Below are 129,255 nucleotides of genomic sequence, written 5' to 3' on the forward strand. Positions count from 1 at the left end.
TAGCAAATAAACTAATCATGACTGCTAATAAAACACCTACATAAGGATTCACTACTAGTATTGCTTTTTGCAAAAAGAAAACCCAACAAACCATAAAGCTTATCATATCCTTTGGAGTTGAGAAATTATTTCCACCAGTCGGGTAAGTCTTGCGAGTACATTGTGTACTCAGGGTTTATGTACCCCTGTTGCAGATGCAGCTTGAGGAGTAGCTGTTGTGTGGAGGATTCTTCTGGTGGGCATAGATGGATCCTTATATCTTACCGCTATATTTTATTTCAAATTTCACTGTTTAAATTTCGCATTTCGAACTTGGTATTGTAATAATATATTTCTGAGAACTATTATTGTTTGAAATGGAGTAAGTATTGTAAACTCGTTATGATTATTGGATCCTAGAAGAAAAACGTGGATTGTTCGAGTTCTCTCTTGGGGTGTGCTTGACGGAACCGTCCGATGTAGCTTGCTTTTGGGGTGCTTAGTGTCTAGTGAAAGATGAGCGCCTCCAGAAGCGTGTTATTCCGGGTGGTTCTACCATAGAGCACTAGCGCGCGTGCACACACCTGTGATCGGACGTGCCTCTGGTCAGACTGGACTTTGCACGAGGTTCTAGAGAGGGAAAACAACGACCGGACGCGTCCTATCAACCATGACCAGACGCAGCCAGGGTCCGATCACAACTGCCTCAACTCCACACGTGCTACAATGCCTTCATCAGACATGAGAACAGTGTTTTACCATCATCCGGTCGTGCCCTGCTGCCTGAGTCTGATCACGGACTCAAAACGCATCCTCTCTACGTGCCATGACCAGACTCACCGCCGTGGGTCCGGTCGTGTCACCACGCCGGGTCTGGTCAAGCCACGAAGGCTGGCTGAGACCAAGGGTTAGGGATCGGACTTGGCCCCTCAGGGTCTGGTCGCGCCAAGACCCAGAGTCTAGTCACCCAAAGTGTCTCCTTTTTTTCTCCAATCTCTTCACCCTTGTGCATGTGCGCCAACTCCAAGTATTTCAACACATGTGTTCGTGAGTTAGCGACACTCCAAGTCAATTCCCAAGGGTTTGTTAGCTCATTAGGTTCCAATGCACATGCAATCAAGTTAGATCACCTAATGACACTTGACAACCACATCAACTATGGTTTCTCCCCTCTTCATAGTATGACTCTATGGTGTCTTTAGTGCCAAAACAAAAACCTATTTGATACCTTTGCCTTGATCAACACTTGGTTTTTGTTTTTCTCTTTCTTCTTTTCAAGTCAGAGCTTGATCATCACATGTCCATCTCCACCACCATGGACTTCATCACATTGCTCCATCACTTGGTATGTACCAACCTTGCTCATATCACAACTCATGACAAATGTTAGTACTTAGGTTTCATCAATTAGCTAAAACCAAACTAGGGCTTTCAGCGTGTAGTAGCCTAGATGCGCAACATGATGTCCACTGCTGCATGCATGTTCCCGCCAGCCACCACATGGCGAGGAAGCAGATCCATGGTGGGATGACAACTAGGCGGAGGAGGCACCACTTGCCACTGATCAGCAACCATCTTCTGCCGGAGAATGTCTACTGCTGCGTTGAGGGCCAGTATCCTATCCATGCCTGCCGACATGAACAACGCATACCATGCAATCTTCACTACTTACCATTTGACCTTTTTCAGGGAGGATCCAACATACGTCATGGGGGCCTAAGCCCACCTCCCCCCTCCCCCACCCACCCATCGGCCACACACACCCATTGAAACTACATGGAACTAGTAGAGAGGAAGGAGAGAAGGGAAGAGGCAAGAAGATAGGGAGGAAGGAGAGATTAGTGCATCTTTCGTGGAAGCCGGTCCCTGGTTCTTTCCTTCTAGTTCATTGTAAAAAGAACGGATAATCTCATTCAAATATGATTTAATGCAAAAAGATATACAACCTCATATTAATGTCTAAAATGGTGAGCATGTCATTCTCTTATAATTTGTTAAGACAGTCTCATTTTTATTTTTAATCCTTTTTAAGTCTTATTTTTAAATAACCCACCCACTTTTTATGGATAGAATAATAAGACTTAAAAAGGATTAAAAATAAAAAAAGATTGAGATGATTTCCATATTTGCCAAGTCATATAGACACTACACAATGAAATCATATTTTCAATTGAAGGTTTCTTCAAAATAATTTTTATCCAATCACATGTCTTGTCTCTCCTATCATCCACCTATCACATATCTCTATCTTGGTTCTACTGTAGTGTGATTTCTAGATTATGATTCAGATATTTCATAAGGCACAATTCATTATTAAGAAAGTCGTGCTCCAACATGGGGTATCCTTGTAGTAAATACTTCCTCCGGCATAGTTAATAAGGTGTATTTAAACATAGCACGGTATCTCAAGCTACATTTTGACAATTCATTTTTTATTCTTTGTTAATTGGATAATACATTTGATTACAAATCTAACCGTACTATTTTTGTATTATAATAGCTAAAATTGTAGGCCGAATTAGTAGTCAAAGAGCGTAAAGTTTTGAAATTCATACGTACCTGCCATATATAAACCGAAAAAGGAGCGTGTGTATAATGCTCCCTACGTCTATAAAAGAATGCAATTATCACTTTTCGAGGAGTTGAACGATTTGAAGTTTTGACCAAAGCTATATAAAAACAAGTAGATTAACATTATGATACAATATAAATATCATTATATTAATTTTGAAATATATTTTATAGTCAATCTAGTTGTTGGAAATGTAAATATTAATACTATTCACTATAAGTTTAGTCAAAGTTAAGCTAGTTTGACTCACACAAAAGACAAATGTCATATAGTTGCAACCTTTTATTAGTGAGGGAGCAGTAGGCTATATGGTCCTTGCAGTTACGGCCTACGGCAACCGTTATAGGCTCCGAGAACGCACACTCGGGCTTACCAGGCCAAGAAAAGGCATCATTTTGTGGGCCTATTCCTTTCAAAAAAAATCTGTGGGCCTACAAAACTGGCTTCCCTACATTGTGGGCTACGATCCATATAATAAAATAACGACTCTCTATTTACTGCTGGAACAAAAAAAAAAGGCTGTAAGGTACTACTCCCTTTATTTGCTAGAACGCGAAACCACCCATGTATATTACATATATATAGTTCGATTAAATAAGTAATTTATATAATATAATAATGCATCAATATTCCTGATACCAAATATGTAGATTTGTTTTGGAATATATTTTCATAGATAGAGTGCTAAGTTGATTTAGGACCTGTTTAGAACGCATGAATTTCACAGGAATAACGCAGAAATTTCACAGGAATCCGTTCAATTTCATAGAAAAAAACGCACGAATAGGAAAAAAATTTTGCGTTTCAAACAGGCCCTTAGTGTTGTTATGAATACCTTTTCTTTTCCCTGCGAAACAAAACAACGGTGTCGTAAGTTGCCTCGACGAGCCTGATCAGTCATCAGTTCACGTGCATCCTTACCAAATCAATAATGACAGGACGCCGCATGTTCACTCCACCTCACTACTGCCGTGCGCCCTATCCCATGTCGCTCGGTCGCTCCCACCTGTTGCGCGCGGCGTGCGCCGCCTGCTCCTGCCCGGCGGAGCCAATAAGGCTGGAGCTGGTGGTGGTGGTGCTCACTCCACCTGTTGTGGCGCCGCCCACTCCCTCCTGTCGCGAGCGCCGCTCACTCGGCCGAGCCAAAGCCCAGGGCTGGTGGCGCTAGTGGGGGTGTACTCGCGCGTCGCCGTAGGTGCTGGTGTTGTTGGTGCTCGCGTGCCGCCTGCTCCAACCGCGATGACGGGAATCGATCGGCCCCAGCCCCCCTTATGTTGCAAAATGCATGTTTCAAGTGTTTTCAGATGTTTCATATGTACGTTGCAAGTGTTTTATATGGATGTTGCAAAAGTAGATCGAGATGTTACATATGCTTGCAATGGTTGTACATGTATGTTGCAAGCTTCTGTTCCTAATGTTTCATATGTTTTTTCAGACTTATGTTGCAAGTATGTTTATCTGGATGTTGTATATGTTTTACATAGATGTTGCAAAGTGTTTTTATCTAGATGTTGGGTATGTTTACAATGGTTTGAAGTGTTTTTTAGGTAATGTTTCAGACGCATGTTTCAACTTTTTTACCTGTCTTCATATGTATGTTGCAATTGTTGCGTCTGGATGTTTGAAAAGTACATCAGGTGTTGCATCTCCCTCCTCTTCTTCTACTACCTCGCTTCGGTGCCTCCTCCTTCTCCCGGTGCTAGTTGGGCATTTGATACGATGTTGTGGTCGGAGCACACCGCGAGTCCTTCCAAACCAAAGGCGCAGGCGGACACCGTCCCCTCCCCCTCTCCTCGATGCCAGTGACGTTGGGACGATGCGAGCCCCATGTAGAGCCACACGAAATGTAGCGCTACACGGGCGTCCGTACGGAATTTCGGGCGCCAGCATTGCCGTTACCACAAATTGTGCTGTTGTGCAGTGGAGTCTCGTAAGTCATCAGTTAGTTCACGTGCATCCTTGGCCATGTTTAGATTGCAAAAAAATTTCAAACCGATGAATAGTAGCACTTTCGTCTTATTTGGTAAATATTGTCCAATCATGGACCAACTAAGCTCAAAAGATTCATCTCGTGATTTCGAACTAAACTGTGCAATTAGTTGTTTTTTTTACCTACATTTAATGCTCCATGTAAACGGCTAAAAATTGATGTGATGGAGAGAGAGTGAAAAAACTTGAAATTTGGAGGTGATCTAAACAAGGCCCTTACCAAATTGTGCTGTTGTGCACTGCAGTCTCATCAGTCATCAGTCATCAGTCATCAGCAGGTGTTGTAAAAAATCGTCACGGCCGGCCCGGCCAATCCGCCGATCCCTCCCTGCGTCATTCAGTTCCTCCTCGATGTGCGGATCAAATTGGTCGGCCGGGTGAGTCAAGTCAATGCAGCATGCACTGGTCCGGGTCGGGTCGTTCGTTCCGATTTTCCCATCTGAACGGGGGTGTTCGGTTGCTTGGAAATGGAACTGTGTTTCTGATCGATGCCCACCGCTGCAAAAAAGTTCGGCAGGAGCAGCTGCCAATTTTTCCTCCGCTGTCCCTGTATGTATCTGCGCGTGCGTGCTTATGTTTTGCCCCGATTTCCCTCGACATTTTTCCCCACCCACTTTCAAATTGTTCGTAGATACCAATACTAGATATATAGATACTGAAAACCCGATGGAATTTCCGTCTTTCCTAAACATAAATGATATACCACACCCATGTGTTTTGGAGCAATCCAACACACGATTTTGAGGCCGTCTGATCTTCCCCAGCTCCCGCGCCCTTCGTCCGATCTGTGCCCGCGCCACCGCTGCGGCCTCACCGTGCCGTGCCCGTGCCCGCCTGTGCCTGCGCCGCTGCGGCCTGCCCGCGCCGCCGCTGCGCCCGCGCCCGTGCCGCCATGATTTGTTGCTTGTGATTTGTGCCGACACAGCCGCGATTTGTCCTTGTCCTTTCATAGAAAAAAAAATTATTTGTTGTGATCTGTGATTTGTGATTTGTTGTTGCTTGTGATTTGTACCGACACAGCCGCTGCCAAGGGCGGGGCGGTGGGTGGCGGCGGGGCGAGTTCTGTGGCGTCTGAAGGTAGAAGAAGGTTGGAGGTAGAAAAAAGTAGGAAGCCGTTGGATCTTCATCCGATAGTTGGAAAAAAATGTGTATTGAAAATGCATAAAACACGTGAAAGTCAGGTAGATAGACTTTCGTCCGCATTCAATCCAAACCGTGTGTCCCCAAGACCCCAAATCCAAACAGTTTTTTTTTGAGCAAACCCAAATCCAAACGGTTGTGCCTAACTTTAATTAGTTTGATTAAAAACAGGACTGGAATTGTATTATCTCTTTCTTTTTTTTAGACGGGATAATACTTAGCTGAGACCTCCACACGTTACTTAACTCCGCCATATAAATGATGCAATTATATAATAGTATTGAGTTGAAGCCTCTTAATTAAGTCTGGCCAAATTCATACAAAAATATACTAATAATATATCTATTATATTTAAATTATATGTTTAAATTCGTCATAGAATTTATTTTCATAGCATGTCTATTTAAAGTAATAGATGTTGATACTATTTTCTATAAAACACAGTGAAAGAGTTGAGACAGTCCAGCTCATCCTGTGCTTTCTGTTCTGAGACGGATCGAGGGAGCAAACCATTGGCCACACATGTTGCCTCACTGCCTCAACGAGCAGAATCGAAGGGTGCAAGAGGTGACGACACGTGGTTGACGCGCGGAGCTGGCAGTTGAAAGTTGGGGGTCCATTCATGGAAGAACGCCTCGTCTTTGACAGCTATCCATCTACTACAACCCGGTCACCTACAAATCAACCTTGTGCAGGGCAGCCTCATCAGTCATGAGGTCTTGTCAAAATCATCGTCACGGTCACGGCCGGCCAATCCGATCTGCGAGCGTTACTTCCTCCTTGATGTGCGGCAGGCAGCAGCCTTTTCTCTTCTCCGATCCTCCGCTGTTCAGATGGTTGGTCCGCTACGAGACACACCAGGAAGTTGCTGGGAGATGGACTTTTGGACGCCTGACGGAGGAGGTAGCCTACAGAAAGCTTGGACTTGCAGCCTGTATCGGGCTTATAAGCCCTGGCTTATCAACCAATAAATAATATTTTTCTCTTACACCAAATTAGTTAGTGATATTTTTAGCCATGGCTTATAAGCCAATTCAGCCGAAACGAACACGCTATTGGCCACTACTGCGGGCCTGCCTCTCAAATCACGGTCCGTCTCCGATCCGTGTAGGAGTCTTGCGCACACTGCCAGCCAAAACCTCTTTCCAATTTCCGTACGGCTGAAGGCCGGGCACGTGCGTGAGGTTGTTCCGCACCACCACATCAGGAGAGTCGTCATCACACATAAAAGTTGGGCAGGAGCCGCTGCTGCCTTTGCCACCTTTCTTTCAATTCCTCTTGGATCGGATGTTTGTAGCTGAATTCGTGCCTCCGGTCCCGTGTCTCGTAGCGCTCCACTTTGACCATCGGTTTCGTTTCGTTCCTTGGTCTCCGATTGTGCTGGAGACGAAGAGGAGGAGGACGGGAAATGGAAGCAGAGCAAATAACGAAGGAGAGCATGCATGACAAACACATGCAGTTGCTGTTCGGTTCTCCGCCGAGGTAGCAAGCAAGAAGCATCCTAAGAGCAAGGAGCCAAGGACTGCGCTGCAAGCAACGACATGCATGCACGGCAAAGATAGGACACACGAACTGCACATGTTCCCCGTATCGGATCATATATATAGGATGTACGTGCCCAAATTAAAGCTTAATTCGAGGCAACAAAACAAACTGCCAATTTTTTCTACAGTACATATCAGCGCGTGCGTGCGTACGTGCGTGCATTTTTTACTTTCCAAATTGATAGATATAGATGTGTATATATAGATAGATAGATAGATAGATACTACTACAAAGCAGCTAGAGTTTATGTGAACGGCAGCACTGGCGCCCGGACGTCCCGACGCCCGCAGCTGCTCCGCCCCGTCCGCTCAGATTCGTGTGCCGCCTACGCCAACTCCGTTTCCCATGCTCGCATCCGAACCGTCCGCTTCAGATCCGCTACCCACGCTACTCAGATGTCTCGCTCCCGCCTCCTCCACAATAGCACTGCGCGCCCTGTGCCTCCTCCACACGTCGGTGGCCGCGGCTTGGCCCTACCCGCCCTCATGGACAACAATGCCAGTGGTCTGCACTTGCAACATGGATCACCCAAATGCAACATACATTTCAAACAGATGAAATATTTGGGACATACGCTTGCAACATATGTGTGAAACATATGCAACATCCAGATAAAACAATTGCAACATGAAAAAACACTTATTGCAACATAAGACTGAAACGGGTGAAACATTTGAAACATACTGTTGCAACATATGTGTGAAAACATATGCAACATCCAGATAAAAACGATTGCAACATACGTCTGGAAACAGATAAAATGTTTTGGACAAACGCTTGCAACATGCTTCTGAAACACTTGCAACATATGCAACATCCCCCGATATACTTTTGCAACATCCATAAGAAATAACTGCAACATACCTTTGAAACGACTAAAACACATGAAACATACATTTGCAACATAGGAGCGGAAAAGCCTGGGCCGGTCGATTCAAGCCGTTGGGGTTGGAGCCGGCGGTGAGCGACGGCGCACGAGCACCACCGCCACTAGTACCAGGCTTGGCTCCACGGCGACGTGAGGGGACGGGGGCAAGGAGCGACATGGCCGCCGGGTGGGAGGAGTTTGGTCGGCGGGGTGAGAGAGGGCGCCGCCGTGGGTGGGGAGGACGCCGTGTCGGGGTGGAGGAGAGCCGCCCACTCCCCTGCAACACCGCCACGCCACCTCCATAGATCTTACCGGAGGTGAGTGGATCTCGCTCCTGCTCCATGGATCTCGTAGACGTGGGGGAGAGGGCCGCTAGATCTGCAGGTGTTGGGGCGTTGGAGGCTCCCGACGGGGGAGGACGTCGGGCGTTGGTGCGCTGCGGCAAGGGATGAGGAGCGTAGAAGGGATAAGTTTAATAGAATCGTCCAATTTATAAGAGCACAAGTATAATGGCCACCACCGAGGTAGTCAAACCATCACACTTGAGCCCATATAAATCCGGTAGTCCGTCGAGTATCACGAAGGATCTCGAATCAATCAACATATAAGCCAAGATCGTACATGATTCAACATACAAGCCACATATTACAACAAGTTCATAAATAGTTTGTCATATATTGAAGTTCCATCACAGTTGTTACAACAACAATTTAACAGTAGCGGAAGCAACATAGTTCTGAACGACATCAACATTAGTTTAGATACATAGCCAGTTTTCATAGTCATCTCCAACCAAAAGCATAAGGGTGAGATGATATATAGATTGACCATGCCCATGATCTTATTCCTCATCCACTGCAGGAGCAAAGCAGTGCTTATAGTAGCTGTGGTAAATCATGTCATCTACAATAATAGAGAAATAAACCCTAAGTACGAGAAGGTACTCAGCTAGACTTACCTGTCATAAAATCAAAAATAAGAGACACAAAGGATCATGCAAGGTTTTTAAGTGGAGTTGGTTGACATCCTTTGCCTACAAGCCAATATTTATCTAGTATCTTTTAACTTTGAAATAACAAGTTTATTATTCATGTCCCATTCTAGATTAGCATATATCCTATGCCAAACATGTTGTGTACCATTAAATTATCACAATAGTAACCATATCAAGTTGAGCATTTCCATAATCCACATAACCATTACTTTCATCAATTACTATGATGAAGGGGGCTCATGTCAAGTTCTCACTATCCGGGAGAGACGGTGATTCAAATCGATTCCTGCCCAGCTGGGGAATTATTCCTAACACACACCCATACTCCCCCATCAGGGTCGTATCGGGTCACCTTTGGTACAACTCAGGTCCAAATCACGAGTAAGACCAGCGTCGTACGCTCAAAGATACTACCAATCTGCTAGGAAGCTCGGGACTCGAACCCACCCTTGGACTCACGCCATTGGCTCTCCGCACATCCTTACTATATTCAGGATGCGCACTTTAACTACTCGTGTCCCTAGTCAGAGTTGAGCTACTCAGCTTCGTGGTTGGAATGACTTATCCGGCCAACAATGTGAGAGGCATGCGTTCAACATAACAAGAGGGCCTCCAATGGCCGGTCCTTAAACAACACATATGGAATCACTATAAGTCACCACACCTAACCTATAAAATTCTATCTGGTCTCCACTTGTTCAACATCACCAGGTTATGTTCCACGATAGCACAATATAGCCAACCGTGATCTAGTCACCACCTATAGCTCGCAGGCAATAGGAAATCACCCGACTTCTACCGGTCTAAGCATGGCTAAGCATAAATGTCAATCCTAGACCTACATAGGATTCAAGATAGATATTTCTAGACAAGGAAAGTGTATGCAGCAAGTGGTTCCAATCAACTCCTAGTACTTAATGCATTAACATAAAAAGGACTCAAGTTGGTATTAGAACACATAGGATGTTAGAATGCTCTAGGGCTTGCCTTTCACAAACGTGGCCGGCTGGTGGTCAGGGCACTCTTGGAGATGATCAACTTTAGGCTCGCCTTCGCCTGGAGCTTCTTGGTGCTGAGCTTCCTGATTCTCCTATTGTGGATCGGGTTCAAGTTCCACCAACATGATTTCTTCTGCTGCACCTATTGCATTTATATGCATAAAATAAATATCATGGATACATAAGAAGAATTGTGAATGATATGACATAAGAACATGAATGATTCTATGCTGATGAATATATCAAGTTACTTAGATGATAACCAAGTTAAATTCTTATTTACTGAGTTGGTGCATATCTCTTCTCTAGAATTTTTAAGAATCCGCACTAAGTCTATTTCTGGACCACAACACAGTAGCTACAAGTTTAGATCATAACTGTTGTTTTACTCAACCAATTGTTGTGATCTAGGACTTTCTAGAAAGATCATAAAATTTCCTACAACTTTTATTTAGTCATCACAAGTTTGTTAATAAAGCAAGTAAGATAAGTAATTCATCTACAACTTTGTTAATAACAAGTTTCACGGGAAATGTAATTATCATCATGAATTTATCAATACAACAGAAACTACTCCTGCAGCCATCTAGCGGAATTATAAAGCAATAATTAAGTAGCTGCTTATAACCAATCAACTTCAAGCACAACTACCATTATTAGCAGATCATATGCATCACATGGACTACAGAAAACATTATGCTTATGCCAAACTAATGTATTTAGATACCTTTATTAATTTCTTTATATAATAAGGTGATTTATGATATAAATATTTCTGGTGCTTCATAAATTCTAAGAAAATTACAGTGTTATACATATGACCCCAAAAGTCTACTGTGCAAATTTCATGCTAATTGGATAAGTATAGCCCTCTATACAAAAATGACAAGTTACTTAGGTTTATTTTAGCAAAAATAGTTTAGCCTATTAAAAACTGTCAAGCAACATATTTCATATTTTTCTTAGCTTCCCTAAAACCCATTAACACTACAAAAATTTACATGTCAATATGTTACTTATTTTTATCCTTATGAATTTCCTCAGAAAACACCATTTATTCAAAGATAAATAGAAAGACCCTACTCTAATCAAGTTTACTGCAAATGTAGTATTTTTCCTAGCTAGAGCATGTCAACACAAAGATCAGCAAAATTAGAATCACAATTTTATCACTTCCCTAGCTCAAGTTATGTATTTTACAAGATTGCAAACAATTTAAAAGCACTTATTTAGCTCTATTTAATTCTCTAAGAAAATTATCAGAAATAGTGCATTTCATATTTTTATCAAATACTACATTTCATGAGGAACCCAACAAATTTTGGTTCACTAAAATTGGACACTCCTAGTTTGAGATATGAATTTTTGAAATATGCATTCAAATATGTGAAAACAAATCAGAAAATCAAGTAATACACAGACAAACAGATGGGGCCCGCTGGTCAATATGACCTACACGTCAGTGACTCTAGAGCAGAGGAGGTGCTCCGGCCAGCCCTATCTCGTCGGCGGTGAGATCACCGGCGACGATTGTGACACCAATGTGTTCCTCTCATCAAGCCACGCGATAGGCGGTGACTACGTGACCTAGGGTTCACCGGAGATAGCTCGCCGACGATAATGGCGGACGACAGAGTTAGCGCAGTGGTACGCTGGCGTTCTTCGGCCATCGCATGCTCCGGTGAGGTGCACTATGGCTACACAGAATTGTAACAAAGCTATCTATGGTGGTTAGGGCTCCGGTGAGGTGGTGGTGAGCTCCGACCTCGTGCATGCCGCGGTGGCGACGCACGGAGCACGGTGGTGCTCCCACCATTCCGGCTAGACGATGATGAAAGGCAGGTCTCCGTCATGCCATACGCAAGGTCTAGGGTCACTCAACCTAAGACACGCGAGAGAGGAAGGAGATGATGGACCAGCTCGGCAACGATGAGCTCGAGTGCCACGACGGCCGTGGCGGCCGCACGCAGAACGGCGACACGTTCCGACGCAACCAAGCAGTAGCATCAAACTGGACAATGGATTAAGATGCTAGGACCTATGACAAAGACCAGACGAGGGAGAGACAGAGCGAAGGTGCCCGGATTGTGGCGGGCCACGGCGAGCATGGAGCTCGGCGATGCTCTGGCGAGAACACCGGTGGCGGAAATGGCAAAATGTGCCCCTACCTAGACTCGAAGTGCTTGGCAAAGGGGTGGAGGTTGAAGCGCGGAACAAGGCAGAGCTGTTGGCGTGATCGATTGGAAAATGATGTGGCGATGGCAGCGAGCAAGCGCGGTGAAACTCACGACAGCGATGGCCACAGTGGCACTGTTGCTTGGCGGGCGAGAGGGAAGGCGAGCAAGAGCGAGAGAGCGAGGAATGGATTGAGCACGACGTTGCCTCACTCTTCACCACGCCGCGGCCCGACCGGCCAGGCTAATGCCGACGTACGGCCTCCACGCGGCGCGTGCGGCCTGTGGCCGGTCGGCCACCGACGCGTGTGTGGACGTGGCCATCAGAGCCGATGACAGCGCCTGACGAAGCAACTTAGCGATCATCTAACTCTAAATCCGTTCGTTCTTAGAAAAAGCTCTATTAACAAAAGTTGTAGAGCTACATATGATCTACAATATTGCTAAAAAGACTTTGGCCTAAATCCTAATGGTTCGCGAGTTATATCATCCCAAAGTGTAGCACTTGAAACTATAATGCGATCCCAGACTTAGAAAATTTTTCAAAGTCAAAAATAGTAACTCTGTTGCTACTTGTGGACTGTTTTTTAGCATGCTATGCACCGAATTAGGTCTTGACCCAAAAATAAAAGTTATTACCCTAGTCAAGTACTATAACTTTTCTTGCATGCTCAGACGATAGCATCCACATGTTTGGCACAGTTTATAAGCTACTCATAGCCGAAATAAGTTCAATTCTAGATGTCAGAAATGAGATAATGCTAAGTTGTTATTGCCCCTCGTTGTACCCCTAGCTAGAATATGAGCAGTCTATTTAGTTCTTTTCGCTTATTATCTTGATAGTCTGTCAAACCTAGGTAGTTGTTTGTGTCGATGGTGTTTACCCTTCTCTCCTTATATATATATATATATATATATATATATATAGAACTACTACTCTGTAGCTGGCTACAAAATAACTTATTCTGTAGCCATCTTGAGTTACGATAATTACTATGTTAATTTATGAGATTATAGTAACTTCTTACTAAGTGGTTTACTATAACGTTATGGTAAATATCCCCGTGTGTTATAGTAACCCAACTATAGTAAATATATATTGATATTATTGTAAATTAGTATATAAAATTATGGTAAATGGAGGTGGCTACAGAATAACTTATTCTGTAGCTGACTACTGAATAGCCTCTCCCTATATATATATATATATATATATATATATATATATATATATATATATATATATATATATATATATATATATAGAACTACTATCCTATAGCTGGCTGCAGAATAACTTATTCTGTAGTCACTTTGAGTTACGATAATTACTATGTTAATTTACGAGATTTACAGTAACTCCTTACTAAGTGGTTTACTATAACGTTATGGTAAATATTTCCATGTGTTATAGTAACCCAACTATCGTAAATATGTATTGACATTATGGTAAATTAGTATATAAAATTATGGTAAATAGAGGTGGCTACAGAATAACTTATTTTGTAGCCGGCTGCTGAATAGCCTCTCCCTATATATATATATATATATATATATATATATATATATATATATATATATATATGCGCCGGTCTTGTTTCGAATCTTAAAAAAAATCACAGTAAAAGTGGGCGGACAACGTGCTTTTCTGCAAGCCTTTTTATGGCCGTGCACTGATATCTGACGCTGACATCGATATGTTTTTTTTTCTTTCTTAGAATGCCCTGATATTTGTATTATAAAGACACATCCAATAGTGACTTATGAGCTAACGTACTCTAACCATTTTATTTTAGATTTTATAATAATAGGAGAGAGAGAGAGAGAGAGAGAGAGAGAGAGAGAGAGAGAGAGAGAGAGAGAGAGAGAGAGAGAGAGAGAGAATCTCTTGATATATTTGAATTAAAATGCATGCAAAAAAAAAATGGACCAGACCAAATTAGACAAGTCATTTTTTTTAAGAGAAGCTATGACACTAGCTGATATTCTAGATCTGTCTGTATTTTCTCTGTTGACCTGCCCTCCAAACATGGTTTACCATAAGGAGGACAGTAGTACGTACCTATCTTGACTTGTTGAGTCTCGACCACACGCAGCAGTGACACGCACGAAAGATCACACAATTGACAATTCACACGGAAAGAACCATATATATATATATATATATATATATATATATAATATAATATAATATAATGCGAAACCATTTGCCGCCGATCGATCGATATTGATTGTTAACCTCCTATCAGTTTAATTTTGTAATGGGTTTAGTTGGCCGGTTAATACTGGCTAGGCAAAGCAGCTTAAGCAAGAGACGCTATTTAACAAGTTAAAAGTTTGGTTGGTTGGTCGCGAAGGCCCATCAGTATCAGGAGGTAGCCCGAGAACGGGAGCAAGAAGGCGGCAGCCAATGGCGACGCCGCCACCGCGAGAGCCGTGCGGGCATCACATTTCCCTGATGTCTGACATATTTTCAGTCTCCAGCTTCCAACAGAAATTCAGAGCAAATTCAGATATGGATCGTCGTCGTCGTCGTCGCGGCAGCCTTTGGCATCCATCATCTTGTCACCTACTATCTCCCTCTCAGATCACACTGCTCGATCTCTTCTTGAGCAAGCTCCCTGCTTGGTGCTTTGCCTAGCCAGCGAGACAGCAGACAGCAGGCACTTTTTCCTTGTGGTGTCTGGACGGCTAAGGCCGGAAGGGTTATCAGGTTTGCATGCAGCTAGAGGAGGCCCATGAATAATGCATTGTCTGACTTGAGAGCAACATGCCAAACCACTAGTCTTTGAGCGTTGCTTTCGACACAGGTATTTGACCACACATGTGTGTATCTATCTACCTTAGGTAGAGTAACGTGCGATGCGTGCAGAGCATGTCGTGTGCGAGACAGATACGTACGCGTGCGGTTGCATCGATCGTCCGCGTGCCTGCCTGCCTGCTTCGATTCGCTACAAGTGGAGCAGCACACGTAAAAGGTTTCGCCTTGCATTGCGCTTGCGCATTCAGAAAATAAGGCGTTGGTAAACACTGCACGCACGACGTTCAGATTTGTGAGGCCAGGTTTTTCTTTTTCTTTCTTTGACAAAGTTAACAAGACTGCTGCATGTATGTACAGCGTCTGAAACAAAGGATGATGTCTGAAAACTCTGAATTGAAAACACAAGTTTCTCAACAACCATATATCAGACGAACTGAAGGAACCGAGGATGTATGGATGATCAGCACCTGCTGCCACTTATTTGAATCCAATTGCGTCTAAATTTTTTTGACCATATATAAGGCTCTCATCAGGAGCCAGGACACATGCATGTCTCATCATTCTGACTACACCATCTATCAGGTAATTGACCACAAGCAAACACCTGACAGGAATGATCAAATAACAAATCGTGTATGGTGCAAAAACCTTTCTATGATGCACAAGTTCTACTTGGAGTTTGTTCACAAGTGTCACTCACTCAAGAGCAAACCTTCTTTCTTTTTCTCCTTTATTTACGGAGTCATAGACCTACACCTACTTAAACTGCACTAGTTAAACAATACGATCAAATCAACTAATTATTTAAAAAAACAATAGAGAGTATATAAAACTTAGTACGAACAAATCTACTAGTTATCTTTTAAAAATAAAGAGTACATAACTTAAAGGTCAAATATATATGCAGCAACTTATTGTTTCATTCTTTGTTGATCGGTTGTGTCATCATGTCATTTCCCTTGCCATGGAGCATAAAGGGATAGTTCTAAATGGATATAATATTAGCATTTTTTATTTTGGTAAAATGACAACATTAAGATGGTGTTTGATTCCTAGACACACTTCATCTTATGCAAGTTTGATCAAGCTCCGTATGTCAGTATATAGATTCTCTTATAGGCAAGGTACTAAAGTGTGGCTTCAAATTTCCGAGCCATTTATTTTGTGTCTTGTCATACTTTCCTAAGATTTGTTGTGGCAACCTACAACTAGAAACCAAACAGCCCCTAAAAGAAGGAAAAGATGATGATATAGTAGTAGATTTTTTAAATTTGAAGCATGCTAGAATTATATCACAGTTCTGTTTTACAAATTTGTTATTCATTTTCTTCAAATACCAATACATCATTAACCTTGTTGTTTCTCAAGTCAACTCTGGTCACACCATGTTCGTTGGTTATGTACAAAATATGTTAGCATGTGTCATATAATACTAAAGGTCTAAAGCTAATACCCATGGAAACTACCATGTTTGGTTTTCTTTTAACAAACGATAACAGAATGTGCTAAATTCTCATAAAGGATTGCTATGAGATGTACACACACAAAACTTGAGCCAAACCAAAAGACAAAAAGAAAATCCAAACAAATCGAGAGAGAAAACAAACTCAATCTTGATGAATGAAAGCCTCAAAATGTTGGCCATATGCAAGCCACCGGCCTCTTAATTCTTAATCGCTTACTCGAAGTGTTGGGCATACTGGTTCCTTGATCGATCGACGATATGTTCTTGCGTTGAAAACTTCTCAGAAAAGAAAGAAATTTCTCTGCTCGAACTCGTGGTCTCCTTTTCATCGAATTTGGTGTACTCCAATATCCCAAAATAAATAACTACGTACCAAATTGCAAAGGTGTAGACAGAGAAAACACGAGAGAACATGTTGGAATATCTAATAGCTAGCAGCTTCATCTCCTACCAGCATGTATATATATATATATATATATATATATATATATATATATCATAGAGTTAATTATTAACGCTCCACAGTAGGCATGGCATGCATACTGAGAAGCTATTGCGTTTCCAACAGGCAGGAAGCGTGAGCTCTTCATACTATTTATATGAGTGCACCACCGTTTACTGCTGCCTTTCTTTTCTTTTTTTAAGAAAAAACATGCCACTGCTGCTTTCTAGCATGCCAGTCACGTTATTTGGGCAATGTAACTTGAAACAGACACGAAAGAAACGTTAGCATACATACATGAATAAGGGGGTGTTAAATTAACTAAATCTATACAAAAGTCACTTCTCGAGAAAGTAATTCTCACTTTTCGAGAAGTCGCAGTTTTAAATTGACTAAATCTATATACAAACACAAATGTTTATGATACCAAATAAGGGGCTGTTTGGATTATGTAGCTAATAATTAGCTTTTTTATACCAATTAGAAAGCCTAAATGTGAGTTGATTTTGGGTTAATAAGAGCTCACAAGGGCTAATCGATGGTTAGAGCCCTTATTATTCCATAATTAGCTCATGTTTAATCTATTTTCACAAGGTGGGCTAAATTTTAGCCATAGGATCCAAACAGACCCTAATTATCATTAGATTGATTATAGAATATATTTTCATACTAAATCTAACTGTAGACATAAAAATTAATAGTTATTTTTAAAAAATTATGAAGAGAGTTACAAAGATTTATAACATCAAATTGGTATACTATAAAAAAATAATTAATAAAAAAATCTAATGATATTTATTTGGCATCATAAATATTATTATTTTATTATATAAATTTGATCAAACTTGAGATGTTTTTACTCTCTAAAGAAGTCAAAATGATTTATGATTTGGGACGGAGGGAGTACCAATTTACTTCCTCTTATTTTAGCTGCTAAATAAAGAGCAAGACCACTTCTACTATTATTTTGGTTAAATAAGGACAAGACGGCCATGCTGGTCATGCATGTCGACTTGCGAGCAGCATGCCAAACCACTAGTCTCTTGGAGTGTTGCTTTCGACACAGGTATTTGACCACACATGTGTGTATCTACCTTAGGTAAAGTAACGTACGTGCAGAGCATGTCGTGTACGAGACAGATACGTACGCGTACGGTTGCATCGATCATCCGCGTGCCTGCCTGCTTCGCTACAAATTAATTGAGCAGCACGTAAAAATTTCGCCTTGCATTGCGTTGCGCCGTCAGAAACCGTCAGAAACAAGGCGTTGGTAAACACTTCACGACGTTCAGATTTGTGAGGCCAGATTTTTCTTTTCTTTTCTTTGATGAGGTTAACAAGACAGCTACAAGTACAGTGTCTGAAACAAAGGAGGTTTCTGGATTGAAAACACAAGTTAGGAACTGAAGAAACTGAGGATGTATGGATGATCAGCACCTACTGCAACTTATTTGAACCCAATTTTGCGTTTTACAAAAATTGACTAGATGAGGGCGGCTCGGGCGGCTCCTCCCCTCCCCGCCGTCAGAGGCCATCCTCCCCGGCCAAAGAGATAGGTTTTTGCATGGTTCCCTCAAAACGAAGCCGTCGATGATAAATCAATATATCCAGGCAGGGAAGTTAGGTTTTTGCATGGTTCCCTCAAAACGAAGCCGTCGATGATAAATCAATATATCCAGGCATGGAAGTTCTCCCCTCCGTAGTTCATGTCAATTTTTTTTTTTTTTGACTAGATAGTAAGGCTCTCAGGAGTCAGGACACATGTACCACTCTGACTGCACCATCGATCAGATAATTGACCACAAGCAAACACCTGACAGGAATGATCGAATAACAAATCGTGTATGATGAACAACCACAAACCTTTCTATGCTGCACAAGTTAAGTTCAACTTGGAAGTTTGTTCACAAGTGTCAGTCACTTAGGTGCAAACCTCTCTTTTTTTGCCTTATCATAGACCTAACCTACTTAATCTGCACTAGCTAAACAATACGATCATTTTTTTTAAATAGAGTATATATAGAACTTAAAGGTCAAACCTCTCTCTTTTTTCTTTCTTTGCCATAAACCTATACGTACTTAAACTGCACTAGTTAAACAATACGAAAACCAAGTAATTATTATACTTTAAAAAAAATAGATAGTATACAACTTAAAGGTCAAATGTCCAGCAACTTGTGATTTCATTCATTGTTGAATGGTTGTGGCATCATGTCATTTCCCCTGGCATCGAGCATGAAACCAACTAGCCGAGCAATTCTAAATGAAAAAATCTTAGCACTTTTATTATTTTGGTAGAATATAAGCAAAACACTAAAAAAAAGTAAAAGACGGTGTAGAACAGTACAGTTTTTTTATATGAAATTTGAATAATGTTAGAATTATGTCGAAGTTCTGTTATACAACTTTATTATGCATTTTCTTTCAATATCAATATGTCATTATATCCTTTTTGTTTAAGTTAACTATTTTTATATTTGGTTAACTCTTATTGTACAAAGTATATTAGCATGTGTCATGTAACTGTAAGCAAATCCATGAAAATCTTGTTATTTCTTAGTTGTACACAAAGCCGTACCGGAGCCAAACTAAAAGACACAAAAAACCCAAGAAAAAGATAAAAAATAAAATGAAGTCAAGAGAAAACAAACCCAATCCTGATGAATGAAAGTATCCGAAATGCTGAAATGTTACCCAGCAACAAGGCAACATTGCAACAACCTCTTTACTTTTTACTTGATCTTGTGCACGATCGAAGTCATCGATGTCTAAGTTCGCTCAAATATGTTCAGTTTATTTGCATATTTGTTTTTTTACCTCAAGCAGCATGGGAAATTAAACCAGATGAACTAAGAGTGTGCTAGAGTGAACAGTGTTTCCACCAGAGTAGCAGTGTTAACATCAGTCAACAGAGGAGCCCGACCCCCGCGTCGTCCTCGCGAGGCGACTCGGGGGCGACCCACCGCCACCGTGAAAGCCTCCCCTCCCGGCACCCCCTCCGGCCGCCGCTGCTCCTTGCCGGCGAGGGGTGGCGGTGGCCAGCGGGCGGCGCTAAAAAAGGCAGCCACCGCAGCTTCCTCTCCCCTCCACTCCCTCTCCTTTTCCTCTCTCCGAACTTGCTCTGCTCCATGAGTCCGTGGTGGTCAGTGGCCGAAGTGGCCAGAGACGGGTCAGATCTGCGCTCTCCAAGGCTAGATCCGGGGACTGCGTACCTGGATCCGTGTATGGGGAGCCATGCGGCGTGACTTGGTGGTGGTGGCTGGTTCCGGCACTGACGGGGCCGGCGGACGCGGATGCAGCAGTGCACGGAGGGCAGAGCGTCGGGCGACGATGACGGCCTCCTGCCAGCGATGAGGGCGTGCGACCACAGGGCCAGCGCTACCTCCCGCTTTTCCCAGATTCGGGCCTACTACGAATGAGAGCTGCGCGCTGTCGGGGCTCTCGCGAACTGTCGTGGTCGTGTAGCTCACTCCTAGATGTGGCCCCCAAGGCGTGTGGCTCCAAACTGCAGGGCTTGGCCAGCAACCACACGCTTCTTGGCGGATGCGCCGCTAGCTGCTACCGGCGGCAGGCGGCTGTGGGCCCAGATCTGGTGTGCGCGCGTTCGGGCACGGTGGCCGGCGGGTGCGCCGTGTTAGGTCCTTAGGATCATCTAGGTGTAGATCTACGGGTTGATTCAATTATGTTTGGTTCAAATCGATCTAGAAACATGACTCGGGAGAGGGAGATAGACTCAGGAGAGGGAGACAGAGTAGAGAGAGAGATCCATACCTTCGGGGTTAATAGAGGAGTTAGAGGAGGAAGAACGGAGTGCGGTCTAGTAGTGTCCAGAGGACGGCGACGAGCCCGGTAGAGCTTCCTGTCACTTGCAGCGCGCCCACGATCGGAGGGGCTTCTGGGGTTCTTCGGTAGGGTCCAGTGACGGCGTCGAACCTCATGTCTAGCGCCCCTGCCCCCACCTCTCTCTTATAGCGTTGTGTGACAGGGGCCCGCCGACCAGTGGTTGGTTATGTGTCCTCGATCAGGACGTGGTCAAGGGGTCGGATTGGCCGTTGGGCCAATTGGTGGAGATCAAACTAACATTCTCCCCTTGATCTCACCTTATGACTTAAACTTAACTTAACTTACTTTATCTTGTTCCCATTCCATCATAGATCAGTGCATAGAGCGTGCATCATCGTTACGGTCAGTTGCCATTAGATTTAACAGGTACAATGCACCTCTCTGTTTTGAAACAGATACTCAACTAGGCCCTTAGTATCTAGAAATCATAGGATTTCCCATAAACCCATGTCGACTGTGTGTTCTCTGAACGCACTGGGTAGTTAGCCTTTGGTAAGTGGATCCACAAGTACTTACTCGGTACTTATGTGCTCAATGCTTTTAAAATGATTCTGGATTTTCTCCTTTACAAGATATAACTTAGTGTCAATGTGTCTGGCAGCACAATTGACATGTTGTCTTAGGAGTTAACTTACTTTAAATGGTTATTGTTGTTGTCTACCATTGTTAAATCCGGGTATAAATTCCCTTAACCTCCTTTTGCCTGTTCCTTAAGCCTCATGTCAAGCTATACTATGGTATGCATTACTGATGACACCACAATGGTTTCTTTGGAGTTTTTCCACAATAATACTCCAACTGCGAGTGTTAGCAACTACTGTGGATTTCACTACACATCTCGTCATGACTTAACATTTTACCCTCAACTATTGGAGAGTACTTATTATTTCTTACTCAGCATGAGACCTATGATACTTTACAAAATTATATGACATTCTCAACTCTATTTTAGTGATCTATATCTGGACTGGACTTCTGCCAAAATATCCTAGATATATAAACTACGTCAGGGTAAGTTCTTAACTGTACTTGTACACTCATCAAGCTTCCAACAGCTGAAGCATATGGAACCATATTCATTTGATCGATCTCATATCGGTTCCTGGAACACTTAAAGTTCCCAAATCTATTACCCTTTACTATAGGAGCAGGCGTAGGTTTACTCGCATGCATACTTTATTTCTTTAGAATCTTTTCTAAGTATGCCTTTGCGATAGTCCTAATACCTCATTTTCTTCTATCTTGGTGAATTTTGATTCTTAGAAACAATGATGCTTCACCAAGATCATTCACATTGAAACTTGAGAACAAAACTTCTTCTCCAATGACAGATTAACATCACTACTAGTGAGTAGAATGTTATCTATTCATAGGATGTGGAAAAAGAATTTTCCATTCTTGAACTTTACATAAACGCTATTGTCCTTCTCATTTTCCTTAAAACCTAAACTTTCTCATTGTTTCATCAACTTTAAATACTACTGTCTAGAGACTCACTTTTAATCCATAAATGGATTTTTACAGGCGGCATCCCATATGTTCTTTTCTTCCATGACAAAACATTTTGGGTTGTGCCATGTAAATGTTTTTCATACAAATCTCCGTTGAGGAATGTCGTCTTTACATCCATCTGATGTAACTCTAAATTTTAATGTGCCAATAACACCATTTTGATTCAAAAGAATTCTTGCATGAGACTAGAGAGAAAACTCTCATTGTAATTTATTCATCCTCTTTGCGTAAAGCTTTTTGCTATAAGTCGTGCTTTATATCTCTCTACATTCCCTTTGAGGTCATATTTTGTCTTGTAGACCCATTAACAACCTACTGTTTTGGCTCCATTAGGAATTATTTCTAAGTCCCAAACATCGTTGGTATTCATTGAATTCATTTCAACTTTATATGTTTCTACATTCCCTTTAGAGTCATATTTTGTCTTGTAGACCCATTAACAGTCCACTATTTTGACTCCATTAGAAATTACTTCTAAGTCTCAAACATCGTTGGTATTCATCGAATTCATTTAAGCTTCCATAGCTTCTTGCCATTTAAACGAGTAAACGCTTCTCATGGCTTCTTCAAATGAGGTGAGATCTTCTCTGTTTGAATTTCTTTACTAACATAGACTTCATAGTCATCAGAAAACTGGCTTACTAATTCTTTGAGACCTTCTAGGGCCTCAGCTACTGGCACTTTCATATGGGGTTGTTGTTGCTCTTCATTGTCAAGAGGCAATTGATTCTACAGGCTCCTATATTACAAGATCCTTGTTAATATTATTCATCTTCTTCGAAGAGCTAATAACAGGTGTTGTATTAGTCAGACAATATCAATAGGTATTGAGAAACTTGTTGCTCTTGAGTCATTGGAGTGGGCACACAATCCCTTTTCTCTTCAAGTCTTAGGTCTCTACATACCTTTACATACCATGCTCCTCCAAATCTTTCCATCTTTTCTAAAGATGGTGTATCTTTAAATATCTTATTTTGGGTTTAATCTATTAAAACCTCATATGATACTTTAAGCATCACCTTAACACCTTTGAGGCTGGCTACGCTATCTTCCTATCGAAACTTTAAAAGATACTTCCGACAGGAATTTAGTTTTTCTCTACTTAGGGGTATCATTATTGTGACCATTGTACTCCTCCAACGGTCGCATTCATCTTAATTAATCTTTATCTCACTCTTAATGAAGAGTATCTTTCTTAATTGATCTTAATATTCTCCCTCTCAAAATATGGCATGAACTTTACTGCCGTAATTTCAAGAACTATTCAGAAAGCCTGTGAACGAGGAGAAACTTATAACTTACTTCATTCATATGATTATGTCATATAAACAAAGTTATTCCTTGATCCGTTTAGGAGTACACTTTCCTTATTTCACTTCAAGAACTCAACGATGTCTTTCATTAGCAGTACTTTTGCAAGTCACGCTTGCATTTTTTCTTATCCTTTGGTTAGTATTGACCATGATGATGCATTTCTATTGTGCCAAGGTCAATACTAGGACAGCATAAGAGCTATCCAAACTTCTCTCGCTATGCGGGATACAAAATATGTGAATCATCACAAAACTTCTCCCGCCATGCAGGATTAACTAGTATAAGTACTATGCCAAAACTTCTCCCCTTGTAGGATACATCTATACAAAAACTTAGCCATGATGACTAAAACATTCAGTTATACTTTATTTTCCAATTAAATCTTCCCGTTGGTTTTAATTTAATCAGAAAATTAGTAAACTAACAAAAAACTATCCTGAACTGGTTTGACTCACCATTGCAGCCGGTTGGCATACAGCCGAGTGATCTTGTCAGTTAAAAATAAAACATATAATATGTTTCTACATCAATTCTACATCATCGTTGGGCAGAAAATAGAATTGATGCATAAAACTCTTGAAATCCATATAATTGCTCTTCAAAATTAAATTCTCTCATTGGTTCAAATTTAATTAGAAGATAATCAACTTCATTGCAGCGGAAACATATTAATAAAATACATTCTATTAGTTCAGGAGCATTTCTTGGTCTTTATCTACTCTCTTAAAAATTGACCATGTTGGTGTGAAATTTATCAGAGATTTAAACCTCAAACTTGAACTCATTATAATATTATCATCATCAACGTGGGTCAGAAAATGACAATACCATAATTCGACTTAAACAAAATGAACTACTCCTCTAATTTAAATTTTTTCGTTGGTTCTAATTTAATTAGAAGATAAACATAATCATAATTTACTAAATATAACTGTTCTTCAAATTAAATTCTCCCGTTGGTTCAAATTTAATTAGAAGATAATAAACATTAAACTTTGCAGTGGAAACTTAAACATAATTTATGAATTTTACCCACAGGAAAATTCTCTTTACTAATTTTTCTTTGAGCCATTAATCATTTTCTAGGAAATAACAATTTACTAGAAAAAGAAAAAAAAAGAAAAAAATTAGAAATAAGGAAATGGACTCTATTTAGTACGGCTCCTTCGGCCCAACCGGCAAAGCGGCCTGGCCCAACTACGTGCGCGCTCACCTGGAGCGCCTCCCAGGCTGCAACCTAGGCCTAGGCTGGCAAAGCGGCCCAGTGCTCGTGCCCACCTAGGCTTAAACTCAGCCTGGTTGATCTGCGTCGTCTATTTTAATCCGACGGCCACGCGGTGATCTCAGGCGAATAAAACCCCGCGTGGCATCATCTCCCCCTGAACCCTAGGTCATTCGGTTCTCTCCCCCTCCTCTCTCTCAGCGGGCCAGTGGTAGAGCGCAACGGCCATCGAGTGAGTGAGCATAGAGAGCCACCAGAGTGAGCCCACGATGGAGGGATGGTGGCGCCGTCACCGGCCCCCTCACCGGCGCGCACGCGCCCCAACAGGTGAGTACGCCGCCGTCGAGCGGCCTAGCGGCGACGCCCTAACACGGTTGTGGAGTAGAGGCGCAGAGATCCTTCTCGGAGTGCTCTGGTGGTGGAGGACGACGAGGTAAGCCACCTCCCTAGCCCTTCCCCTTTCCTCTTCTTCTTGTCTCTATTTGATTCTTCTCTCTTCTTCACGGAGCTGGTTCGATTTGGGTTAGGGTTAGGGCTAGGGCTACGATTTTGGTCAACCGGTTAGAGTTTGGCTGAACCAACTGCTATTGTTTTTCTTCCCCAGATCCATCTATGTGAGTTAGGGTTCAGGTCTGGGTCGATCTGAATCGGGCCGAATCGAACCTTATTTGTTATGTTGTTCTTCCCCTTCTAGGGTTAGGGGTAGGAACCCTCTGCTTCGATCCGAATCGGATCTATCTCATCTTCTTCTAAACTGCTACACCTAATATGATCTACACACTAGATCGATGGCTCTGATACCATTGTTAGGTCCTTAGGATCATCTAGGTGTAGATCTATGGGTTGATCCAATTCTGTTTGGTTCAAATCGATCTAGAAACATGACTCGAGAGAGGGAGATAGACTTGGGAGAGGGAGACAGAGTAGAGAGAGAGATCCATACCTTTAGGGTTGATAGAGGAGGTAGAGGAGGAAGAACAGAGTGCAGTCCGGTAGTGTCTAGAGGACGGTGGCGAGCCCGGTGGAGCTTCCCGTCACTTGCAGCGTGCCCGCGATTGGAGGGGCTTCTGGGGTTCTTCGATAGGGTCCAATGGCGGTGTCGAACCTCATGTCTAGCGCCCTGGCCCCCACCTCTCTCTTATAGCGCTATGTGACTAGGGCCCACCAACCAGTGGTCGATTATGTGTCCCCGATCAGGACGCGGTCAAGGGGTCGAATTGGCCGTTGGGCCAATTGGTGGAGATCAAACTAACACGCCATAGCTACTACCGATTGGCGGAGTTGCTGCCTGCGGGGTTGGGTCAGCAGCCGTCAAGCTAGGCCCGTGGCATCTAGACCTATGCATGGCCTCCTCCATAGCACGGCGTTCAAGGCCAAGCCAACGCTCATCTCCCTCATCGGCACTGCCTAGGCAGCCTCCAGCGGGGGAGCTGCCTCCACCGCTGTGCCTTGCCTCCACGACGTGCTCACTGCCAATTAGGCATCCAGGAAGGCTGCTGCTGAGGCGCTCACACTTGTTGTCGTGGAGCACCCACGGTGCGCCATCGCGCCACTCATGCCCTAGCTCCTGGCCGCCTCGCTGCGCTGCGTCAGGGACCGGATTCCTCCTGGGGCCTCCAGGCCGGTGACTTCAACATGCTAGCTCCTCTGAGGCACTACGGTAGCTGCACTCTGCCCTGACGGACCTCAAGGGTCCATAGGGCATGGACGCCCCCATGTAGGAGGGTGCCTGGCTGGCCGGAAGGTTCTCGCCGACAGCAAGCTGGCAGGCGTGTGGAAACTACGTGAAAACCCTGCCTTATGGTTATACTAGGCCAGCGACGATGGTGCATTTAACGTCATATCCCTCGCTGGAGGCGTCGTTGAAGTTCTCAGCTCCTGCCATCGTGGAAGCCATTTCGAGCTTGCTGCACCAGCTGAGCAGGTCTCAGAGCGAAAGCCCTTTCGAGCCTGGTGCTCCGATCGTCGATGGTGGCATCCTTGGATGTCATTCCCCTTCTTGAAGGCATCAACACAAGCACACTTGCTACCCCTCCATGCGCCGCCATGTCCTTGTGCTCTACTTGCTCCCCCTTTTCCTTTCTTGGTGTGTGCCTCCCCTGCTCCATGCTCCCCTCTTGGGTGAGACTGGCCCTGGCTGTCGGTCGTCGCCGATTTTTTGACGAGTGTCCTCCTCTGGCGTCTCTGCTCCGTCGACGCTCTCCTTCATGGTGCCATGAAATCTAATGTCGGGTGGTGTTTCCACCGTTGCTGCCATTCCCCTCCAAGGATTCCTCCCCATGGACGGCGTTGAACGGTGGTACGTGGGCCTAGAAGTACTGTAGGTGTTGTCGTCAGTTTCAAGGGAGGTCATTGTGTCCAGTGATCTTGGGCTTGCATGCCCATCACCACTCTTAGTCCCCATTCCGCTAGTTGGTCCTCAGATGGAGGGCGGCAGCGGAGCGGCGTAACTACGAGGAGTAGTGCAGGGCACAATGGCCATGGCGAAACCGGCGAGTATGTTCTTCGATGGTGGCACAAATCGACGATCGGTTGGCGTCTAGGATTACCCTTGTTGTTGTTGTTGTTGTTGTTGTTGTTGTTTCTGTCAAGTGTTGTTGTAATCCCTCTCTCTCCCTCTTTCATGTACTCCTTTGACCTTCAAGGGTCGACCCCCCTGTATTAGGTGCTTTGCACCCTTCCACCCACCGGCTTGTTGGGATCCGTGGAATGAAAATCAGGTGGGAATCACTTTGATCCCCCCGTAGTTGACCTTAAAAAAAAGAGTGTGCTAGAGTAGTGGTATGAGACATACGTACACACACAACTATAAATAGCCAAACCAAAAGCCAAAAAAAAAATCAAGTCGAGAGAGAGCAAACTCAAACTCTGACGAATGAAAGCATAGACATGTTGGCACTTGCAAGGCACTAGCCTCTTACTCCTTTCTTGATCTGGTCCACAATCGAAGTCAGCGTTGGATTCTTGCGAAAATTTCTCTGGCTTATTTGCATCTTTGTTTTTTACCCGAACCAGCAACGAGGAATTAAACCAGATGAAGTATGAGCACATAAAGCAGAGCAAGATGCAATGCCTGCCTAATTTCTAGAAACGCAAAAAAATAAAGAAAATATCTTAGCTCCAACTCGTGCTCTCCTTTTTATCGAATTTGGTGTACTCCAATATCTCAAAGAAAATAACTTAATTAGGCACCAAAACCTTCTCAGAAATGCAAAGGTGCAGACATAGAAAACACATGAAAACATGTTCCAATATCAAATAGCTAGCCGCTTCATCTCCTACCAGCATGTATATGTATCTTATAGGGTTGGTAACGCTAGCTCCACAGTAGGCATTAGGCAAAGACATGCATACTGAGATGCTATTCCGTTTCCATCAGGTAAGAAGCGTGAGGTCTTCATCATGCTATTTATATGAGTGCTGCCACCGTTTGCAGGTTTGCTGCTGATTTTCTTAATTTAAAGAACAATGCCACGCTGCTTGCTGCTATGCCAGACACATTTGGGGAATGTTGAAACACACATGATACATGCATGTTAAAAACACCGCTGCTGTGCACACCCAAACATACAGATTCATCGATGTGTGCAGTCATGCACGCCACATAGTAATTAATTCGATAATCCCTGCTGTGGAACTTTCAAGAATTTTGTACACCAAGCGCTATTGATTCATTAGGCAAGCACATGTTTGGGAAAAAAAAAAGATGACAAACAGTGTGTACATATATTTCTTAAAAAAACAAAAACAATACGTTTACTTCTCGAGCTATACATTTGCTTCATCATCACTGCATCACAGTATCACAGAATTTATATAAGTTTCATCAACCTACTAATTTATTACTACTTTCTCTTATTCTTGCTCCCAACGAGCAAGACCACGTAGAAGAGTGCCCTGAAGAAGAAGCCCCACGCCACGGTCACCAGCAGGCACTTCCATTTCCCAATATCCGTGACGGCCTGCGACGCCAGCACGTCGGCGCCGGTGGTGACGCAGGTGGTGGCCGTCATGTTGGTCCCCAGCGTCTTGCTGATGGCCTCCAGCACCTTGAGCTTGACGGCCTCCGTCATGTGCCCGATCGGCGTGCCGTCGAACATCTCGACGCCGCGCGAGAAGCAGCGGGAGGCGTCGCTGAACTCGTTCTGCAGCACCGCCTGGTACGGGTACTTCACCAGCGACAGGTAGTGGAACCAGATCCAGTAGTCCGGGATCCTGTCGCGGTTGATGAAGAAGCCCGAGAAGAGGAGGAAGTAGGCGAGGATGGCGACGACCACCGTGTACCCCAGCATGACGTGCGGCACCACCGCTGAGAGGAAGGTGACGAAGCCACTACCCGCCCAGAAGGAGGCGAGGATGACGAGCACGAAGAAGAGGAACGACGAGGCGCCCCCGGCCAGCCCCACCGCCCAGAACGTGGTGACCGCGAACGCCAGCGACAGGAACACCAGAGGCGGGAACGCGACCACGGCGTTGGCCAGCACGTAGGAGATGCGGCGGTAGGCGTTGTGCGCGGTCTCGCGCAGGTAGATGTGGCGCTCCTGCACGAAGACCGGGAGCGCGTCGGCGCACACGTAGAACATGGTGGACATGCCCATGGCGAAGAACCCCAGCCGCTCCTGCACGCCCTTGGGAGTGTCGTCGAGACGCCAGAAGATGGTGGCCAGGATGAAGCCCGTCACCATGATGGTGCCGAGCCGCATCACGAAGAGCTCCGGCATCCGCCCCGTGTTGGTGAAGGAGCGCTTGATGAGCACCCACACCTCCGTCCACGGCGGGTTGGCGAACGTCGGCACCGTCACCGCGCTCCCGCCACCCGTCCCGCCGCTCCCGGCCACCAGCTTCCCGCGGGACACGCTCTCGGCGATGGCCAGCTCCAGCGGCATCAGCTTGCTGTCCTTGTCCACGGCAGCGGACGACGCGCCGCTGCCGTGCTGGTGCTGCCACTTGACGTTGAAGTCGGCGAGCGGGGCGGCGCCGTCGGGGCTGCGCTCGTACTCACGGATGGTGTCGAGCGCGAACTCGGCGGGGTTCTCGTTGTCCGGGATCGGCGCACCAAACTCCGCGAAGAACGGCTTGAGCCCCGCCGGCGTGCCGGCGTACACGGTGCGTCCACGCGAGAGCAGGAGGAGCCTGTCAAGTATACCAAGGATACGCGCGCTAGGCTGGTGGATGGTCATGATAACAACACTCCCACTCTGCGCGATGCGGCGGAGCACCTGCACCACCATGAACGCGCTAGCCGAGTCCAGCCCAGACGTGGGCTCGTCGAGGAACAGGACGATGGGGTCATGGATGATATCTGTCCCAATCGACACGCGCCGGCGCTCCCCTCCCGACACCCCGCGGTGCCCCTCGTCGCCGATGATGGTGTCAGCGGCGCGGGCGAGCCCGAGCTGGTCCACGAGCGCGTCGACGCGCGCGCGCTTCCGGTCGGCCGACAGCGCCCGGGGCAGGCGGAACTCGGCGGCGAACAGCAGCGTCTCGCGCACCGTCAGCATCGGGTACATCAGGTCGTCCTGCATCATGTACGCGGAGATGGCGCGGAGGCGCCGCCCGTGGAGGGGTTCGCCGTTCAGCGTGGCCCCGCCGCCGTGGAGGCTGTCGCGCGCGATCCGCCCCGCGAGGGCGTCGACCAGCGTCGACTTGCCGGACCCGCTCGCGCCCATGACGGCGAACAGCTCCCCCTCCCGCGCCTCCCCGGAGATGCCGTCAAGGAGAGTCTTCGTGTTGCCGGTGGTGGTGGTGTCGGACGACGCCGCGGGCGCGTCCAAGGACGCCAGGCGGTTGCTGGGCCGGCGCGACGGCAGGCAGCCCATCAGCCCGCCGCCGCGCTTCTTGACGCTGTAGGAGAGGTCGGTGAAGCGCAGCACGTACGGCACCGGCGGGAGCACCGGCTGGAGCTGCCGCGCGGCCGCCGCCGACTCGCCGCCGCAGGAGGATGGCTCGTCGATGTCGACCACCACGGCGGCGTGGCCCGAGGTGGCCATCCGCGAGCGTCAGGCGGTTGGTTGTGTGTGCACGAGCTTGGCGCGCTCTGGTGGTGGCGTGTCGCTGCGGAGACCTCGGTCGGGTCCCGGTCGGCTGCGGCGCTCGTTGGGCGGGCAAAGGCGGGCGGTTGGGCTTGGATTGGAGAGCGTGGCGTGGGCACGTTTACTTATAGGAAGGCCAGGCCAGGAGTGGAGCGGGAGCACGCGCGGGGTGGGCGGCAGGGCGAGTCGGAGTTGGGCGCTCTGCTCCTGGGAGGTCGGCTCGGTCTCGTACGGGGCGTACCAGTCGGAATATGGTAGGTTGTTTGGGATGGGAATTTGAGTTTGGCAGCCAAACTTGTACAAAACAGCCGGAAATAGAATGCAGTTACGAAAATCATGTATCAGCCATATGGACCGATGAGATAAGATGTCAATTTGCTCTCCTTGGTCTATCTCCCACAGTGTTTTCTTGTTAATGGATAGCCTAAATACTAGCACCAACTTTGTATCCAGAACCTCTTTGGCACGGTTCCTTCAAATACGGTATAGTACTCGGTACATGCACTACCGAAGTATAGCAAAGAGCATTTCTTTTTTTTCTCTTTTCACAAAAAAAAAGAACGCTACAAAAATGCTTACTTCACCGGCGAGTGTGCGCTATAGTGTACTAGGGTGGTGGGTGGGAAACCATCGCCCCGTTCGCTTAGCTTATAAGTCGTACTTTTTCAGTCAACGAATAGTATTTTTCTCTCACAACAGATCAGCTAACAGTGCTTCCCGTTGTAAAAAGAACGAACCGGTCGTTGTACCTGTCACCGCTAGCCCACCAAGTCCATGTGAGCAGCAAGAACAGCTTCATCATCCAGGACGATCACGGCCTCTGAACCGTGCTGTGACAACTGCATAGCTTAACCGTTCGCGGTAAGGACGAGAAAGACTCGGCCAAGCGGCAGGCACAAGTCGCGCAACAACTCTGCTGTGCACCTGTATCACCACTCACTCACCAACTAGCAGGGAAAAAAAGAAGGCATGGCCTAACAGTAACAAAACAACTCTGTTCAGTTGTTTTGTTCAGGACTCAACAAGACTGACACTAACATTGCAGCACTCATCAGGCAGTATCAGCATGGCACACAACATGCGAACATTCACTTATTCAGATGCAAGCCAGCCCGAAGGCATCATATCATATCCATAAGAGAAGAATTAAGAGTGCTAGCTCAAAACAAGCAACATAAGTCCACGTTTCAGACAGGAAAAAGATGCGGCTATCATGTCTTTGATATATGGTAGTAAAAATAGCTGACGATAGAATCTGCCCATTGCATCACGAAGCACCACAGACGGGGAGGGGCAGCGTTCAAGGTGACTTGCTTCCTGCTGGGGAACCACCGCGGGCAGCAGCATCATCGTCGTTGTTACCATTGCCCTTGGAGCTTGGGCTATGGTCAGCCCTGGGGCTTGGGCTACGGTCACCTCTAGGACTCGGGCTCTGCCCATTAGCTGCAGGGCTGCGGCTGCGGCTCCTGCTCCTGCTGTTTTCCCTCCCTTTGGGGCTGTCGCCACGGTCTGAACCATTGCCTTCGTCATTATCCTTTGGCGGTGGGCTCATCACCTGATCCTGGGGGCTGCGACTCCTTGGACTCCTGCTTCCAACAGGTGTGGGGCTGCGCTCCTTTTCCTTTGGAGGTGGCGAGGCAGATCGCATGGGGCTCCTGCTGTAGCTAAGGCTCCTTGATCTCCTATCTTCACAGTCCCGGCGACCTCCCCTAGGAGATCCAGACAGGGATCTCGATCGGCTGAGGATAATAAAAAGGGAATATTAAAACAAGCCATATAACAAAAACCAGGTACCAGAGAAACACTAAAAAACAACCAATACAAACAAACAGCTCAATTGCTCAAGGAAAAAACATGATACCTATAGCTCTGGCTCCTGCTCCTGCTCCTGCTCCTGCTATAGCTTGGACTGCGACCCCTTCCACGGCGTGGAGATGGGGACCGTGAGTAACTTCTTTCACGCCTGAAATATACATATTCATCAAGATCATTTTCAAGTAATAACGTTAAAGAAAGGCTACGGTTCAACAATTTATGTTAGATAGCATTAGACTGGAGGACAAGAATATTATCTGTATAAGCACCTGACACTCCTAGGACTGTTCTGGCAATTTCTTTCTATATGCCCTCTTTCTCCACAACGGTAGCATTTGTTTTTCCAGTCACCAGCCTTACAGTCTCTTGCCCAATGGCCATCAATTCCACAGTTGAAACAGCGACCTGTACCTGGTGGAGGGCCTCTTCCCATATATTCACGTGAACCACCTGGCCCACCTGGGACCTGCAAGCACAAGTTATAAACAAGATTGTAAGCAAGTCCAATATCAAAATACAAATGATAATTTGAGTGATAAAAAAAGGGGAAGATAAGAACTATAATCAGTTCATTCAGAATTGAAGAGGCAACTTACCCCTTTGGCAAACTCAACAACAATGCGACTCCCATCAACATCCCTGCCATCTAGTTGGTATCGAGCCTCATCAGCATCACGATGATCACTGAACTCCTGTATAGTAATTTGGAACAGAGCAAAACAGACAAAACCATGTATATAAAAAATATATTTTCCACACAATAACAAGTATGCTAACACAGAAATTATAAATAGCTACTGAATTAAACTGAGGTAGGTAAAATTAACGCACAATAAATGCATAGTCGCGCTTCAACTCCACTTCTCGTATTCTGCGCAAAGGGTTGCCACAAACAGTAAGCCGTCATGAGTCAAGTACTCAAATGCATCACCAACTTGGAACTTCCACTAAAACAGTCAATAACATTTACACCAAGGGCACCCTTCACCAAATGGTCACCAAGTCCACCAAGGGCACCCTTCCACCAAAGACCTCCCGGTAAAAATCGGAAAACCTTCAACAAGATCATTCAAGTCAAACACACAATTTCTGAGGGGGCAAACTTCTAGATTATGTAAGTAACAGAAACTACCAAAGACAATGGTTTGGAGAGAGACTCAACCGCAAGTAACCTGAAGAGACTCAATAGTATCACTGAACCCAGCACTTGCTAAAAATGCCTATGAAAAGGGTAATAAGGGGCTCCTAGCTTACTAGGCTCTCTTGTTTATCAGATGGTTTTCACCTCCACCAGTTCAGAACAATCACTGTTTACCAACTGATAGCAAATTTAACAAGTAGCTTATATCACTTTACCTGACACCTGATTATCAACTACTTATTAAAAGAGCAGAACACCCTCAGTAGTACATTCTACAGACCAGACATAACGACAGCCCAAATGTTTCACAGAAATCAAGTATCCTGACTCGATTTCCCATGACAAACTATAGGTTCATAGCACAAAGCTTGTGTTTACCATTATAACAAATTATCACATTTTTTGGACAGAAGTAAAGCATTGCAACATTCTTATACTTCTGGATACTCTTGTCAATCTCTGAGTGAGCATAGTGCTGTTCTTACCTTCCATATCTGCCGAACAGATATTCTAAATCGCGGGAACGAGTACGAGGGGCCAATCTGCCAACATACAAGCGCGTGCCTCCATAGCGGTCATCATAGCGAGGCATATCTCCTGTCAACAGGAAAAATACTTATCAGTTGTTGCTTCATCAAGAAATTAATGAATATTAATGAATAAAGTGATAGAACACAACTACACCGAATTGAATTAGAGCGATAACGAGTGGTGGGAGTACAAACAATCTATCAGAGCCCTATATGAATGGTAGGTGCTAGACCAGAAGATTTCCACTGTCGCCTTGTAAAGTCTCTGATGACAGCGCATATATCCATAGCAACCTCACATCACAAGAGAAAATTGACAAAGCTGGCGACTGCAATTGCAACACGGAGCCCCCGAGAACCACTATACATAAATTGCTATGTGAACAGTGCCATCCGATACAATTGATCCCCAAGGGATTGGGCTCAACAGTATTTGCCCTTCGCTAAAGGTCTGAAGCCTCATTATTTCATTGCGAGAAGCAGTTGTCACTAGTTGCCAGCTGCAATACAGTCACAACACTATGCAATTCAAGGTAACAGAAACTAAAAAATCAATAGAATTCCCCGACCTTACTCGACCGAAACAGTCTAGTCCTGCAACAAAACCCTGAGCAAGAGACTATCAACAAAGAGGGCAGCAGAAATTGCAACTTGTATGGCCCCATCCACGGTCATTGTTGATTCGTGCTCATCAATTATGAGAGCAACCATACAGGAATTTCTGTGTGAACAATAGCATATAGGTCTGTGTGAACAGTAGCGTATAGATTTGGGCTCAGCTGTACTAGCCCTTCATCAAAATAATGTCTAAAGCCTCGTGGTTTCATTGCAAGGCTATCTCCGTTGCTGTCCCTAATCCCCCAAAGGTAATACAGCGAGACAGTGTTCAATTCGAGGTGACAGAAACTAAAATTCTCACTAGATACCCTCCACCTCACCCGACCTAGAACAGCCTAATCCCCCAACAAAACCCTAAGCGACCCTCGAAAACCCTAGCGACTGTAGATCGGGCGAGCCAAAGGCTCAAGTCACAAATACCCGCGTCAAACTGCACGCGGGGTGCCAGGGGGTTCATCTGGACCCTAGAATCGCTTCTGGAATACAAACAACGACGGGCACGTGACCGCCGCCGCGCAGCGCAGCAAGCCAGAATTGAACGAACGTCCCGAACTCCCGATTCGCGGCCCCGCGGGACGCGGAGAAAGACGCGACCCGCCGTGGAGAGCGAGCGGTACGGCGCACGCTCGGCGGCGGGAGACGAGAGAGGAGGGGGCGGCGGGAGGATGGGGGTACCTGGATCTGGGCGGAGACGGCGCGCTGGAGAGCCGGCGGCGCGCGTGAGGAGGGAGGGGACTAGGGGAGGGAACGGATGTGGTGGGAGGGATCTGAATTCTACAAGAGCCTCGGGGAAACTGAAGCCGGAGGCGGTGGAGCTGGAAACGTGGAATCCTCCTCCTCTTGTCGTGCAGGGCCGGGGCGAGCTGGAACGGCTGATGGGCCTGCTCCGCGTTTCGGCCGACGGGCCGGAACGGAAGGCCTGGGCCTGGGCCTGGGCCGGGCCTAGTCAGCACCAGCCACGAGGCGAGTAGCGAGCTGGAGTCAGACCAGACCAACCATATCACCCCGCTCCTCGCACGCCCTCTCCCCAAAATCCCTCCCCTCCGCGCCGCCGCCGCAGGAACCGGAAGCGCCTACCTCGATCAAGATCCAGGTACATCGTGCACCTCCGCCGCCCTCTTTCTCCTCAAGTTGTGCTAGTTTCCCCCGCCGTCTTCCCGTTGGTTAGTTTCTTTTTTGCTGGCGAGGACCCCGTGGCTTGCTTCGGCCGCTTGCTCTTCGTGTTCCGCTGGATCTCCGCTCTGTAGCGAGCCCTGGAATCCATCTTTTTTTGAATCGTCTCGTCTTGTTTGCGGCGGATTTATTTTGCCTTCTATTTTACGTTGGAGTTGGATTTGCTGCGTGCTGGAATATCCGATTTCCTGGGCGCCCCTTCGTTGTTTTGAGGAATTTGTAAATTCCCGCTCCGTGCTGGCCGTCTGTGGTAATTTCCGGGCGACAGGTTCCAGCTTCTTTGCTGCGGAGCTATGATTTGCCTGTCCGGCGTGTTGCTTAGGGTTTTGCTGTGGGACGATTTCGCGCGGATCTCAGATTCATTTACTACCTCACGTCCTCAGCGATAGGGGTCTTTACAGCTTGATGAGTAAATGGTGGCTCCTGATTTCTACTTAGTGTCTTAGCTAACTTCCCTTGATATATGGTGCGAGGTGGCTTCAGTTTCTTATTACAGCTTGCGATGTTAGATGCTGCAACTGCTGTGATGTTCCAACTGCGGACTGCCATATAGTTGTTAGTTGTGTAGATTGAGCCTCGGTTCGATTTTCTACTAGTTGGCTTGTCGGATTAATTGGAGGGTTCAGATATATGTTTGTACTCTATTTACTGTCTCTTAACTACAGGGTTCAATCATATTGTGTGTACTTAAGCCAGATTTTTTACTTTTTTTCGTTATAAAATATACTGATGGAAGCTTCTCATTTGTTCAGGAGATATGCCTCGCTATGATGACCGCTATGGGAATACACGCTTGTATGTTGGAAGATTGGCTCCCCGCACCCGATCCCGAGACCTAGAATATCTTTTCAGCAAATATGGAAGGTAAGAACCCCCTGCGCGGAGAGTTGCTCTGAAGCTCAGTGCTACTTCTTGTTATGAGGGTCAGACACCAGTTCTGCGCTAGTGCATATCACGAGCAGGTCATGCTAACTCTGTGTGGTTAAATTTTATTGTACACAGCTACATATCAATCCAGCTAAAATACACTAGCAAAGCTAGGGTCCTTCCTATTTTGTTCTTAATAGGTGGTTTATGAAGGTGTTGGGTTTTGTGATGCCTGAAGTCATTCTGAAGTTTTTGTGGGTGGGGCCATACAATTCTTTTTTTCTTGGTGTATGCTCTGTTCATCACTAAGCACAACATAGATGTTTGACCTCCGGGCCTTTTTGACTTGAATGATCTTGTTGAAGGTTGTCGGTTTTTTACACAACCATGGAGGTCTGTGGTGGAAGGGTGCCCTTGGTGGAATTGGTGGCCATTGTTCCAAAATTTGTGGAGGACTTTGGTGAAGGGCGCCCTTGGTGTAATCTTATTGACTGTTGTAGATGAAGTTGCAAGTTGGTGATGCATTTGAGTACTTGACTCATGTCAGCTTACTGTTTGTGGAAACCATTTGCGCAGAATACGTGAAGTGGAGTTGAAGCGCGACTATGCATTCATTGTATGTGTTCTTTACTACCCTTAGTTCAATTCTGCAACTGTTAGCATTTTAATGTTAGCGTACTCATATTATGGAAATTGAGAAAACACATTTATTTTACATTTTGTATTCTTTATTTTGTCCCTTGGTTAATTGCAAAACAGGAATTCAGCGACCCCCAAGATGCTGATGATGCGCAGTACAACCTAGATGGCAGGGAAGTTGATGGAAGCCGCATTATTGTTGAATTTGCTAAGGGGGTAAGTTGGTGTCCTATCAAAATCTCTCTGTTTATCAAGCTTCCGCTGAAACGAGCATATGGATATTGAACTTATGATTTTCCAAAATAACTCGTGTTTGCAGGTTCCTCGTGGTTCTGGTGGTTCACGAGAATATATGGGAAAAGGGCCTCCACCAGGAACAGGTCGTTGTTTTAACTGTGGAATTGATGGTCACTGGGCAAGGGACTGCAAGGCTGGTGACTGGAAGAACAAATGTTACCGCTGTGGCGAAAGGGGCCATATAGAAAGAAATTGCCAGAACAGTCCAAGGAATCTCAGGTGTTTATTGATATAAGCCTATTCAGCTACATTCCGCTGCCATATGGCACTTAATCACATTTTAGCGTAACATTGAATGTTTTTACTAAGCATTTGCTTGATAAATATGTTTAGGCGTGAGAGAAGCCATTCACGGTCTCCATCCCCACGCCGTGGACGGGGCCGCAGCCAGAGCTACAGCAGAAGCCGGAGCTATAGGTATGCTCAGGAAAGGAAACCCCTCGTGTTATTTCTCTATAGGCTTTTTCGATTGTGTTAGTTGTTTTTTATTCTTTTTTATCTTTCATTTCTGATTGTAAACCAGCTTGTGTTAACAATCCTTCTATTACAATCAGCCGATCCAGGTCCCCATCTGGATCTCCGAGGGGTGGACGCCGTGACCGTGACGAGAGGAGATCAAGGAGTCTTAGCTACAGCAGGAGCGCAAGCCCTAGGCGTTCTGTCTCTCCTGCAAAGGAAAAGGAGCGCAGCCGCACACCTGATGGCAGCAGGAGCCCAAGGAGCCCCAGCGCAAGGGATGATGTGAGCCCACCACCAAAGGATAATGGTGCACGCAACGGCTCAGACCGTGAAGACAGCCCTGGGACCAGGGAGAACAGCAAGAGGAGTAGGAGCCCATCTGACGGCTACCGTAGCCCTGCGGCCAATGGGCGCAGCCCGAGCCCTAGGGATGACCGTAGCCCAAGTCCCAAGGGCAACAACGGCGATGATGAGCGCCGTGGCTCACCAGGAGGAAGTCGGTCCCCCTGAACTGAAAAGCTCCCAACTAATTTGGGACGCAGTGTGCCGATTCGGTTTCAGTCTGAGACAGCAAACTGTATTTGCTCATTTCTAAGACTTATTATGCCTTTTGAGCTAGAAACTTGTGTAAGAATTTGTTGCCCTAGGGCTATGCCTGGTTTGTTATATGGTGATATTTGAACTATTTAGCCTGCCAAATCTGAATATTGAACTGCCAAGTATCTTGAGTGAGTTTGCCTGCTTGGTAAGCTGCAATGTTTCTCAAAGTATCTTGGAATGCATGGTTTTAAACTCAAGGATGCAAGTGCAAATCTCCAATTTATATTTCAGTGATTGCCTGAACGGTTTTCTCCTCACGAGGATTACTCGACTTCTGTTTGCATGAATCTTTAACTTGAGAGGGTGCAGATTGTCACTTGCAAGGATAACTCAATAACTGATATGGTGGTGAAGGTTGAAGAAGTTAGGCCCTGTTTAGTTCCACTTCATTTTGCCAAATTTTTCAAGATTTTCTGTCACATCGAATCTTTAGACGCATGCATGAAGCATTAAATATAAAAAAAAAATAAAATTAATTATACAGTTTAGACGAAATCAACGAGACGAATCTTTTAAGCATAATTAGACTATGATTGAACACTAATTACCAAATAATAACGAAAAGCGCTACAATTGCATTTTGCAAAAAAAAAATTGCATCTAAACTGGGCCTTACCTGTAGAATCTCAGCCGAAGCCGTCTTTTTCTCAAAGAGTCGTAGCACTGTAGCAGTTATGGTCGTCGAACCAGGATCCCCCCACCCCAGGTATATCTCCGTTGTACCTATAATTTTCGACTGGATTCAAACACGTACCATTTCTTGTGTTACTCCTGGAGTGGACACACAATCACTGCATGCATTTGAGCTGGCAAAGGGCTTTTGTGGTTGCAACAAATTCCATACATCGTTTTGGAGGAATCTGACCTGAGCCAATCTCCTACACAGGCCGAACGTAAGCCCACTACTACAACTATTACCACTACAAGTAGTATGCCCAAAAGTAAACAAAGCAGTCACGGTGCATTCGGCGTGCGTCCCCGCCCTATTGCAGGCACAGTTTCGAAGTGGACAAACTTCCGGCCAGGGAATTCACTATTGCCATCTCTAACGAGAATATAAGCCACGAATAACTTGGCACGTTCCTTTCTTCCTATGCCCGATAATTCTTGTACCGAATTATAGGGGCGACTGCGGTTTATGAGAACAGAAGTAGAGATCTGCTAATGGGTAAAAGGATCCACCTTCACAATCCATTTCAAGGCAGATGTTCAAGGCACCCCGATCGGGCGCATGCCCAGCCCCGAAGGCCGTCAAGCTAAAGGTGCTTGATGTGTGTAACTGTTTATCCGAAATATATACTCCACGTCATATTAGACCTAAATATTTGTTGTAAAAAGGCTCCCTGGTCCGAATTATTGGGATTTATATGATCTATGACGATGTGGCGTGTCCGCGCGTGGTGAATCCGTTCGAATGTGCTTAGTGCTCGGTAGCATACTAGCAGTGGGCCAGTGGTACTGCTTTCAACATCGTATACTGAAGCAGTGGTAGTAGTGCCACTCGTAGAAATGGCACAAAGAGCCCACGGTTTTTGGCGATTGCAAGCAAAAATAGCAGAAAAAACTCATAGAAATGGCACGAAGAGCTATCCATTCTTGGCTATTGCAAACTAAAATGCCTCAAGAACACAGAAATGGCATGATTCTCAAAAAAAAATGAAGAGCTTACGATTCTTGGCTATTGCAAACTAAAATAGAAGAAAAGTATGCATGACTACACCGAAGTGTTGCAAACCTACATGATATATATATATATATATATATATATATATATATATATATATATATATATATATATATATATATATATATATATATATATATATATATAGAGAGAGAGAGAGAGAGAGAGAGAGAGAGAGCTACTACCCTGTAGCTGGCTACAAAAATAACTTATTCTGTAGCTACTTTGAGTTACGATAATTACTATGTTAATTTACGAGATTATAGTAACTCCTTACTAAGTGGTTTACTATAACGTTATGGTAAATATTCCCATGTGTTATAGTAACTCAACTATCGGAAATATGTATTGACATTATCGTAAATTAGTATATAAAATTATCATAAATGGAGGTGGAATAACTTATTTTGTAGCTGGCTATTGAATATACTATATATATATATATACTGTTTCAACCTATCGTGTGACTATGCTTGTGTCAGTCCTACTCAGTACATACCGTATGCATCACTAGCTCGCTTCAGAACCAGGCTAACCCGGTCTTCTCCCTTCCTATCCCCTGCCACGCACACACAGGACTCAGACTCTATCGTCTTCCCAGACAGTTCCAACCGAAGGGAACACTTATCTGCGCACACATGGTTCTCTATAAATGCCGCTACCAGGGCTAACACGAGAACGACACACGCAGAGGTTTCTCCTCTAGGGTCCATATCAAAGAGACAATGCCCCGTATGAACGAGCTTAAAGAAAGGCAGCTTAAAGAAAACCCACATACTTCTAGCTTAGAACTGCGAGTACGTGTTCTCGGCTTTTAATTTTATGCTTCTTTTTTCGTTAAGATTATTTGATAATTAGGATTCTATGATTGCAGCAACCATTTCGTCTTCATTTGTGTTAATCTTGCCAAAAATCTGCTCGAGGTGTGGGACTCGAAGAAAAAACTATTTCATCATCTGGATGCACTGGTGGCAGTGCTGAATTAGTAAGCGATCCTAATAACTATCATTTTCTAATCACACATACCGCTTTCTAATGTTTCTCCTTTTAATGTTGCTCAGTATCCGAAGAAGACATATCGGTGGGATGCCGGTCCCATTCAAGGTTGTCGAAATGGAGGGGAAGTACCTATCACAGCCGACGGGAAACAATGAATGCATGTTTTATGTAATGTGGGCAATGCTTCGCTACATCGGCGGGAAATCAGAAGAAGCCGATAAGTTGGTGTGTATAATCTCCATTCCATTTATGTTTGTTAATAATTTAACAAAATGATTTACTATTCCTCTTTGGATATCATCTTTTTTGAACGACAGCGCAAGAAATTTAAGCACGAAAGGCTTCTAGCCATGGAGATCGTCGCACTACAATCGAAGCTGGCAAAATTCATCTTAGCCGAGGTATTGGAAAAAGATGGAGTATTTTCCATTGCACAATCCGTGAAGTACAAGAACCAGTATGGCCTAGAGCGGCTCGCCAGATTATTGTAGGAAGTCCGAGAAGCATGTGTGAAGTCCAATAACATTTCTTTTTTATTTTGAGAGATTGAGACGTGGATAAGAACATTTGAATTATAATCGTAACATTACCCGATTCCACGAAAAAATATAAATTAAAATAAATTATAAAACAATAAAATACGAACGGGCCATCACCATCGGTTAGCAACAAACTGACAGTGTTGTCGTAACCATCACTGCCGGTTAGAAGCAAACCGACAGTGTTGCCTTACTCAACACTGCCGGCTTGAACCATAAACCGACACTGATAGTTATAAGAACACTGCCGGTTTGATCCATGAACTAACACTGATATTTACTACAATACTGTCAGTTTGATCCATGAACCGACAGTGTAGGCTTGCTCAACACTGCTGCCCTGAGCCAAGAACCGACACTCTTAAAGCAACCGTCACTGTCGGTTGACACTACAACCCGACAATGTTGTTCAACTGGACACTGCCGGACGGAGCCAGGAACCGACACTGTTTCCTGTAGATCAGTGTCGGTTTTTAAGGACCGGTAGTGATGTCAACCCCCATCACTACCGGTATGCCACTGTCGGTTCAAAATCCGACAGTGAAATGGGTTTTTAAGCCGACAATGATGTCCAGATGGGGTAGTGAATGCTCGGTAGCATGCTAGCAGTGGTACTGTTTTCAACATCATATACTAAAGCAGTGGTAGCAGTACCACTCGTACAAATGGCATGAGGGGCACACGATGTTTGGCTATTGCAAAATAAAATTGCATAAAAAAAACTCATACAAATGCCATGAGAAGCTATCCATTCTTGGCTATTGCAAACTAAAATGCCTAAAGAACTCATAAATGGCATGAAGAGCTCACAATTCTTGGCTGTTGCAATCTAAAATAGAAGAAAAGTATGCATGTCTACAAGGAAGTGTTGCAACCCTACAAGAAATATATATGTTGGCATAAGAGATGAAGCGGCTAGCAACGGATATTGCTATGTGTTCTTGTGTGTTTCCTAGGAAATATTTTGGTGGCCAATTGAGTTATTTATTTTGAGATATTGAAGTAGACCAATTTTTTGATGAAAAAGGGAGGATGAGTCGGAGCTAAAATTTTTGCTTTTCTTCGTGTTTCTAAGAAGTAGGCACGGAGTGCATCCTTTTTGCAGGCTTTTCTTCTTGCTTCCAAATTTGTGTTTCCAAACAGAAAGGACATTCGGTCATCCACTGCGATAGCTTTTGTGCCTTACAAAGAGAACAGTTACCACGGCCTACTCCATTAACGAATCCTAATTGTTGAGCTCTAAAAATAAAAAAGCCTACCGTCATGCATCCATTCCACCCTCCTCTGCTAGTCACTCCAAACCCTAGCATCGTAGTGGCTCCTTGCCAAGGAGCTGCTCAATCCAACCCTAGCACCATCACTATTCCTTTGCCAGGAAGCTGATCAATCGCATGCTGGTCATCCATCGTAGCCAAGGATCTGCTCAATGTCCAGAAGACGGTCGTCGGGAGTTGCTCAATCGGCCACTTGGCCTCAATCATCGCCAAGAAGCTACTCAAGGCTAGAAGGTGGTTGTTGGGAGCTGCTCGATGGCCACAAGGTGGTCGCACAAGACTAAGAGTAGAGAGGCAGTTATTAAAAAATAACAAGTATTTTCCTAGGCTTAATTGTAAACTCTCGATCGATGCTTGTATATAATTACTAGGTAAATTCACATGCATTGCAACGGAAAAAATAAGGTCATGATAATGTAAGTATGAACATGTATTTAACTACTACCCAAAAAATGACACTCGCAACATCATTATATAGGTCTTTATGAAAAATGAATAATTATAGTATTCAAGTTTTGATATCCAGCTCGCTTACTAGTCAAAGGTAGTTTTGCCAGCTTACTGCCCCACCCTTGCACCTCCTCAGAAACCGACTAGTCGGATGCGATCCTCGCGCCGACCCCCTTCGTGCTCGTACGTACGAGCAGATCGGCGCCCCACGCTTGTTTTAGCCCAGTCGGTCCAGGTAAGTCAATTTTTTTTCTATTTATTGTTTCCTTTTTCTTTTTGTTTCCTTTCTGCTATTTCTTTTTCCTTTTTGTTTTCTCTTTTATTTTTTGTTTTGTTCTATTATTGTTGTCATATTTTATTCTTTTTTATTTTTCTTTATTTTCATCTTTTATTCTTTTTCTTTTCTTCTATTTCTTTTTTCCTTTCCTTTCTTTTTTCTTTTTTTCTTTCTTGGTGGTCTTTTATTATTCTTTTTGTTTCCTTTTTCTATCTTCATTTTTATTATATGTTTTCCTTTTCTTTTTTTTCTTTTCTTTCATTCATTTATTTTCCTTTTATTTTTTTCTATTTATAATTTTATGTTTCACTTTTTTATTTACAGGTACACGCGATGTTTGTGTAGTATATGTGTAATGTTTTATGATGTATTTTTTGATATCCATGAGCAGAAAGGTGATGGTATACAATGTATTTTGTGATGTTCAGTAAGCATATATATTGATGTTCTAGGATATATTTTGTGATGTTCGGTGATATTTTTTCTTCTTTTTATTTGACTCTAATTAATTACTTCGCTAATTTTATTAATTTATTTTATATTTCTTGATATTTTGTGATGTTTAAGTAGTATACATATGATGTTCTATGTTATGTGATGTTCGTGTAGTGTTAATGTGATGTTCTACGATGTATTTGTGATGTTTAATAGTATATGCTGATGTTCTAGGATATTTTTTATTTTTTTATTTTTTTACATTTTATGATATATATATATATATAATGTTCACTTAGTTTATACATATGATGTTCTATGCTATTTTTGTGATGTTCGTGTAGTGTTAATGTGAGGTTCTACGATGTTCCACGAAAAAAATAGCGCGCTATTTCGACGCTATAGCGGCGCTATAGCGGCCCACAGGAACTGGCGCGACGCAATTGCTCATTTTTGCGCTATGCGCGCTATTGCCGCTATTGCACGCTAAAGCGTCGCTAAGTGCGTTTAGCGCCATAGCGCCGCTAACCAGCCGCTATTGCTGGATGTCCCAAAATTGCTCTGCCTGTGCTGTGGACGTGGAATGCAAAGTGTGTACTTCATGAGTTTATGACTTTATGCATTTAAACTTTAAAGTTTAATCCCTTTATGATTGTTTGGCTTTGCATGTATGAACCTCATGTGGTTATGTTGTCTGTTTGGCTATCTGCTACTTTACTCTTATGATTATTACGGTGGATGTTATCAGTTATCACTTATGACTTATGAGTTATGAGTTATCAGATTGAGACATTGAGTGATTGACAGATTTTTATGTTTTCTAGAATTGTAAACAAATAGCGCGTTATAGCGTGCAAATAGCGTCGCTATAGCGTGAGCAGTCAGTTAACGCTACTGCATTTAGCTGCCGCTATAGCGGAGCCATAGCGCCGCTATAACGTTCGCTATAGCGCCAATAGCACCCAGGATAACCTCACGCTAAAATTGATAGCTCACGATTAAAAATGTGGACGATGTTTTATGATATTCTTTAGTATATATGTAATTTTTTCTAAATATATCTAAGTGGGATCTTGATTTGAAGGATTTATTGTAAGAAACATAGCGGCGTAATCAAAATTTAATTTAGATGCATATTTTGGTAGTTATAACTTTTTAAAGTTTTTAAACCACTTATGCATGCAACTGTGATGATGATGGGGCATACATCTCCTAGGCGGGCCGCCTGCTGCCATAATTATTTTTTTCATCAACGTGGGGGAGCAGGAGAGGGGGTCAGCGCAAAGATTCCTTCCACCCGGGTCGGCACCTAAGCGTCACCGCACCTCCCTCCCCCATGTGAGCCTCCAACCTCCCCCCAAAGCTAGTAATAATAGAAACCCCTTGCCTCAAAGATATGTCAGCAGTAATAGCTCTTATAGCACACTACAAAATTATGTATTTTGAAATAGCTCCAAGTTTCATGCCCATTCTAGAATTTTTTAATAATATCCATTGTCAATCAACATATGCATTCAATCAAAGATTCTAAATAGTCAAAGGCAATTTACGACGCAATCAATTCAATGAACAAGATATAGTCTTGTTTCAAACTTCCTTGTAATTTTCAAAGTTGGAATAAGTCAATCACTTCTCGTGAAAGTTGTAATGCTCAACTAAAGTTTTAGCCATCACCATAGTGCTTGAATATGACATCACTGGAACATGACTGAGATTTATATATTCAGATATACATTTTTGCATTGAGAACCAATTTCTATGGCATATGGAATGTACAATATAGTACATGCATGTCATTTGGATAGGGCAAATCTTTCTTGTTGTATCCGTAGTAGCTTCATCATAAAATGGCCAAACTTCCGACGAGAAATTCACTATTGCCATCTTTAACCAGGATAAGCCACGGATAACTTGGTACATTATTAACTCCAAGACGTTGGTCGTATGCACATGTTCCTTCAATTTTATTATGTTCCTTTCTTCCTGTGCTCCAATAATTCTTGCAGTGAATTATAGGGGCAACTACAGTTTATGGGAGTTGAAGCAGACCTGCTAATGGGTGAAAAGCAACCCCATTTTCATACCTCTCCATAGTAAAAGGCACCCCGATCGGGCGCATGCTGAGCCTGAAGTCCATCAAGCTGAGGTGCTTGATATGTGTGTAACATTTTATCCATATATACTCTATTTTAGGCCTAAATATTTGCTGTAAAAAGGCTATTTGGTCCGAATTATTGGGATTTATATGATCTATGACTATGCGGCGTGTCCGCGCGTGGTGTACATCCATGGATCCGTTTCAGTGTGCTTAGTGCTCGGTAGCATACTAGCAGTGGTACTGTTTTCAACATCATATATATACTGAAGCAGCGGTAGTAGCACCACTCGTAGAAATGGCATGAAGAGCCCACGACTTTTGCCCATTGCAAACTAAAATAGCAGAAAAAACTCATAGATACGGCATGAAGAGCTCACGATTCTTTGGCTGTTGCAAACTAAAATAGAAGAAAAGTATGCATGACTACAACGAAGTGTTGCAATCCTACAAGACATATATATGTTGGTATAAGCTGCAAGACATATATATGCTGGTAAGAGATGAAGCGGCTAGCAACGTGATATTGCTGCACGTTCTGGTGTGTTTCCTAAGAAATCTTTTTCTGGACGATTGAGTTATTTATTCTGAGATATTGAAGTAGACTAAATTTAATGTAAAAGGGAGCATGAGTTGGAGCTAAAAATTTTGCTTTTCTTCATGTTTCTAAGAATTCGTCAGGGAGTGCATCTTCTTTTGAGGCTTTTTTGTGTGTTTCCAAATTTGAGGCTTTCTTTTTTTAATTACCTGAGTTTGAGTCTCTGAGCACGTATCTATAGCAGAAAAGATGGAAAAGAAGGGACATTCAGTCATCCACCACAATAGCTTAAGAATATTTGGGTCTTCCAAAGAGAACAGTTCACACAGCCTATTCCATTAACAAATACTAATTGTTGAGCTCTATAAACAAGAAATTGTTGCTGCCTCACCGCTAAGGGCACAATGGTGTCTGGCTCAGGTGTGTGGCACCACCACATGCTCGGCTGCCTATCCTCGATTATTGCTCGTCAAGGAGCTGCAGAAGGTGGTCGTTCGCTGCGAGGAGATATCAGGAGCTACTCAAAACCATAACCTTTTCTTTTAGCAAAAGTATAGTAGCAAAAGATATAGTAAGGGGAAACCACAAGCGCATGTGCAACGTGACATAGTAAGAGTAGAGGAATGAAATGAAAACTTTGTTCCAGCATCTTAAAGCTGAAATTTGACATCTAAAGAACAGCATCTAAATATGTACTCAATCTACCAAATATGTACACAAATGTGCTGTGACAACACCAAGAACCAAAACAAAAAATATGTACTCAATCTAAGGACATCCAGGGGTTTGGGATAGCACATAGGAGACTGAGAACCGAGAGAGGAAGGTAGAGAGCGACGAGACTTACCGGTGACAAGTTGGAAGCTCCGCCGGCGGGGGACAGGAGATCGCGGCATTACTGTTGTAGATGCCGCCAATTCACTCCATCGCCACAAAGGACCTTGACTGTTGGTGGTGTTCATAGTCCATCCAGTGCTTGTCACCACAGTCTGCAGCGATGCGAGGACCGAGCGACCATGGCCTCCACGAGGAGAAGTTCCACGGCTCTGTCATGATCTGGGGAGGCGATTTGGAGAAAGTCCTCCTAACTCTCTCGGTTATTAGGGTAGTCTGATTTACCTCATTCAACTAGAAAACTGGATGTTTATTACGCAAAAAATACTCGATGTTTGCGTTCCTCAGACTATTGAAACCATCCGATTTACCTCCGCCTTAGCGGTTTTGGATGATGTGGTGCCACGTCATTGGTCTTACGTGGCACAACATCAGTCACGAGGGAGGTAAATGGGACTCTCGTGATAGTTCAGGGAGGTCAATTAGACTTTATAAAAAATTATAGAAATGATTTTTCAAGAAACATATCCAAATATTCTTTTCTAGAATAAATATACATTTAAAATACTAAATCTGATTTAATGTTAGAAAATTTTGTTTTAACTCAAAAAATAACCAGTTTAAGTTTTTTTTCTCTAAGTTCATGCTCCACCTTTTTATTCTTTGCTTGGAATTATTTGAATCTTATATGATCTCCTAAAATTTAAAATTAGACCAAATATGAAATGGAGGATACAAACCAGGACAAATCCTTGTAGACCGCAACATGAATCATTGTGCAATCCGTCATGCAGAACAAAAAATTTTTCCTCAGCAACAATGTCTAGCTTAACCATCGAGGCATGCACATAAAATTCCAAATAAAAAAATATAATTCAAGCTTTGATAGCATATTAATAACATGTATCATGTGGTTTAACTTTGTAGCAATGCTGTTTTCTTCAGGGGACATCACGACAATGACCTATGTAGACTCTGTGAACTGTCAACAGTAGGTGTCATCATGACGAGCAAGCAAGAAGGCAGTTTTAGACGGCCTCGGGATGCCGAGATTTTCCAAAATCATGCTCTATATTATGGTTCTCAACTCGGAAAAACATATATAATTATTTTAGAAAAAAAATATGAAACCGGAATGTATTTTTTAGTTACAAACAAATTTTCTAACATTAAATCAGATTTTAGTATTTTAAAACCTATATTTATTTTATAAGAAGTATTTGAATGATTTTGAAAAGTTATTCAACAACTTTTTTTTATAAATGTCTAACTGAACCTTCTGAACTTTTTCCAGGCGATTTCCACGCTGGAGTGACAGGGTTTCGTGGGAAATAGGAATAGGCCCGGCCGGACTGGGCTAAACGAACTCGTGTTTTTGCATGGGCCGGCGGGGTCATCTCCGTGGATCAGGCCACAAACCCGGCCCGACCGAGAAGGGCCCAACCGAACAAAGCCTGAATAAATAAGGAACCCTCTCCACCCGCCTCCACCAGCCACTCCTAACCCTAGCGCCGCCGCCGCCGCCTCACAGGTAACGGAGCGATGGTGTCCGGCTCCGGCGTGTGCGCAAAGCGCATCGTGGTGGACGCGCGCCACCACATGCTGGGCCGCCTCTCGTCGATCATAGCGAAGGAGCTGCTGAATGGCCAGAAGGTGGTCGTCGTCCGCTGCGAGGAGATCTGCATGTCCGGCGGCCTCGTCCGGCAGAAGATGAAGTACCTCCGTTTCCTCCGCAAGCGGATGAACACCAAGCCGTCCCACGGGCCCATCCACTTCCGCGCCCCCGCCAAGATCCTGTGGCGTACCATCCGCGGGTATGTCCGGATCCGTCGGGTTTCTTCCTTTTTTGTTATTCCCATTTTGCCATGTACTCTGTGAGATTTATGTGTATGCTGCGGTTGTGTTGCAGGATGATTCCGCACAAGACCAAGAGGGGAGAGGCAGCTCTGGCGAGGCTCAAGACGTACGAGGGCGTCCCGCCGCCGTACGACAAGACGAAGCGCGTCGTCATCCCTGACGCTCTTAAGTATGTGTTTTTCGTTCGTAATAATTCGAGATTTGTCTTATTTTATCATTCTGTGATGTGATGCATGTTCTTGTCTGATTGTATTCTGTTGTTGTGGCTCGTTTGTAGGGTTCTGAGGCTGCAGCCTGGCCACAAGTACTGCCTCCTCGGCGAGCTCTCTAAGGAGGTCGGATGGAACTACCATGACACCATCAGGGTAAGCGTTTCACCCCTCTTATGTGCTTGTTCCTATGTGTCATTGTTTTGCACCAACACTTTAATGGCTTGTTGCTAGTTTGTGCCAGTTAGTATCATGATTCTAAATGGAAATGAATTGCCCACACTTTTCATCTACCTGTGTACATAATAATGTTATGAATAGCTTGGTGATTCAGACATTACTGCTAGAAGTTGTTTATCTAGTTTCCTCTGTGCTGGCATCTTCTATAGTTCTATTACTGTTAATTCTTCACTTTTGTTGCTGAATTCGTATTGCTAGAATAGCCTTTTACATGTTGGGAGAGACATTATGCTAAATTGTGCATGGTTCTGGATGATGAAGAAAAATCAATTGGATTGATTTTATAATATGATTCAACAACCAGCTACTTCTGACAAAATTGTGCACATCAGACCATACTTGCCTTTTTGGTCTGGCAATCTAATGTTCTTGCTGATGTTTGTGCCATCGTGGTTGATTATTTGATACATACATTTGTTATGATGATTTAACATTTTCAGATCATAATGTATGATTCTGTATGGAGTTACATCGTCTCTTTGCATCAAACATTTTCAGATCGTAATGAATTTATGTTTCATATTGTGATGTGCCTATGATGTGATCAAAATATTTGCTACTCTTGATGGGTGTTCCCATTTGATGATCTTAACCACCAAGATCTCTGAGGCCCATTACATTGCAATTAGAAACACTCAGTTCATGCAAGCGCTTCAAAGTGGTAGTAGGAGTTGCTGATGTTTTAGGGCTCTGTTCTTTTACATTTGAATTTATCGTACTGTGTCCTGGTATCTGACTGACTGCCCTTTGTTTGCTCTATCAGGAGCTTGAGGAGAAGAGGAAGGAGAAGGCCAAGGTTGCCTATGAGAGGAGGAAGCAACTTGCTAAGCTGCGCGTCAAGGCTGAGAAGACAGCCGAGGAGAAGCTGGGATCTCAGCTGGAGATTCTTGCACCGATCAAGTACTGAGAAGGTGTGCTTTTGTGTGGCATCAGTTTTGTGGAACATCTGGCCCTTGTTTAAAGTAGTTTGGTAATAGTTTGTGACAGTATAATCTTGAGTGGTAAACTGTGTTATCCTTCTGTGACTTCTAGTTTGGTTAATCAGATGTATTGGTTCTCATTCGAGATATTTCAGATCTCATGTTGTGACTGTTGGTCTTGCTATATGCTTCCCTTGAACTGTCCTTCACAGTTCACAGTTTTACTACTTCGTCTTACATGATTATTGAGATGAATGGATTATGTAGTTTTTATTATGCACCTAGATATATGCTATGGCAAGGTACTAGTAAAAATTATATGTTTTTCAAAATGATAAATAATTTTGAACAGATGGAGTAAATAGCTTGCATGTAAGCTGAAAAAACAAAATTCAGTTGTGGCCAAAGTATGCCACTTAAATTTTTTAGTAGAGTTTCAATGTTTTTCTAATGTAGTAATTTCTAAGGAGAATCAGTGTAGCTGAAAATTCAGGTGTGAAACTCTTTAATCTGATGTGCAATCCTCTCGAGTTCTCTCAAGAAAGTTGCATGGATGTTCACAGAATCCATGCCCGGGTGTGAGATATTTTTGTTTTGTGAATTGTGGGTGAGATATATGTACTAACAAAAAGAATCAAATGCACGCATGGGTCCCGCTTCGGTGAGGTGTCCTGCTTCGGTGATGGTCTAGACAAACCCTAATGTTTTTAGCTATAGGAGTAAATGTTAGTACTTTTATATATAACTTTGGTCAAACTTTAAATCGTTTGCTCATTGAAAAATGAGAATTGAATTCTTTTGCGGACGGACGAAGGAAGTATATCCAATCACGTGAGTGGATGACGAAGAGGAAATTATTGTAATTCACTCGAAATCTAGCACCAATTTTAAGGCTAGCCGGGTTGAATCATGAGTTTGACTAGTTCTGCCTCCGTCATAAAAAAGATGTTATTGTGAAAGGTTTGGTAATATTTAGTTTGCAAACATTTAAGTTAGGGTCTCTTTGGCAAAGCTTCACCATCTCCATATCTACGAAAACAGATTTAGATCCAACAGCTCCACTTAATCCATGTGTCCGCCCTAGATCTATGGGACCAAACTTAAGTTTACGGAAAATTACCACCACGGTCACAAGTTACACAAAATCAATGATTCGTTTCTTTCGTTTCGCTTGTTCCTCGCCCGTCCTCCATCCATGCAAGGTCGCGAGCACATCGATTCCACCGACGGTGGCGCGCCCTCACCTGTGCCAAGCCAGCCAGCAGCTCCGGCCCCATGAGCTCTAGCCGCACCCCCATCGGAGCCCGGCAGTGCAAGCTAGCGAGTGCCGGCCTAGTCGTGAACTCCAGCCCTCCTACGTGCGAGCTCGTCGGGAGGAAGAAGAAGTTCGTGTTTTTTTTTTTTTTTTGCATTTTCATTATGTCCCCTGACGTGTGGACCCAGATGGCAGTGAGATAGAGAGAAGCGAACTCAGAGCTAGAGCTATACCAAACATTTGGATAAAAACCCAGATCCATGGTGGAGCTGCTCCACGGTGGATGTGGAGCTGCCGGAGCTCTGCCAAACATGCTGTGTAGATTTGTACCCTAAAAAATTTTGAGGAATCACATACTATCTCTATCCCGCAAAGAGTATTATTTTGGTTTTGTCCTAAGTCAAATAATCTTAAGTCTAATTATATTTTTTATGAAATACTAATATCTATCACCCCAAACAAATTTCATTCGATTAATTATGAAATATATTTTTATAGCTAATCTATTTGGTGATATGTAAATTTAATCAAACATAAACTATTTTTGCTTAGAACAAACCTAAACGTCCCTCTTTTGCGGAACTTTGGTATATTTGGAGGATTTTTTAGGGATGCAAGGTAGGTCGTCCGCAAACTCAAAATTTTTTTTGCGAGTTCGGGTTTACGCGTACCTCGCCTTGTATCTCTAATTTTTTGCATCAACTAGTATAGCAAAAGACCCCCACTGGCCAATAAAATGCAGCTCCTCGCTTCCTTGACGGTTCCGTTTACACTAGAAACACAGGCGCGGCAAAGCCGCGCCATCCTTGGAGGGACCAGCCGGTTGTATATTGTGAATCACTGTTAAATTAAGCTAATGACATTTATGTCATATAAGCTCATTTGTGTTTTCTTAAATGTATTGATAAGATCTCCGTGTTTTTTGGGATACATCCTTTACATGTATCGCTATTCGGAAATGCTCAAGTGAGGACGTCCGTCCACACGGACCTTACAACCGTGGAGTCGTGGACCACGCAAAACATCTTGGTCCACTCATGGAACAATGCAACAGATTGGTGGGTTTTCCCGTCCGCTCGAGAACTCCGTCGCCCCCTGCCTATAGGTACCGCACGCGCTTCACAAGGCTTTTTGTCTATCCTCTTCTCCCCATCTCTGCTCGTCGAGATTTTTCGCTCCTGTGCCACCATCCCGTGCCGCGGCCCCATCCACCTCACGCATCGCGGAAGGGGAGGCATAGGGAGGCTGGTGCCTGCGCCTGGGTGTATGCTGAGCCGTTGCTCTCGACGTCCCCTTAACTAAGCTTGCTGGCTACTGCAATTTCTCACCAGGTAGGTCATTGCCGCCAACAACGCCGTGTTTGTTTCAGGCGTTTCAGACTTATGTTTTAAGTGTTTCATCTATATGTTACAAAAGTGGACCTCAGATGTTGCATATGTTGCAATCACAGTACACGCATGTTACAAGCGTATGTTTTCAAGTGTTTCAAGTGTTCCAGACGTGTGTTTTAACTGTTTCCTCTGGATGTTGCATAGGTTGCTATGGGTACAGACGTATGTTTTCAATTGTTTCAGGTGTTTCAGACTTATGTTGCAATTATTTCATATGGATGTTGCATATGTTCCTATGGTTATACACGCATGTTTCAAGAGCATGTTTTAAGTGTTTCATCTGTTTTAGACATATGTTGCAATTGTTTCATCATGTGTGTTTCAAAAGTAGATCGGGTGTTGCATATGTTGCAATAGACGTTGGTGGCTGGTGGACAGCGGCCTACCACAGCCGCCTGGTGCTGCTGTTGGGGCACCGCCGTGGTTCACGTGCAAGCGCTTGAGGCCGGTAGACGCCTCCGCGGCGCGCATCCGTAGGCGGGGCAGCTGACTTGGGACCCACGTGTTTTTTCCCTTGCGAGTGCGGGATGGGCGTGATTCCAAACGCAAGCGCGCGATGCGAGCGGGCACTGGATGTGGGATGCGATGAGGGCAGGCGCGGGATACGATGCGGGAGCAGGGAGCTACGTCCGGACGCGTCCTGCGGCCGGACGTCCAGGCGCTAGCCCTTCCGATCACTATTTCTATGTGAAAAAGTTAGAAAGTTTGGAAGTTGCTATAAATTACTATAATAAGGTGTTTCAATGTATATCTTGCCTCCGACTTAATTAAAGTGGTTCCGTGACACTTCACATAGAAAAGCATATATAGGTGTTATATACATGATGACGTGTCTATATATAATGTATGTAAACATGATCTATGAAATAATGATTAATATTGACCGTCAGCCTCAAACCCACTGTCGTCATTGCCTTTTCTAGTATTTGCATCAACTGAACCTGTATTTATAGTGGAATAAAATCTTTACTGACATGTCAGTTGCATAGGCAAACAGAGAAGTACACTAAAAATAAACATATACTTGATAGAGAAAGTAGCCAATAAAGCATAAGGTACGTATTTCTTTAACTTTAAAATTGGATAAACCATGCTAGTTGTTAGCACTTTTTGTGTATCATAAAAAAAATTGAACAAAAGGGTGGCATACTGTAGATTGCATATTTATTTTTGCCATAGTTCATCTGCCGCCGATGCTCCCTACCACTCGCCGTCTTCCTGCAAGGCAGGGCGGCTGCACGGTCGTACCAGGTGCCGTTGCTGCTTACGTGGCCGCGAAGCTTCGCAGACTTTTGTTGACGTGGTCGATCCAGGTACTGGACACGTGGGCAAATGAGGTGCTAGCTACTATGGTGCAAAGTTCGTCTGGTAAAAGATGCGTAACTCGCCGCTCGCCGGCGCTTAGAACCAACAACACCAACACACATGGCAGCCACCGGCGACGCCGTGGTCGACATCGACTTCCCCGAGGAGGCCGACGCCGCAAAGCCGCCGCTCGCGCCAGTCCCCTACGTGCTCAACTTCGTCGACCTGTCCTACAGCGTGAGGAGCCGCAGCAAGGGCGGCAGCGGCGGCGGCCTCCTGCCGTCGTCAGCGGGTCGGGCAAGTCCACGCTCCTGGACGCGCTGGCCGGACGCATCGCGTGGGACAGCCTCCGCGGCTCCGTCACGCTCAACGGGGAGCCGCTCCAGGGCCGCCGCCTCCGCGCCATCTCCGCGCACGTCATGCAGGACGACCTCCTGTACGCCATGCTCACGGTGCACGAGACACTGCGGTTCGCCGCCGAGATCCGCCTGCCCCGCGCGCTGTCTGCCGAACGGAAGCGCGCACGCGTCGACGCGCTCATCGACCAGCTGGGACTCTCCCGCGCCGCCGACACCATCATCGGCGACGAGGGCCACCGCGGGGTGTCGGGAGGGGAGCGCCGGCGCGTGTCGATCGGGACGGACATCATCCACGACCCCATCCTGTTGTTCGTCGACGAGCCCACGTCCGGGCTGGACTCGGCCAGCGCGTTCATGGTGGTGCAGGTGCTCCGCCGCATCGCGCAGAGCGGCAGCGTCGTCGTCATGACCATCCACCAGCCCAGCACGCGTATCCTCTGCATGGCCGCACCGTGTACTCAGGAACTCCCGCCGGACAACGAGAACCCGGCCGAGTTCGCGCTCGACACCATCCGCGAGTACGAGCGCCAGCCTGACGGCGCTGCCCAGCTCGCCGACTTCAACATCAAGTGGCAACACAGCAACTCGTCGTTCGCGGAAAAGCAGGACAAGGACTGCAAACTCATGACCACCATGCCGCTAGAGCAAGCCATCGCCGAGAGCGTGTCCCGCGGGAAGCTGGTGGCCGGGAGCGGGCCCGGCAGCGGGAGCGTGGTGACCGGGTCGTCGGTGCCGACATTCGCCAATCCGCCGTGGACGGAGGTGTGGGTGCTCATCAATTGCCGCTACTCATCAAGCGCTCCTTCACCAACACGGGGCGGATGCCGGAGCTCTTCGTGATGCGGCTTGGCACCATCATGGTGACGGGCTTCATCCTGGCCACCATCTTCTGGCGGCTCGACGACACTCCCAAGGGCGTGCAGGAGCGGCTGGGGTTCTTCGCCATGGGCATGTCCACCATGTTCTACGTGTGCGCCGACGCGCTCCCGGTCTTCGTGCAGGAGCGCCACATCTACCTGCGTGAGACCACGCTGCAATGACTGTAGGATCATAGATCTAGACTTTGACTGTTCTATTCGGTATAACATGTAAAACGGTAGATCCTAGGACATGTAGAACGGTCTACCGAGAGACAGGGAGAGAAAGGGAAGGGTACCGAACCTGAGACCGCAGTGGTGGAGGATCCAGTAGCCTCCATCAGGTTCGTCGATGTAGGCTGCGCACGGGCAGCGACGGTCGGTGAAGAGAGGCGATGCAGTGGAGACGGTGATGCAGTGCAGTGACGATGGGATGACGGTGATGACGGTGGCGGCTTCCCGTCGCTGGCTGCGCGCCCTCTTCGAGATCGGAATTAGGGTTTGTCGGTGGGGTTTGCGGCTCACGGCGAACCTCGTGCTTTGAGCCGCCGGGCCCCACCTCTTTATATAGCGCAGTGCGACGGGGGCCCACCAACCATGTAGGGTTGGGCGCCCCCGATCAGGGCGCGTGACCAAGGCCCAATAAACCGTTGGGCTTATTGGTTAGGAGATCAATCTAACATTCTCTCCCTTGATCTCACTATTACTTTTATCTTTAAACTTTAAAACTTCAATCCTTTTATTCTTACTCATTTCTTCACAGATGATGCATAGAGCATGTCTCATCGTCACGGTCAATCGCCGATAGATTTAACAGCTACAATGCACGTCTCTGATCTGAAATAGTTACTTTAACTTTTGGGCCTTTTATAGTCCAGGAATCATAGGCTTTCCCTTAAACCCATGCCGGCTACATGTTCTCTGAACACGTTGGGTGGTAAGCCTTTTGTAAGCGGATCCGCGAGCATCTTTTCGGTACTTATATGCTCAAGACTTATCATTTGATCCCGGACTTTATCCTTCACAACATAATACTTTATGTCAATGTGTTTAGCAGCACCACTTGATCTATTGTTGTGAGCATACTGTACTGCTGGATTATTATCGCAGTATAACTTCAGTGGTGTATTGATGTCGTCAACCACCTTCAAACCGGGTATGAACTTCTTTAGCCAGTTTACCTGCCCCGTTGCCTCATAACACGCTACAAACTTGGCATACATTGTGGACGATGTAGTGACGGTTTGTTTTGAGCTTTTCCATGAAATAGCTCCCCCTGCGAGAATAAACACATATTCAGACGTGGATTTTCTATTATCTCCCGCATAATCAGAATCTGAATATCCCACTATATGGAGTGAATCAGATCTTCTATACGTCATCATGAGGCCTTTCGTTCCTTGCAAATAACGCAAAACTTTCTTTACCAATTTCCAGTGTTCTATTCCAGGATTGCTCTGGAATCTGCCAAGTAACCCGGTAACAAATGCCAAGTCAGGGCACGTACACACTTGAGCATATTGCAAGCTTCCGACAGCTGAAGCATATGAAACCACTTTCATTTGATCGATCTCATATTGGTTCCTGGAGCATTGAAAATCCCCATATCTATCGCCCTTGACTATAGGAGCAGGTGATGGACTACATTTGTGCATACTGAATTTCTTTAAGACTTTTTCTATGTATGCCTTTTGTGACAGTCCTAATACCCCTTTACTTCTATCTCGGTGAATCTCGATCCCTAGAACGAACGAAGCTTCACCAAGATCTTTCATATCAAATTTTGAGGACAAAAACTTCTTTGTCTCCAGTAGTAGACTGAGATCACTACTAGCAAGTAAGATATCATCCACATACAGGACAAGGAAGATAAACTTCCCATTCTTAAACTTTGCATAGACACAATTGTCCTCAATATTATCTTTAAACCCAAAATTCTTTATTGTCTGATCAAACTTCAAGTACCACTGTCTTGAAGCTTGTTTTAATCCATAAATAGATTTCTTTAGGCGGCATCCCAAACGTTCTTTTCCTTCTATGACAAAACCTTTCGGTTGTACCATGTAAACATTTTTCTCTAAGTCTCCGTTGAGAAATGCCGTCTTTACATCCATCTGATGTAATTCCAAATCGTAATGTGCCACTAATGCCATTATGATTCTGAAGGAATCCTTACATGAGACTGGAGAAAATGTCTCATTGTAATCAATCCCTTCTCTTTGTGTAAAGCCTTTTGCCACAAGTCGGGCTTTATATCTCTCTATATTCCCTTGAGAGTCAAGTTTTGTTTTGTAGACCCATTTACAGCCTACTGTTTTGGCTCCTTTAGGAATTATTTCCAAATCCCAAACTTTATTTGCATTCATTGATCTCATCTCATCTTCCATGGCCTTAAGCCACTTTGATGAATGATCACTTTTCATGGCTTCTTCAAATGAGGTGGGATCACCCTCCATTTGAAATTCTTCAGTGTTGTACACTTCATAATCAGTAGGAATAGCTGATTTTCTAACTCTTTGAGACCTTCTAGGGGCCTCCTCAATTGGCACATTTTCTGTTTGAGGCTGTTGTTGCTCCCCCTCATGTGTGGCGATAGGTTCTATAGGATACTGAGGCACAGATTCCTCATCATCATTTATTGTTGCCACAGGCGGGATAACAACAGGTGCTAGCACCACAGTGTCTTGTACTGTTAGTGCAGCAACTGCAGGTAGTGAGAAAAATGACTCATGAATGATCGGAGTGGGTGCATACACCCGCTTCTCTTCAAGGTCAATTTCTCGAGCTACCATGCTCCCCCTAATCATTTCATCCTCTAGGAAGACAGCGTGTCTCGTTTCCACAAACTTTGTATGTCTGTTAGGACAGTAGAAACGAAAACCTTTTGACTTTTTTGGGTAGCCAATGAAATGGCAACTCACTATTTTGAGATCTAGCTTCCCAATGTTTGGGTTAAAAACTTTAGCCTCAGCAGGGCTCCCCCACATACGCAAGTGGTTAAGTGAGGGTACTCTTCCTGTCCACAACTCATACGGTGTTTTGGGCACCGACTTACTTGGTACTCTATTGAGAATATGAATGGCGGTTTTTAACGCCTCCATCCACAGACTCATGGGTAAAGTAGAGTAACTTATCATACTACGCACCATATCCATTAGGGTACGATTACGCCTTTCAGCTACTCCATTCTGTCGAGGTTCACCCGGTGTTGAATACTGGGCGACTATACCATTCTCCTGTAAGAACCTTGCAAAAGGTCCAGGAACTTGTCCATATGGGGTATGCCGACCGTAGTACTCTCCCCCACGGTCAGACCTGACTATCTTAATTTTTAAATCATGCTGATTTTTAACTTCTGCTTTAAATGTTTTGAATTTATCCAATGCCTCTGTTCTTTCTTTAATTGGATAAATGTAGCCAAACCGAGAGTAATCATCTGTGAATGTTATGAATGAATCATAACCATCCACACTTTTCACAGGAAAAGGACCACATATGTCTGTGTGAATAATCTGTAGAATTCCTGCGCTTCGTTTGACATCTTTCTTAATTTTCTTTACATACTTTCCTTTTATGCAATCTCTACATTGTTCTAACTCTGAGAGCTCTAATGGAGGAAGAATATCATTCTTAACTAGTATTTCTATTCTCTCCCTCGAAATATGGCCTAAACGACAGTGCCATAATTTCGACAATGCATCGTGAGCTCTCTTTCGTTTTCTGTTTCCATTGTTCGATGAGGATACATTTTCATTCACATCACATACGGAATTCACATTTTCACGAAGTGATAACAAATAAAGCTCGTCTTGTCGGAAGGCAAGACCAACACATTTATTATTAAACAATATCCGACATTTGCCATTTCCAAAATGGCAATCATAACCATCATGGTCCAACTTTGATACACTAATCAGGTTTCTTTGCAAAGAAGGTACATAAAGAACATCTCTAAGAAAAAGTATGAAGCCATCTGGAAGCTCTAGAGGAAGATCTCCAACGGTCTCAACATCTGCTTGTACTCCATTTGCGACTTTAATGAAACTTTCGCTTCTTTGCAAAGTTCTCATCGAACGGAATCCCTGTAATGAATTAGCAACATGAATAGTTGCACCTGAATCAATCCACCAAGTAGATTTTGAAAACTTTACATACAAGGATTCATTTACGAACGTAATAATGTTCTCACCTTTATTCTTCATAATCATCTTTAAGAAATCAGGACAATTCTTTTTATAATGTCCCGTCTTCTTGCAGTGGAGACACTGGTCTTTAGCCACTGGGAATTGCTGGTTCTGAGACTGTTGCATGGGACCTTTTCCAGATGACTTGGAGGAAGAGCTGTTATTATAGTTCTTTTTCTTATCTTTTAGGTAGTTGACAGAACCACCTTGTGAAACTTTTATTCTTTCCTCCTCTTGCACACACATGGCTATGAGCTTTTCTAAATCCCATTTTTCAGGCTGTATGTTGTAATTAACAACAAAGGTGTCAAATTCTTTGGGCAAAGAAGCAAAAATCAAATGAATAAGAAACTCATCCTTGAGTGCCAAATCCATTGGTTTGAGCTTAGATGCTAGATTGCTCATTCTCAGTATGTGCTCTCTAATGCCACTGTCGCCACCAGAGTATCTTTCTGTAACCAGCTGCTTGATCAGCTGGGTTGCATATGTCTTTGAAGAGCCAGTGAACTGACTCTTTATTCTATCTAGGTACTCTGTGACCATGTCACAATCTGTAATTGAGCCCACAATAGCAGGCTCAATGGTGTTCTTTATCACTGCCAAACACTTCTTGTTGGCAGTGACCCATTTCCTATGCTTAAGATCATAGGACATCTTTACGGGAGCAAAATCCCGCTCTTTGTTCTGCCATGCAGCATCAGTCTCATCTGTCTCCCTCATCGGTGCCTCAGGTTCTTTGGGACACGGTGTGGTGACAACCCAGTCCACCTCAGCGAGGATAAAGGCCAGGTCTATCTTTTTCTTCCACTCAATATAGTTATCACCTTTTAGAGTGGGGATTTCTTTGATACAACTCATTAAGTTGTATCCTTCTGAAAACACAATTCAAATAGTGTGAGAACAGAAATAACAACAATAATTGCATGCCTTAGTTTAACGTTGGTCAAAAATTAAAACATACAATTATTTTCTACACTAATTCTACATCACCGTTGGGCAGAAATAGAATTAATGTATGACAAAAACATTATAATATTGCCATTAATCAACGTTGGTCAGAATAACAACAATATTATAATCAATTTAAAACATATCCATTTTCAAAATTAAATTCTCCCGTTGGTTCGAATTTAATAATGAAAATTACATCTTTAAATACGCAGCGGAAACTTTAACATTTAATAATCTTTTTCCTATTTTCCAGAAGCAAATTTACTATTTACTAAACAAAAAATATCGTTGGATAAATTTTGTACAGAAAATTATCATAAAAATTCAATTCAAATTGATCAAACTGTTTTCTGGAAAATAAGAAAAACAAAAACTGTGACTTTACTATTTATTTGGCTATTTCGGCCCGATCCATCAATCAGTTTGCGCGGCCCAGCGAAAACGGCCCATGGCCTGTCCACGCGCGCGCCCGTCAGCGCACCCGGCCCAGCACCCCACGGCCCAGCCGCGCGCGCCAGCGCACCCCCGCGCCCAGGCCGCGTGGCGCTCTCTCCCCCGCGCCCAGGCCGCAACCTGGGCCTAGACCGGGATTTCGGCCGAATAGCAGCGCCCGCCTGGGCCAAAAGAGGCCCGAGCCCTCCTGGCCGTTGATCTCCGATCGACGGTGGAGCGCGCAGCTCGGGGCATCAAAAACCCCGGCCGACCGCGCCTCCCTCAGCCCTAGCTTCATTTTCACTCGCACGCTCTCTCTCTTCTCCTCACTGCTCACCTCTTCTCTTCTCAGTTCGTCACCGAGCGACCACGGTGAAGCAGCGAGGTCCCGGCGCCGTCGCCGGCGTGCGCGCTCCCCAGCGGGTGAGTGCGCCGCCGTCGAGCGGCCTGGCCGCGGCGCCCCTGTGGCCGGATCCTGGCGAGCCGTGCCCCCTTCGGCCGGCCTTTCTTTTCCCTGCGCGCGCCGGCATGCTCGACGGCGAGGTGAGCCGAGCCACCCTCTTCCCCTTCTTTCCCCGTTCGGTTTCTTTGATTCGGATTTTGGCCCGATTTTCCGATTAGGGTTAGGGTTTGGGGTTTGGGATGGCCACTGTTTTGCTTTTCCCGAAACGATTTTGGGTTTTAGGGTTCGGTTTTGTCATGAAAACGAACCCTCAATTTTCCTTTAACCCAGTTAGGGTTAGGGTTCATCCGAACCCACTGCTTTTCTCAGATCCGAAAGGACCGAGTTTTTTTAGGGTTCAACCGAACCCTTTGTTGGCCGAAGCCCCTTCTACTTTCTAGATCCGCACTGGATCTCTTCATCTTTTCCTTTTCTAATCGATTTATCCGTTCTAGATCAAAACCCTAGCCATATCTATACCTAAACCGTGGCTCTGGTACCATTGTAATGACTGTAGGATCATAGATCTAGACTTTGACTGTTCTATTCGGTATAACATGTAAAACGGTAGATCCTAGGACATGTAGAACGGTCTATCGAGAGACAGGGAGAGAAAAGGAAGGGTACCGAACCTGAGACCGCAGGGGTGGAGGATCCAGTAGCCTCCATCAGGTTCGTCGATGTAGGCTGCGCACGGGCAGCGATGGTCGGTGAAGAGAGGCGACGCAGTGGAGACGGTGATGCAGTGCAGTGACGATGGGATGACGGTGATGACGGTGGCGGCTTCCCGTCGCTGGCTGCGCGCCCTCTTCGAGATCGGAATTAGGGTTTGTCGGTGGGGTTTGCGGCTCACGGCGAACCTCGTGCTTTGAGCCGCCGGCCCCCACCTCTTTATATAGCGCAGTGCGACGGGGGCCCACCAACCATGTAGGGTTGGGCGCCCCCGATCAGGGCGCGTGACCAAGGCCCAATAAGCCGTTGGGCTTATTGGTTAGGAGATCAATCTAACACGCGCACAACGCCTACCGCCGCATCTCCTACGTGGCCAACGCCGTCGTTGCGTTCCCGCCGCTGGTTCCTGTCGCTGGCGTTCGCGGCCACCACGTTCTGGGTGGTGGGGCTGGCCGGGGGTGCCTCATCGTTCCTCTTCTTCGTGCTCATCGTCATGGCATCCTTGTGGGCGGGCAGCGGCTTCGTCACCTTCCTGTCTGCGGTGGTGCCGCACGTTATGCTGGGGTACACGGTGGTCGTCGCCATCCTCACCTACTTCCTCCTCTTGTCCGGCTTCTTCATCACCAGGGATCGCATCCCCGACTACTGGATTTGGTTCCACTACCTGTCGCTAGTGAAGTATCCATACCAGGCGGTTCATCAAAACGAGTTCGGCGGGGCGTCGCGCGGGTGAACACGTCCACCCTCACCAGCGTCGCGCGCCTCACCACCGCCACCCGCGATCCCGCCATGGGCTTCTCCATCGTCCGCTGCATGGCCGCTGTGGGCACCCCGCCACGCCTCCGCTCCTACGGCCCGACCCTCTTTGCCTACTGCATGCCAAAGACGCCGACAGCTTGGTCCCACTAGTCAGAAAGAGAGAGAAAGAAGAGGATAAGTCTACGAGAGAAGGGTATTTTAGACACTTTCACTGGCTGGGCTCACATGTCAGAGCAGGCAAACGGCAAAAATCAGACGGAAGGTAGACGGAATAGCGTGAAAGGCAAGAAAGTTTAGCGTCATGGCACTAGGGTGCATTCGAACTCTTTAGTGGCCTGTAGGTTAGGACCGTCTTTCATAATGACACACAAGTAAAAGGCTCTTCTAATTAATTTTTCATTTATCCATTTCCCTACTACTAATATTTCTTCCTGTGTGTCGAGCCTAGGAGTTAGTCTAGGAAACAATCCAGTTCAGTCTCCGATTTGTTCCTTTCTATTTAGTGGATAGTAATTTTATTGAATAGACGATGTATTTTGGTATGAGCCTAAGAGCTCGTGGTTTGCATTTGATCAGTATGTCCTCAAATGATGTAGAGGCTGGAGCCTCGTTCCATTATCTAAAAAATAAAATAAACCTGCATGGAGATACTTTGGTCAATTTTTTATTTTGTTAATTTAATATTTTTTTACATTATTTGGATAAACTGTTTTGGTTCATTTGGTCTAGATCCAATGGTAATGAAAATCGAGTATTGTATGGATAAAAAACACTCGATTTTTGTTTCTGTCGTGAATCTGAGTGTTATGCCATCCACCGCTCACCCACTAAAACGCCCGAGCGGTGAGTAGACAGGCTCAAAAAATATGGCTTGTTCATATGCAATTTCAATTAGTGGTAATCGTCCTGTTCGTTTGGTATTGTTTGGCTGATAAGCCATGAGTGAAAGTATTGTTAACTAATTTGGTGCGAAAGAAAAATATTGTTGATGGACTGAAAAAATACGGTTTATAAGCCAAACAAGACCTAACGAATTGGGTGAATATTGTTTCAATCTTGGACGTAGATCTCCTCTTTCCAATTATGGAAGATCACCCTTTTATATGCCTATATAATATAATGAAATCACCGGCAACGCGGTAGCCAGAAGGAACGCCTGCCTGGCCGGCGGGCTAGTGCGAATGAAGTCGACGGCGATCGGGACGACGGAACGACAAGTCCAGCGAGAATCGAGCAGAGAGGTCCGACCATGGGGGCGGAGGCGGGGGTCAAGAGGATAAGGCTGGAGGAGGAATCCCGCCGAGGGCAAGAACCGCCTCGCAGTCGGACTTGGAAGCGGCGAAGGAGAAGATGTCGCCGTTCATCCTGATCTGATCAGCCGCCCGACATCCTCCATGACATCATCACGCTCCTCCCCACCAGCGACGGCGCCCACACGCAGGCCATCTCCCGGCGGTGGCCGCCGCTCTGGCGCGCCGCGCCTCTAAACCTGCAGGTGGACCACCGCGGGCCAGGGTTTACAATACCGGTAAGAAAAAAATTTCGGTCCCCAGCGATAAATACGAAATTTCAGAAATTTCGGAAATATCGGTTCAAATTTAAATAAATTTAAATTGAGTTTTAAACAAATTTGGCATCATTTCACTAGAAAAACTTTATAATCCATCATCCATCATAAATTTATATAACATCGACGAAATAATATAATATATCACAGAAGTAGAGCCGTGGTAATACAGTGTGCTGATGGTGGGCGAGCTACATATACTAGTGCCGTCCAATGTGTGAGTGAGAAAATTAAATAAATTTGAAGAAATTTAGGGCTTTGATAAGACTAGATGATATGGAGGGTCATTTTAGTGTGGTTTGGTGTAATTTTAGAGTGAAAGATGAATTTAACCGAAAAATTTTGACCGATACAAAAAATTTTTTGGTCAGGAAATGGTTGCCCTAAGTTTGACAACCATGATGTCCACTGTAAAGGTGTTGGCGCGTGACTCTTTGGGACCTAATCTGGACTCCGTCATTGATTTTCTCAAGTGTTTCCCATGTGTGGAGAAGCTATATATCACGGTGAGCATTTGTTTTTAATTTGGATAGTGCCAAAATAATTAAACATTTGAGACATAGTATAATCTAGCGAGCAAAAGTATCACTACTTGTTAAACTGCATTGATAGTGGTTTCCACTTCCTTTTGCAGTCTCACCTGCAAAAGAATATGAACAACAATGCACGGAGCTATAGTCCACTGGACCCAATCGAATGTCTCGAGCTTCATCTCAAGAAAGTTGTCATGAATGGTTATCATGGCATGAAGCCTGATGTTGAATTTGCCAAGTTCTTTGTTTTGAACGCAAAAGTGTTAAGGAAAATGATCTTCTGACTTGCTAACTACCGTAAGGATAAGTGGATATGGCTAATCAACGCAGACGGCTTCACCTGGACAGCAAAGCTTCACGAGGCGCTCAATTTTCATTCGAACGTGATGGTAGCATGTCTATCCCTAATTCTCTGAAGGCAGATCCCTTTGAGTGTATGGCACCAGGAAAGTTTCTTAGTCTGTAGTCTGCTAGGGGCCAATTAGCATGTAATATTTTGTGATGAAATAGGGGTGCGCCTGGGAGAGTAGAGACACCACCCTCCACTACTGCCTATGACAACTCCTTGCCAACATGAAAGGTTTTGTATTTTTTGCTAAATTTAATATTGTGCTCATTTAGTTTAAGTTAACTTGATAGATGTTTTCTTGCAGTAAAGTTAGCTCTATTTGACCGTGCAACATGCCTAATACCTTTGTGTGGCAGTTCGTGTGGATTTAGGTGAGCAAGGTGGAGTATGAACTAGAAGAAACATATTTATTAGAACAAAAATGGTTGGATATGCGTACAGGTTACTTGGAAACATATCATGATCAACTAATGCACTAAGGTGGATTCAAGATCAAAGGGGAACACGATTATGGCATATTGTGCACCAGTTGAGCGTACCCGGTGGGGGATGGCGGCGAGCAGCGGCGGCTGTGACCATGAAAAGGAAGGGACACACTGAACTTATTGGCATAGAACTTGGTAGGATCATGTACAACTAGGAGACACATGATCATGGTAGATACCTCAGCAATTCATGTAGCGGTTTAGCGGGGAACGCGACGAATTGCCGAGGCAACCAGTACATGCACATCGGTGGACAGCGGTGGTTATGATGACCGATTGCATGGTTATAACATAAACAATTAGAGATGAATTTTGTAGGGTTGCTAGGTACTGTACGGAGCATGTTGTGGCAAAAGGGCATGATATTTTGACCATCGGATAGCCGGGGAACGAGATTGCAAGATGGCACTGCATGGCTGTTGGCATGGCAGGAGCAGGGACACGGTGATGCTTATATCTTCGGTGTTGTGGTTCATATGACTAAGCCAACTTGCAGAGATGTGTGTAAGTATATGATACACATTGTGGTCGAAGGTCTTGAGCACCGGAGCGGCGAATCATAGGGAACACGCATGCCAACCGGCATCAGCGCAACTGCAGAGTAGCAGGGACAGCGAGCACAGGATAGGAACATATCTCTTTCATATATTATCCTATAACCATGAAACTTTGCAGAGGCATGTGCAACCATATATATGATAGTCTAGACAAAGGATGCATCCTGGGGTTCAATGGATCAACAGGAACGTCGTTGCCAAAAACAGGGTGACTGCTGTTTGGACAGCAGGCGTAGTAGGCACTTCGGTCTCGATATCTCGGCCATCAGGGATTGCATAGCCGAACTGACTTTTAGGGTCATGTGAAGGGATGTCATGAACATGTAGGTGCAAGGGCTTGATGATTTGGTCAGCAGATTAGCGAGGAACGCCAATGCCATCCAGAGCTGCATGCTGACAAGACAGCAGGAACAGCGGGCACGGAGATGACGATATCTCCGGTTTCTCAACTCCTATGGCAAAACCATCTTGTAGAGGCGTGTTCAAGGATGTTAAATACAACTTGACCAAAGAGTTTGAAGACCGGAGTAACAAAACAGCGAGGAACGCCGATTCCATCAACAGCAGCAAATCTGGTCGCTAGGACAGCAACACATACATCGGGTAAACTTCGCCGGGGATCAACCATACATCATCTAAGGTACTTGATATGCAGAGGAGAACATCAAAACAAGTTAGGAGAGATGATGGAGTGTTCTCACCAAGGGGAAGGGTGTGGGGGAGCGAGGAGATGCATCGATGATGGCCGGTGACGACGATGTGGTACGACGGGGCATCCTTCTCGCGTTGCGGTTGATCGGGGCAGCCATGGGGAGGAGGGGGAGCTGTAGGGGCGTCCCTCCTCTTTTCCTCACATGAGAAATGGAGAGGGATGCGTGAGGGGGGGATAGGGGAGGTACATATGAAGGAGCAGTGATGGGAGACGAAGGGGTAGGAAGGCAAAGGGTCATGGCTTGATATTTTTGCAAGATTGGAGAGGGCTTTCTGGGGGTGATGTGGGAGAGGGGAGAGGAAGAGATAGAGGGCTGGTTGGGCTTGATATTGGGCCACAAAGGAGAGGAGGATGGTTGGGATTTGACCCACGGCAAGAGCTAAGGCAAGGTTTGGACCGGGTTTGGCCCGAAGCGAGGATAGAGTTATAGGGCTGGGTGTTTGTGGTCTTTTTGGGTTGTAGGCTTTGATCAAGAGGAGAAAAGGTAGAGGGGAAAGAGTCTATGAGAAAAGGAGAGAAAAGAATGAGCCCATTAGAAAGAGAGAACAAAATTAGGGCTGCCATTGGGTTGATAAGAGATTGGGAAGAAATGAGATTAACTTGGGTCTATGATATGTGAGTGATTTTACTCTAACGTGATGGTAGAATTGTGTGAGAGAGAGGACCTACAATGATTGGCCATCAAGCATAGAGTTATGGCTTTGGAGAAGACTGGGTCGCAAAGAATTAGAAGCTCTGAAATGAGGAGAAAAGAGAGAAAGATGAAAGTTGAGGACCCGCCAAGGTTTCTGGAACAAGGATCAAGGTGAATGGTTCCCAAAGATTTGATCATGGTATTGAGGTTATGGAAACTTTGGTCAAGGATCTTGAGAGATTTGATTTGGATCAAACCCTATGCACATTTTAAAACATTTAAACTCATTTTTCATACAAAAAACACTATGCAAAGGCATGAAGTGCAACATAAAATTAAATTGTATTCCAAAAATTTTAGAAACTCACATTTTCCACTATCTAAAATGTCTACAACTTAACTAAAGTTGGGAAAATTTTAGAAACTATTAAATTTTTTTGGTTTGTTTTTAGTGTTTTCTAGTCACATCCCAAAACCAAAATTTTGGGGTGTGACAGCTTTTCAAATTGGCACCGGACAGCTACTGTGACCGTGGCGGTGACAGAGATGGTGCACCGCCTGGCCTTGTCCGGTGTACACCGGCAGTGACGGTGACCAAGGTTAATTTTCCACGAACAGCGCTGGCACCGCCACTTCTACAGTACCTATCCGGTGACCTGTCTGATGCCTCTCTGACTTCAGATTTGAAATTTGTCTTCGCCGAACCTGCACCCAACCGAGTCCCAACCACAAAAAGAGGCAAATAAACACTAGTTGGGACTAGTACGAGTCTTCCACACTCAAGCCCTCAATTTTAAAATAGCTTTGGCATAGGCTTAATTAATTTTTAAGAAAATAGACAATAAAAAGAGCAAGGAGACATCATGTGGCCACCACATAGGGGTCATAACCATTAGGAGCCTCAAATGCTCCCCATATCGGTGGACGAACACAGCGGATGCTCAAACTTAACCGAAAAGAAACAACAAAAGCAACACACATGCATATGCAATGCAATACTTGAATTTAAATCTAGTTGCTTGTCAAGTTTGATCCAAGGTTAAGCTTTTTCACACGCTTTTCGGCAGTTATCTTAACCATGTTAGACAAGCTCTAAGTGCATTACCAAAAATTAAACATGTTTTATATTACAATGCAATGCAAGGGTCAACACAAGCTCATTTTTTAGAGAAGTTGCTTAGGTCAAGCATGTTCAGCTCATTCCTCAACCTACAAAACGTAGCCTTATACAACAGTTTAGTGAATATATCCGCCAAATGATCTTCGGTTCTTACACCTTCTAGTGATATATCACTTTTAGCAACATGATCTCTAAGAAAGTGATGATAGATATCTATGTGCTTGGTGCGAGAGTGTTGAACCGGGTTATTAGCAAGTTTTACCGTGCTCTCATTGTCACACAAAAGGGGTACTTTTTCTAGAACTACACCATAGTCTAGAAGAGTTTGCTTCATATAAAGGATTTGTGCATAACAAGCACCTGCGGCAATGTACTCTGCCTTGGCAGTGGACAAGGCCACACTATTTTGCTTCTTAGAGGTCCAAGACACTAGTGATCTACCAAGCAAATGGCATCTTCCGGATGTGCTTTTTCTATCAATTTTGCAACTAGTATAATCTGAATTGGAATATCCAACTAGTTAGAATCTAGCTCTTTTGGGATACCAAAGGCCAATGTTTGGTGTGTGCTTAAGGTACCTAATGATTCTCTTAATGGCAACTAAGTGAGCTTCCTTAGGCTAGCTTAAAATCTAGCACACATACACACACTAAACATGATGTCAGGCCTAGATGCGGTCAAATATAACAAGCTACCAATCATAGAACGGTAGAGAGTTTGATCAATCGATTTACCTCACTCATCTAGGTTGAGATGTCCATTTGATGTCATTGGTGTCTTGATTAGCTTACATTCATCTATTTTGAACCTCTTGATAAAATCCTTGGTATACTTTTCTTGAGAGATGAAAATCCATTCTCTCATTTGCTTGACTTGAAAACCAAGAAAGAATGTAAGCTCTCCAATCATAGACATCTCAAACTCCTTCGACATCAATTCACCAAACTCTTTGTAATAGTCTTTATTTGTTGAGCCAAATATGATATCATCAACATACACTTGACAAATAAAGATTTCTTCATCAAGCTTCTAGGTAAATAGTGTGGTATCGACCTTCCCAATGGTGAAGCCCTTCTAAATGAGAAAATATGGAAGGCGCTCATACCAAGCTCTTGGGGCTTGCTTTAGCCCATATAGCGCTTTGGACAACCTATAAACATGATTAGGATATCTAGGGACTTCAAACCTGGGAGGTTGATCAACATAGACTAGTTTATTTATGAAGCCATTTAAAAATGCACTTTTAACATCCATTTGATATAATTTCATTTCATGATGTGATGCATATGCAAGGAGGATACGAATGGCTTCAAGTCTTGCAACCGGTGCAAAAGTCTATCCAAAATCCAAACCTTCAACTTGAGAGAACCCCTTTGCAACTAGCCTTGCCTTATTCCTCACAACGATGCCTTGTTCATCTTGCTTGTTGCGGAACACTCACTTTGTTCCAATGACTCTTGCATCTTGTGGTCGCTCTTCAAGTGTCCAAACTTCATTGTGGGTGAAGTTGTTCAACTCTTCAAGCATGGCATTTACCCAATCCGCATCTTGAACAGCTTCTTCTACATTCTTAGTCTCAATGCAAGAGACAAACGAGTGATGTTCAATAAATAAAGCAAGTTTTTAAGAGCGAGTCATTGCACCCTTTGAAGGACCCCCTATGATGAGATCTTGTGGATGTACTTGAAGTAGAGGAAAATTTCTTCTATCAACCACTTGAGGAGGAGGTTGTGGAGCATCAACATCTTGAGCTTGTGCCACCATTTGATCATGGGAGACATGAGTATCTTCATTTTCTACTCTCGCATCTTTTTTATTATCTTGTGGCACATTTGATGAAGAGGGTGGCTCAATCACATATACTTCATCTTCATCATCTTTAGGTTTGATGTCTCCAATCAGAATGTTCTTCATAGCCTCCCTAAATGGTTCATCACCTATATCATCAAGATTCTCATGTCTTGGGAGTCGTTAGATTTATCAAATTCCACATCATATGTTTCTTGAACCAAGCTGGTGACATGATTAAATACTCGATATGCTTTGGACTTTGATGAGTAACCAACAAGAAAACCAATATCATGACATCTTTAGAACTTCCCTAGGTGTTGCCCCTTCTTGTAGATGTAGCATTTGCAATCAAACACCTAGAAGAATGAGATGCCTAGTTTCTTCCCATTAAGCAACTCATAAGGGGTCTTGCCAAGAAACTTTTGAAAAAATAGGTGGTTGGATGCATAGCATGTAGTGTTGATAGCTTCCACCCATAAATCTTCCAGTGTGTTGTACTCATGAAGCATTGTTCTTGCAAGAGTGATTAGTGTCCGGTTCTTTCTCTCTACTACACTATTTTGTTGATGAGTGTAGGCTGTGGAGACCTCATGCTTGATCCCAACTTCATCACAATACTCTTCAATGTTTGTGTTGACAAATTCTTTCCCATTATCGCTTCTTATCTTCTTGATCTTCACATCAAATTCATTTTGTGCTCTCTTGGCAAACTTCTTGAAACATGCGGTCACTTCGGTCTTGTCATGAAGGAAGAACACCCAAGTGTATCTAGAGTAATCATCAACTATCACAAGACAATAGAGATTGCCTCCCAAACTATTGTAAGTTGTTGGTCCAAATAGATCCATCTAGAGAAGCTCTAGCACTCTTGTTGTTGACATGTAAGCTTTGGTTGGATGAGTGTTAGCAACTTGCTTGTCGGCTTGACATGCACTACAAAGCTTGTCCTTCTTAAACTTCACATCCTTCAAACCTCTCACCAACTCATTTTTCAATAGCTTCTTGAGTGAGCTCATCCCAACATGTGCAAGCCTTCTATGCCAAAGCCACCGAAGTGATGTCTTGGTGAATAAGCATGTCTTCAAGTTAGTATCTTCGGAGGTGAAATCCACTAGATATAGGTTATTGTATCTAAAGACCTTGAATATAACTTGATCATCATCTTTGTTTGACACAACCACTTCTTTCTCGGTGAACAAACATTGAAAGCCAAGATCATACAATTGTCCAACGGATAGCAAGTTGAAGCTCAATGAAGCAACATATAGCACATTTGATATTGAGTGATAATTTGATATTGCAACTTTGCCCAACCCTTGTACTTTGCCCTTTGAATTACCACCAAATGTAATCCTTTCTTGACCATCCACATCTTCATCAAGTGATGTGAACATACGAGGATCATCGGTCATATGTTGAGTGCAATCACTATCAATAACCCAATGACTTCCACCGGTCTTGTAGTTCACTTACACACACAAGAGATCAAGCTTATTGTTTAGGGACCCAAACTTGATGAGGGCCTTTGACTTTCTCAACTAGTGACTTAGCAACCCAAATTTGCATAGGCATATTCTTGTTTGGTGGACCTAAGAACATGACTTTCATCTTTTCACTATAATCCTTTCTAAGCATGTAGTGAGCATTGAAAGCAAAGGGTTTAGCATGCTTAGGCAAGGGTTGTGGTGGTGGAGTTTCACACTCATGAGCAAAGTGACCTTCTTGTCCACACTCAAAGCATCTCTTTGGCTTAGGCTTTGACTTGTATTGTTGATGTTGAGCTTTAGCCTTCTTCTCTTAATTTGCCAAGAATCCAATACCACTTCTATCTATCTTCATCACGGTGTTCATAAGTAGCTTACTTTGAAGATACTAGCCTCTTGTGAACTTGCTCAAACCGGTCTTGAGATGCTCTTTCTCCAACTTGAGTTTCTTGTTTTCTTCTCTAAGTTCATCATGAGTTGATAGCCTCTCAAGATTCTTCTCCATCTTGAGCCTCTTGTTCTTTTCTCTAAGCATCTCATTCTCAAGAGCCATGTCATGATCATTGTCAAGTGTCTCCAAGACAATTGTGTTGGTGGTTGCTAGCTTCTCAAGATCTTTCTTAAGCTTCTCATTCTCATTCTTTAGCTTGACATAATCATCATAGTTGTCGGACTCAACAACTTTCTTACCTTTGCTACTAGAACCTTGCTCAATGCTCTCAACAATCAAGTCATCACATGATGTGGCTATATCAATCTTAACAACTTGGTTAGTAGCATCATGCGGCTCATTGGATAAATACTCATGAGAAAGCACTAGATTGTCATGATTAACCTTGAGATTGGTGTACTCTTCTTTTAGCAAGTTGTATCTAGTGATGAGCTCATTGTGTATCCCCTCAAGTTTATTATATTTTTCTCTAAGCTCCTTTTAGAGGTTTTGAGCTCCTTGTGCTTGGATGACATAATTTTATTTTCTTCTCTAAGCTCATCACTAGCTTTTTTGGCTATGTCATACTTTGCTAAGAGTGAATCATTCTCAAGTTCTAGCTTCTTATTTTTAGCTCTTGTCTTTCTAATGATTTTAGTATATTGATTTAGCAATTTGACAAGATCATCATAAGAAGGTGATTCAAATTCTTCATCACTATCACTACCATTTTCATCATTATTAGCATTGTCATCACCACTACTATCATCATCACTTTGTACCTTTCATTCACCTTTGGCCATGAGGCATAGGTGTGTAGAGGATGATGGCGGCGGTGGCGGTGGAGATAGTGAAGAACCAATCACAAGATCAGACACCTTCTCCTTCTCATTATCACTTTCATCATCGGATGAGCCACTTGATGATTCAATGTCCATGAGCTAATGACCAACAATATAAGCCTTGCCATTTTTCTTCTTCTTGTGATACTCCTTATTCTTGCCATCAAACTTGACACCATTCTTGTTTAGCTTTTTGAGCATCTTGGTGGTTCTTCTCATCATGAGAGCAAGACTTGCATCATCAACTTCATCATCACTAGAGCTATCAAGTGCAACTTTCTCTTCTCTTGGCTAGCCTTGAAAGCCAAATCTTTCTTCTTTGAAGAAGAGGAGCCCTCTTGAGGAGTAATGTGCATGTACATCTCATGTGCATTGATCTTCCCCAATATTTGAGTTGGCGTAGCGGCGGAAAGATTACCTTGATGAAGCACCATCACAATATGCCCATACTTGTCAATGGGAAGAACACTCAAGATCTTTCTCACAACATCAGATGGTTGCATTTGTGTGAGTCTAAGCACATTGACCTCTTCTACAAGAACATTCAAGCGAGAATACATTTCATTAGCACTTTCACTAGGAAGCATTTCAAAGGAGTTAAGCTTCTTCATCACAAGGTGATAGCGTTCCTCATGCTCACTCTTGGTTCCCTCATGGAGCACACAAATATCTGACCATAGATCATGGGAGTCTTTGTCGTTCCGCACACAGTTAAAGACATCCTTGCAAAGGCCTCTAAAAAGGGTGTTTCTAGCCTTTGCATTCTAATTCTCGTAGTGAACCTCATCACCTTCAAGCTTGGTGGGATCCTTAGGTTTTGGGAAGCCTTGTGTGGTGGCTCTAAACACTCCAACATCTAAAGCCTCTAGGTATGCCTCCATGCGAATTTTCCAATAAGGAAAATCATCTCCCTCAAAGATGGGAGGGGGTTCATCCATGTGGGACATCTTGCTCTAGGTAGTTAAGCCTAATTCAAGGAGTACGAGGCTCTAATACCAATTGAAAGGATCAAGATGCCCAAGAGGGGGTGAATTGGGCTAATTCTAAATTTCTTTCAATAATTAAGCCCTACACTTAGCCCATTTCACCCCATATGCCTAAAAGTGTTTCTATTGTTCTACCGCACAAAATTTTTGCACCCTAGGTTCTAATCCTACTCTAGCATGGCAATTCTAAGAATATAAAGACATGAATTGAATTGCTCAAATATAAATGCTCAAAGTAAAGAGAGGGAGAGAAATGCGGCGATGTTTTTCTGAGGTATCAGAGAGTTGCCACTCCCCACTAGTCCTTATTGGAGCACCCGCGCAAGGGTGTAGTTCCCCCTTGATCCGCGTAAGCATTAAGTGCTCTCTATGGGCTGATTCTTCGAAACTCCGTCATGGTGAATCGTCCACAACCGCTCACACCATGACTTGTGTCATCCACAAGCTCCGTCGGATGATCACCAAGCTTCCAATCACCACCGAGCCATCTAGGTGATGGCGATCACCAAGAGTAAGAAGCACGAACTCTCACTTGACCCAACCAAGCCTAATGAGAAGAGTGGATACACACTTGCTACTCTCTATGCACTAATGAGGTCCTTAATCTTGGATTAGCAAATCTCAATAACCCCACTAGGCTCTTGCTCTCCCTTGCACACCAAATGGTTTCCTCAGCTGAACAAATGGGCAAGAGAGCCTCAACGCACGAGATGTAGGGGTATAAATAGACCCAAGCCAAGGAACTAGCCGTTACCCTCCAACTCAGCAGAATCAGGGTCACTGGATAGCAGGGTGGCGCACTGCCACCCCCTGTCTGATGCCACCCCAACGGCTAGTTTTTGAACTAGCCGTTACTGGGCTGGCACCGCCACACCTAGGGCGGTGCACAGCCACCCCCTAGGCGGTGACCAGCCACTAGTAAACCCCCTCTCTAGATTAATAGGACGGTGGCACCGTCACCCCCCTGGCGGTGCCCTGTCCGATGCCACTCAGTGCAAAGTACTGAAATCACCAGCCTCGGGGAAAATACGGCGGTGGCACCGCCACCCCTAGGGTGGTGCCCTGTCAGTGACCGCTAGGGCATTTTCCCAAACAGCCAGCCTAGGGAGAAAAAGGGCGGTGGCACCGCTACCCCTTGGGCGGTGCACCGTCACCCCCATGGCGGTGTACACCGCAGTGTCCAGTGCCACCTCTAGTGCTGGCCTCCGTTTCAAGCGGCATTTCGAATCACTTTCCAACTTCCGATGATCTTGGGCTTCAACTAAGCTACCTAGTGCTAGATTAAAGAAATATGCACCACAGTCTTCTCACTAGACTCGCCTAGGTCAAGCTACCAATTCATGCCCCCCTTTATAGTACGGCCAAAGGAAAAAACAAAGTCCTATAACTAATCTAAGTGTCTCTCAACTCCAAACGACACTTACAACTAGTCCGTCCTTAACCTTGTCGTCCATCCTTTGAAAACCGAAACGATTTCCATCGTCAGGGGCATGAATACCATAAGTGCCCAATTAGTCACCATTACCATGACCTAACTTATAATGCCTCTGTAAAACACATGTTAGTCATAGTAATCTTGTGTGGTCATTAATCACCGAAACCCAACTAGGGGCCTAGATGCTTTCAACCCCCTAACTTTGGTGTAGAGTGTGTCTCTATAAGGTCATTTGTCAAATAAGAAAATTTGAATTTAAAGTTTTATATGCATCCAAATAATCTATAAAAGTTACCAACCGTAAAGTTGTAGATCTTATTGAGCTCTACAATGTTGATATAAAGTTTGTCTTCATTAGATCGTATTTGAAAAATATATGAATTTATTTGGGTGGCAATTATTTATAATGACCTTGGCAACTCCTTCTGAAAATTGATTTCTAGGAGCCGTCTTAAGAAATCGATTTCTAAGGATAATTCATGGCGTGGCTAGAATTTCAATCAGACCGAACAAATAGGAAACCTCTAAAAATTGTATCTACAGTAGTGATGGTTGATTCGAGAATCTGCTTCGCAAGAAGGTATTTCTTTGCTGATTCAGTGTGGGTGACGAATCTGCTAATAGATACATTGTAGTGCATTGGTTAGTGGTGAATTAGGTAGGACTCAGTTCCATGATATTAACTTCAACCGCCTCGTATTATTTGTGGGAAATGCATCATGAATTTTGTTGTTTCCCGTTTTTTAGCTGCAAATTTGTCAAGAAGGCCCAACGATCTAGCTCTCTGTCTAATTGACCTTTTTAGGGCATGCCAGCTTATTCGTTCGTACAATTACTGTCAAACAGGCCCATGTAGAGCGCAGACAAGTCGGGAAATCAGAGAACCCGACGAGTTGAGTAGAATTGGTTTATTTATTTATTTATTTTGGAATCTTTTTTAAAAAGGTGTTTGGAATTGGTTTTGAGACCCTAGCATACGTTTGGGCAGAAGCTTCAATTTCATTAGCCGGGAACTCACTAGTTCATCACAGTTAACTTGCTCGATTAGTTGCTTGTGTGGCTGCTGAGCCATGACCATGAGGCCCATTTTACTCACTGAAATGCTATGACAGCTCATAGATCGTGTATGATGGAAATGGGAATCGCATGCAACGGTCCCTGCAGTATATATATGCACTGTAAATTTGGCAGGAGTTAGGAGCCAAAAGAAACGCTCAGTCTTTTTTTTTTGACATTATAATCTCGCACGTCTTCTTTATTTGATAACTTCAGTACTGAATTAGTGCACCTCTACTGTTATTAGTATTTGCTATGAGGACCATCTTTGAGCCGGATTACCTCTTCTACCTTATATTCGTGTGATATTGGAGGTCACCAAATGGAAACTAGAGCAATCTGTTAGATGATTTTTGTGGTCATTGAAGAGTCTCAAGTAATGACCATCGGAACCATTATAATGCAAATTCAAATATAGGAAAGGATATTCAAACATAGGAACATGCGATAACCACAGAAAAGTGGCATTAGTAGTCTTTGAACTGTGTGTGATAGCTTCTCAATTGATAGGGTTTCAAGCACTAGCTAGCTTCTTGTCATCAACTTTGACAAATACAATGACACTATCCTCACTCTTTTTCTTGCCAAGAGATCTCAGACAAAGCTTATATAAAAATTACAATGTGAAAGTGAAGTGTTCAGGGGCAATGTCAGTGAAAGGTGGATAACTAAAATCATCACCAGTTTTGCTTGAAACCATGGCTCCAAGCTTCACTTCTTCACCTGTATGATTAGAATCAACTTTAATTCAGTATCGCATGAAAAGAATCAGAAATAGAAAGAAAAACTACTTAATCCACTTTCTACCAAATCCAAATGGTGATAAAAAAAAAGCAAAGTAGTAGTAGAAAACTTAGCTATATGTCGGGGTTATGATACTCCGGATATCTCAAGACACCGATTAGTCAGCTGCTCGGACGGCTCATGACACAGAAGCTAGAACAAGTCCAAGCAACCGTGGCCTAACTAAGCCATGGAGGCATGGGCCGAGCGCTAAGACAGGGAGTCGGTCACGACCTCCTCACCCTCTATTCACTGCACGCTGCCCTGGCGCCGCACGACCTCTCCTTCTGTAACACCCCTGGTGTTACGCACCTGTTTAGCAATGGTTTAAGGCTTAATAAAACCTGTTAACTAAGTTTACCTAGGTTTGGTGATGAACTCTTGCATGAAATGATAAGCACATATTTGTTTGAATCACTTTGGTAAAAAAAATCAATGTGTGTGATGTCAACCAACCTTGCCGTACGTTGTAATTAAACATCTCTAAATGAGTTTGCGAACAAAAGTTATTTAGGGTTCTTGTTGGAAAAATATGGAGAAAATCATTAAAAATGCTGAAAACCTTACCTTGTTTTAATTGCTCAATAGCTTTTTGGAGGATTAATAAATAATTATTTATATAGAAACTATAAAATATATTGGTGTGAAAAACTTAGTTTAAGTTTTGTACCTTGTGGTGGAGTGCTTGTTCGTGCCTAGTTTGATTGTTTCATAGATTAATGAGTGCTTCAAAGTTTGAATAAAATGCTGTTTCCTAGGAGACTTAGAAAATTTAAGTGCTTACTTTTTGCTGACACTACTAGCTTTGGTCTTAATTACCCACTAATACACTATCCTAATGACCTTAGTCCCTTAATAAGAGTGGAAGTTCAACATGAGGCGAAGATCTTTTGTCACAGTAGCCAGCTCCGAATCCGGACGGAATATGCCGAAACGGTGTGGTCAAGGGGGGCACCTGGCACTACCCACGGAATTACCCTGCTCTGCCATCACCCATGCCCTGCTCTGTGCACGCACAGGGGCGCCTAGGCCGCCCATTCCACCCTGCCACGGCGCCTGCTCGTGTGGCCCACTCGCGCTCCGCGCGCCTTAAGGCCAGCCGACCCACGCGCTCGCCTTCACTCCCTCTCCTACTTGCTTACGCTCTGTTGCCTGCCATGGCCACCGCTTGAAACTCTGCGACCCCCACCGGTTCTCACTGCCTCGCCCATCCCCCGAGCCTCTAGCCCAAAGACAACAGCCCCGTCTTCCACTCCTCCCAGCGCTCGCGCTCGCGCTCGCGCCCCCTGCTCCCTTCTCCCAGCCTATACGCACCAGCAGTGCCGGTCCTATGATTTTGAGGGCCCTCAGGCGAACTCGTCACGACGGCCCCTCTAGACCATAAAATTTTAGAATATATAGGCTAATTTTACTTGTATAGGAAAAGCAAATCTAATAATATATTTTTAATTTAATATGTCTAATACTTATCGAGAGCGAGAAACAATGTAGACTAAAAGAGCAATATATTTATACTTCTAGAACTAATACGATTACCTTAAAGAAGAATAGAACTCCATCATATCCACTGCTTCTTATAAAAAGATACTTCTTCGGGCATTTCTTGATGCAAAATCATCAAGAACGGTATCGAGATCAATAGTGTCTAAGATATCATTCTCGATGGTGCACATAGCCAAGCCATTTAACCTTTCTTGTGATATAGTTGATCTCAAATAGTTCTTCAACAACTTCAATTTTGAGAAACTTCTTTTGGCCGAAGCTACAGTCACAGGTATAGTTAAAAGAATTCGATATGCAACTGAAATATTTGGATAGCAATCTGCATCCATGACAAACTTTAGAATCTCTGGCGCCGACATCAAAGAATCTGGCAAAGTCACTTGCAACACCTTTAATTCTGAAAAAAAAATCATTGATCTCAACATCGGATGAGTTATCATGAGAAAATTTTTCCACAAAAATCTTGCAGCGCAACCAAAGATCAGCTTCATCCAAGGATTTCAAATTTTCTGAATTGAACATGAACCCAAAAACATTATCAAATGTTGTCATCTGCTCAAATCTACTAGTCAATGAAGCAATTGCAGAATCAATCATAACTAGGAAGTACTCTCTTCTAAAGGAGTCCACAACAGACTGTTGTATTTTCTTGTCTTGGTCATCTTGTTCATCAAAATATTTCTTTCTCTTTCGTTGACGTTTTGTAGGAAATGTTGGCTCTATATCCAATTCAGATGCAATGTTTTTGCTGTATCCATACTAGAAGTGAAACCTTTATCTCTATACTTCTTAAAATATGATATGACACCTTCAATGTGTTTGAGAGTAGCATCTATACTCATAATTTTAGATTGCAACTTCTCGCTAACCTTATTTATAGAGAATAAAATATCGTGCCAAATAACCAAACTAACTATAAATTCAAAATTCTCAAGTGCACTCACCAAAGATTGACATTCACTAACTGCCATTGGGTCATCAGTTGAAGCTTTCTCTAGCGCTATTAAAGCTGATCTTATTTGAGGAGTTTGGAATCTGATAGCTTGAACACTTTTTATTCAGCTTTCCCAGCGAGTATTAGACCATGACTTAACTGTCAATCCTGGGACATTGTCAACCAAAATCTTTCACCTTTTGGTAGATTTTGCAAACAGGGTGTATATACGTTGGATAATGCCAAAAAATAGCTTGCCTGCAAGATTTCAAATATGACAAATAGTAAGATTCCAAATAATGGCATATTATATGAAAACAATGTATAACATATAAAAGAAATAATAGTTTACCTGCAAGATTTTCCCATATCATAAAGAGTAAGATTCAGACTATAACATGCACACGACATATATAGTGCTCTTGGATTAATTTCAAGCAAGCGCGTCTGAACACCTTGGTGTTTCCCCTTCATATTTGAACCATTATCATACCCTTGACCCCTCACATCATCAATATTCAAACCAAGAGAGTCCAATGCACTCTTTAATTCATTAAAAAGACCTAATCCTGATGTGTCATCAACCTTCAAAAACTCTAGGAAGAACTCCTCTACCCTTGGAACATTCCCCGATATATTCACACACCTAATAATTAGAGTCATTTGTTCTTCATGACTCACATCTAGAGTACAATCTAAAATCACAGAAAAAATACTTGGCATCCTTAATGATTTTTAATATAGTTTGTTTTACACAATATGCGAGAAGAGAAATAATCTCATTCTGAATTTTATGCCCAAGGTAATGATGATGAATCTCACTATTTTGAATCCGCCTAATATGGTCTTGCATCACAGGATCAAATTCACCCATCATTTCAACTGTGCCCAGAAAGTTACCATTGTTAGCTTGATATAGTTTCTCATTTTGCCCTCGAAAAGCCAAATTATGTTTAGCAAGAAACTTGACAGCAGAAACGATTCTTACTAAACCTTGTCTCCAACGCTCTCTCTCCTTTGCAATTTTTCATTGCAAATCATCATCAATTGTTTTATTTTTGCTCAACCTCAGCCTAAATTCATTCCAAGTATTCATGTTTCTTATATGCTCAACACTATTCTCATGTTCCTTGAGTCTTAAACTAAGATGTTTCCAGTCCCTCAATCCATCGTGTGCTACCAAACTTTTGTTCTGATCTGATTTGAACAATTTGCAGCAAAAACAAAAAAAAGTTGTCCACATGTTTAGAGTAAACCAACCATTTTCTATCAACCACCTCACCATTGCTTAACTTTCAGGAGTAGTAAGCATATGAAAAATGTCTATTATGAGCATCTACAGGGAACTCAAGATTCAATTCTCTCACTGGTCCTTTTTCAATCAAAATATCTCTACCCTTATTATCAAGATTCTCCCAAGTTCTGGGATCAAAGACATCATGAATAGAAGGTTGCACATCATCAATTGAATTTTCAGGTTGAGAGGAAAGCTGTAAATTTTCATTATCTATAGCATCAACTTGTTCACTTAAATTATCATTAACTTGTTGTTGCTCTTCTTCTTGATTATCAAGTGCATCTATAGGGTTGTCATCACGCACAGCACTACTTGAAGCTAAAAAAAACTTATCCAAAGCACCTTGTTGTGACTGAACAAACTGTTCTTCTTGTCTTTTCCATTTTCTTTTTGCAGCCCCTGACAAATGTTTCTTAGGTAACATTCTAATATTCTTACACCTGACCTAAATTATAAGAAAAACATGACTATATGAGTACAAAGTACTAGACAAAATTTGAACAAGGAAAAAAACCCTAGGGCCTAGACAATTTAGACATGAATTTATTCAGAACCTAGATTCACAAAATACAAAAAGGGCAGAAGGCAATAACTAAGATAAATCTTCAGATGTCATCGACTCATCGTCCTCGTTGAGCCCTGCCTTGGGCCCTCGGCTACCTTGTCGCGTGGTGATCGGCTGATCGCTCGATCGGCTATCGACCCTGCGTCTCGCCGAGTCACCGTTCGTGGAAGTCTATGCGGGGCTGTGGAAGTACAAAGTAGCGATCGCTGATTCCATGATTCGCTGTCACACTATGCGGGGCTACGACGTTCGGGCATTGGCGCAGTGCGCTGCGTTGGTGGCGGCTCGGCTCCTGACTTCCTGAGTCCTGATTGCTAAAAAGGAAGACAAAGAGGCCGATGGTGACGGGCTCTGAAAAGAAGCACTAGCGTACAGCGGTCCAGCGCACTGAGAGGCCGACGGGCCAGCAGAAAGCTCTAGTTTGGTTTTGGTGAATTGATGAAACCCTAAGTGCTAACCTAGTTTATCAAGTGATCATGAGATAGGTAGCACACTCCAAGTGATGAAGCAAATGAAGATCATAGCATGATAATGATGATACCATGATGATGATCAAGTGCTTGGACTTGGAAAGAAGAAAGAGAAAAACAAAAAGCTCAAGGCAAAGGTATAAACCATAGGAGCTATTTTGTTTTGGTGATCAAGACACTTAGAGAGTGTGATCACATTTAGGATTGATAGCCGTACTATTAAGAGGGGTGACACCCGTATCAGAATACGGTTATCAAAGTGCCACTAGATGCTTTAACTCATTGCATATGCATTTAGGATCTAGTGGAGTGCTAACACCCTTGAAAATGTTTGTGAAAATATGCTAACACATGTGCACAAGGTGATACACTTGGTGGTTGGCACATTTGATCAAGGGTGGTGAAGTTTGGGAGCAAGGGTAAGAAACTCCACCGGCGGAGTGTCCGCCCGTAGAGTGCGGATAGTCTGACGGTGCCATCGGCGCCCTAGACAGAAAAGACGAAGGTTACTGGGAGTGACCGGACGCTGGCCACGTGTCGGGTACCTTAGAACGGGGTACCCCGAGCGAACAATCAAGGGGGTCGCTTAAGTCCCATCGAAAACAAAGCTAGAAGGTAAGCCGTGGGCCCCTCACCCACCACGACCGGGCCCACCGAGCCCTCCGCCTCGCCTCGAGCCTTGCACGGGAGGTCTCGGTGTCCTGACGCAATCTTTGCCCCACGCGAGGCTCTCCATGGGAGGCCTCGGCAGGGAACACAATCTCCGCCTCATGCGAGGCTCTCCACGGAAGGCCTCGGCAGGGGGTGCATTCTCCGTATCGCGCGAGGCTCCGCTCTCCGTCTTATGCGAGGCCTCATTCTCCGTATCACGCGAGACCAGCTTACCCATAGTCCATCGCCCTCGCCTCGACCAACCCTCCCGACAGCGCGTCATGTCTCATTAATATTTCAACCACTCCCGCAATCTCAGCCGAACAATGGTTCGATGCCACAGAATGGCCGACGGGACCCAACGTCGCATCAACGCCATACCGGTCGGGACAGGGCACGGCGGGGATTACCGGCCACTGTGTTCTGACGCTGTGCCCACGATCAACGCCCACACTGCACTGTGCCCCGCGATCCCCGCCTCGAAAACAACGCGACATGGACAACTTGCCCTGGGTTATCATCGCCCCCAAGCCGGCGCACCAGATCAGCCACCCACTCGGGGCCTCGGCACTGTGCGCCAAGGTCTCGGCTATCTCGGGGTTTGTGCCCACCGAGACCCCCCACTATGGTGCAGCCTCGGCACCGACCAAGCCTCGGCCTTGTACACAGTCCGTCCACAGCGGTTTGCACGTCCACCGCCGCACCCACTCCGAGGCAGTCCCAGGGCTCTCACGACGCACAGGATCGGATGGGACTAGCACGCCGCCCCAGTGTTCCAAGGATGGACCACTCCGACGACCATGCTGCCACAGGAACAGGCCACAGGGCTTGGACATGCCACCCCTGTTGGCACGACACCGCATAGTTAACACATGTACTGTTCTTGTCCTCCCTTCAACTATAAAAGGTGAGGGCTTGGGCCACTTAGAAAAAGGATAGAAGAAGAACACCTTGTAACACACACACACACGCACGCACACATTCCAGCCGCCTGAGAGCAACGTCTCAGACGGCCCACACGACACCTTGCTGAGACCTAGGACTAGCTCCCTCTCTCCCCTAGCTTGTAACCCCCTACTACGAGCACTTCGGTGCAAGGAATACAAGATCGATCTCTCAGACTGGACGTAGGGCATTGATTGCCTAAACCAGTATAAACCTTATGTCTCTTTGCATCACCATTCGGGATTAGGGGCACGCAGTTCAAATTCACTAGTTGGTTGAGGACCCCCCGGTCCGAAACACCAATAGTTGGCACACCAGGTAGGGGCCTCTGCGTGTCAGTTTCGTCATCCCTGCAAGTTCCGGATGGCAGACCCCGTACGACCATTGCGTCTCGGCACGGTGGTTTGGTTTGGGAGCCTAGAGTTCATGTCCCTAGGGCATGAGTATGACATGGTACTCCTCACTCCTCGAGCCCCACCAACCGACGATGAAGTCACGCACCGGCAGCCCAGGCGTAGGCGGCGCCCGGGCGGCCGCTCTCGCTACGCTCGCCAGGCACGACGCGAGCAAGACCACCCCGACGCTATGCGAATCCGGGGCGGCACGCCGCTCCTCGCCGATATCCTACGACTAGCTGTTGGCACAGGGTCCCTGGCTGGGGACCTGTCTAGCCTGAGCTTGGACAAAGGAAAATCGCTGGTGGCACGCGGTGATGCCCAGTCGTCAAGATCTGCTCCACCACTCCCTGAGGAGTCGATCCCGACGGAGCAGAGTCAGGCGACGGCACCATCCCCATACCCCTTTGGGTTGAGAAATGCTGCCGCCTCTCACGCCTATGCTTACACTACCACTCACGAGGATCCCTCGGAATGCCGCCAGCGCTTCGCTATTGACCTGAGCACCCACGCCGACTCCTCGGAGGAGGACGAGGCATGGCCCGGAGTGGATTTCTCTGAACTCCACGACCCTGGGGCTATGTGCCAGTTCTTGGCCGCGAGCGACTACTGCTTAGGCTACTCCGACTCCGACGATGAAGGCACCTACGACCCCACTCACGAGTGTTTTCACGTTGGGCTCAGGATGCCAAGAGCGGGCGAGGAGGACGAGGGGGCAGGTAGCCGTTCCCTGCTTCGCCCATGTACAGGCGCTGCCACACCTCCACGCATTGTCCTATCGGCCGCACAAAACGAGACCCCCGCCCTTGCGCGACCTCAACGCCCAGACCTGGAACAACTCCGTGAGCTCCAGGCCAAGGTCGAACAAGACCAACTCCTGCTGCAGCAGCTTTGAGACACTCTGAAACAGGAACATCGAGGTCACGGCGAAGGCGGGGGAGCCCGACAGAGGTCCCGCGATGTGCATCACCGCATCCATGACGACGAAGGGAGTGAGCAACCCCCAGTCTTTAATTGTGCTAGCCAAAACGTCGCAGCTGCAGCAATGCTGGTCCGCGCAATGCCCGAGCCTTCTACCACGGAGGGGCGGCAGGTCCACGGTGAGCTCTGGGATCTCCTAGAGACCGCCGCGGTTCAGCAGGCCGAGAGTTCCACCTCCCGACGGCATGGGGGTGTCTCAAACCTGCCCGCAGCACCACCTCGATAGGACAGGGAAGCCTTGGCTCATCCCGAGCCCGCTCGAGCACCGATAGCCCATAGGGTCCCCATGCTTCTGGACCGCCTCGACAATCGATGCGAGGTGCAGGGAGACCATGAGGTGGTTAGCAGGCGACGACGCCACGACAACGAGGGGCCCGCTCAGGGCTACCACCCACACCGAGGCGGTCACTACGACAGCGAGGAGGACCGCAGCCCTTCTCCTGAACCACCAGGCCCTCGGGTCTTCAGTAGGGCCATTCGCGCTGCCCTTTTCCTGGCCCAGTTTCGGCAACCAGCCAATCTTGCAAAATATTGCGGCGAGACCAACCGCGAACTCTGGCTTGCCGATTACCGCTTGGCCTACCAGCTAGGTGGTGTGGATGATGACTTGCTCATTATCCGCAACCTCCCCTTGCTCTTGTCAGACTCAGCGCGAGCCTGGCTCGAGCACCTTCCTCCCTCACAAATCCACGACTAGCGCAACTTGGTTAGGATCTTTGTCGGAAACTTCCAAGGCACATATGTGCGCCCTGGGAATTCCTGGGACCTTAAAAGCTACTGCCATAAGCTGGACGAGTCTCTCCGAGACTTCATCCGATGCTTCTCCAAACAGTGCACCGAGTTGCCCAGCGTCGGTGACTTGGAGATCGTCCAGGCTTTCCTCTCCGGCACCACTTGCCGAGACCTAGTTTGGGAGTTAGGTCGGAACGTGCCGCGCATCGCTGCTACGCTCCTTGACATCGCCACCAACTTTGCCTCGGGCGAGGCGGCTGTCGGAGCCATCTTCCTCGACAGCGACTCCAAGGGAAAGCGGAGGGACGAGGCCCTCGAGGCCTCGGCCTCCCACCTCCCCAAGAGAAAGAAAAAGGGGCGCCTAGGGAAGTAAGAGGTCCTAGAGGCTGATCTAGTCGGGGCCATAGAACGCAAGAATCCCCGAGGCCCCAGAGGCCCTAGACCTTTCGACGACATGCTCAAGAAACCATGCCCTTATCACCAAGGCCCGGTCAAGCACGCCCTCGAGGATTGCTCCATGCTGCGACATTACTACGCCAGGCTCGGGATCCTCGACGATGACTCCAAGCAGAAGGGCGCCAGCGACCGGGACAAAGACAAGGATGACGGGTTCCCCGAGGTACGCAACGCCTTCATGATCTTCGGTGGGCCCTCGGCGTGCCTTATGGGGCGGCAGCGCAAGAGGGAACGCCAAGAGGTCTTCTCGATCAAGGTGGCCACCCCTCGGTACCTCGACTGGTCTCGAGAGGCGATCACCTTCGATCGAGATGACCACCATGACCATGTTCCAAATCCCGGGCAGTACCCACTGGTTGTTGACCCGATCATCGGCAACACCCGACTCTCCAAGGTGTTGATGGACGGAGGCAGCGGCCTCAACATCCTCTACGTCAATACCCTGGAGGTCTTAGAGATTGACCAGTCGAGGCTCCAAGGTGACATCGCCCCCTTCCACGACATCATACTTGGGAAGCGCACGTGACCCATCGGGCGCATCGACCTTCCCATCTGCTTCGGCACCCCCTCCAACTACCGCAAGGAAGTCCTTACCTTTGAGGTAGTCGGGTTCAGGGGAGCCTACCATGCCATCCTGGGGCGGCCATGCTACGCCAAGTTCATGGCAGTCCCCAACTATACCTACCTCAAGCTCAAGATGTCAGGCCCTAGCGGTGTCATCACGATTGAGTCCATGTATGAACATGCATACGACTGTGATGTTGAGTGCATCGAGTACGCCTAGGCTCTTGCGGAGGCCGAGACCCTCATCGCCCACCTCGACCAACTTAGTGGTGAGGCGCCTGACTCCAAGCGTCGTGCGGGGGTGTTTGAGCCCACGGAAGCCATCAAACTCGTCCTGGTCGACCCTGCCTGCCCCGACGACCGAGCATTGAGGATCAGCGCCACCCTCGACATCAAATAGGAAGCCATGCTCGTCGACTTTATCTGTGCAAATGCCAACATATTTGCATGGAGTCCCTCGGACATGCCAGGCATACCGAGGGAGGTCGCTGAGCATGCCTTGGACATTCAGGCCAGATCTAGGCCGGCGAGGCAACGCCTGCGCTGCTTCGACGAGGAAAAGCGTAGGGCTATCGGTGAGGAAATACAGAAACTCTTGGCGGCCGGATTCATCAAAAAAGTGTCCCACTCCGAGTGGTTAGCTAACCCCGTGTTAGTCAAGAAGAAAAATGGGAAATGGAGGATGTGCGTGGACTACACCAGTTTGAACAAAGTCTGCCCAAAAGTCCCCTTTCCATTACCCCGAATCAATCAAATCATTGATTCCACGGTAGGGTGCGAGACCTTGTCTTTCCTTGATGCGTATTCTGGTTACCATCAAATCAAGATGAAAGAGTCAGACTAGCTCACGACTTCTTTCATCACACCATTCGGCATGTACTGCTATGTGACTATGCCTTTCGGCCTTAGAAACGCAGGTGCCACGTACCAGCGATGCATGACCCAGGTCTTTGGCGACAACATTGGGCGGACCGTCGAGGCCTACGTGGACGACATCATGGTCAAGACCAGAAAGGCCGAGGATCTCGTTGACAACTTGAGGATAACCTTCAAATGCCTTAGAGAGAAGGGCATCAAGCTTAATCCCGAGAAGTGTGTGTTCGGGGTCCCCCGAGGCATGCTCTTGGGATTCATAGTCTTGGAGCGCGGCATTGAAGCCAACCCAGAGAAGGTCTCGGCCATAACCAGCATGGGACCAATCGGAGACCTCAAGGGAGTATAGAGGGTCATGGGATGCCTTGTGGCCCTGAGCCGCTTCATCTCACGCCTCGGCGAAATAGGTTTGCCTCTATACCGACTCTTGAGAAAATCCGAGCGTTTTTCCTAGACCCCCAAGGCCGAAGAAGCCCTCGACAGACTCAAGCGGCTGCTCACAAATCCTCCCATCCTGGTACCGCTAGCCAGGGGTGAGGCCCCCTTACTCTATGTCGCCGCAATGACCCAAGTGGTCAGCGCTGCCATAGTGGTAGAGAGGCAAGAAGAGGGACATACTCTGCCCACCCAACGACTTGTTTATTTCATCAGCGAGGTGCTCTCCGAGACCAAAGCATGTTACCCCCACATCCAGAAGCTGATCTATGCCGTGGTCCTAGCCCGGCGCAAACTGCGTCACTACTTCGAGTCTCACCCAGTGACTGTTGTATCATCTTTTCCCTTGGGAGAGATAGTTCATAACCGGGAGGCCTCGGGCAGGATAGCCAAGTGGGCCATCGAGCTTATGGGGGAAACCTTGACTTTTGTGCCTCGAAAACGATCAAGTCTCAGGTCTTGGCCGATTTTGTGGCTGAGTGGACAGACACCCAACTGCCACCTGCCTAAATTCAGACGGAGTGCTAGACCCTGTACTTCGACGAATCCCTGATGAAGACTGGGGCAGGCGCGGGTCTGCTCTTCATTTCGCCCCTCGGAGTACACATGCACTACATGGTGCGGCTCCACTTCGCCGCCTCCAACAACGTGGCTGAGTACAAGGCCCTCATCAATGGCTTGCAAGTCGCCATCGAACTTGGGGCACGGCGCCTCGACGTCTGAGGTGATTCGAGGCTCGTCATAGATCAAGTGATGAAGGAGTCAAATTGTCTCGACCCCAAAATGGAGGCTTACTGCAAATTAGTACGTCGCCTAGAAGACAAGTTCGACGGCCTCGAACTAAATCACATCGCACAGAAATACAACGAGGCCGCCGATGAGCTGGTGAAGATGGCTTCGGCACGGGCCCCGGTCCCCCCGAACGTCTTCGCCAGAGACCTCCACAAGCCTTCCATTGACTACACCTCGACGACAGAGGTGGGCCCACCTATGGGACCCACGGCAAAGCTCGATGCCCCCTCTGCTGCTGAGACCCCCTCGACCGAGCCCAAGGTCATGGAAGTCAACACCAAGCCTCCGCAGACGGATCAGGACATGGATTGGCAAATCCCGTTCCTTGATTGGCTTGATCGGGGGGAGCTTCCTAGCGACAGAATCGAAGCATGACGGCTTGCGCGCCGAGCCAAGATCTACACCCTCTACAATGACGAATTGTACAGGTGAAGTCCCTCAGGTGTCCTCCAATGATGCATCACTACCGAGGCGGGCCGAGCCCTGCTTTGGGACTTGCACGCAGGTGCCTACGGGCACCATGCGGCGCCTCAGACGCTCGTGGGGAACGCTTTCCGCCAAGGGTTCTACTGGTCGACGGCGGTCGCCGACGCTACCAAGCTAGTACGCTCCTGCGAAGGATGCCAGTACTATGCTCGGTAGACACATCTCCTGGCCCTGGCCCTGCAAACCATCCCCATCACGTGGCCGTTCGCCGTATGGGGGCTCGACATGGTCGGGCCTCTGCAGAAGGCCCCTAGGGGCTACACCCATCTACTGGTATCAATTGACAAGTTCTCCAAATGGATCGAGGCTCGTCCGATCAATCGAATCAAATCCAAGCAGGCGATGCTGTTCTTCACTGACATTATCCATAGGTTTGGGGTCCCCAACACCATCATCACCGACAACGGGACGTAGTTCACCAGCAAAAAGTTCCTAATGTTTTGCGACGACCACCACATCTGTGTGGCCTGGTCGGCCGTAGGACACCCAAGGACCAATGGCCAAGTAGAGCGTGCCAACGGCATGATCCTACAAGGCCTCAAGCCAAGGATTCACAACCGGTTGAAAAAGTTTGGCAAGAAATGGCTCACCGAACTCCCATCGGTCATCTGGAGCCTGAGGAACACTCCAAGCCGAGCCACGGGGCTCACGCCTTTCTTCCTAGTCTATGGGGCCGAGGCCATCCTCCCCACCGACTTGGAATATGGTTCCCCGAGGCTACAAGCCTATAATGAACAAAGTAACCGCACCACCCGAGAGGATGCCCTCGATCAACTAGAGGAAGCCCGAGATGTCGCGCTACTACACTCGGCCAAATACCAGCAGAGCCTACGGCGCTATCAGGCTCGACGCGTCTGAGGCTGAGACTTGAAGGTAGGCGACCTGGTGTTGAGGCTAGCATAGAGCAACAAGGGCCACCACAAGCTGACCCCGCCATGGGAAGGACCGTACATCATCGCCCAAGTACTGAAGCCCGGGACCTACAAGCTGGCCAACGAGAAGGGCGAAGTCTTCACCAACGCTTAGAACATAGAACAACTATGTCGCTTTTATCCCTAAATTTCCAAGCATTGTATATGTCGTTTCTCAAAATACAATTATAAAGCGTTCTTTAGTTGGTCTAATTTTTCAAGAAACCCCCCGAGCCCATCGTGGGTCTCGGCAATTCAATAACACGGCAAGGAAGACTCGGCTCTGCCTCGGCAGAACCAAGCCTCCCTTGGGGGCTAGATGGGGGACTCCCCCCTAGGTCCCACGCACCATTCTTCAGTTGTTTTTCGCAAAAATTCCTACGCCAAGACTCTAGCAGGCTCTGACAAATCAGTTGTAAAAACTCCTCGGACCAAGGTCTGTTTCCTAAGCAAGAGGCCAGTAGAGTCGTGAGACGGCCTACGCCTCCGGGCTACGGCACTCCCTCACTACCTCTCGCCCAAGGGACGGCTTAGGCCCTAAGGGGGTGTTTTGCAAACAAAATCTGATCAGGAGCAACAGAGGGCAGAGGCTCGAAAACATAAGAAAAACAACTAAGAAACACAAATACTTCAGAAATAAAGGCCTCAATGGCCACAAGCGTTATGATACAAAAATAACTCCTACTCTATTTTTACATAAGCCCTTGGGGCCCCGATCAAGGGTGCGATGGAGGAATTGGGTCCGACGGGTCCTAGGGGTCTGCCTCGACAACGACGATGTCGCCGGCCATGGGTGCGATGGAGGAATTGGGTGCGGCGGTGAGTTTTTTCTCTCTCTCCCACGCTCTCGCTTTTTTCTCGCTTTCTCCCTAGGCTCGCTCTTCTCTCCTCTTCTTCCCGGCACCCGCTGCTCTAGCGATGGCTCAACGGAGGCGATGCTAATGCAGGCAAGGTAAGACGAGGAGGGGCGAGACTCTTCGGGTATTTATGCAGGGAGGCAAAACGAATGGGCGATGAAATCGGGGAGATTTTCCCCCCGATCCGGCGCAGTTAACCACGAGTCAATTTCGCCGGCCCACGCGCCCACGTCTCCCACATTAAATGCGAGGATAGTTGCATCCCATCCACCACGTCATGCTCGGCCACTACGGCAGCAGGCGTCGTTTTGTCTCCCCATGAAACCGCCTCAAAAGGCACACCACCCGTTGCTGAGCCAATGGGGAAGATATTCCCTGTGGCCTATTCCTTTTGTATGAAGGAACCAGGCTCTGAGCCTATTACGATCCAGGGGTTCGAAGGCTGGGCCCCAAAGGGTTTCGACAACCGCCCCAGGATAACAGAGTCAGGGATGACCACGGGCGAGCCTATACGGGGCCGAGGCCCAAGCAAGCGAAATGCTTGGAACGCCCAAAGTCGTGTCCTAGACCGGAGGAAAGTCTCCGAATGGGATCCCACCGTAGGGAGGCACCGAGCCACCGAGGCCCAGCGAACGGCCTCGGCACCCACTAGAGAAATCCTCTGGTACTCTTGGAGTGTGTCTCTAGACCGCTAGCCATCCCCTAGCGAACGGGGTACAGGCCTCCACTTGGACTACCCGATAACAGCTCATCGGAAGTGCCACCGCTCGTGCCCATCGAGGGTAGCGAGGCACATTCCACCCCTCCTTCTGAGCGAAAAGGAAGCATGAGGGTCGCACAAAAAGTCAGGGGAACCCCCGATGGCCTTCTCGCTCTACGCAGAGGCTAAGGGGCTCTTCCTGCAACCTTGCCGAGACCCAGCGACCCCGGCTCACACTCAAAGGGGCTCGGCAAAACAAACCCTCCTTCTGAGCGAAAAGGAAACATGAGGGTCATACAAAAAGACAGGGGAGCTCCTGACGGCCCTCTCACCCTGTGCAGAGGCTAGGGGGCTCTTCCTACAAATACGCCGAGACCCCACAATCTAGGCTCGTGCCCAAAAGGGGCCTTGGCAAACAAACCCTCATGCGCGAGGGGCATATAAAAAGCCAGGGGAACTCCTGACGGCCCTCTCGCTCCACGTAGAGGCCAGGGGCTCTTCCTGCAACCTTGCTGAGACCAGAATGGGCTCAGCAAACAAACCCTCTGTCCGATTTGAGGGTCGGATGAAAAAGTCAGGGGACCCCCGACCGCCCTCTTGCTCCAGGCGGAGGCTTGGGGGCTCTTCTTGCACCCAAGACCAAGACAAACGGTCCCAGCCCACGCTAGAGGTTTAATTACAAAACACGATAAAGGGCACCGAGCCCGTTACAGTCCAGGGGTTCAAAGGTTGGGCCTCCAAGAGGTTTCGACAGCCACCCCAGGGCAACAGAGTTAGGGATAGCTTCGGGGTGAGCCTACGAATGGCCCAGGCCTAAGCGAACAGTCGCTCGGGGCATCCTAAGTCGTGTCTGAGACCGGCAGGGAAGTCTCCGAATGGGATCCCACCGTAGGGAGGCACCGAGGCCCAGCGAACGGCCTCGGCACCCACTAGAGAAACCCTCTGGTACTCTTGGAGTGTGTCTCTGGACCACTAGCCGTCCCCTAGCGAACGGGGTACAGGCCTCCACTCAGACTCACCTGATAACAGCTCACCGAAAGTGTCCATGCTCGTGCCCATCGAGGGTAGCCTGGCACATTCCACCCCTCCTTCTGAGTGAAAGGAAGCGTGAGGGTCGTACCCAAAGTCAGGAGGACCCCTGACGAACCTCTCGCTCTGCACGGAGGCTAGAGGGCTCTTCCTGCAGCCTCGCCGAGACCCCCACAACCTGAACTTGCGATTATGGGCTCGGCAAATATGATAAAAACCACTCGCTCAAACGCGAAAATGAAAAAAGCCCCTAGAGGAGTAACTCCACTCCTCCAGGGCCTCGGGGGCTACACCCGGCGGGTGCGCTCGTGCGCACCCACTGGAACCTCAAAAAACAAAACCCAATTCCTACGAAGTGGGTATAAACCAAGCCTCGGCAAACCCTCAGGGAGAGTGCACGCACTCCCCCGGAGGCTCGGGGGCTACTGTCGGGTACCTTAGAACGGGGTACCCCGAGCGAACAATCAAAGGGGTTGCTTAAGTCCCATCGAAAACAAAGCTAGAAGGTAAGCCGTGGGCCCCTCACCCGCCACGACCGGGCCCACCGAGCCCTCCGCCTTGCCTCGAGCCTCGCACGGGAGGTCTCGGCGTCCTGACGCAATCTCTGCCCCATGCGAGGCTCTCCATGGGAGGCCTCGACAGGGAACACAATCTCTGCCTCGCGTGAGGCTCTCCACGGAAGGCCTCGGTAGGGGGTGCATTCTCCGTATCGTGCGAGGCTCCGCTCTCCGTCTCGCGTGAGGCCTCATTCTCCATATCGCGTGAGACCAGCTTACCCATAGTCCGTCGCCCCTGCCTCGACTGACCCTCCCGACAGCGCGTCATGTCTCATTAATATTTCAACCACTCCCGCAATCTCAGCCAGACGATGGTTTGACGCCACAGAATGGCCAACGGGACCCAACGTCACATCAATGCCATACCGGTCGGGAAAGGGCACGGCGGGGATTACCGGCCACTGTGTTCTGACGTTGTGCCCATGATCAGCGCCCACACTGCACTGTGCCCCATGATCCCTGCCTCGAAAACAACGTGACATGGACAACTTGCCCCGGGTTATCACCGCCCCCAAGCCAACGCACCAGATCAGCCGCCCAGTTAGGGCCTCGGCACTGTGCGCCAAGGTCTCGTCTATCTCGGGGTTTGTGCCCACCGAGACCCCCCACTGCGGTGCAGCCTCGGTACCGACCAAGCCTCGGCCTCATACATAGTCCGTCCATAGTGGTTTGCACGTCCACCATCGCACCCACTCCGAGGCAGTCCCAGGGCTCTCATGACGCACAGGATCGGATGGGACTAGCACGCCACCCCAGTGTTCCAAGGATGGACCACTCCGACGACCACACTGCCATAGGAACAGGCCACAGGGCTTAGACATGCCACCCCTGTTGGCACGACACCGCATAGTTAACACATGTACTATCCTTGTCCTCCCTTCAACTATAAAAGGTGAGGGCTTGGGCCACTTAGAAAAAGGAGAGAAGAAGAACACCTTGTAACACACACACACGCACGCACACATTCCAGCCGCCTGAGAGCAACATCTCAGACGGCCCACATGACACCTTGCTGAGACCTGGGACTAGCTCCCTCTCTCCCCTAGCTTGTAACCCCCTACTACGAGCACTTCGGTGCAAGGAATACAAGATCGATCTCTCAGACTGGACGTAGGGCATCGATTGCCTGAACCAGTATAAACCTTGTGTCTCTTTGCATCACCATCCAGGATTAGGGGCACACAGTTCAAATTCACTAGTTGGTTGAGGACCCCCCGGTCCAAAACACCAACACCATGGTTGGACTAGCGTGTTCGGTCAGATGTATCAGCGAAGACGCTAGCGTCGGTCAAACGACCGGACGCTGGGTTGCTCTATGATCGGACGCTGGCCGGGTGCATTCGGTCAGTGCTGACGTATGTTGACGTGAGGCGCACAGAGGAGACGTTGAATGACCGGATGCTGGGTGAGTCCGATCGGGCATGACTGGACGCGTCCGATCATGAAAATTCACGTTTGGAACCTTACTGGAAACGACTGGACGCTAAGATCCAGCGTCCGATCACTTTCTAACTGACGCATCCGGTCAACTGGTGACCATTGAGATTGAGACATGTGGCTATCGTTGGGCGACCGGACGCTGAGGTCCAGTGTCCAATCAATCTGACCGGAGCGTCCAGTCGGCCCGTGTTTAGTGCAGTGAGGAGCCCAATGGCTCTATTTCATGGGGGCTTCTATTTAAGCCCCATGGCCGGTTCAAGCTCACTCTCTTGGCCATTTTCATTGACATAGCAACCTTGTGAGCTTAGCCAAAGCCCTCCCACTCATCTCCATCATTAATTCATCATCTTTGTGAGATTGGGAGAGAATCCAAGTGCATTGCTTGAGTGTTTGCATCTAGAGACACTTGTTGTTCGTGTTTCGCTACGGGTTTTGCTTGTTACTCTTGGTGGTTGCCGCCACCTAGATGGATTGGAGCAGCGAGGATCGTTGAGCGGAGGGTGGTGATTGTCTCCGGCTCCGATCGTGGTGATTATGAGGGGTTCTTGACCTTTCCCCGGCGGAGAGCCAAAAGATACTCTAGTGGATTGCTCGTGGCTTGTGTGATCCTCATCTTATGTTGGTTGTGCGGCACCCTATTGAGGGTTTGGCGTGTGAAGCCAATTAGCGCGTGAACCTCTGAGTGAGTGAATCACCACAACGAGGACTAGCTTGCCGGCAAGCAAGTGAACCTTGGTAAAAAATCATTGTGTTCATCATTGATTCCGAGGTGATTGGTCTTTATTGTTATTCATTCTTGTGATTGATTGGTACCTTCATCTACGCGGTGGTATAATCTTCTTGATCACTCTCTTTACATTACCGCAAACTAGTTGTCAAGCTCTTTAGTGTAGCTAGTTGTGAGAGCTTGCATGCTTGGTTGGTGTGGCTCTTTAATTAGCCTTTGAGAGCACACTAACATAGAGTAGTGTCATAGCTATTTTGTGAATAGACACTATCTAAACTAGAATTGTGATAGGTGGCTTGCCTTTTGAGTAGGCTAGCGCAACACTTGCTTCGCCTCATAATTGTCTAACCGTTTTGTTAAGTGTTGTTATAGAAATTTTTAATAGGCTATTCACCTCCCCCTCTAGCCATTAGGACCTTTCAAGTGGTATCAGAGATGAGGTCACTGTTATTTGAGGCTTAACAACCTTCAGTGTAAAAATGGCTCAAATCAACAACACAAAGAAGCTACCCCAATTTGATGGCTCCAACTATCCCTATTGGAAGGCTAAGTTGACAACTTATATCAAGTCAATCAATAGGAAGGTTTGGAAGGTGGTAGAGACAAAGATTGAGATTGAAAATGAAGAAGCTCCCACCGCCACCGAAGAAATACTACTCCAAAATAATGACATCGCTCTTAGTGCCATCCATGATGCTTTGGCTGAAAGAACATTTGAGCAAATCAAGAACATTGAGATGGCTCATGAGGCTTGGAAGAAGTTGGAAGAATCATTTGAGGGCACTCAAGCCATGAAGGGTGCAAAGGCTTACATTCTCATGGAGAAGTTTGCAAGCTTCAAGATGAAGAAGGATGAGAGTGTGCCGGAGATGTTTCATAGGCTTCAAGTGCTTGTCAATGATCTCAAAGCACTTGGAGAAGAGGTGAAGGACAAGGACTTCTCCCACAAGTTCTTGAGATGCTTGCCTTCAAGATTTGGTATATTGGTTACTATTCTAGTAAGGAGTGGTTTGGACACCATAACACCAAACCAAGTATTGGAAGACATCATGATCGATGATACATATAGAGATGAAGATGAGAAGGAAGAAAAGAAGGAGAAGAAAGATGAGAAGAAGGATGAGAAGAAGAAGAGTGTGGCATTCAAGGCCACATCATCCAAGGGCAAAGCTAAGCAAGAAACATCAAGTGAAGAAGATGAATCTTGGGATGATGATGATGATGATGAGAAAATGGCTCTATTTGTTAAGAGATTTGGCAAGTTCATGGTGAAGAAGGGCTATCATGCTAGAAGAAAGAAGTCTTCATCCAAGAACAAAGAAGAGTCAAGAAGGTGCTTCAAGTGTGGAAGCAAAGATCATCTTGTTGCTCAATGCCCATACAATAGCGACAATGATGATGACAAGAGGAAGAACAAGAAGGACAAGAAGAAAAAGAAAGAGAAGGACAAGATGACCTTCAAGAAGAAGAAGGGTGGTTCATATGTGGTCACTTGGGATAGTGATGCTTCTTCAAGTGATGATGATGATAGTGATGATGACAAGACCACCAAGAAGAAGGCATTTGCAAGCATTGCAATCAATGAGAAGCCTTCTCTCTTTGAATCTTCATCATGCTTCATGGCTAAGGCCACTAAGGTATAAAATAGTGATGATGAAAGTGATGAAGAACATGATGATGATAATGAAAATGATAGTGGTAGTGATGATGATGAACCTACTAAGGATAAATTAATTGACATGCTAGAAGATGCTAGAGAACACTTTGACATCAAGAGAAGGGAATGCAAAAGCTTGCGTAAGGAACTAAAAGCCCTTAAGCAAGCCTTTGATGAGCTAAATGCATCTCATGAGAGGCTAGAGGAAGCCAATGAGAAGCTTGACAAAGCTCACAAAAAGCTTGAAAAGGCTCATTCCTCTTTGCTTGATGAGCAAAATAAAAAGAAGCATGTTGAAACTTGCAATGTAGGTTTAACTTATGATATAATTGATGAATCACTATCTATGCCTATCATTGTTGCTCCTACTAACCCTTCTTGTAGCACTTTCACTTCTACCTCATCTAGTAGTGATGGTCTCACTTATGATGCCTTACTAGTGGTTGAGAATGAGAACCTCAAGAAGGAGGTCAATAAGCTCACTCACACCTTGGCTAAGGCTTATGGTGGTGAGGACCGCTTGCTTATGTGCTTGGGTAGCCAAAGAGCTTCTCTCTACAAAGAGGGATTGGGCTATACCCCCAAGAAAGGCAAGGCGGCCTTTGCTCCTCACAAGACTAGTTTTGTGAAGAATAATGGTCGGTTTTGCACTAGTTGCAAGCAAGTTGGTCATAAGGAGCAAGAGTGCAAAAATAAGAGCAAAAATGCTAATGTATCCTCCCTTAAGCTTGATTCATGCTATATGCTTACTAAGGGTACAAATGGTGTGAAGGCTAAGTTCATTGGTAAACCATGGATGGGCTCAAAGAAGAATGACATTTGGGTTCCAAAGAGCTTAGTAACTAACCAACAAGGACCCAAGCAAGTTTGGGTACCTAAAAAAATTGATCTTCTTTTGTAGGTCAATTACAAGGCCGGAGGAAGGCATTGGGTTCTTGATAGTGGGTGTACTCAACACATGATCTGTGATGCAAGAATGTTCAACTCAATCAACACCAATGGCAATGATGGTTATGATAGTATCACATTTGGTGACAATGGCAAAGGCAAGGTCAAAGGGCTTGGTAAGTTTACAATATCAAATGACATAAGCATATCCAATGTGTTGCTAGTAGAGAGCTTGAACTTTAATTTGCTATCCGTGGCACAATTGTGTGATCTTGGATTCAAATGCATATTTGGGGTAGATGATGTAGAAATCATAAGTGTAGATGGCTCTAATTTGATCTTCAAAGGGTTTAGATATGAGAATCTATACTTGGTTGATTTCAATGCTAGTGAAGCTAAATTATCTATATGCTTGTTCACTAAGTCTAGCATGGGTTGGTTATGGCATAGAAGGCTTAGTCATGTTAGAATGAAACAATTGAATAGATTGGTTAAACATGACTTGGTTAGAGGCTTGAAAGATGTTGTGTTTGAGAAGGATAAACTTTGTAGCTCTTGTCAAGCCGGCAAACAAGTTGGAAACACTCATCCTAAGAAAAGCATGATGAGCACTAGTAAAGCATTTGAGTTATTGCACATGGACTTGTTTGGGCCAACACAATACACTAGCATTGGTGGTAACAAATATGGTTTTGTGATAGTGGATGACTATACTAGATACACATGGGTATTCTTTCTAGTGGACAAAAGTGATGTGTTTGCAACATTCAAATCTTTTATCAAAGGCATTCACAATGAGTTTGAAACAACCATCAAGAGAGTTAGAAGTGACAATGGTAGTGAGTTCAAGAACACTAGAATTGATGAGTTGTGTGATGAATTTGGAATTAGACATCAATTCTCGGCCAAGTACACACCTCAATCAAATGGCCTTGTTGAGAGGAAGAATAGAACACTCATTGATATGGCAAGGTCTATGCTTAGTGAGTACAATGTGAGTCAATCTTTTTGGGCCGAAGCTATCAACATGGCTTGCTATTATAGCAACCGCCTCTATTGTCACCCATTGAAAGAGAAGACATCATATGAGCTTTTGAATGGTAGAAAGCCCAACATTGCATATTTTTGGGTCTTCGGTTGCAAATGCTATATTTTGAAGAAAGGCACTAGATTGGGCAAGTTTGACAAGAAATGTGATGAAGGATTCCTACTTGGCTATTCCACTACAAGCAAAGCATATAGAGTTTGGAATTTGAATAGTGGTACTCTTGAGGAAGTTCATGATGTTGAATTTGATGAAACCAAGGGTTCACAAGTAGAAAATGAGAACTTGGAAGATGTTAGAGGCATTCAACTTTCAAATGCCATGAAGAATATGGATATTGGTGAATTGAGGCCTAGGCAAGTGAATGATGATGAAGATGATCAAGTGCAAGTGCTCTCTAACTCAATGTGCAAGATGATATAAATCAAGTTAGTACAAGTGGATCTCATGACAATGAACAAGATCAAGTGGCTAGTACATCATCTCAACCCAATGATCAAGCAAGTGCAAGCAATCAAGTTCCAATCCTCCAACCAACCAATATTGCAAGGGATCATCCATTGGACACTATCATTGGTGATATTTCTAGAGGTATGCAAACTAGATCAAGATTGGCTTTATTTTGTGAGTATTTCTCATTTGTGTCATCCATTGAACTAAAGAAGATAGATGAAGCATTGAAGGATGTTGATTGGGTAAATGCTATGCATGAAGAATTGAATAACTTCACAAGAAATCAAGTATGGGAATTAGTAGAGAGACCAAAGGGACACAATGTGATTGGAACGAAATGGGTCTTTAGAAACAAGCAAGATCAAGATGTGATAGTAGTAAGAAACAAAGCAAGATTAGTAGCATAAGGCTATACACAAGTTGAAGGTCTTGACTTTGGAGAAACATATGCCCCGGTTGCTAGATTGGAAGCAATAAGAATCTTGCTAGCCTATGCTTTTGCCCACAACATCAAGCTCTATCAAATGGATGTTAAGAGTGCATTTCTCAATGGCTACATCAATGAAGAAGTATATGTTGAGCAACCTCTCGGTTTTGAAGATGATAAGAAGCCCAACCATGTGTACAAGTTGAAGAAGACATTGTATGGCTTGAAGCAAGCACCTAGAGTATGGTATGAAAGATTGAGGGATTTCCTACTCTCTAAAGGGTTCATGATGGGTAAGGTTGGCACCACTCTTTTCATCAAGAAGATTGGAAAAGATTTATTTGTTTTGCAAATCTATGTTGATGATATCATATTTGGATCAACCAATCAAGATTTTTGTGATGAGTTTGGAAAGATGATGGCTAATGAATTTGAGACGTCCATGATTGGAGAGTTGAGTTACTTCCTTGGTCTTCAAATCAAGCAATTAAAGAATGATACATTTGTGAGTCAAGGCAAGTACATCAAGGACATGATCAAGAAGGTTGGCATGAGTGATAGCAAAGTCATTAGCACACCAATGGGAACCAATGGCAACTTGGATAGTGATGCAAGTAGAAATATGGTGGATCAAAAATTGTATCGGTCTATGATTGGAAGCCTACTCTATGTGACCGCATCAAGGCCAGATGTCATGTTTAGTGTATGCATGTGTGCAATATTTCAAGCCTCACCAAGAGAAAGTCATTTGAAGGCTACAAAGAGAATATTGAGGTACTTGAAGCATACACAAAATGTTGGTTTGTGGTATCCCAAAGGAACAAAGTTTGAGCTAGTTGGTTACTCTGACTCGGACTATGCGGGATGCAAGGTTGAAAGGAAGAGCACCTCGGGCACATGTCAATTGTTGGGAAGATCACTTATTTCATGGTCATCAAAGAAGCAAAATAGTATTGCATTATCAACCGCCGAAGCCAAATACATATCCGCCGTTAGTTATTGTGCACAAGTACTTTGGATGAAGGCCACTTTGAGTGACTTTGGAATCAAGTTTAAGAAAGTGCCATTGCTATGTGACAATGAGAGTGCAATCAAGTTGACCAACAATCCGGTTCAACATGCAAGAACAAAGCACATTGATGTCCGCCACCATTTCATAAGAGATCACCAACAAAAAGGGGACATTTGCATTGAGAGTGTAGGCACCAAAGATTAACTTGTCAACATATTCACCAAGCCATTGGATGAGAAAAGATTTTGCAAGCTAAGGAATGAGTTGAACATATTGGATTTCTCAAATATGTGTTGATGTACCTCCCCACTTATATGACATGCCTCTCCTTCGAGCAATCCAAGGTAAAAGTTGATTGGCATGGCATACATCCTTGCTAAGGACTTGTTTAGTGCATCTAGACATCTTTCATGTTTAATAGGCTCATCCATGAAAATCAAATGAATTTTATGATTGTATGGTACCACTATAGTTTCTATGCTTGACTTAATCTAGTGGTAGCATATGACATGTTTATGGGCTTGTAAACCTAGTGTTTGATCTAGAAAATGTGCTCTAAGTGTTTAACTCAACATGGTACAAGATAACCCTTACTTGGAGGTGTGAAGAAGCTTGTCCTTGGATCAAACCGAGTTAGATATCTTTGGCAAATGATCTAGATTGGACCAAATTTGGGAATATGATCCTCACCCCATTAGTTGACATTGATAAATCTCAACCTATCTATAATTTAAGTCTTTGTGGTCATTGATGATAAAGGGGGAGAGAAACAAAGATATAAGTAATAGGGGGAGAGTTTGACATAGGGGGAGAGATATGACAAAGGAAAGGGATCAATTAAAATTTTGAGCACACAAGTAGGGGGAGTAAGCTCATGAACTTATATGGTGCATTTGAATGTGCATTTCATATGATTGCTTGCATGGCATAAGTTTTAAATTCAAAATATCCATGCTTGTGTGATATATGCTAGTTGTAAGATTGAATGATGAAATGAAATCACTATATAACTTTCTTTTCCAAGTAAGTTTTTACAAGTGGTATCTTTTCAAAGTATGTTTCCAAGTGATTTAAAGCTAACCATGGTGCTAAGGATGGTATAATGGTGCACTCCGATTGGTATCACAGTTCAAAGGTCCATCTTTTATACCTTAGCATCATTTGGTAGACATTGTCTCCTACATTTCCTATCTACTCATATGTGCAAGCTACAATCCAAACTCTTAGCACATATGTAGGGGGAGCATTTGCTACCATATGGAGTTCATGAAACTTGTCCATATCCTTTTACACATGGTAAATATGCTTGGGCAAGCAACATGGATTCAATTGAATTTCAATTCATATCTTTGTGAAAGGGTTGTCATCAATTACCAAAAAGGGGGAGATTGAAAGCTCTAGTTTGGTTTTGGTGAATTGATGAAACCCTAAGTGCTAACCTAGTTTATCAAGTGATCATGAGATATGTAGCACACTCCAAGTGATGAAGCAAATGAAGATCATAGCATGATGATGATGATACCATGATGATGATCAAGTGCTTGGACTTGGAAAGAAGAAAGAGAAAAACAAAAAGCTCAAGGCAAAGGTATAAACCATAGGAGCTATTTTATTTTGGTGATCAAGACACTTAGAGAGTGTGATCACATTTAGGATTGATAGCCGTACTATTAAGAGGGGTGAAACTCGTATCGAAATACGATTATCAAAGTGCCACTAGATGCTCTAACTCATTGCATATGCATTTAGGATCTAGTGGAGTGCTAACACCCTTGAAAATGTTTGTGAAAATATGCTAACACATGTGCACAAGGTGATACACTTGGTGGTTGGCACATTTGATCAAGGGTGGTGAAGTTTGGGAGCAAGGGTAAGAAACTTTACTGGCGGAGTGTCCGCCCGTAGAGTGCGGATAGTCCGATGATGCCACCGGTGCCCTAGACAGAAAAGACGAAGGTCATAGGGAGTGACCGGACGCTGGCCACGGTTGGACCGGCGCGTCCGGTCAGATGTATCAGTGAAGACACTGGCGTCGGTCAAACGACCGAACGCTGGCCGGGTACATCCAGTCAGTGCTGACGTATGCTGACGTGAGGCACACAGAGGAGACATTGAATGACCGGACGCTGGGTGAGTCCGATCGGGCATGACCGGACGCGTCCGGTCGTGAAAATTCACGTTTGGAACCTTACTGGAAACGACCGGACGTTGAGATCTAGCGTCCGGTCACTTTCTAACTGACGCATCCGGTCAACTGGTGACCGTTGAGATCAGGACACATGGCTGTCGTCGGGCGACCGAACGCTGAGGTCCAGCATCCGGTCAATCTGACCGGAGCGTCCGGTCGGCCCGTGTTCAGTGCAGTGAGGAGCCCAACAGCTCTATTTCATGGGGGATTCTATTTAAGCCCCATGGCCAATTCAAGCTCACTCTCTTGGCCATTTGCATTGACATAGCAACCTTGTGAGCTTAGTCAAAGCCCTCCCACTCATCTCCATCATTGATTCATCATCTTTGTGAGATTGGGAGAGAATCCAAGTGCATTGCTTGAGTGTTTGCATCTAGAGGCACTTATTGTTCATGTTTCACTGTGGGTTTCACTTGTTACTCTTGGTGGTTGCCGCCACCTAGATGGCTTGGAGCAGCGAGGATCGTTGAGCGAAGGGTGGTGATTGTCTCCGGCTCCGGTCATGGTGATTGTGAGGGGTTCTTGACCTTTCCCCGGTGGAGAGCCAAAAGGTACTCTAGTGGATTGCTCGTGGCTTATGTGATCTTCATCTTATGTTGGTTGTGCGGCACCCTATTGATAGTTTGGCGTGTGAAGCCAATTAGCGCGTGAACCTCCAAGTGAGTGAATCACCACAACGAAGACTAGCTTGTCGGCAAGCAAGTGAACCTCGGTAAAAAATCATTGTGTTCATCATTGATTCCGAGGTGATTGGTCTTCATTGTTATTCATCCTTATGATTGATTGGTACCTTCATCTACGCGGCGGTATAATCTTTTTGATCACTCTCTTTACATTACCGCAAACTAGTTGTCAAGCTCTTTAGTGTAGCTAGTTGTGAGAGCTTGCATGCTTGGTTGGTGTGGCTCTTTAGTTAGCCTTTGAGAGCACACTAACATAGAGTAGTGTCATAGCTATTGTGTGAATAGACACTATCTAAACTAGAATTGTGATAGGTGGCTTGCCTTTTGAGTAGGCTAGCGTAACACTTGCTTCGCCTCATAATTGTCTAACCGTTTTGTTAAGTGTTGTTATAGAAATTTTTAATAGACTATTCACCCCCCTCTAGCCATTAGGACCTTTCACCAGCGCGCTGCAATAGGGGACGGGCTGTGCGGCACTGAATCTGTTGATGGGTTGTGTGGCGCTGCTGGCCTGCTGGCTGCCTGACTGCTGCATTAATCCCGCCTGGGCCCCCATCCTGCCTGGCCCCCGGCCATCACACCTCCTGCCCTCCCTTAGGGCTGGCACTACGCACCAGGCGTGGGCGCCACCACCATTGCCGCCCGGGCCGAGCTCACTATCGCCCCCACCGTAGCCGTGCCGCTGCTGGTCGCTCTGCCGTGTCCACGTGTCGACAGACCCCTACCGGTTGCGCCCAACCAAGCCACTGGCTGCTAAGCATGTCGCAGCACCACTGCATGCCGACGTCGCCGCTAGTGCCGTGGGCGCACGGGGCTAGAGCGCCTCGGACCGCCTCAGGCCGAGCAACGCCCATCTCCTGGTGCGCGCGGTCCCAGGCATGCTCCTCCACCGCCACTCATTGCCGGAGACCCCACCCCTTGGTCGGAACCGGCCGGCCCCTCCCCTACCGTCGTCTGCTCTGTTCGTGAGGAAGAAGACAGGGAAGAAAATGAATTAGAAACTCTTTCTTGGGTTTAGATGCGAAGTACTAGACTCATATGAATAGTGTTGTATAGTGTGTGATGTACTATGGGTTGGTTTGATAAAACTACAGGGACCTCAGTGCAAAGTGTTTGTCTTTTATGGTTTTCCTTTTCTTTTATGTTTTATTCAGCTAAAACTTTGAAAATTCATAGTAAATCGTAGAAAATTATAAAAATGTCAAACCAGTTTTGTTACACTCCACATAACTAGATCTATGCAGTAGATACATAATATGACATGTTTTAGTACAAAAGTTTTGCTATAGATATTTGCCTATGCTTTTTAATGCTAAATTCATATCTGCTGTTATATGAATCCAATTACTGTGAAATTTTTGCTTGTGCTGTGGTAAAAATTTCATGTCCAATGGATGTTTATTTACTGAGTTATTGATTTATCATGTGTCACAAGCCATTATTGCTTTTAAATCTTAATTAACTGCTAGTAAATAATTTTCTTATCCTGAAATTATGAAATTTATGCAGTAGTTATGTTTAGTTAAGATGTATCACCCATAATTTTTTTCATGTCCAAAAGAAATGTTTGGTGCGCCACCTTTTTATTCCTTGGTTATAATTATTTAAGCTTTTATCTATGTTAGGTGTTTAGATTAGGGTTAATATATGTTTGTCTATACTACTTGTTTTACATGATGTATAGGCAAAGTGTGTTTAGTAAATAGAAGTTTGCTTGGCATGTTATGATAAGCTTTCACTTGTATGTTTAAAATACAAATAGTTGTTTTACTCGCTTGTGTGATAATAGTAACTCCTAAGTAAGTCATTAGGAGAGGATGAGAGTCGAACCTCCAACATTTAGTTACCCTTCACCGTGATGACGTGTTGCTTGTGTTTGTAAACATCTTGTTATGCTTGTTTGACTGAAGCATGCATTGCATCTATGCATATCATTTAGGTGCATTGGTGGTTGATGGATCGATTGATGGCCTATGGAGTTGAACCGAGAAGCCGGTGTAATGTGACCACGTCCAGAAGATGGAGATGGTTGGATCACGTCCTGAAGATGGAGCCAACTAACTTAGTGTTAATAAGTTATCCAAGTAAGCCCTGGTGTATAACCCCTACTTTTTAAGCACTTATTACTATGTGTGTGCGTTAAGTTTCAGGAGTTGCTTGAAACCCACTTGCATAATATTCTATTCTAGGAGTCCTACTAGTATGACATGAATCGTGTAGTATGCCATGCTATAGGGCTTATGGTAGAAGTCGAGTGATGGACGGTCACTCACGAGAAAATAGGTTCTGGCTATACTGTTACTGCTATCACATGGTTTGGATATGGATAATAATTGGAGACCAGACGGGAAGAGGAAAAATGGATTTTCTGAATGGTTGGTGGGTGCCGCAGGGCCGGGCTCTGGGTACCCATTTTCCCACCTATGTTGATTAATGTAACACCCTCGGTGTTACGCTCTAAACAAACTACTAAATCATGTCATGAGCATCATGTTTATGTGATAATGTATGTGATGGAATGTGTAGATAACATTTTTGTAGCTTCCGATGATCCATAAAAATGTTAAATGATAAGCTATTCCATAACTCATATGTATCAATTAGGGTTTAAAATTAATTTTTATTGAACAAAAATGCTATAGAACATATATGTGGCGCTAAATAAAGTTTAGAATATGAACTTTATAGATGACAATTAAATACTTGCCGTGGAAAAATAACAGTGCTAGCCAATATTTCTAATAGCCTAGAAATGCAATTTGGAATAAAATTCAGCTAAAAATTTTGGAATATTTTCAAGTACGTTGACAGCTAGACAATGCAATGTTTGGCGATTTATTTTGTGAAATAGAGTTAGGAGGTGGTGTCGTGTTTTAGCTCGGGTTGGTAACCTCATATCCCCTCTGGAGCATGGTGAAGATAGTTTAGGTTTCAGAGCAACCGTTCAGTTTTTATAGGCGTTTTAAAATTCGTGCACGACATGATCTCGGGTTGGTTGGCCGCGTGGGTGTGGTCACCACGCTCGGGCACGCGGCGTCGCCACGCTGGCTGCCCCGCGCACACGCGCGCTGCCGCGTGTGGCTGGCCGAGGCTGCTTCTGGCCTGGCCAAGGCTTGGTTGTGGCCTGGCACTGCAGGCCGTTACGTTGCTGCTCCCCTCGCCACCGCGCCGCTGTCACAGCCGCTGCCGGCTTGCCGAGCTGTCGGGGCACTGCCACTGCCGCCCTTGGCCACTGTCGTGTGGTGCTGCTGTCGCCGTGACGCCGTGCTGCGCTGCTGCTGCTTGCCTTGTCACCGCGCGCACATGGGCTGTCCCGGATGCCTCGGGCCGTCACCTCGCCTTAATGGCGATGTGGCCGCGCATGCCGCTCCCCCACCTGCCTCCGCGCGCGCACAGGTGGTCTGGCCACGTTGTCACGTAGCGAGTGCGCAGACGCTGCCTCGGGTCCGGCCGACCGCTTGCCGCCATGGTGAGGACGGCCAGAGCTTGGACCCATCCCCTCTCCCTGCCGCCTCTGCTGTCAGAGTCGCGCCCTCATAATCAGCTAGGGAGAGTTCACCTCAATCCGATTCAATGCGTCCACGGCCTCGTCATTAAGTCCTCTAGCTGCCCGACCCCACCCAACCTTGAAGCGGGCACGACCAAGCTCCAATTTGGGGTTTTCCCCGCCGCCGTGCCAATAAGGCCACGCTCGGCCATGGCCGAGGGCAGCCCTCCATCACTTCACCCCGAGCCAATTCCTATGCACCACTAGATTTGCCTTCATCCCCTCTTCACCCTACGTGCCATAGCCGAACCTCTACCGCCTCCCCGTTTTTGCTGACGCGACCGTGCCACCGCGGTGCACCGCCGCACGGCTCGGCCACACGTGGCCAGCCCTTCTCCGTCATCCTCTGCTCAAACCATCACCTCGCCCTGGTACATGGTAGCCTCCTGATGCTCGTGCGCTAACCAATTAGGTCTGTAGCTGCCCTAGCTCGCCGGAACAGTGGCGCCGCCGCCGCGGATGGCCGCGTGCTGCTGCAGCCTTCCTACAATACTGTCAAACAGAGTTGATGAGAATGGTTATGATTTTTTTTAATTGGCTTAGAATCTTTTTATAAGGTGTTTGGAATCAGTTTTGACTTTTGAGGAATAGTTTTGAGGCCCTGGCATGTTTTGACTTGATCGATGCAGAGTGCAGACGGTGACGGGAACTCACCACATCACAGTTGTTTGGAATCAATTAACTTGCTCGGTTGCTTGTGTGGTTGTGGAACCATGACCATAAGACCCACTTTAATCACTGAAACGCTATCACAACTCATATATGAAGCATGATGGAAATGGGAATTGCATGCGACGCTCACTGCAGTATATATATATTCATTGTTAGTTTGTCGGGACTTAGGAAACAAAAGAGGCTAAGTCTTTTGACATTACAATCTCACGCAGCTTTGTTATCGGTATGTCTTTATTGCTACTAGTCTTTGTTATCAGGACTAACTTTGAGCCGAATCACCTTTTCTACTTTAGTTATTTGTGTGATATTGGAGGTCACCAAACTGAAACAGTGAAACTAGAACAATCCGAGACATGGTGTTTGTGGTCATTTAAGCTTCACAATTAATTACCAATGCAGCCATTATAAGGTGCAATCCTATCAACAGCCTATTCGCTTGTTGGTTTTAGCTAGGGCTTATCAGCCAGCCAACAGTGTTTATCTCTCACAACAAACCAGCACCAGCCGCTAGCCAGGCTTATCAGCCCAGAAACCAACCAGCGAACAGGCCGCAAATAATCATCTATGAGTAACCCAACAGTGTTTTGTTCGGACAAGCCTGTTTGCTTGGATGCCATAAATAGCTAAGCCGCACTTTTAGCATGTCAAACGTAATCTTCCTGGTGTAGTGAAGGATTAAACCTATAAGAAAAATTAATTGGAGATTGACTCAGCTTAAATAGATGGTTATTGTGTGAACTTGTTAATTGTTATGAGGTTAAGAAATGTGTTAGGCGAGCTACGTGCTCGAGCGTGTGTGGCGGTAGCCAGTAGCAATGTTTTCCTAAACGGTAAACGGTAGACAGTCGGCGAGGTCTTGTGTAGCGTTTAGACCGTGTACACGGCGTGTACACGGTTTTACACGGATTACTCGTTTTTACTTTATTTGTAAAAATAACTATAATAACATGTGTATATATTCCTATAACATAGATAATATAGAGTTACATAACAACGGTTAGTCCAATAATATAGAATTAAGAACCTAAGTGCTAGACCTAATAGCCTAAGTGCCTAATAAAATACTCCCTCCATCCCAAAATAAGTGCATATCTTGCTTATTGAGGAGTCAAACTCTTTTATGTTTGACTAAGTATGTAGAAAATAATATTAATATTTGTATATTCAAATAATTTTATTATGAAAGTATATTCCACAACTAATCTAATGGTACTTATTACACATCATAAACATTGGTAATATTTTGAAAATAATTTATTTTCAAAATATTACCCAGTGTTCGCCTACACGGCCGTGTAGACCGATTACACGGCCGTTTTTTACCGTTTACACGGCGATCCTGTGTAACCTACCGTTTATGGCCTAAACTACACGTTCGGCTACCGAGTAGCGATTACATGCCGAGTAATCGGTCTACACGGTCGTGTAGGCGAACACTGGCCGGTAGAGACTCTAGCTAAGGTGGCCAGACTATGACATGTGTGGTGTGCTTCTATTGAATATTTTTTGCAGCTTCAGACTACAATGGATGCACGGTTACAGTGAGAAGAGAGGTGGAAGTGAGGGATAGACTGGAACGAGTAGTAACGGGTTTGGCCCGAAACAATCATTGGTGGAATAAATACTTTGACATATTTGTTTGTTCAACGACTTTTTTATAGCTCACGTGATGTGTACTTAACATTTTTTTGTGTAATGATATTTTGTCTGTAATACAATATGTTACTATATTATAAAAAGATGTACTCTCTTTGTTCCAGTATTAAAATATTTTAGCTCTTATAGATACGTATCTTTTGCTATGCATTTAGATATACGCTATGTATAAACATATAGTAAAAACAATATACATAGAAAACCAAAATATCTTTTTTTTTGGAAGGAGTACATGATAGTAAGTTGCATTATACATATGTCACATTTTTTAATGACATGCAGTAAGTAAAATTTATTTTTTAAGTAATTACACCATATATAACATATTCTTCTTTTCTTAGAAAAGTGATAATTGCATAATTATGTGTACCCTGGCGGCGCCCGCAGGTACATGCCGAACAAGGAAGCTCGGGCCGGTGTAGGGACATGCCATGATTTCAATTTTTTTCTGATTATTATTTTTATTTATTTAAAATATTTATTAATTATAAAAATTAATACAGGTAGTCGGAGTATCTTAGCAATGCCCCATCTATAACTTACTCGTTAGCCTTTTTGAGGGCATTCTAGCTTTCGAAAAATATCTATTAAACGAGCACCAGACCTGGAGCAAAAAACTGAGTCGTCTTTTACTTATGTGCCATTATAAAAGATGATCCTAATCTATCGGCTACTAAAAAATTAAAACATGCTCAGGTGCCACTGACCTTAACTTATTTGTCACACACGTCATTCCGTCTGTGTTTGATTTTAACCGTTTGAAAGCTACGACATATGGGACCAGACAGATAAATTGTCCAAAGTACACTTCGCTCGTCCCTATCCAATCTCTCGGACTCTCGTTCTCAGACTCAGGTTCAGCGCAGCCGCCGTCGTGGGTCTCGGCGGAGGGCCACCAGCCGGGCGAGCGTGTCACCATGGGCCGCTCCTGTTGCTCTCACGTCAGCCACGAGCTCTGGATGGCCTCGTCCAGCAGCTCCCTGGAGCCGCGGTGAGCAAGTGTCCGCGGGGACGATCGAGGAGGCGAGCTTGAAGACAGTCAACACGCGGCGAGCGCCTGGCACACGCGCATGGCGGAGACGCACAGGCGCGAGATGTTTCCATCCAGGGATTGGCTTCTCTCCTGAGCCAGAGACCACGGGAGCAGCTCTCCATTCGCGCGCGCTGTTCTGCCGTGTGCTGTGGGCAACAGCGTCCTGAACGCCGCGCCGCCCCGGAGAAGACTCGGGAGAGGGAGGAGCACGCCCACGAGGATGCAGTGGTCAGGCTGGCCCGAGCACCCAGCGGGATGTCCCACCGGCGCATGCTGCATGCCGGACGAGCACGCGCTGGCAGAGGGAGGCGAGCACCAAGCTGCAGTGGCGCGAGTCCATGTTGAGGAGGAGCGCCGGCAGGCAGAAGAGGAGGTCCACGGCGGCGAAGCGCCGACAGGCATGACAGAGCGTGGAGGTGAGGATGCGGAAGGTGTGGCAGCATCGGGGCCACGTGCGGCGCGGTGCTGAGGAGCACCGAGGGCGACGCGGTATAGCTATGGAAGTACGGAAACGAGGAGGAGCAGAGTAGCCCCGATCACAGATCGGCATAGGCCAAGCCACGCGCTCTGGCCGTCTGGGCGACGGCGACGTCGCCATGGGGTGGGGCGCCAGTGTCCGGCTTCGACCGCGCGGCATGGAGCGTCGCCGCCGTCATGCTCGGGGCGCTAAGCATCTCCTGCCCTGCTCTGCTCTTGTCTCTGTGGACGCCGCGCGCGTCCTCGTCGCTGTGCACGTAGTCTCCTCGCTCGCGGCCGCCGCCGCGCCATCCTCGACGGCCGGCTCGATGTCCGATCACCGTCGGGAGCGCCTCCACCGCGCCCTTCGCGGCCGGCCGCCCGCACTTGCCCGGGCTGTTGGCGGCGAGCAGCACCTCTCACTCCAGGCACAGCACCATGGGCGGACCCACGGCCCGGCGACCCTGGGCGACTGCCCGGGCTCCTTCGTGAGGCACAGCACCATAGAAAGCAAGAGACATCGAGCCATGCAAGTGCAGTACATGCATGTGAGGCGGCAAGTGGCCGGCGGCTTGTGCTCACGAGTAATTGATCTTTGCTCTTGCAGTCAGTAGCTATATCTATCATCACTTCATTAATGCCCTATTTACTAATTATTTTCGGTTCTTTTTATGGATCGAGGAGTTTCTTGGTGAACAATATAGGAAATTAAACTAGTAATGAAAGTCACGTACGGTACAAAGAAACTTAAATGAAGATAAGCAAGGGAAAGCACCAGATTATTAAGAAACAACAATATGGGTAATGTTGCAACTGAGTTTCGCTCAAACGAAATCCCATGTGTGTACCAAATTGACCAACAAGTATTCAAATCACTTGATGAAGTAGTCATTTTTTGGACGGTTTAGTAAGAATAAAAACATGTAGTTCGTGTGCACCATAAGAATTTCGAAGACATTGTCTCCTTTGAAGACTTTTGGTGAAAAATAGTAACACACTGAAAGCATCTAGGTCCCTAGTTGGGTTTCGGTGATTAATGACAATACAAGATTACTATGACTAACGTGTGTTTTGCAGATGCAATTAAGTTAGGTCATGGTAATGGAGATCAATCGGGCAATCAAAGTTGTCATGCCCCTACGATGGAAATCGTTTCGGTTTTCAAAGGATGGACGACAAGGTTAAGGATGACTAGTTCTAAGTGTCGATTGGAGTTGAAGAGACACTTAGAGTAGTTTAGGACTTTGTTTTTCCTTTGGCCGTACTATTAAGGGGGTATGGACGGGTAGCTTGACCTAGTTAAGTCTAGTGAGTTAGGTGTGGTGCACACTTGTTAAAACTAGCTCTAGGTAGCTCCTATGAATGCTTAAGATCCTTTGTAGCAAACTTCATTCACATATGATCGAAAGTTGGAAGTGAATAGAGGATCAAATGCTGACCGGACGCTGGCCCCCGGTGCGACCGGACGCTGGCCGCAGGGTCTGGTCAGTTCATTTGATCAGCTGTCTGTGTTCGGTGCGACCGGACGCTGAAGGGGTCATGTGACCGGATGCTGAAAGGCAGTGTTCGGTCGACTCCAGTAAGGTTCCAAAGAAGGGAATCTGCGACCGGACGCGTCCGGTCAGTACTGACCGGACCCTGAGGGTTCAGCGTCCGGTCGAGTCCAGTAAGGTTCCAGTAAGAGTTTTATGCGACCGGACGCGTCCGGACAGTGCTGACCGGACCCTGCCAGCGTCTGGTCAATACATTTTTACTGGTTCGTGGGTTGAACTGACCGGAGCGTCCGGTCAACATGACCGGAGCGTCCGGTCACCCCGCAGAAGCTCATAACGGTTCGTTTTTCAGACTGCCTTATAAATAGAAGCTCCACTCGTGTGTGGAGTGACTTTTGCTCATTCCAACAGCTGAGAAACACGTTTGTGAGTGCCAAGAAGAGCAAGGTCCTAGTGAGGTATTTGTGATTTGAGAATCTAAGAGTGAAACCTCATTAGTGAATCAAGAGTAGACAAGTGTGCATCAATCTTCTCATTAGGCTTCACGTGGTCAAGTGAGAGTTCGTGCTTGTTACTCTTGGTGATCGCCATCACCTAGACGGCTTGGTGGTGATTGGGAGCTTGGTGTTCACCCGGCGGAGCTTGTGGGTGACCCAACTCAAGTTGTGAACGGCTTTGGGTGATTCGCCACGACGGAGTGTCGAAGAATCAACCCTTAGAGAGCACTTGATCCTTGCACGGATCAAGGGGGAGCTACACCCTTGCGCGGGTGCTCCAACGAGGACTAGTGGGGAGTGGCGACTCTCCGATACCTCGGCAAAACAACGCCGCGTTCCTCTCTCCATTTACTTTGAGTATTTACTTTAAGTATTTACTTTGAGCAATTTAATTCTTGTCTTTACATTCATAGAATTGCCATGCTAGAGTAAGTGTGGAACATAGGTTGCAAGTCTTTTGTGCGTTAATTTGATAGAAACGCTTTTCTAGGCACAAGGGGTTAATTGGGCTATCCGTAGGATTTGACTATTGCAAGAAAATTTAGAATTAGCCTAATTCACCCCCCCTTCTTGGGCATCTTGATCCTTTCAATTGGTATCGGAGCCTCGTGCTCACGTTTTTAAGCTTAACCGCTTAGAGCAAGATGTCTCACGGGGATGGACCACCTCCTATCTTCGAGGGGGACAATTTTCCATATTGGAAAATTTGCATGGAGGCATACCTAGAAGCTCTAGACGTTGGAATACTTAGAGCCGCCTCTCAAGGGTTCCCAACACCTAAGAATCCCGCACAACTTCAAGGCGATGAAGTGAACTATGAAAAATGGAATGCAAAGGCTCGCAACACCATCTTTAGAGGCCTTTGCAAAGATGTGTTCAACCGCGTAAGGAACCACAAAGACGCCCATGCACTATGGTCGGACGTTTATGCGCTCCATGAGGGAACTAAGAGTGAGCGTGAGGAATGCTATCATCTTATGATTAAAAAGCTAAATTCATTTGAGATGCTTTCCAAAGAATATGCTAATGAGATGTATTCACGTTTGAATGTTCTTGTAGAGGAAGTCAATGGGCTTGGACTTACTCAAATGTCACCATCCGACATTGTGAGAAAGATCTTGAGTGTCCTCCCCATTGACAAATATGGCCATATTGTGACCGTGCTACACCAAGGTGATCTTTCCACCGCTACACTGACACAAATCTTGGGAAAGATCAATGCTCATGAGATGTATATGCACATCACCCCACAAGATGGTTCATCCTCTACAAAGAAGAAAGAGAAGGACTTAGCATTCAAAGCGAGTCAAGATAAGGGCAAAGCAAGACTTGAGTATGAGAGCTCAAGTGATGAAGAAGATGATGAAGAAAGTCTTGTTCTCATGTGAAGAAGACCGCCAAGATGCTAAAGAAGCTAAACAAGAGTGGCATCAAGTTTGATGGCAAGAAGAAGAAGTTCTTCACTAGCTCAAGAAGAAAGCCAATCTCCGAGATGGATTGCTACAATTGTGGCAAACTTGGCCATCTTGCTCATCAATGCACAAAGCCCAAGAAAGACAAGTTTAAGAACAAGAACAAGGGCAAGAAAGATGATTCAAGCAATGAAGATGAAGATGAGAAGAAAAAGAACAAGCCATACAAGAAGAGAGATGGCAAAAAGAGAGACTTCCACAAGAAAAAGAAGAGTGGAAAGGCCTACATCGTCGGTGATTGGCTCACGGACATTGATTCATCAAGTGGATCATCCGATGATGATAGTGACAATGAGAAGGTGGCCACCATTGCTATTGATCTTGCATCTTCACCGCCACCATCGCCATCATCCTCTACACACCTATGCCTTATGGCCAAGGGTGAATGCAAGGTAACTAAGAGTGATGATAATAGTGATGATGAGCATGCTAGTGATGATGATAGTGATAGCGATGATGATGATTCACCTACATATGATGATCTTGTCAAAATACTAAGAAAATACACTAAGATCATTAGAAAGAGTAGAGCTACAAATGAAAAGTTTGATGCTAAAAATGATTCACTCTTAGCTAAGTGTGATACATTGGAAAAGACTAATGATGAGCTTAGAGAAACTAATGATGCTATATCATTCAAACTCAAGGAGCTCAAATCTTCCAAGAAAGAGCTTAAAGATAAACATGATAAACTTGAGTGGGTGCACAATGAACTCATCACTAGACACAACAAGCTAAAAGATGAATACACTACTCTCAAGATTAATCATGATACTCTCGTTATTGCTCAACAATTTTTACCAAATGAGCCACATGATGCTACTAACCATGTTGTCAAGATTGATATAGCTACTTCATGTGATGATTTAATTGATGAGAGCATTGAGCATAGATCTAGTAGCAAAGGCAAGCAAGTGGTTGAGTGCAATGATCATGATGAGTATGTCAAGCTCAAGAGTGATAATGAGAAGCTCATGAAAGATCTTGAAGAGATGAAAAGCCACAACATCATTGTGCTAGAAACTCTTGATCATGACAAAGAGTTGATTCTTGAGAATGAGAAGCTCAAAGAAGAAAACAAGAAGCTCAAGGAAGAAAAGAAAGATGATGCTCTAAAAGAAGAAAATAAGAAGCTCAAGTTAGAGAAAGAGCATCTCAAGATTGGATTGAGCAAGTTTGCTAGAGGCAAGCATCTCCAAAGTGAGCTACTCATAAACACCGTCATGAAGATGGATAGAAGTGGCATTGGATATGTGGCAAGTGTAGAAAAGAAGAAGGCTCAAGCTCAACAACAACAATCAAAGCCAAAGCCAAAGCCAAAGAGATGTTTTGAGTGTGGACAAGAAGGCCACTTTGCTCATGAGTGTCAAACTCCACCGCCACAACCCTTGCCCAAGCATGCTAGACCCTTTGCTTTCAATGCTCACTACATGCTTAGAAAAGATTCAAGTGGAAAGATGAAAGTCATGTTCTTAGGACCCCCCAACAAGAGTAGACCTAAGAAGATTTGGGTGGCTAAGTCACTTGTTGAGAAGGTGAAGGGTTCTCAACAAGTTTGGATTCCTAAAGTTTGAATCTCATGTGTGTAGGTGAACTACAAGACCGGTGGAAGTCATTGGGTTATTGATAGTGGTTGCACTCAACATATGACCGGTGATCCTCGTATGTTCACCTCACTAGATGAAGAGGTAGATTGACAAGAGAAAATAACATTTGGAGATAACTCAAAGGGCAAGGTTAAAGGATTGGGCAAAGTGGCAATATTAAATGATCATTCCATCTCCAATGTGCTATATGTTGCTTCATTGAGCTTCAACTTGCTATCCGTTGAGCAATTGTGTGATCTTGGCTTCCAATGCTTGTTCACCAAGAAAGAGGTTGTTGTATCCAAGGTAGATGACAATCAAGTGATATTCAATGGATTTAGATACAACAACTTGTATCTAGTTGACTTCACCTCCGAAGATGCAAATTTGAAGACTTGCCTATTCACCAAAATAACACTTGGGTGGCTATGGCATAGAAGACTTGCTCATGTTGGGATGAGCTCACTCAAGAAGCTTATGAAGAATGATTTGGTGAGAGGGTTGAAGGATGTGAAGTTTGAGAAGGACAAGCTTTGTAGTGCATGTCAAGCCGGCAAGTAAGTTGCAAATACTCATCCAACCAAAGCTTTCATGTCAACCACAAGAGTGCTAGAACTTCTACACATGGATTTATTTGGACCAACAACATACAAGAGTTTGGGAGGAAATCTCTATTGTCTTGTGATTGTGGATGACTACTCAAGGTATACATGGGTATTCTTTCTTCATGACAAATCCAAAGTTGCATCTTGTTTCAAGAAGTTTGCTAAGAGAGCTCAAAATGAATTTGAAGTGAAGCTCAAAAAGATTAGAAGTGACAATGGAAAAGAATTTGACAACACAAACATTGAAGCCTATTGTGATGAAGTTGGGATCAAGCATGAAGTATCTGCAACCTACACTCCTCAACAAAATGGTGTAGTTGAGAGGAAGAACTGGACTTTGATCACTCTTGCAAGAACAATGCTAGATGAGTATAACACCCCCGAAGCTCTATGGGTGGAAGCAATCAACACCGCATGCTATGCATCAAATCGCCTATTCCTTCAAAAGTTCCTTGGCAAGACACCTTATGAGTTGCTCAATGGGAAGAAGTCGGACGTCTCCTTCTTTAGGGTGTTTGGTTGCAAATGCTACATCTACAAGAAGCGGCAACACCTAGGGAAGTTCCAAAGACGTTGTGATATTGGTTTTCTTGTTGGCTACTCATCGAAGTCCAAAGCATATAGAGTATTTAATCATGCCACCGGCTTGGTTGAAGAAACATATGATGTGGAATTTGATGAATCTAACGGCTCCCAAGGAGGACATGAGAATCTTGATGATGTAGGTGATGAACCATTGAGGGAGGCCATGAAGAATATTCTGGTGGGAGACATCAAGCTAAAAGATGATGAAGATGATGTACAAGTCATTAATCAACCCTCTTCATCAAGTGTACCACAAGATGGTGAAAAAGATGGGAGAGTAGAAAATGAAGATACTCATATCTCCCATGAGCAAATGGTAGTACAAGCACAAGATGTTGATGCTCCACAACCTCCTCCCCAAGTGGTCAATAGAAGAAATACACCTCTCCTACAAGATCATCCACAAGATCTCATCATAGGGAGTCCATCAAAGGGAGTAATGCCTCGATCTCAAAAACTTACTTCATTTATTGCTCATCACTCTTTTGTCTCTTGCTATGAGCCTACCAAGGTAGAAGAAGCTCTTAAAGATCCAGATTGGATCAATGCCATGCATGAAGAGTTGAACAACTTCACTCGCAATAAAGTTTAGACTCTTGAAGAGCGACCAAAAGGTGCAAGAGTCATTGGAATAAAGTGGGTGTTCCGTAACAAGCAAGATGATCAAGGTGTTGTTGTGAGGAACAAGGCAAGACTAGTTGCAAAGGGGTTCTCTCAAGTTGAAGGTTTAGACTTTGGAGAGACCTTTGCACCAGTTGCAAGATTAGAAGCCATCCATATCTTTCTTGCATATGCATCACATCATGAAATAAAACTATATCAAATGGATGTGAAAAGTGCATTTTTAAATGGCTTTATTAATGAACTAGTCTATGTTGATCAACCTCCCGGGTTTGAAGACCCTAGATATCCTAATCATGTTTATAGGTTGTCCAAGGCACTATATGGGCTTAAGCAAGTCCCAAGAGCTTAGTATGAGTGCCTTCGGGACTTCCTTATTGAGAAGGGCTTCACCATTGGAAAGGTCGACACAACACTATTCACCAAGAAGCTTGATGGGCATATCTTCATTTGTCAAGTATATGTTGATGATATCATCTTTGGATCATCAAATAAAGACTCATGCAAAGAATTTGGTGAATTGATGTCGAAGGAGTTCGAGATGTCAATGATTGGTGAGCTTACATTCTTTCTTAGTTTTCAAATCAAGCAAATGAAAGAAGACATCTTCATCTCTCAAGAGAAATATACAAAAGATCTTCTCAAAAGATTCAAGATGGATGAATGTAAGCCAATCAAGACACTAATGCCTACAAATGGACATCTCGACCTAGATGAGGGAGGTAACCCGGTTGATCAAACTCTCTACCGTTCTATGATTGGTAGCTTGTTATATTTAACCGCATCTAGGCCCGACATCATGTTTAGTGTGTGTATGTGTGCTAGATTTCAAGCTAGTCCTAAGGAAACACATTTAATTGCCGTAAAAAGAATCCTTAGGTATCTTAAGCACACACCAAGCATTGGCCTTTGGTATCCTAAAAGAGCTTTATTTGAATTAATTGGATATTCCGATTCGGATTATGCTGGATGCAAAGTTGATAGAAAGAGCACATCTGGAGGGTGCCATTTGCTTGGTAGATCACTTGTGTCTTGGTCCTCCAAGAAACAAAATAGTGTGGCTTTGTCCACTGCCGAAGCGGAATACATTGTCGCGGGTGCTTGTTGTGCACAAATATTATACATGAAACAAACTTTGCTAGACTATGGTATTGTTCTAGAAAAGGTACCTCTTTTGTGCGACAATAAAGTGTGGTAAAACTTACAAATAATCTGGTTCAACACTCTCGCACCAAGCACATAGATATCCGCCATCACTTTCTAAGAGATCATGTTGCTAAAAATGATATATCACTAGAAGGTGTAAGATCCAAAGATCAATTAGCGGATATCTTCACTAAACCGCTAGATGAGGCTACTTTTTGTAGATTGCGGAATGAGCTCAATGTACTTGATTTTAGCAACTTCACTAAAAATTGAGCTTGTGTTGTCCCTTGCATTCATTGTAATATACAACATGTGTAATTTTTTGGCAATGCATATAGGGCTTGTCTAACATGGTTAAGATAATCGCCAAAAAGCGTGTGAAGAAGCTTAACCTTGGATCAAACTTGACAAGCAACTAGATTTACTTACAAGTATTGCATATGCATGAATGTTGTTTTTGTCATTTTGTTTCATTTGCCCTCTTGTTGCCTATTTTCTTAAAAAAGAATCATAGCCTAAGGCAAAATATTTTGAAAAAATATGAGGATTTGAGAGAGGTCACTCACATCAGTCTCAATTGGTATTTATTTGGATCTTATTCAAGTTGGGACTTGATTAGGAATAGGCAGCGCGAAGGTTCTTTGAAGATTTGCTGGGAAAGGAGCACCGGACGCTGCACCGGACACTGCGGTCCAGCGTCCAGTCAGTTCACAGGAGGTGAACTGCTGATGAAGGAGTGACCGGACATTGCGTTTGTGCGTCCGGTCAGAAGGGGTTCCAGCGTCCGGTCGTTTGGTGAAAGAACAGGCTGTACTGATCGGACCCTGCCTATGTCCGGTCATGGACCACCGGACGCGTCCGGTCCTGATTCCAGAGGAATTGGACCTCTCTGGAATCAACCGGACACTGGGTGGTAGCGTCCGGTCAGTGGATTTCACGCGGCTTCAGGACTCTTTTCTCTGTTTCCTTATCTATCACGTTTGGGGGGTCTATTTAACCACCGCTGTACCCTTGTTGCCCCTCATCTCATTTTGCCCTAGCCAGAGCCGCCGCCAGGTCACCGCCACTGCTCTCCCGCGCCAACGCCGCCGTCCAGCTCGCCGCGCCGCAGCAGTCGAGCCCGCAGCCGAGCTCCGTGCCCCAGCCACGCACGACACCGTGCCTTCCCCTGCCTCGCTCGCCTCCACACCACCACAGCTCGCTGCCGAACCTCGCCGCGCGCCTCTCACAGATCAGCCACGCCGACGTCTAGCCCATGGATACAGCGCCTCCAGTCTTCTTGCTGCTCATGCAATCTAGCCCTAACCCTTGGTAAGCCCCTTTTTCTGCCGATTCATCAGGTTACCCATCCTTTGCGCAGCAACCCGAATTTCATCATTGTCACTGATCCACGGCCAATTCTTCGCAGAGCTTCGAAAACCCTAGCCCCAGCCGGTTCCGAGGTTCCCCACGCGACGTCTTTCCTTTTCCCGAATCGCTGGTCATCAGGTAGCTTGCCAGTCATCTCAAATTTTGTACCTACATTGCTTGCTTCCTAGGTTTTCGCATCTATTAGATATATTGTATTTATTTGTATATTCATCTATTCTATCGTGCAGTGAGTCGGTTCCATTGTGGTTCTTGTGGCAGTTGGCAGTCAACTCGGAGCCAAGCTCGCGAGTAAGGATCGAGGCCAAGCCTCGAGAGTGTCAGTTTGACAGTTGATCTTCATCAGTGGTAGTTCACCCTCTTGTCGGATCAGATGGCTCGCACCAAGAACGTTGGTGGTGGCCCAGGTGATGATGATCAGAGGCCCCTACCTCGCCAGCCTGTAGGACCAAAGGGCAAGTCAACAAAATAGGTGACATCCAAGAAGCGCAAGTACCCCAACACAGAGACAGCGAGAGCAGCAGCTGTTGCAGAGGCTGCAGAGCGTGCCGAGAGAGGCGGTGTCCATAGTGGTGTCGTCATAGTAGATTAGCTGGCACTAGATGTGTAGGACAGACTGAGGGAGATTGAGCGACTTCATGGTAGTCCACCTGGGACTGTCATGATGGCAGGACGTCATCTAGCCATTGAGGAGCCTCAGCATTAGGGAGAGTCCCAGCAGGAGGCACAGCAGCAGCCCCCACCAGCAGAGCCTCAGCCAGCCCAAGAGACTTAGGAGGGTCAGCAGATCGAGGAGACCAAGCCGGCACCCCAGCTACACCGCTCGGGTCGTACTAGTGTTATAGTTCCACCGAGGCTAGCTACACAGCGCAAAGGTTCACGCCCTCCGCCTAGACCTCAGGGTCTGCCTCCAGTGGTTCACCTTGACTTGAGGGCCACCACAGCCAGATAGGTTCGCCAGCTGTGTTTTGTTGAGTTCGACGTGTGGTTCCCTCCGAGGAGGGATGAGAGAGCAGTTGAGGGGTTCTATACACTGCTCCAGGAGGACTTCTACAATGCATATCTGAACAGTGGAGCAGTGTTCAGATCTCAGAGGATCTGTAGTTTGGAGTCTATTGTGGCAGCAGCTGGAGAGCACATTCGTCCCTAGTTGCCATATTTGCCAGGGCTTGTAGATCTGATTGGCCAGATAGGAGTATATGTACCATCTTGGGTCTGGCAGTTTTATGCTTCACTCTACGTTGATCCACGTCACAACTTCATTCATTTTGCATTCAACGGCAGAGATTACCGGGTGATGAGCTTCAGGGCCCGGGAGATACTGCGGCTATAGGATCAGCCTATCAAGCTGCATGAGGTATGCTATGGACAACAGGAGCCTCCTAGGCATCCTCATGGAGGGTTGGTGCCCCCTACAGATTTAGTGCGACATTGCTTCAAGGAGCCCTTTGGTGAGGGGTCGAGCAGGAACCCCAGTGACTTGACTCCTACAGCGAGAGTGCTAGAGGCCATTATCAGGAGGACATTGCTTCCTAGGTTGGGATACAGGGAGGGCCTGACTTGCTTACAGCTCTGGCTTCTTAATGCCCTAATGCAGCAGACCGTATTCGACATTTTGGACCTCCTTCTATCAGAGATGGAGGATACTATTGCTGAGGGTTTCAAGGGTCGCCGACAGCTTCCTTATACACATTGGGTCACATTCTTGATGCTCAAGTGTGTGCAGGTTAGGACTCCTGAGTTAGTTGCCGAGTACAGGGCTGCCACCATAGAGTTTCCAGCATACAACATGGCACAGAGGATCAGGCACAGCACTCCACAGGCACCAGCTCGGCCCAGTCGTCGTCCAGATGTTCCCGAGTCAGTAGCTCAGCAGGACGAGATCATTAGAGGCATTGCCGCTACAGAGGAGGAGCAGCTTGAGGCACAGTAGGAGATGACCGAGTCCAGTGATAGCTCGAATGATGACTATCTGTTGATTCCTCAGATACCTCCACGCAGACATGATGCAGAGGCCAGTAGTTCTAGCTCAGCTCCACCAGCACCGTAGACAGACCCCGCATTGATAGCTATTCTTGAGCGGATGCAGCAGAACCAGGCACGACAGGCATAGGAGACCACTGCCAACTTCGCACAGTTCTAGGCTCGTCAGGACGAGTTCTAGAGGCAGCAACAGCTTCTCCAGCAGCAGCAGATACTCATACAGCAGCAGCTTATGGGCTTTATGCAGCATGTAGTGATAGCACTTGGGGCCCCACTGCCACAGCCTTCGCCCTAGCTTGCTCAGCCTGCCTCCACCATGATGACTCTAGCTATACAACCCAGCCGGCTTTAGAGTCAGGGATAGCCTCCAGCTTAGTTTGCTTCACCAACAGTTCAGGTGTCCCAGTGGTTGTCCTCACCGGTGGTTGCCCCGCAGTTCACTCCATATCACACGGGTTTCTCACCAGAGCAGTCACCCTTGCTATTTGTGCCCGACACATCAATCTCTAGGAGTCTTGGAGCATCTTTTAGTGAGCTGACCGGCATGCCTACACCGCCTCATATGCATACTACCGGTCCATCCATAGCAGCTCCAGCCATAGTGACTACTCAGAGGCTCCCCTCATCTGTCGCCTCGTCAGATCCTACGATAGACATACTAGCAGCTTCACAGGTAGCACCAGCCCCAGCTCAGACCCAGACCGCTTCAGCGACACTTCCTGCCATAGAGGGTTAGTCAGTACAGAGCTCAGGGTCAGATGATGATGGTGCCCAGTTCCAGCTTGCCCCACGTACTTCAGCGCCCGACTCATCAGCTGTAGCCCCGCCGACTGACCCTTAGGTTTTGGTGTTTGACGCCAAAGGGGGAGAGGGTTTGAGTATGTAGACTCAGGGGGAGCGAGTTTCAGGGGGAGCTAGTTGTCTAGTATTAGCTTATTATATACATTTGGAGTTTTATTTGTGAGATACACTTATTTATGCATTCGTGTGATTACTTTCATGCATATTATTATATCTATGTGACAGTGCTATCTACGTGATTGTGATATATGACATGTGTGCTCTCTACTTTACATTATTTATGTGTCATATCACTTGTGTTATGCTCATTTGCCTTTGCTTCCGCAGTTTTACTCTGATGCAAATGAGCTTTGTTACTCGTACTCATGCTTAATTCATATTCTTTGAGTACATTGTGTTGGCTTGGGTCATATAAGCTTGACTAACACTTTTGTTCTTACCAACAAAAGCTTATATGAACTAAGCCCGTCAAAAACCTCACTCTTTCACATACTTGAGGTGGTATTGTCATCAATCACCAAAAAGGGGGAGATTGAAAGCATCTAGGCCCCTAGTTGGGTTTCGGTGATTAATGACAATACAAGATTACTATGACTAACGTGTGTTTTGCAGATGCAATTAAGTTAGGTCATGGTAATGGAGATCAATCGGGCAATCAAAGTTGTCATGCCCCTACGATGGAAATCGTTTCGGTTTTCAAAGGATGGACGACAAGGTTAAGGATGACTAGTTCTAAGTGTCGATTGGAGTTGGAGAGACACTTAGAGTAGTTTAGGACTTTGTTTTTCCTTTGGCCGTACTATTAAAGGGGGTATGGACGGGTAGCTTGACCTAGTTAAGTCTAGTGAGTTAGGTGTGGTGCACACTTGTTAAAACTAGCTCTAGGTAGCTCCTATAAATGCCTAAGATCCTTTGGAGCAAATTTCATTCACATATGATTGAAAGTTGGAAGTGAATGGAGGATCAAATGCTGACCGGACGCTGGCCCCCGGTGCCACCGGACGCTGGCCGCAGGGTCCAATTAGTTCATTTGATCAACTGTCTGCGTTCGGTGCGACCGGACGCTGAAGGGGTCATGTGACCGGACGCTGAAAGGCAGCGTCCGGTTGACTCCAGTAAGGTTCCAAAGAAGGGAATCTGCGACCGGACGCGTCCGGTCAGTACTGACCGGACCCTGAGGGTTCAGCGTCCGGTCGAGTCCAGTAAGGTTCCAGTAAGGGTTTTATGCGACCAGACCCTGCCAGCGTCCGATCAATACATTTTTACTAGTTCACGGGTTGAACTGACCGGAGCATCCGGTCAACACGACCGGAGCGTCTGGTCAACACGACCGGAGCGTTCGGTCACCCCGCAGAAGCTCATAACGGTTTGTTTTTCAGGCTGCCTTATAAATAGAAGCTTCACTCATGTGTGGAGTGACTTTTGCTCATTCCAACAGCTGAGAAACATGTTTATGAGTGCCAAGAAGAGCAAGGTCCTAGTGAGGTGTTTGTGATTTGAGAATCCAAGAGTGAAACCTCATTAGTGAATCAAGAGTAGACAAGTGTGCATCCATCTTCTCATTAGGCTTCACGTGGTCAAGTGAGAGTTTGTGCTTATTACTCTTGGTGATCGCCATCACCTAGACGGCTTGGTGGTGATTGGGAGCTTGGTATTCACCCAGTGGAGCTTGTGGGTGACCCAACTCAAGTTGTGAGCGGCTTTGGGTGATTCGCCATGACGGAGTGTCGAAGAATCAACCCTTAGAGAGCACTTGATCCTTGCGCAGATCAAGGGGGAGCTACACCCTTGCACAGGTGCTCCAACGAGGACTAGTAGGGAGTGGCGACTCTCCGATACCTCGGCGAAACATCGCCGCGTTCCTCTCTCCATTTACTTTGAGCATTTACTTTAAGTATTTACTTTGAGCAATTCAATTCTTGTCTTTACATTCATAGAATTGCCATGCTAGAGTAAGTTTAAAACATAGGTTGCAAGTCTTTTATGCGTTAATTTGATAGAAACACTTTTGTAGGCATAAGGGGTTAATTGGGCTATCCGTAGGATTTGACTATTGCAAGAAAATTTAGAATTAGCCCAATTCACCCCCCCCTCTTGGGCATCTTGATCCTTTCACACACAATCAATTCTAGTGTCATGTAACATGACAATTGATAATGTTATGTTCGCCAGGCTCTAGAAAATCTCTAGGTCCGCCACCGGCACTACGGACGCCATAGCCGCAGCCTCCTCCTCCTCCTCCTCCCTGCCAGTGGCCTACTCCCACTCGTCCGTGTCGCTCACGCCCACGTCCCACCTTCGGTGGTGGTCGTCGTGGCCCTCCAGCTGCAGATAGTCGTAGCATCGCGGTAGACCGAGCTCCCTATCCTCGTTGGGTGGCGCTCACCCATCGTCATCCCCGTCGTGGAAGCCGAGCCCAAAGAAGGACGACGCCGTGGGCCATGGGGCGAGGTGCTCGCAGCAGCGCCTGTGTTGCCAGCGTCAGGGATGGCCCACACGACCGTGGGGTGGGGTGGGGTGCTTGCAGTGGCACCCGCATGGCCGGTGTCAAGAACGGCCTACACGTTTATGGCGTGGGGTGGGGCGCTCGCGCTACCGGCATCCGGGACGGGCCCATGCGGCTCCGCTGCGGCTCTCTCTCCTCCCTCTTCTCGCCCGTGGCCAGTAAGGGCTCGGTGGAGGCATGGGATGGGTGGCTGCGGCGCCTACACTCGTGCCTGCACGCTCGCCGGCGGCCGCGGTGGATGCGATGCCCGCGCGCACATGCAGTTGCCGGGGCGGAGCTCGCCCGTGCTCGTGTAGCGGCGTCCGGGGCAGAGCTAAGCTCGCCCACACGCCAGTAGTGATGGTCGGGGATGCCCTAGCGCTGCGTCTTTTAGGCGCCGTCGATTCGGCCGCGGTGGCGCTAAAGAGAAGAGAAAGAGAAAGGATCGGGTGGCTAACAAATGGGCCCCACTGTAGGATAAAATGGTCTTTTCGTCTGTCTGTATGACACCGTTAGAGGCCAAAGTGGACGGAATGGTGTGGAAGGCAAAAAAAAAGTTTAGCATAGTGGCACCTAGGTGTGTTCGAACTTTTTAGTGGCCAGTGGCTCAGGACCATCTTTTGTAATAGCACACAGGTAAAAGACTCAAAACAAAGCGTCCCTAGAGAACAAGAGCAGAAGAACCAAGCAGATGGGGAATGTTTTTTATTTATGAATTGGTTTGGAACCTATTTTGAGGAATGGATTGTTTGGTTTTAGATATAGTTTTCCAAACATGCCGGCACGGCACTAGCCCGCCCCGGCATGGCACGCCTAGGCACGGCACGCTAGGCACGGCTGATGAACCGTGTCGTGCCGTGTCGTGCCACCGTGCCTGACTCCAGGCCTAGGCACGACACTATCATTCCTGGAGCGTGCCGTGTCGTGCCATGCCGACTCCAGGCTCAGCGTGCCCGTGCTGGCCCAGGCACTAAACTAGCAAAACCCCTCAATGAACTCAGCACAGCAATTCAAAGAGATCTAAAATGATTAAGTTCACAAAAGATAAAAAACAGATCAGAACACAACACAGCAAATAACACAAATTTTTGAAACTAAAACCAATTTAAGTAGGAGTTGTGCAATGACTGCCTCATTAAAAACCTATTTAGGTAAAACTCACCCTTGTGAGAAACCCTAAACAGGAAAAGAGTACAGCCAGCACCTAGATTAATTGTTCATTACATCCATCACCACAAGTCCAAGTTTCAGTTATTACAGAACCATTACATAAATGGGAAGTAAACTAGTCGACATCAAGATAAAGACCAGCAAAGGCCTCTTTCAGCTCCTTGTCCTCCACCATGTGCCGCGGTCTTGTCTCAGCATTCTCCTAATCCTTGATGCAGGTAAGCGCCTCTACAGTTTCAGGGTTCAGCCTCCGCCGCTGCTCCTCGATGATCCTGCCAGTTAAGCTAAAAGTAGACTCTGAAGAAATGGTTGACACAGACACTGTCAAAATGTCTTTAGCAAGAACAGAAAGTACTGAATAAGTAAGCTTGTGCTCATGCCACCACTACATGATGTCAAACTCATCATCCAACTGGCTTACTATGTCACAGTCCAGGTAGGATGCAAGTTTACTAGAGTTAGAACTAGCAGTTGCTGCCTGCAGCAAGGAAGTGGCAGAAACACTCCTAAAATGATCAAGACTAGAAGGGAGGGAAGAACAGCCAGCTCCAACATCCAACTCCTCATCATCATAAATTTCAGCCCAAGCTGTTCTTTTCTTACCAGACAGGGATGGAGGAACAACCGTTTTCAGCCTATTAGAGCCATACATTACATCATACATGTTATACATTTTAAACAGAAGAGCTCTGGTGTCCAGCAACTTATTAGT

General features: G+C 45.6%; 4 protein-coding genes, 1 non-coding gene and 4 pseudogenes across 7 annotated transcripts; 6 read left to right on the top strand and 3 right to left on the bottom strand.

The window, feature by feature from the left end:
* Positions 1 to 28,429: 28,429 nt before the first annotated feature.
* On the bottom strand, positions 28,430 to 31,081 carry LOC136516483 (ABC transporter G family member 16-like). The gene has a single exon (XM_066509890.1). The coding sequence runs from the start codon at positions 30,806 to 30,808 to the stop codon at positions 28,664 to 28,666; it is 2,145 nt and encodes a 714-aa protein (XP_066365987.1). The 5' UTR covers positions 30,809 to 31,081; the 3' UTR covers positions 28,430 to 28,663.
* An 836-nt stretch (positions 31,082 to 31,917) lies between these two features.
* On the bottom strand, positions 31,918 to 35,783 carry LOC136517832 (serine/arginine-rich splicing factor RS2Z32-like). The gene is made up of 7 exons (XM_066511477.1): positions 35,630 to 35,783; positions 34,292 to 34,403; positions 33,497 to 33,536; positions 33,262 to 33,357; positions 32,935 to 33,131; positions 32,712 to 32,813; positions 31,918 to 32,589 (listed from the first exon to the last, which is right to left on the bottom strand). Exons 2-7 carry the CDS (start codon positions 34,396 to 34,398, stop codon positions 32,151 to 32,153), a joined length of 981 nt encoding a protein of 326 aa, XP_066367574.1. The 5' UTR covers positions 34,399 to 34,403; positions 35,630 to 35,783; the 3' UTR covers positions 31,918 to 32,150.
* A 117-nt stretch (positions 35,784 to 35,900) lies between these two features.
* On the top strand, positions 35,901 to 39,145 carry LOC136517833 (serine/arginine-rich splicing factor RS2Z33-like). Of its 3 annotated transcripts, none has more exons than XM_066511478.1 (7): positions 35,901 to 36,047; positions 36,880 to 36,991; positions 37,571 to 37,610; positions 37,754 to 37,849; positions 37,953 to 38,149; positions 38,264 to 38,347; positions 38,485 to 39,145. In XM_066511478.1, the coding sequence occupies exons 2-7, from the start codon at positions 36,885 to 36,887 to the stop codon at positions 38,897 to 38,899; spliced, it is 939 nt and encodes a 312-aa protein (XP_066367575.1). In that variant the 5' UTR covers positions 35,901 to 36,047; positions 36,880 to 36,884; the 3' UTR covers positions 38,900 to 39,145. The 3 variants fall into 3 exon arrangements, with proteins under 3 accessions (XP_066367575.1, XP_066367576.1, XP_066367577.1); XM_066511479.1 differs by having other exon boundaries at positions 35,933 to 36,535; positions 36,878 to 36,991; XM_066511480.1 differs by having other exon boundaries at positions 35,934 to 36,117.
* A 10,464-nt stretch (positions 39,146 to 49,609) lies between these two features.
* On the top strand, positions 49,610 to 51,564 carry LOC136518425 (large ribosomal subunit protein uL13w). The gene is made up of 4 exons (XM_066512083.1): positions 49,610 to 49,928; positions 50,024 to 50,140; positions 50,249 to 50,336; positions 51,184 to 51,564. Exons 1-4 carry the CDS (start codon positions 49,657 to 49,659, stop codon positions 51,325 to 51,327), a joined length of 621 nt encoding a protein of 206 aa, XP_066368180.1. The 5' UTR covers positions 49,610 to 49,656; the 3' UTR covers positions 51,328 to 51,564.
* On the top strand, positions 50,667 to 50,739 carry LOC136519244 (small nucleolar RNA R12; annotated as a pseudogene).
* On the top strand, positions 50,951 to 51,032 carry LOC136519320 (small nucleolar RNA SNORD24). Its single transcript, XR_010774870.1, has one exon. It is a non-coding gene; the product is annotated as a small nucleolar RNA SNORD24 (small nucleolar RNA).
* Positions 51,565 to 55,411: 3,847 nt separating the features above from the next.
* LOC136515231 (ABC transporter G family member 16-like) lies at positions 55,412 to 63,921 on the top strand (annotated as a pseudogene).
* Positions 63,922 to 63,977: 56 nt separating this feature from the next.
* LOC136515232 (uncharacterized) lies at positions 63,978 to 66,513 on the top strand (annotated as a pseudogene).
* Positions 66,514 to 73,567: 7,054 nt separating this feature from the next.
* Positions 73,568 to 82,869, bottom strand: LOC136515233 (uncharacterized; annotated as a pseudogene).
* Between the last annotated feature and the right edge of the window lie 46,386 nt (positions 82,870 to 129,255).

Source organism: Miscanthus floridulus, chromosome 17 (genome assembly GCF_019320115.1).
Source record: "Miscanthus floridulus cultivar M001 chromosome 17, ASM1932011v1, whole genome shotgun sequence".
Classification (NCBI taxonomy): domain Eukaryota; kingdom Viridiplantae; phylum Streptophyta; class Magnoliopsida; order Poales; family Poaceae; genus Miscanthus; species Miscanthus floridulus.

What these genes read in the sequence shown, in the direction of transcription:
- LOC136517833 (XM_066511478.1), top strand. Translation starts at nt 36,885, where the DNA reads ATGCCTCGCTATGATGACCGCTATGGGAATACACGCTTGTATGTTGGA. An exon ending in TTGTTGAATTTGCTAAGGGG is followed by an intron (nt 37,850 to 37,952) that starts GTAAGTTGGTGT and finishes TCGTGTTTGCAG; the next exon opens with GTTCCTCGTGGTTCTGGTGG. An exon ending in AGCAGAAGCCGGAGCTATAG is followed by an intron (nt 38,348 to 38,484) that starts GTATGCTCAGGA and finishes TATTACAATCAG; the next exon opens with CCGATCCAGGTCCCCATCTG.
- LOC136516483 (XM_066509890.1), bottom strand. Translation starts at nt 30,808, where the DNA reads ATGGCCACCTCGGGCCACGCCGCCGTGGTGGTCGACATCGACGAGCCA.
- LOC136518425 (XM_066512083.1), top strand. Translation starts at nt 49,657, where the DNA reads ATGGTGTCCGGCTCCGGCGTGTGCGCAAAGCGCATCGTGGTGGACGCG. An exon ending in CTGTGGCGTACCATCCGCGG is followed by an intron (nt 49,929 to 50,023) that starts GTATGTCCGGAT and finishes GTTGTGTTGCAG; the next exon opens with GATGATTCCGCACAAGACCA. An exon ending in ACTACCATGACACCATCAGG is followed by an intron (nt 50,337 to 51,183) that starts GTAAGCGTTTCA and finishes TTGCTCTATCAG; the next exon opens with GAGCTTGAGGAGAAGAGGAA.
- LOC136517832 (XM_066511477.1), bottom strand. Translation starts at nt 34,398, where the DNA reads ATGCCTCGCTATGATGACCGCTATGGAGGCACGCGCTTGTATGTTGGC. An exon ending in AGCGCGACTATGCATTTATT is followed by an intron (nt 33,358 to 33,496) that starts GTGCGTTAATTT and finishes ATTACTATACAG; the next exon opens with GAGTTCAGTGATCATCGTGA. An exon ending in AACAGTCCTAGGAGTGTCAG is followed by an intron (nt 32,814 to 32,934) that starts GTGCTTATACAG and finishes TGTATATTTCAG; the next exon opens with GCGTGAAAGAAGTTACTCAC.